The 134,851-nt window shown below is 52.4% G+C and overlaps 3 protein-coding genes across 10 annotated transcripts; 2 read left to right on the top strand and 1 right to left on the bottom strand.

Annotated features, from left to right (window-relative positions):
- The first annotated feature begins 20,418 nt into the window (after nt 1-20,418).
- AR (androgen receptor) lies at nt 20,419-57,465 on the top strand. Its single transcript, XM_050310420.1, has 8 exons — nt 20,419-21,411; nt 40,024-40,175; nt 47,704-47,820; nt 52,956-53,243; nt 55,340-55,484; nt 56,227-56,357; nt 56,555-56,712; nt 56,937-57,465. The coding sequence occupies exons 1-8, from the start codon at nt 20,519-20,521 to the stop codon at nt 57,090-57,092; spliced, it is 2,040 nt and encodes a 679-aa protein (XP_050166377.1). The 5' UTR covers nt 20,419-20,518; the 3' UTR covers nt 57,093-57,465.
- An 8,904-nt stretch (nt 57,466-66,369) lies between these two features.
- OPHN1 (oligophrenin 1) lies at nt 66,370-117,075 on the bottom strand. Of its 3 annotated transcripts, none has more exons than XM_050310736.1 (24): nt 116,805-117,075; nt 100,783-100,878; nt 96,728-96,789; nt 95,205-95,276; nt 90,921-91,022; nt 90,022-90,132; nt 89,496-89,600; nt 88,371-88,500; nt 86,887-86,987; nt 85,109-85,200; nt 84,908-84,986; nt 84,072-84,105; nt 82,656-82,718; nt 81,695-81,769; nt 79,941-80,025; nt 79,582-79,640; nt 78,026-78,131; nt 76,241-76,400; nt 72,650-72,797; nt 71,413-71,706; nt 70,576-70,741; nt 69,560-69,610; nt 68,806-68,856; nt 66,370-68,661 (listed from the first exon to the last, which is right to left on the bottom strand). In XM_050310736.1, the coding sequence occupies exons 1-23, from the start codon at nt 116,956-116,958 to the stop codon at nt 68,814-68,816; spliced, it is 2,388 nt and encodes a 795-aa protein (XP_050166693.1). In that variant the 5' UTR covers nt 116,959-117,075; the 3' UTR covers nt 66,370-68,661; nt 68,806-68,813. The 3 variants fall into 3 exon arrangements, with proteins under 3 accessions (XP_050166693.1, XP_050166692.1, XP_050166694.1); XM_050310735.1 differs by having other exon boundaries at nt 71,413-71,709; nt 116,805-117,074; XM_050310737.1 differs by lacking the exon at nt 89,496-89,600 and having other exon boundaries at nt 71,413-71,709.
- A 496-nt stretch (nt 117,076-117,571) lies between these two features.
- Nucleotides 117,572-123,835, top strand: YIPF6 (Yip1 domain family member 6). 6 transcript variants are annotated; one of them, XM_050310758.1, is made up of 7 exons: nt 117,572-117,706; nt 118,587-118,715; nt 119,218-119,296; nt 119,565-119,607; nt 120,221-120,346; nt 120,446-120,603; nt 121,636-123,835. In XM_050310758.1, the coding sequence occupies exons 1-7, from the start codon at nt 117,668-117,670 to the stop codon at nt 121,752-121,754; spliced, it is 693 nt and encodes a 230-aa protein (XP_050166715.1). In that variant the 5' UTR covers nt 117,572-117,667; the 3' UTR covers nt 121,755-123,835. The 6 variants fall into 6 exon arrangements, with proteins under 6 accessions (XP_050166715.1, XP_050166714.1, XP_050166717.1 ...); XM_050310757.1 differs by having other exon boundaries at nt 117,668-117,730; XM_050310760.1 differs by lacking the exon at nt 117,572-117,706 and adding an exon at nt 117,721-117,754.
- Nucleotides 123,836-134,851: the final 11,016 nt, after the last annotated feature.

Genomic DNA, 134,851 nt, shown 5'->3' with positions numbered 1-134,851 from the left:
TCTGACTGTTTGCTAAGAAGATTGGCTTTGGTGACTCTCTGAGAAGTCTCAGAGAACCATGATGACCCAGGTGACTCACATTTCTTTATGATGTGTTAGAATAAAGAAGCTTCCCAACAGAAATTTGTCTCTTTGGCCAGGTGTGGTTGATCAACCAACCACATACATGGATCATTAATACATAGATAGAAATTGGGGATTTCAAACCTCACAGTCTTAAGCCAATAGCCTGGGGAAGAACAGATGTTTCCCTTATCTTGTGCAACAATTTGTACCTGCCTGTTTTGGAGTCAGTGGGAACAGTGTATTAGTCATTCTCAAAAACTGTTCCTGGTACAAGCAGGAAAAAAAGTCTTTCCTAGTATTTTACTGTCTAGACCACTGCAAATGTTTATTGATTTTCAGAACCCATTTTTCAGAGACTGTTAAGAACTCCTGCCTTGATTCATTTTCCCTGTGGTTATGTTTGGGGTGCGGGCTGGCTGATGGGGAACTGGGGTGGGAAAGTAGCAGAGTTGCAGCATTTGGAAATACAAAGAACCCATGAAATCATACATTCATTCGTCTGCCTATCCATAGAAAACATTGTGATGTTCACTTCTGAAAGGCTGCTGGATGGATTTTTTAACCACTTCCAGCAATAGATAACTCCACTGTCTTAAAAGCACATTTCTATAAAGAGTTTCCAGATATTCCATCTTGACAGTGTTGTCTAGAAGAGGCAACTGGGCTGGCTCAGTACACAGTGACCAGGAAATAGGTCTGACTGCCTGCCTTCTTGCCCTGCTAGAGCCCCAGGAGAAGCTCTCTGACTGCCTGCAGAACTGGGAAGAGTTGTCAGAGGATGATGAACATATTTCGTTTTCTATGTCATTTGGTGGGCTGAAGATTTCCGATTTCATCCCAATTCACAACATTTGAGTGGTCATTTAGGAAAGGTTGAAAACTGCAGGATTTTCCTACTGTAGGTTTCTTTTAACAATATCAACATATTTCCTTGGAGCCACATCTCTGGGCTGTGTGGATGAAGAGTGGAGAACATTTTGTTTATATTTAGACTTGTTTCAGCTATGAAATTAGTAGAATAAATAAAGATAGAATACAAAGTACAAAGATTAGAGAGATTTTAATTTGGTACAGGCACCATTAATAGTTTATTTACTTTGTGTTCTTGGAACTTGAGCCATCTCTTGATGACTAAAAATGGTCCAGAGCAGCTTCAGTGAGCAATGGGGAGAGAAAGACAGAGCCAAAACTAGCAGAAACCAGATAACCTGGGACAGGTATTGCAGCAAAGAGCAATGGGCCACATCAACACACTCTTGATTTTGACTGATGTGGATTGAAAATTGCAGATCCCACAGAAAGGAGGTCAAGCCATAAGCAGCATCGGGAGGGCGTCTGACATTGTTTTGTGGGTTCTTACTAGAATAAAACCAAATTAAATGATGCTGCACAGTTGGTAACAACACAGTCCTCTTGAAAATGCATTAGAAAGCACTTCCTCAGCCATGGTAGAGGTTAAGACAGAGTGAATTCAGCCTGACCTCTAAATTTACAAGTGATTTTTATGTCCTTGCCCAAGACTGATGAATGTTTGCATTTTTAGGAGTCTAGGTGAGTCAGACTGGGGCTGGTCCCAGGAATTCCTTTCTCAACTCAGGCTTTCAACCTTTACTGCTTTGGGGGTGAAGACCCAGCATCTCTTCCACTGGAGGTAGAATGTTCACAGCACCCTAAACCTTGTCAGTGAACCACCTGAAATTTATTCTCACAGGTTCTCACATCTGTGCTGATGTACCTTTCCTAAACAATGGAGCTGACATGAATAAGGTATTTTACTAAGGCAAAACCAAAATTGTTTTATCAGGCTGGCCAGGGGCAGTTGGTGCCTGCAGCAGATCCAAACACTGTCTCACAGCTGCTTTATTGCAGTTTGATGTCAGGGCACCTTTATCCTGAGTGGGAAGGAGAGTAGGTTTTCCCTACCTATGCCCCTGGAATCACTGCTCCAGCTCTGCTCATTTCCATGTCTCACTTATCTCCCATTCAAAGTGAAATATTTCCCAAAATCATTTGAAGGATGTTGAGCTGGTTCAAGTTTGTGAAGTACTTTATCACTGTGGTTGGAAAAATCTCTGTGGAAGAGTTGATGCCGTTCCTAAGTATTTTCAGTTTGCTATTACCTAAACTCACATGACTTTTAATTTTTTTCCCTGTTTTTTTCTGTATTTATTGCACATATTCATCAAGCTGCACTTAGAAAGTCTGATGTAATCACAGCTATGATTGTGAGATGTGATATTTTCATGGTGCTTCATTTATTATCCTTTGCAGATACCAGAAAGGAATGCCAGCTCAGTTCTGGCTTTAGAACAAGTCTTGTGTTTGTTTTCAGTCAAACTAACATTCTCACAGAATCACAGAATATGCTGAGTTGGAAGGGACCCACGAGGATCATCAAGTCCAGCTGCTTGCCCTGCACAGGACCAACCCCAAAAGTCACACCATGTGCCTGAGAGTATCATCCAAATGCTTCTTGAACTCCTTCCACTTAATATTCTCTTTTCCCAGTCTCAAGAAGAAATGAGTAAAATTTAGTTGTCGAGGCTTCTTTCTATTCTTAAGGAATTCCAGGAGACTCTCCTACTAGGCCCTGGGGTGGTGCTGGTTCTGGTATTTTTCTTACAAAAATCAAAATCTTTTGTGGCTTGACTATATAAAGGTTTGTCTGAGTGTAGCTTTGGGTGCTCACTGAAAGGTAGGAGCAGACGACTGGAAATCAGGTCAAGGCCCAGGACCTGGAGAAGTGCAACCACATGGAATAGTTCTGATGCTTCCATTCACGTGTTTAGAAGCCACTGAGTAAATTTCATTCCTCATTTACAGTTAGATCAAGCAAGTTCACCAAGGAAGACTGTGGAGAAACTGGATTAAAAGTTTCAACTCCAGTAAGAACTTGGAAAATAGTTGGAGCATATGCTGGGACCTTGCAGTTCCTTGGCATTTGGATTTGCAATTCATGTGAAGACTTTTCCAATACTTGGTGAGCACCATCAAGTCAGGCCTTGAGCTTTGAGATTTTTGCCAAAAAAATCCCACCAAACGAATTCTTTTTTCTTCAGTGCTTGACAGCTCTCTGCCAGACAGGTAATGTTCTGTTCATTCTTCATGGCTCTCCCGGAACGACCCCAAGCTGATGACTCAGCAGTGTGTAAGAGGTGAAGTTTCTTTGGGCAGCTGCATTCTCTGCAGGCTCCAGTGAATACCTAGATCCTCACCAAGGGCACAGTTTGCTGTTGGTACTTCTCCAGTCACTTCAGGGCTGGGTTTTGATTGATTGCTGCTTGTAATCCAGAAAAAGGAAAGTTTTCAGTTGCCTAACAGAGTTCATTAACTTAAAAGCACAACTTAGATGAATCAATGTTATACAAAATGACTCTTTCCTAATGATCCAAATATCTTAGAAGCCCAATTTCCCTTTTAATTTAGAACTTCTCTACCAGCAGTTTCCCATGACAATGATTGAACTCCCTCTATGGAAAGCTGACACAATCAGTCCTGGGGAATTCACAGCCATGGATCTGTCATTCTAGAGTTTCAAGGAGGAGGTTATTATTAATTTGTTCTATGCTTTGACTGAGATTATCTTAGGTGATTTTAATTGTCTTTCCAACCTCCAGTTTTCCAAATAAACAAAAATCTTGGAGATGAATGGGCACTGTTATCTCTTTTTGCTGCTGAGACATTAGCTCCTGTTTCACTCTGGCATTCAGATGGTTTTGTTACCAGCATTGTTTCCTGCTTTGCAGCAGAGAGACAATATACAGTTGTGGAAATTTCTCTTTATATTATAAAGGCCATAGTATCTCCAAGGATTGAGACTCCACAGCTTCTCATGGCAACTTGTTCCAGTATTTGATCATCCTTACAGTGAAAAAGCTCTTATTTCGGTACATATTTTAGCTGTGCCCAAATGTGTAACTTATTTTGTGCCCAAATGTACATGAGATATAAGCTCACACCTTCTCTCCATGTCCAGTTGTGGAGGACAAGATGGAGACAAAGAAGTAGCACTTTTCCGTGATCCCTCTGATGTGACAATTTTTCTTATTTGACTGCCATTGCCACTAACACTAGAGACAAGCTGTCAGCAGACATTACATACCTGGAGGCAGAATGCAAGCTAAGGAGTACTGAACTTCTCAAGTCTCTGAAACTAAGAGATACAGAGGCAGTTAAAAAACCTCCACAACCAAAACCAAGAAGATGTATGGGCTTGCAGACCTGCCACAGCATTATGACTGTTTCAACAGCTTTATTTATTACCAGAATTTTGGAAAAAAGGGCAAAAGCATAAGCCAGAAGATGATTAAAGAGTGAGCTGGGGAAGTTTAGACTCCTTTAGAATAAATCTGAGTAATGAACAGCATTTATTATGTCTGTTTAAAGGCAAGCTAATAAAGACAAAGGGTAAAGCTTCACTACCAATTAACTGTGGATTCTGGGTTGTATTTATGCCTGTGTCACCCAGCTACAATCACCTAAGCTCTCTACAGTTGCTTGCCAGAACAAGTACTTTTCAAGCTGATGATTTCTGCTCAGGCAGGAGGTAGATCTACACTCAGCCAGTGTCCTGAGCTGCAGACCATCAATGTGCCCCATGCTGGCAAACACAGATAGCTCTTCCCAAGAAAAGCTTACTCCAAGCTGAATTCCCTACTCTGATACCTTCTTATCTTCTGCCAGCATCAGCTCACCCACATGCCAACCTCAAGTGCCCCTCTGCCTACCTGGGGTTTAGCTGTTTGTGCATCTCTGTGGTGCATTTAACCCTTCTTTCCCTTGCAGCCTCCAAGCCCAGATTGGGTTTACAGATCCAGACCGGTTCCTTCTTTTCAGCATCTCACCAGAGGCTTTTGCTGTGCTTCCTGAGGAGCCCAGAGCTGGGATGGTCCAAGGAATACAGCGTGTCCTCTGCTCTGGTCACTGCAGCCGCAGAAGCCCCAAGGCCTCCCTGTTTCAAGGAGCACTCAGAACCGGGCATGGCAGGGGGAGAGAATCGCCAGCATCGCTGTCCTGAAACACAAGGGACACGAACCAGAGGTGTGATGATGCACAAGATATGTCCTTGCTATGCAGAGTCAATACTCTACCTCAGTCCACTGCAATTTCCCCAGTAATTTTTTCCCAGATGGGAAACAGTTCATATTGCTGTGCCATTAACACAGACAGACCTATGTCACTGTGTGTATCCTGACTTGTCTATGGCAATAATACACACTCACAGGTAAATATTTTCATCATGAGATATCAAAGATAGCTGAGATTAGTTATCAGTACTGGATTCATTCAACCACTCAGAGTGATACCTTTACCTGCATCTGATTGTGTTTGGAGCAGTGCTCTCGCTCACCACAGAAATTAGGAATTGTCAAGGCCAAAAATAAATGCTATTGATGTGCAAACTCCCCTGCAGAAAGTCACAGCTCAGCATGTTACATACAAGCAATAAAAGGGTTTCTATAACCTGTTGCCTACCTGACAGAGATTTTTTTAGCATGAAGCTAAATAGTTTTACTGTTAAATTTTAGCACTTTCTTTTTTTTTTGTAAGTGGACAACCACACTTGCAGAAACCTGTGCATAGCTGGAGAGGCAGCAAGTGCCTGGAGTGGCCTGGAGACCCTGTGGGTGTTTGAGTTGCTGCACGACATGGCAGGAGTTCTCACAGGGTTTTGTCTCCTGCAGAGACTGGCAGGGCTGTGTGAGACCCCTGCCACTACCACCTCACTTACACTTCTCTTCCCTTGATGTAGGTAGGAGAAGCCATGTGTCTGGAGAATGAACATCCAAATATCTGAAAAACTTTTCTGCCTACTCCTGGTGCTGTCAGCTCCTGTTGGAGTGTAAAAGTAGCTGCTCATCTCTTCACTCTTTTATTTCCTGTTTCTGCTGAGGGTATCTCAGAACACTTCCCTGCCAATCCCATTTTCATCCCAACCATCATAAGTTTCACAGACAGAACTTGCAGGCGATTGAACTGCAGCTGTAGTTGATCTAAGGATTATATTTACCTGGGGACTGCATTAAACAGCAGGGACACTTCTGCATAGAGGTTCTTCTTTCCAAGGTCCCAGCTTAGAGAGGTAAATGAATCTGGGGCCTGTGTGCAACCACCTGGCTGGGTTGGGGAGAAGCTTTGTGTGTCTGACTTTACCATCCTTGGCAGAACTGATACCGTGGCTGAAGGAAGCTGCTGCCCTGCCAAACCACCCCTTTGCTGATCTGCCTCAGATGGGGTGGTCACCCCCTGCTCTCCCTGAGTTCCAGCTGAAATTCAACTACTTTTGAATGCTGAAAGCATGCAAATTTTCAAGGGAAATTCAGATCCCCTAAGAAAAGTATCGTACATGTAGCATTGGGGTTAACATGTGCCATATGTAGCCCTATGATGATGTAGTACAAGTACAGACACTTGTGCTGCTTTTCTCCTGCTTACATTGGCTGTTGGGAATTAGACTAGGGATTTAGGAAGGGTGTAGAGGCTGGAAACCCTTCTCTGGAAAGCACCTGTCTGGAAATAACCAGTCCTGAATTGTTCCCTTGGACAGTACGAGGCATTCCCAGCACTCACACGCCTCTCTCGCCGCAGGCTGCTCTCTCTCTTGTTTATTTCCACAAAAAAGGTCTTTCTTGCTCCTTCTCTCCCTGTTCCTGCCTCATGGCCTTGCAGTGACTGCGGGCTGCCTTGACAGAAGTCAGAAATCACTGGCTGGAATGATGTGCTTCCCCAAGGTTGTCTTTATTTAGATGAGGTTTCTGCTTTCTGAATTCTCTTGTAGGAATGGAGGGATCATAAAGCAACTGCTGTACCTCACATGCTGGAGGTTATATGGGATGCTCAGGGAAAAGGGCCTTTGACATTCCTGCCTTGTTTGCTTCTCTCATCTTTTTACAAGGAAAACAGAAACTTCTGGATAATTTAGCAGTATAGCAGACATATATTCTACTTTGAATATATCTACTGTTGGGGACCATCCTTCCTACGAAGATACACAGGGTAGTGGCCTGAGCTCAGAAATCCCAAGTCACTCCTTCCCAAAGCAGTGCCAAAGGAAACATGTGTTGATTTTCCCTCCCCTCCCTGCACATCAGAACACAGCAGACTGCAGTACAGACAGAGGGGTGGGTGTTGAGCAGCATGTTGTAGGTATTGGTGTTTGAGGGAAGTCTAACCCAGGTCAGCCCTTTCCAAGCACTGTACTTGTGGACAGTGTTCACCCTGAAGAGCTGGCACTCAGACACAGAAAATACCACAAACGGGAGATTAAAGAGCAACAGAAAACAGACTTTCCCAGGCCAGTGACCAAGCCGGGAACAGAATTCTGATGCCTGTTAAACTAACAACCTTTCCTAAATTTGTATCAATTGGGCATAAGAGATATAATGGGTTTAACATATGCAAATTCGATACCTATTGGTAACATTTTCAGGTTGGGTGTCAAACCTAGCTCAAGGAGCTGAGACACCAACCAAACTGTGCATAATAGGACCCTTATTTATATTAACTGGTGACAGAACTCAGAATTCTGAGCCTGCTGCTCAGCGTGGGCTGTGCATGCTGATGAGCCTGGGCAGGAGGAGGATCTGAGCACAGGTATTGGGTTCATTTTCCCACATAGAGAGGTTGGGATGAATATTTCATCAGTTCTGAAAGGTCTTAAGAAATATGGATGTTAAAAAATACTGGCTAGTGTGATAGAGCTCAACATGTACTTAGAGTAGAGTAGATTTCATGGGCTTTCAGCCAGATGAAATCAGGAGTTGCTCCTTGTTTGTGTAGTGTGACAGTCCTCTGTGGCTCACTGAGTCTTCCTCTCAGGGAGGTGGGAAACAGCAGCCTCAGACAGAACAGACAAATTTGGTCAGATAAGGATTTAAATCTGCCAATTGATGTTTCTGATAATGCTGTCTAGTTCAGATTTTTATATGTTGAAGAGAGAAATTTTGCAGTAGACGAGTAGTTCCTAAGTCTGGAGTAGGAATTATTGGGCAGAACTGCCGTGTCACCACTTCCAGCCTCACTGGTGAAATATCTGCACCCTCACACCTTGCCTAAGGTGGAATTTTAAAACGTCCTTGGCAGAATCAGCCTTCCTGCCATGTTGATGTGATTTATGGGACACAAATTCATCTCAGGTAATCCATAAACGTGTTTTCCTCACAGAGGAACAAAGTTACAGTCATACAGTCACAACACATCCCTCCATACAAACACAATGCTCACGGCTTCCTCTGTTCAGCTGGACTCTTGCACAGAATTTCAGTTGCATTGGTTCATTTTCTAAGCACAAAGAAATAGTTTTAAACCTTTTTGTAAGTATCTGCATAGAATGTTGTCTTTTCCACACACAGAGAGAAGAACCTGCATTCACACCTCAGAGGAACCAGGGCCAGACAGAGACAGGAGCTGGAATACCAAGAGCTGATATCCTTGCTGTCAGCTGAAAAGCCCAGAGCTGTCTGTCGCACCAGGGGGTGGGAAGTGTTGCTGCACTGGGAAGGGTGAGCACGCCCGAGTTCTCCCCTCACTGCCTCTGCTTCTGTCGGTGCTCTGGGGTCACTCACTCCATCCCAGCCAAAATACTGCTAGGCAGTAGATGCTTAATGTAGATCCTACAGTTGAATGGGGGGAAAGTTCCACCTCTCTCAGCATCCCTCTAACTGGGAAAATGCCTAGTTTGACCTGAAAGTTCCTTTGGACATGCATGAACCTGGTTCTGGGCAAGACAAACTGATGCAGCTCGAGGAGCTGAGGCACTGCAGAACTGAAAACAAATGGCATCTGTTTGAAGCGCTGCTGGTTCTGCTGGCTGACATCTCATCTCAGTGACAGTGATGGCAGTGCTGGCACTTACTTTATTCCACTATTATTTACTTTACTATTAATATACTTGTAATTATTTCCTGACATGGGGCACCAAACCTGGAAGAGAGGTCCACACCACCGTGCTTAGAAGTTAATCTTGCTGGTTAGATGCAAAAGGGAACAGCTCCCACCATTCCTGTTGATTTCTTTTCCTAGAAATGAATGCAAGATTTGCAGAGAAAACAAATTGTGTTGATAGTCTCAAGGACAGCAGCACAGCTGAGTCTGCAGGGCCTGGAATTCTGGCCCTGGTTCTACTGCTGTTGAGGAATTCTCTTCAGAAACAACTGATTAAGCCTCAGACTCCTCCTGCTCTGTTTTCTGCTTGTTTGGTCCATTCTCCATTTCTGTAAAATGGTCCAAATCACGTCCTAAGTTTCATTAATTTACTTTGCTGCAGCTACGACCCGTTATTGCCAGAGATTCCCTGAGCACAGGGGGCTCTGGGACCTGCTCCCACAGCTCCCACAGGCTCAGCAATGCCTGTTTGTCCTTGGAAATGTGCACTCAGTGATTTGGCTGCTGAATTCAAACCCTCATGCACTGCTTTGCCTTTTTTTACTGTTTTGGGTTCAAAGTGGAAACTTTGGGTTTCTTTTGGTATGTGCTTTTAAACTTGACTGAAGATCTGTAGAGTTCTGGATTATCCATTAACTTAAAATTTGTGTTTTTCTAAAGAAGACACAGAGGTATAAAGGAGGAAAACAAAGGAGCATTCTCCAGGTTATTCCCTGTGTGGTAATGAGTCATCTGCAAAACTCCAGCTACTTCACAGAACAAGAACCTGTCTTTAAAAAGTTTTTGAAATAAATTGATATTTGGACAAGGATTTTCAGTGCATCAGCTGAATTTCTTACTACAGATGAAAAAGATGAGTAAAGAAAAAACCTCTGCTGGAAGGATGAATTCTTTGTGGTTCAGTGCACTTGAGCTCTGCCCTAAATGCTGCCCTCACTGTTGGGCAGTGGCACATCATTGGCCTGAATTTAAGAGTGTTCTGGAACTAGAATTGCCTTTGCAATAAGATCACCTATCTAAGGCCCCTTAAAATAGCAGCTCTTTACAAATGCACCTCATTTCATAGAATCACAGATTCCCAAAATCATTCAGGTTTGAAAAAACTGCCAAGATCATTGAGTCCAACCTGTGACCCATCCCCACCTTGTCACCTAGACCAGAGCACTGAGTCCAGTCATTTCCTGAACAACTCCAGGAGTGGGGACTCTGCCACCTCCCTGGGCAACCCCTTCCAATGCCTGATTGCAGTTTCCATGAAGAATTCTTCCTGAAATTCACCTAATTTCCTAACTTTTGGGTAGCACTGTTGGGCTCTACTCCTCCTCCTTAAATGTGACAAGCGTCATGGGCTTGGGTGTTCTGGCAAAGCTTCACAAATACCCCAGACCTCAATGGAAATAGAGAGGGAGAAGGAGAGCTGGGCAGAGAGGGGTAAATTAGCAGCAGTAAAAAATGAGAACTGCACGTTTGGACTGAAAGACCTAAAAAGATATGGAGAAGGTAAAAGCACGGGTGTGGATGTGCTGGCAGTGCTGGGAGGGAAGTTCCCATGTGAGGGGCCAGGGTTGGCTGCTGTGAGGGGCTGCTCCCCCCTCCCACAGGCCCAGCAGCACAGCCAGTGTCCAGCTCCCCACTCTGGAGATCTTGGGCTCAGTTTATCAACTCTCACACCCAAAGAGGCAATGCCTGGGCTTGAGGATAATTAATCCTTCTTGTAAGGAGAGTGCTCCTCAGAGAATAGATCATTCACAGGCTTCACTTTGTGTCTGCTTCATAGGGCAGAACACGCTGCCTTATATGTTCTCCAGGGCTCTGATATTGATTTCCATCAGCGCCAGAAGAATGAAAGTGCAATCACAGCAGGGCTGGAGAGAGTTACAACCCAGGACCTGGAAGCCCAGCAGTGGCAGCTTAATAGATCTGCCATAAATGAATAGAAAGACAAAAACAATGTGCTGAGGGAACCATAAATATGTGATTATGAAGTAACAAACTGGGGTTCCCGAAGTGCTAAAAACCTGCTGGCATTTCATTTAATATCTATAAATCTGCCATGGCTTGAGTTAAGTGAATTCCCCTCGGTGTATTAAATTCTTTGTTTACAGGGAGGGTAATTATGGTGAGTTTTAGTGCAGATAAGAGATGCCCAGTCTAGAACATGTAAAACTGAACACGGACACCTCACACTAAGCTGAAAGGCTCCCTGACATTCAGGGAAATGTCTGGAAGACCTGCCCATCCCCATCCCTGAAGCCTTTCCCGATGGGATGGGGCCAGGAAGGGGTTAAAGTCTGCTGGTGGTTGTTGATGTGGGCTGTCCAATGTGTCAGTTGTAAACTGAATGAGGAGGTTTCTGCGGGAGCACCAAGGTCAAATCCCGGGAACAGGAGCTCAGGATTTCTGAGTTTAACCTCGATTCTGACATTGACTGTTTTATGAGTTTGGAGAAACCAGAGAACATAGCACGGATAGATGGAGGATCAGAAAGCTCACCTACCTTAAAAGAAAAGTTTTGCAGATTAATTAGGGTTTATTTCCTGGTGCTCTGCCCATGAAAGGTGCCAGGACATGCACGTGATAACATTTACATACAGCCACAGATAAAGTTAGAAAGCTTTAAAATGTTTGTTGGGAAGTCATGGGAGCAACAGTAATGGTTCAGTTACAAAAAAGGAATGGGGATGGTGTAGAGAACCAGTTGGATTTCCAGTTTTTAAATACCATCTCTCAGGCAAGGGGGCTGCTGAGGAGTGACAGTGTTGGAGTACTTGCTTCAACCACTGAGAACATCAGTTCCTAAGGGTGACAGTCAATCACCAAATGGACTCCCAAGGACACTGGGCAGCCACTGCCCAGTACTCCAATCTGGATGTTTTTATTGAACACAATCTACAAAAATGCATTTCTCCTTATTTCCTCATTATGGCCAGACAGGCTGCGAGCTGCTCCTGCAAAGTGACTGGGAGTTGAACAAACAAGGAAAACCATGGAATGGTCTCCAGTCCTGGCAGCAGCAGAAGCGGAGTGATGGGACAGGTAAAAGACAGAATAAACAAAAATACAAAGCAGTAGCTAATGAAGCTGATCATGGGGAAGGGTTGTGGGCAGAGGCAGAGGGGCTGGCCCACTCAGAGGGACAGATTAACAGAGAGAATTCTGTCTTTCATTCCAGTAGCCTTACACAGAGGAAAAAGATCTTCCTTCTTCTTGAAAAGACAGCATTTCCAATATAGTAACCGGCTAACCATCCTAAGGAGGAGCAGAGAGGACACAGAAGATGATTCTTTCCACATCTTTTTGCTTTTTTTATCATTATATAGTAGCCTCTGCAGCTGTTGGTCCCACATTTTCCTCTCAAAGTTTATAATTTCTTCCAAGAGCAGTAAGGTCCCACCCTTAAGAGTGACTGGAAATGTTCCATGAAACTGATTGCACACAAAACTTTCTCGTGTGGCTGAGAAGAAGATAAAGTTGGATTAAGAATTATATTTCACTTCGCCAAATTAGTCAAGACAATTAAGGCAGCAGTCAGTCAGTAAACAGGAGGCAGGACCTGGCACCTTCCCACAGATGGACAGGCAGATAAGGCAGCATGTCCCAGCTGGGCAGCATGCCCAACGGGCAGCCCATGCGGGTTTGCAGCGTCACGGCTGAGGTCTGGAACAAAAACAGATAATATGTTGAAAAGATCCTTTCTCTGCAGAGAAAAAGATGAATTGGAGTACAATGAATTGGCCCACTCCATACCTCTGAGACACACTGGCTATGTTCTCTCTAACACGGATGTTTTGCCCAGCTTTTTGCTGCAGATTTACCAACACAATGTTCATCTCCTGGCACACAGGAGAGACATCATGCTCCCTCTACTAAATCCATGGAGCTGGCTCAGGTTTTAACACAGCTAAAAGCCTCTTAGCAGAATTGATGGGCACTGCAGAGCATGTGCTTAAGGGATCACAGAACGTACCAGTCTGAAAGAAATACTGAGTGTGTGTTGATGTGCTGGACCAGCTCTGTTATACACCTGGGCTGTGCTGCTGCAAAGAAAACCATCTAACAGGAGTTTATATTCCACTGGTCATTGCCCATTTGCTGCCAACAAGCCCAAAAGTCGATGTTTTGGGCTGACCCTGAGTTAGAATATGATGCTGTGCCAGACTGTTTCTGAAGGGTTACACGTGTCTAAATGGAATAAACATGAAACAAAATTCATCAAAATAAGCAAAGGGAAGGTCTGCAGGAACTAATGGAGGTATGGCTGTCCCTCCTGGCCCCTTCCTGCCAGCTGTGGCCGATGTGGTCTCAGACTCAGGAGGAGGAGAGGAGACCAGGAATGAAATGTGGTGCTTGTTTTCCAGCTGAAGAGGCACAGGCAGCCATTCCCCAGGCCTCCCTGGGGCAGGAAGGAGCCAGCGGCTCTCCCTGTCTGTAGGAAGATCCCTGGCAAACTGTCCAGGGATCACAGTGGGAACAATTAGAGAGTGACCCTGGTAATGAGTGCAGCTTGCTGGGGAGGGTGGACACCAGGCCAGCCCTGGGGGATCCGCCAGGATTGCAAAACCAGAGTGCACAGAAAGGGCATTTCTAGTCTCTGTTTCAAAATAGGGCTGGATATCAAAAGGATGGATTCCTTGAGGGGAAGATTGAACAACAACAGAATACAAATACATGCAGGCACTGCAGACTGCTCGTGTTTAATATGGAACTACATAACAAGAAACATGTTCTCCTTTATTTTTCTGTTAGTAAAGCTGCCAGTTTCTTGACATTTCAGAAAAATGAGACATCTGCCAATAATTTGCAAGTGCAGAGACTCCCCAAGTGAACTTGCAACAACAGTTTATGAAAGTACCCAGAGAACATCACATGAGGAACAATAACGAGCTCTGTAAAGGAGGTTTTGGGCAATACAGTTCCAGATGAAAATTTTAAAATCAATAAATGTTGGTTCTTGGTTCAGCAAGGCACAGACCAACACTCAGTTTAGTAGCATGTCTGTTCTCTGGTCAGTGACCCAATGGGTCAGAGAAGGGCTGCAAGCACTGGTGTAACCTCTGTTCCCAGTATGGAACCAGACTGAGGGGTGTGTATCTGTGTGTGTCTGTGTGTGTGAACATCCTCATGTATGCACCAGTGCGTGCTGCTGAGGCTAGAACTGGAGAAGCAAAGATAAAGCCTAAGGAATAAACACCCCATATCGCTGTCCATGGGAGCAGCATTACAGAAATTACAGAAATTACACATCTGCCCTGGGTGCAGAGGACTGGGAGTCTTTGTGGCCTCCTTATGCCAAGACTGACTGCCTTGGAATGGTATCACTTAGAGGTTTTTGTACTGTAAGTCAAAAATTTTCAATACTAATTGGAGGGCAGTGGGAGATAAATCACTGACAACCTGTTTCACCAGTGGGTCACTTTTGTGCTGCAGGAGAACACGTGGGGAACATGAGCCTATCCAGCCTCTCTGAGTTCTCTGTAAATTATTCTCACCTCTGTGTAAGGGTAAGATGTTGTGCTTAGCTGTCCTGGCGACTTCCCACTCCTGCACCAAAAGGTTTCTTAATTTTGATTCACCGTAGGCACTTTGGAGACACTGCAACACCCATATTTATGATTTTCTTTTCCAGGTCACCTAAGCGAGGCTTTTCTTGCCAAATACTTCTCATCTCTACTGTGTCTGTTGAGGGTGCACTATTCTCGTTTTCTCTTTAATTTATTATCCAAGCATGCTTTCTCCTTATTCCAGAGGGGCAGGCTAGTGCCTCAGAAAGTGTACAGAAGCAGTGAACACTGGTCAGGCCTGGACTTCCCTGTCCAGGGGTGAGCCCACATCTAATCCACCTTGCCTGTTATCCTATGACACTGTGCAGCCTGCAGTGTGGAATGATGGCAGTGGCTCAGCACCTGCCTCCAGGTGAGTGCCCCAGGGTGTGCATTACACAGCAAAGGAGACACATACAGAGGAGAACAGGAGAGATGGAAACTCTCCCCTTCAGAAGCTTGCCTGGTTCTATAGTGGACAAAGGGTTCTTGTCACACCAGCCCAGGCCATGCTCTGCAGCAAGTGCAGAGAAGCAAGAGCTCAGAGCCAGTAGATAGGGAGAATGTAGACTGGGAAGAATGTAGACAGAACTCAAGGTTCGAGAGGAATGACTTAAAAGGGCGTGGGAGTTTTTCCTGATGAACTAATGTACTCCTCAATGTCCAATTAGCAGTGAAAATATGATTAAGAAGTAAATTATACAGCCTTACACCTCTAGGACATTGTGTCAGAGTTTTTGTGACCTGTGCTGTAACAGTGTGATACAGGTGTGTTGTTTTACTAAAGTTTCCAGTGGGCAATTTCCTTCCCACAGCAACTACACTGTAAATCAACACGACCTAAACCCTTCAATCACTCTCAGCTGAGCCCTGGCACACCTCTGCTCTCGGATATTCTTTAGATGTGCTACAGGGTGTGTAAATAGTGGTGCTGGAAATTGGAATGTACAGTGACCTTTGAGATGTGCTGAGGCAGAGCTGTGCCTGCTGAGCTGGGACAATGACCAGCAGCCCTAGAAACTGCAGATAAAGGAAAAGGTTCTGATGTTTCTTGAGATCCTCAGAGTATTCAAACACAGTGCAACAGCAGAATATCAACTCCATATTGAAACCCAGATGAGTCCTAGCCTGCTGAAGGCAGTCCAAAGGGCCCATGGGCTTCAATGAAGCCACTGAACTCCTATCAGCCTCTGGCACCTCACCTTAAGTGGTCATCCCTGCCCAGCAATGGAAGTGACCTTAACCCAGTCTTCTCTCAGTTGTATGCTGCAAAAATGAATCTGCCAGTGTTGCTGCCTTGGACCAACTTCCATATTGGAACTTAGAAGTCATAAACCCACGTGTCACGTCCCTGGCTCCAGAGAAACTCCAAACTCTGCCCAAAAGGCAATTGTGTAAGACACGGGGAAAGGTACAAATGTGTCTTCCACTAGGAGTGAAGTTTTGTGACATTCTTGGCAGTGCAAGATTGATGAAATGGACCAAGCACTTCGGTTGTCTCACTAAGGTGCATGAACAGGCTGTTCTGAAAATCAGCCTCCAAGCTGTAAGAAAAGGAAAACACATTAGTGGCTCTGTGGAGGTGACAGGCATGAATTTGGGCAAAGTGAAGAATAACACTTCAGGTGATTGTAACTGTTCCAGAAGTATTACTTAAAGCAAGATTTCTTCCAAGACGTGCACAAAGGCATTTGAGAGGCACCATGCTGATCTGCCTCCCTTTGAGCAGGGATCCCCTCTACCTTTGACCAGGAATGTTGTTGGGCTGCTGCTGCTTCTGGGCAGGGCCCACCTGGGGGATTCTACCGTGAGCCAGGCCTTGGTCAAACTTGTCTTCTCTTTTCTTCTTGGGAGGTGACAATGGACAATCAATCTCCCCTTGCTGGGACAAGATTTGTAGGGTGACATGAGCACAGAAAGATCCTCTCACTGATCTGACCCAAATGCTTGATCCAAAAACACACTGAGGGCAGTGGTGAGGAGCCAGGTGATTCCTGCTCCAGGGATTTCTTGGGTTAAAGCAGCATGAGTGTTGGCCATCCAGGAGAGGTGCAGCGGAGAGTTAAGCAACCTGTGGTCCTAAATCAGAAGGGTGCAAGCCACGAGAGATGAGAAACGTTCTTAATGTTCATAATAAAAATAGATGAAAGTGAAAACATTTTCTGCACCCATCCACAAGGGCAACTTTTAAAGCCTCTTAACCCACCCATGTGAATTTGCATGTCTGATGAAACAAGGTAGTCCAGGATTGACACAAATGGCTAAAATATTTAACATTTTAAGAAAAGTACTACTGTTGTGTAGCACTAGGCAGCCTAAGAATAACAGACTGGATGGGATAATGAGGAACAGCTGTGGGAGGCAGCAGTAACCAGCGTGGTGTTTTACAGGCTCCTGCCTTGGTACTGCCTGCAGATGGTGGTGGGAGGGCCAGGCTGGCTGCTCCTCCAGTCCCTGGAGCCTGATGGGCTCACAGCCTGGCCACAGCATTTGGGAGAGTACAAACCAGCCTCTCTCCCCTATGTGCATGTTTCTTTCCCCTAAATTACCTGGTCTTCCTTGCCGTTGAGTCCTCGCTTCGCTGTCACAACCAGGTGAGAGCAGCGAATGTCCCAACCCGCACAAGCACCACCAAGGCTCGAAGCGCCTCTGACTCATCCAGCTGCTTCTGCATCAGCGGGGAGTGGGATATAATGCTTGTGCTGGGGATTCTTTTTGATCTTTGCCGTTATCTTAAATGCCCCGCAGGAACAATTCCTCTTTTTCCCATGCAGGCTGCTATGGCTGGAAAGGACTCCGTTAGTTCAGCATTTAGGGGACATTGACAAGGACGGTGAATCACAGACATCTCCTCACAACTGGGATGCCACAAAACGAGGAGTACAACCACGGGAATTCGTTATGTGACTGGCTAATGGCTTATGCCTGCAACTGGCTTCAAGGAACGGAGGCAAAACTGTTGGACCTATTTTACTAAAGATTAATGGTGAGAAATGACTGATGATGCTGCTGTTGAGCTCCACAGGACTGCGATAATATTTGAGCTCTCCATGGCTTCTAGAGATCACCTGGTGTTGATTTTTTCTTTTGGGTAACAAAATAAAGGACCAGCTTTTGGGTCTAGAGGGAAATTTTTAATGGCCCCTATCTCTCAGAAAAATGTTGTTTGCTGCAGTTCTGAGCAGTCACATGGGACATTCTGAGCCAAAGGATTTTATCAGGAAAAGTAGTTTCTTGGTGCCCAGTGTTTTTGACAGCACTTCGTAAAGAATGGTTTTGGTACAGATCCAGCGAAGCACTTAAGCGAATCCTTAACCTTAAGCATGGGAGTATTTCCTAGATTTCACTGGGACTATTTATACACTTCAAGATGAAGACGCATTGAAATCTTGTGCTGGATCAGGTCTCCTCAGCATCTCCTCCTGCCTGAATCAGAGCTCCCTCTGCTCCTGATGAGGCCAGACAAAGCACCTCTTCTATGATGCACAACGGAGTCCATTTTTTTTTCCTCCTCGTGTTTTTAAATTGACTTTGAACTGTAAGACCAAACTGCCCGTGACATCCGCAATTCAGACTTCAGCCTATGGGAAAGGTCCCTTATAAGTACCTGCAGGGGACTTTAAATTCACCCTTTATAAACCATTCACAGAGACAAATTACCTCAGTAAGTGTTATTGGGAGAATGGGAAACCTGTATCAAATTCGAGTTGACAAAAGGACATCTCTAGTACTTAGTGTGATGACTTTGGCAACCAAGTATAAAGTTTAAAGCACTAGCATATGCAGCTGTGCACCTGCACACCCAGAAAATCCATTCATATTCCATCAATTTTTAATGAAACACTTGAGGATCAGGTAAACAAAACTCTTGCAAGGTACCTGTTCAGGAAATTAATTTAAAACATCTTCATCATGGATCATCAGTCATAACTGAAGTACTGGCTCTGCAGGCTGGGAAGAACACAAACCGTTTTTTAGTATCTGCATCTCTGCTGTGATCAACATCCCACAAACTGCACCGTAATGTTCAGGCTGGGGGAAAATCCAGGGCCCTGAGGATGCTGCAGAGAGAGGAGAGGGCAGAGAAAGGTCCTGCAAACAGCAGGACCAAAACCAGAGACACAGCCAGGAACCAGAAGCTGAGGCTCAGACAAATCCCGTCACAGACAGAAAAGGTTGTTTGTGCAGAGGTCTTTGCTGCTTGTGGTGTTTCAGGGTTTATGGGCTGAGGATGTTTCCTCGTTGTGGGAAAAGTGGAGTCAAATAAAGCTCTGGTCAGACCCATGTCTTGTTTGAGGCACAGAGGCCCTTGTTCCCACAGCGAAACCACACTGCAGCCCTGGTCCTCAACCTTTCCCAGTACAGTTCTTGAAGCTGATCCTGAGGACCCTCCCCTCAATGTTTTCCAGAGTCCATATGTTTCACTCCAGAGGGTTGGCAGCTCTAGTAGGTTGGAAGAGCAAAGATGCTGGAATCCTCATCCACGAGGCAGCACATATCTGACAGCATCTCCCTTGATTTTTACCATCTCAAGTGTTAGCTGTGCTGCTTCAGTGTTTTAGGGGCTACAAAACTTGGTATATTAAAGCCCAGCTTGGTGTTTCACCCACACGGAGAGCTGACAAGGTTTCTCTGCAAATGCTCTTCCTTGCATGGTGGCCAGGGAGAGCTGGGCAGAGTCCTTGGCCCATCACAGCCCGGGGGGTGGTAGCCCCTGCCCACAGCAGTCCTGCCCCTGGCATGAGCCAGCAGCAATGATCCCGTCCCGACCTGTGTGCTGACCCTCCTCCATCCTCCTTCTCCAGCTGCTCTGCTGTCAGGACATCAGGTTCTTTGGTCACGCAAGCAGGATGGAGGACATCGCCAAATTTTGCTTGGCTGGACTTTGATTTTTGTTTTTATCTTCTGCAGCTTGTAAAAAGGCTTTTAAAAGACTGGACAAATCTCTCTGTTTTCCCCACGGGCTCTGCTTCTTTATGACTTTTTCCCCTTCGTCTCCAAAGGGGTTGAAAGTAACGGGCTTATGTTAAGTTCCCTCGAATGAGTTCCCAAGTTGCCTGAGGATGGTGCCTCCCAGAAGTTGCTTTAGGACTGTTATTGCAGGACCAGCAAGGGGAGCTCAAGCCTTGTTTACGGTAGGTCCTGCACTAATTGTCTCTGCTAGGGAGGGGATTTCCATCCCGGTGCGCGACCCACGCAGGGATGCCCACGGGATGGATCGTGCTGTGGCGGACGGGGGCTGCGGCACGACGGGGAACAGTGGGGCGTGGGAGAGAGCGGCTGAGAGGAAGCGAACGGAGAGATGTGCAAGGGTCGGCCCGGGCCCAGCCGGGGAGAGATGCTGAGCGCCGACACGTCAGCGCAAAAAAGAGCGTTTTTCTGCTCAAGTCCGCCCAGCTGCGCCAGCTGCCAGTCGGGGGGAGAGCGGGGTGGCAGCCGGGCCGGGCCGGGCCGGGGCGGGGATCTCTCTCGGCAGCCGGGGAGGGGGCTGGGCCAGCCACCACCGCGTCTCCGCCCCGCTCCGCCCAGCCGGGGTGCGGGGGCCGGGTCGGGAGCTCGCCCAGGGGCCGCGGTGACGGGCGCTGTCCCCGCCGGGTCGGGCCGCCTCGTCCCGCTGCGAACCCCGCTGAGGAGCCGAGCCCGGGCACTGCGGCTCCGTGTCCGCCCTGCGCCGGGTCTGCCGGGGGACCGGGCACGGCCGGGCCGGGCGGGCGCCACTGCCGCGGCCGTCACGGGGTTAATCGCGGCGGAGCCACGGCCGCGGCGCGGGGCGGTCTCCTCGCCGCGCCTCCCTCCCCGCGGCCGCCCCCGCCCGCCCCTCGCTCCGCCGCCGCACCTGCCCGCGCCCCCTCAGCCAACTTTCCCTGCCTGTTGCGCGCACCGAGCATCGCGCCCGGCGGCCGCGGCCATGGGCGGCGCGGGGCAGCGCCGAGGGTAGGCGGCCCGCGGGGGTCGGGCCGGCACCGCCGCCGCAGCAGCTCTGCGCACCGCATCGCCTCTCTCCGCCGCCGCTGCCGCGCTCGCTGGCCATGGAGGTGCAACTGGGGGTCGGCCGCGTCTACCCGCGGCCGGGTGGCAGGACCTTCCGCGGGGCTTTTCAGAGCTTCTTTCAGAGCGTCTGCGAAGCTTTCCAGCCGCCGCGGGAGGAACCGGGCGGGGGGCAGCTGCCGCCGAGCGCGCCCTGCCCGCCGAGTCCCCGTCCGCCGCCGGGCTCCCCCGCCTGCCTGCCACCCCCCGAGCCCCGCGCTGCCGGGAAGGCGCTGCCGGCCGCCGGCCCCGCCATGGGCTCTTCCTTCACCTGCGCCGGCGAACTGAGGGAGATGCTGGGCGAAGCGGGATCGATGCCGCTGCTGCCGCCGCCCGAGGCCGAGCCGGCGGACAAGGACGACCCGCTAGGCGACAACGCTCGGCAGCTGTGCCGCGCCGTGTCCGCCTCCATGGGGCTGGCGCTGGAGTCGCTGGAGGCGCCGGCCGAGCCGCTGCCCCGCGAGGACTGCATGTTCGCCGTGCCCGCCGGGCCACCCCGCGCCCCGCATCCGCCCGCCCGCGACCCCCCGCCCGCCTTCGAGGCCGCCCTGGCCGCCGAGCCGCCCGCCGGGCCGGGGCTGCCCCGCGGCTTCGGCCGCGTCAAGCTGGAGAGCGCGGCGGGACTGGGGCCCGCGGCGGGCGGTGGCTGGGGCGGCCCGTGCCGTTTCGGGGCCGAGCTGGTCCCGCCGGGCCCCGCGCCCCCCTGGCCCACCTTCTTCGCTGAGGAGGGGCAGCTGTACGGGCCGTGCCCTGAGCCGCCCACCGGGCCCGCCGACTGCCCCGGCGACGCCTGGTACCCGCCAGGCCGGGCGCCCTTCGCCGCCCCCGCCGCTGGCATCAAGAGCGAGCTGGAGCCCTGGGTCGAGGGCTACGCCGGCGCCTACGGCGACCTCCGGTGAGTACCCGCGTCCCACCGGCACCGGCATCCTGCACCCCGCGTCCCACATCCCACCGGCCGGCACCCCGCGTCCTGCATCCCGCCGGCACCGACATCCTGCACCCTCCCACCCCGACCCTGCTCCGGCCGCCCCTTTTGCCTCCCGCAGCTGCCCCGCGCACCCCGACAGACGAGTCCCGCTCAGTCCTCGCTGCTCCCGCCTCGGTGCCTCTCTCCGCTGCCGAACCTTCCCTTTTGCCGGGACCTGTCACTTGGGACTGACTAGGCGAGATCATTCCGGGAGTACCTTGGAGTACCTGGTGTCCGCGCTGTTCCGTGAGATCGCTGTTTATCGCATTTCCTCACGCATCTGCTCCCCGCCGCTGGGAGCGGGCAGGATCGGGATGCTGTGCCTGAAGAATGGACAGATCGAGTTAAAATCCTCCCAGCACCCGGAATGCGCTGTACATAGCAGGGAACCCTGAATGTAGCAGCAGAGAAACATCACCTGTGCTTTGGGGCTGTTTTAAGTACAGGTAGAAAATGTGTTTTAAAGTAGGGCTTAGAACAGGTTTTGGGAATGCAGCAGGGAAGGAGAGGTTTGTTTGAGAAGTAGGATTTGATAAAAATTAGTTTTTCCTGGTGAATTAATCTCAAAAAATGGCAATGAACCATCTCTGTAAAATACGTGTAGAGCATCTAAACCAGTGGGTACCTGCAAGCTCACCTGTCAGCACGGCAGAGCATGGCTGTGTTGATGGAAATGGGAGGGAGACAGGGCTACACAAGCGATTTTTCTGCTGGCTCAGAGGCAGCCCCAGCCATGAGTGTGTGAGGCTTCAGCTGGGGTTTGTAGTTGAGGGAGTCCTGCATCCACACACTCACCCTGTGGTGCTCTGGATGGTGGGAGCAAAGGCTGAAATGAACAACTGGATTTTCCCTCTAAATTAACACTGGACGACTGTGCTGTCTCTGGGCTTGTTTGTGCTTTAAATGTTCATGGATTCATTTGGGCACTGTGGCAGTTTCCATCCCCACAGTGATTTACTGGAGGATCATACAGAGAAGTTGAGGGCTTGGCAAAAAAGAAGGATAAAATTAAAGATAGGTCAAAAAGAATCCCAGCTGTGAGCATCATCCAGCTGTGAGCTTCGTACGTGGCAGGAGCTGTGCAAGCCCCGGGTGTGCCTCTGGATAAATCTCTGCTGGAATAAGCACAGAGGGAGCAGGGAGGAATAAAGTTGGAAAAGTTCAACGTTCCAGATGCTGGTGATGGTGGTGCAGGTTTGTGCTGACAGAAGGCTTGGCCATGCAGCTGTTCTGCCTGTGGAGCCTGTGCAGTGGGATCCTGCACAAACAGGGAATGTGTCACTGAGGAGAGCAGGTTTGTGCTCCCATGGAGGTCAGTGGGCAGTTGTGGGGGTGGACCAGACAGCAGCAGGTACATTTTGCCCTAGTCGTGCCTTTGAGATAAATGACATCTCCCTCATTCCTGAGGCAAGTGCTGTATCCTCCTTTTCCTTGCGTCTCTGTTCAGTGTGCTGTGACTGCATCCTGCTTCCTCTGGCAGACTTCTGTGGGATCAGCGGGGTCTCAGAGCTGGCACAGTGACCTTTTCAACACCAATAGCTTGTCCTTTGAAATCCAGTGCTTGCACAGCACTACCCTGCTGCTGCAAAGGTATGATGGGCTGACAGGATTTATCCTTTCTCTGTGTTCGGATGCAATTTCCAAACACCGTAGGGAAAGCGGAACACTCTGTCGTGATCTGGCTCAATCCATGTGTGTTAATCACTGCCAGGTTTACATTTCATCCTAGCAAAGTCTCCTTAGCTTTACAGTGTGCTGCTGGCCCATTCCTGCAGCTTTGTGTTTTCCCCTGGATATGTGGTGGTGCCAGCACAGGAACAGCTTGTGCTGCTGCTGGAGCCTGGTGGGTCATGTACTAGCATTACAGGCAGCAGTGCCTGCGAGGAAAAAGGGTCATGGAAGCTAAGAAGCTCTGTAATAAAGTTCCCTGATGGAAGGATGATTGACTTTGGACCTGCACCCCCCTGCTTATGTCTGGTGCTGGGTCTGAGCTCCTGTCCTACACGGCATTGCACAGCGAGTTTTCCTCTTGTAGCCTCAGAGGGTGCAGTCTCAGTGCTCTGTGAGGGCAGTGGGGGGCATTCCTGGGGACTCACCTGGCTTTAACAGCCTGGGGCGATTGGCACTTCAGCTCCCTGTGCCTGGAGGTGCTGGTGGGGGCAGCGGCACACACAGCCCTGCCTGCTTTGGAGAATAAGGAGCACTTCAAGGTGTGTTGCTCCCACTTCCTTCCCTCTCCGAATGGTCTCACTGTCAGCCAGCAGGATTGCAGCTCTTCCCTCCCAGGTGAAGCTCTCCCAAGCCCCAGCTCTGCCCTGCTGCAGTTGTGGCCGGGTATGGATAGGTATTGTTTGAGTTAGAGACAAACGCTCCTCATATGACACTAAAGCATGAACAGTTTGTTAGTATTTGGGGGGAATTGGGATGGCTGCTGCTCCTGAGCAGGTCTGTAGCCGCTTCTGCCCCTTTGGATGGCAGGGTGGTGTCTGAGTTTAGAGGTGCTGGCACATCACACAGAAAGACTGAGGACATTAACATGATTTGGGTTAATTTAAAGCTTTTGATATAGTGTCCTTCATTGGGCCAGTTGTGCCTATGTGTAATTAGCAAACTAATCCCAGCTTTTGTTACTCTGTAGACTCTGAACTGTTCATCTTTGTTCTCTGGTTGTTGCGTCATAACTGTCAGCAGTCTTTGAGGTGACCGAATAACCTGTTTCAGGAGCGAGACCCAAAACTGACAGAATAAATCCAAGGTACCACCGTAAGAATGACTTGGAACATGAATCTCAGTGGTGGGTAGGGAGGGTTGGCCTCTGGTTTAAGTTGAAATGGAATCAGAGACGGAGCTGCTACCAAAGCAATGGAATGAAAGGGGAGAAAAGGATTTAAGGGTCTCTTGACTCAGGAAAATCTGCAGTCCATGTAGCTTCAGATGTTTTTAAGTGGCATTTCCTATCACTGCTGTTACATGTTGCTGATACTGGTTGGACTCCTGGTGTTTGCTGGTCACACCTACCTGTGGCTGCTCTTCCCAGTCCAACTGTGATCAGCTTGAGCCAGTGCCACGTGTTTATGCATCGCCTGGCTCAAGGGCTCTGTACTCATTTCAGCTCTGTAATTGTGGTACAGCTTACAGATAACACCTGTGGTAATTCCTGCCTCTGAAGGGAGGAGATAAGATTCTGAAGAAGAGATGAAGGGATGAAGGGTAGCTGTTAACCCTGAGAAATGGGATGAAGCAGGAGGCCGCTCTCAGGGCTACCCTCACTCCCAGTCTGTGCCCAGCAGCAGCTGCCCCAGCATCCCTGTCCCAGGAGGGCTCTGGGGACCCCCAGCTCTGTGCTGACAGGACTCTAAAGCCCTTGGGAAGAGGGTGACCTTCCTGTCTTCTATCGTCAGTGTGATCTTTCTGCTCTGGGGATTGGCCATAGGATGTAAATATTTCTTTTGGAGACAAGTGGAGCGTGGCAGAACGCTGTGTGGTCAGCCAGTCCCTCCAGCCCATACAGACCCAGGGACAGGGAGCCTGGAAGAGTCAAGCTTATTGTTGGTTCCTGGTAAATGGAGAAAACAATCAAATTTCTTCCTTAGCACCTCTGAATGCTTTCCCTGGTGAGGGGCGTGGCACAGCCGTGTTAAACACAGAGTAACAGCAGCACTGCGGCTGGACTAGAGAACTCGGGGCTCAGGTGAGTGTGAGCTGTCGTGTTACCAGGCTGTGGCAGGGTGCTCATCTGTCACGGCTGGAGCTGAGGTTGTGAAACAAGTGATATGCTGAGGCCAGGTAACTGGAGCCACCAGGATGCTGGAGTTGTGCTCAGCAAGAAGAACCCTTTGGGCCGTTGGGAGCAGCCGAGCAGGCGCTGCCCCACGCTGTGCTGGAGCACAGCACTGGAGGATCCTTTTCCTCCTCCTGAGCATATACTGAGTCTCATAAAACAGTCTCCTCCTTTTCCCCTCCCTCCTCCATCTGTCCCTCCCTCTCTTCTCTGCTCTCTCACGCTCCAACTCTGCCTCTACCACTGGGAAGGGGAGATGGGTCACCTGTCAGACACACCGGGTGACTGTGTGGGACCTGCCTGGCTGCTGACAGCACACAGCATCTCTCTGCCTCTTCACTGCTCAAGGGCAGACTTTGCCTCATCTTCCTCTGGACTGTCCCATCCTCTTCTTCACATCTTGAATTTTTGAGCTCTCACACCCTCTGGAAACTGGTTCCATGGTATCATGCTTGGTATCAACAGTGATTATTCTGCCCTAGTTTCTCTCAAGTGCTGGCTGCAGTGCAAGATCAGGCTCTATGGGGTACTTGGTGTTGGAAGCAGCAGCTGAGAAATCAGAAAATTTTGCCAAAGAAATAATCCACAGACAGCTTTAAGAACACCAGTGGGTTGGAGCCACATAGGCATTTTGTGTGCTCTGTCCTGTATTCCTGATGGTTCAGAACAGGAAGCTGTACAGGATCTGCCCATGGCAGCTCTCCTCCTTGCTGTGCAGCTCTTAAATTCTTCCTACTATTTACAGATTCCCTGGTATTTATCTGTTGCCCAAATGAGCTGCACTTTGCACTACTCCTTGCAGCCAGTCTTTGGCATGACCACTGGTTTTCTTGTTAGGAGAACTTCATTCCACCTCCAGAGCCAGTTCACAGTAGGAAGTGCTTTGGTGCTGCTTTGAGGACAGAAGTATGTCCTCAAAGTGTCAAAATACTGATCTGGAATAAGAGATAAAGTGTATTTTGTAGTGCGGGGGACAGGAGTCCTCCCTGGCTCAGTAGTCCCAGGGTGTCATTCCCTGGGATGAGATCCCTACCATGGGGACGGGTACCAGCCCCAGGGCAGGATCCCCAGCGTGGGTACGGGTGTCAGTGGGTGTGGAGTTGGGATCGTGTCCCAGAGACACAACCCGCGATTCCTGGAAGTCGCTGCCCCGGTCCCTTTCTCAGAGTGAGGAAGGTGTGGGACAGCCTGGGAAGGATCAAGCAGAAACACTGTAGCGAGGCAGCCAGCGCGAGTGGCATCCAAGGGGCAACGCCAGAAACCCTCACCCCCGAGCCAGGATCCTCCAAGGCCGTGCTGGGCGCTGGGAGAGACAACAGCCTGCTCTGTGTCTGTGCCAGGGGTCACCGCCGTGTCCCCATGGGAGCTGAAGGTGGATTGTGGATGGGCAGCGGGAGGAACAGTGAAAGCTGGAGCAGATCAGAAGGCAAAGTCTGCATGGCACGAGAGCATGCTGCTGAGCTGGGAGGAAAGCTGGAAACAGTGCCATGTACTGCAGGAAGAAATCCCCAAATTTCCTAAAATATCACAAATTTTGTAGTCATATGGGAACATTTTGTTTTGATGTGATGAAAGCAGTTTCATTCCACAGGGCTAAGAGCAATTTGTAGTAGAGAGCAGTAGTTCAGTTCTTTGTGTTTTTCTGTCTTTGTGTTTTTCTGTCATTCCCATCAATTCCACTCCTGTCTTGGCATGGACCCTCCTCATTCATACTTTATAAATTGCTGTTTTGAAGGTGGCTGTCCCAGTTCAACAATTCTCCATTGGCAGTTGCTGTCTGGAGTTGGAGCACTCACTGGAGGTTGCTGGGTTTGGGTTTGCAGTGGATACTTTCTGCTAGTGATTGTGGACTAAAATTACAAAAGAAAGTAATTGTATTTATTTTATCATCCCATGGAATGTTTTAAATTTATCAAATGAGTGTTTACTGAAAGAAAGCTATTCTGTGGGAGACTTTCTATGAATTCTAGTAAAAACTATTTCTTTCTCAGAGCTGCCCTGGCAGATTGTGGAGATCTGTGCAGCTGTGGATGGCTCTGAGATGTTGGAAATATATAGAAAAAAAGAGGATTCCCCTTGAACAGCCACTCAGCATGAGGCCTGGGAGCATGGTGCTGTGGGATGATGGGCACCGTGGGATTATGTCAGCCCTGGGGCTGCAGTGGTGTCTGGGATGGTCCTGACACAGGAGCCCAAAACACCTGGCACAGGAGCCCGCACACACCTGAGTTTGAGAAGGAGGATTTTTGTGCTTGGTGTGTTGCAAGATGACCTTGTGTCTTGAGGGGCATCAGCTCTGCTTGTGATGCTTGGTTCCCGCTGCATTCCCCACGTATTTCCAGGGGCTTTGCAGTCTTGGACAAGTTTGCAAGTGAAAAACCTCTGGGTGGCCTAGTGAGCCCGAAGGCAGTACCAGACCCAGACAAGAGCTGAGCTGAACTGAGCTGAGCTGCAAGAAGGGCCTGGGAGCCATGGGCTTCTCCTCCTCTTGTTCATCTCAATTCATTACTTCTTGCAAGTTAAAGTGAATTTTCTTTTTTGAAGGTTTTCTGCAAAAGGCACTTGTGCACCTCAAACTGATGTGAAGCAAATGCCTCAAAGCCATCACAGACTGCCTGGGCCCACTGGCAGAGGTGGCTCTGTGACACCACATTCAGGTGGTCACATGCACAGAGGGCACAGGCACCTCTCGGAGTTGTCATTGGGTAAGACATGAGCATTGACTGGAGTGATCTCCTCTTGCCTTGGATGAGCCCAGCTCTGTACCATGTCCATATGGAAGCAGCAATGGCAGTGTTTCCTGGAGGGGTTACTGGATCCCTTCCAGCTTTCTTTTCCTCCAGAGAGCCAGGAGACAGCGTGCACAGGAGACAGATGTCCTGTCTCCCATTTTAGCAAAGCATTTATACCCAGTAAATAATTAATAGGCAGATAGGGCTGATGTGCCTCTTAGTGTGTGGCCAGTGCAGGCGTGCCCGGAGCTGGTCTTGGCAGTGTTTGGTGGCCCTGCTGTCGCTGCACGCTGCGGGGACCAGAGCTGGCTCTGTTTGTTAACACTAACAGTGGTACAAGGGAGCTCACTGAAATGAAAAGGAACTGGTCCAGTTGTCACGGCAAAGACTTGTGATGGAGGTTCTCCATCCAAGTTCCCTCTTGCTGTTTCCACTGCTATCTCTATCTCTGCTGACCTGCCTGTGCTACTCATCCATGTCCAACCACACTTAATCCCCCTGCCAGCTCCAGATGAGGGGCAGAGTTTCAAAATACCCTCTAACAGTAAAAAGGATACTCCCAATAGTAGTACTTTGTGCTTCAGCAGCACCTTACTGCTGAAGCTGTCATGCACAGCAATTCATTCATCTTCCAGGCAATTGTGGAAAACAAGAATTGCCCCTTTTCTGCAGGCAGGGGATGAGATTTGACAGGAGGCTGTGGTTTGGCAGCAGCTCCTTGGTGTGTATGAGTGGCTGCAGTCCTGGCAGCTCGGTGCTGGGGTCCTGAGGCCCAGGCTGGCTTTGTGCCGGGGACCGTCCCTGGGGACCGTGCTGTGCGCTGGACTTTGTGCCCCGACCGTTGGCCTGTTCACCTCCACAGACCCCAGTGCCCCTCGGGGAGGGCTGACCCTGTCCAGCTCCAGGGGTAGTGTTTGCAGAAGTGGGGTTATGGGAGTGCAGCATCGTGCCTCGGGACCCGGCAGGTCTCGGTGCAGGCAGGGGGTGGGATGGGAGGGCAGGCTCTGCTCGCCTCGGCTCAGCTTGGTTTCGCTGCTCTCCTGTCGCTGCCTTCTCCCTGCTTAGTGCAGTCTGAGCAGAGGCCAAAAAGAACGAGGTCACCCGCTGTGCTGTGGCTTGGAGCTCCCCAGTCCTCACCCGAGGGAGGCATCTGCAAATAGTGAAAACAAAGTCAAGTGCTGGCTTGTCCTCCAAAGCAGTGGGAATGATTTGTAGAGACACGGACCTCAGATTAAGTGATTTGCAGTAGTAGAAATAATCTTAAAAGTATAAGCCAGTTTTCCAGGTATTTATAGCCGCTGCCCTTTCCCCGAGTTAATCCAGTTCCAGAAAGCTCAGCTGTCTGCAGAGGTGGATTACACCAGTGCTCTCTGCAGGTGTCCTGGTGGCTTCCCTGTGCTACTCAGAAGGAGGGAGCACACCCTATTAAGTATATAATGATTCCTGGAATGAGCCCGTGTTTCTGTTGGGGGGGCTGAGTGGGTGCCTCCATTGCACTGCCTGGAGGTAATGAATGGACTGTGCTGAACTCAAGATGCAGGCAAGGTGGCTGTCCCTTTCCAAACGGCTCTGGGGGCAAAAGAGATGGCTTAAATCAGGCTGGTAAAGTCAGTGCAGAACCACCAGTACTGGGACACTGACAGTAGTGGTCCAGGCCATCCTTGGCATGAGGGGAGGGAGCACTGTGGGCAGCCCTAGCTGGGGCAAGCAGCCAGGCACATTTACCCTTTTACACATCTACCTGGAGATCTGGATGGCCCTGGGACACATTTGGGGTGTACCTGGGCTGGCAGAGCCCTGCTCGGGCTGTGCAGAGCAAGAGCTGCCTGAGAGCTCCGTGCAGAGTCCTGGCTGCTGTTCATGTGCTGTGCATGGCTGCAGTCATAACTATTTATCTCCTTTAATGTCTGTAGCCAGGTCTCTGTGACAGGCAGTGCTGGGGGGATGTCCTGGATGCTGGCTGCCTGATCCAGGTGCCAGCACCACCTGTGAGGCTCAGGGTCAAGCTCTTGCTGGAGCCTGGGGAGTCTGATGATAGGCTCATGGAATAGTTTGGATTGGAAGAGGCCTTGAAGCCCATTTCATTCCACTCCCCTGCCTTTGGCAGGGACACCTTCTACCAGACCAGCTTGTTCCAAGCTCCGTCCAGCCTGGCCTCAGTGCACTGGTGAGTCGCCTAAGGATGGGTGGGTGCAGGCTGGTGGGTGCCCTCTCCCTCCACACCAATATGCTCCAGCAAGGACCAGAAACAGGCTGGCTGTTGCCACTGGCTTTGGGAAGAGCCCTGGGGGCAAATCATTCTGTGTTACAGCAGCCTTTTCTTTTGCCAGACTCCCTTCCTACTGAGAGCTCCTGGATTTGCCTCCTGTGGGACCAATCCCCACTAAAGCCAGAGGGGAGGCTGCAGATCTCCAAAATACGTTTTATAGAGGATGTGTTCAGTCCCTGGGGTAAGGTGGAAAAATCCTGGGCTTTGTTTCCTTCCCTCTGTGCTCTCTTTGCCTGCAGATGGCTGGAGGGGGCCTCTGCTGTCTCCCAAGATAATACTTCGCTTCTCTAGTGTTTTTACAGCACCTCAACACTTTGGCTGTTGTTACATATTTTAGCCGTTCTGGCTTCTTTGCTGGTTAAAAATGGCAGAAAGAATGCTTTGACCTTGGCCTGTGTGCTGAGAACAGAGCCCAGGCACAAGTTTCTGTATTGGTAAGTTCCTTGTGAAGGCTCCTGCCTCCTCCCCCTCGAGCTAATCCACAAAGCAGCATCCACACATATTCTGACGTGCCATTGGGAGGGCTGGAGCAGAGTATCTCAGCTGTTCCTCTTTTGAGATGGGAAAGGAGGAAAGGAATTTTGTACAGATTGGATTAATTGCTTTCATCTAGGAAGTGATGAGGTGCATTAACCGGAAAATGAAATCCCCCTGCAAAGAGAGCTCAGATGATTTACAGTTTCTCTTGGATTGTTGTGTGTGCCTGTACACATTTGTGGACGTTCATCATCTTCTTTCTGTGAACACCATACACAGAGATTAGTGTGTGTATTCTCTTCTGTGTGAGGAACATACCCATCCCTTGTGGGCCTGCAGTATTGTGTCTGCAGACATACCCATGGAGAACGGGCACCGTGCCCCGTGCTGCCCGTGGGAAGGAGAGGTGGTGTTGGCCCCTGACTGAGGCTCTGTGAGCCTCTGCATGGACAGCACATGCTCGATGTGGGATTGGCATCGCTGCTTCTCCCCACTCAGACACTGAGAACCAGCCCCTCAGGTCACCCTTGGTCCCTCTCTCGCTTTCTGGCCATGCCAGCTCCCTTAGGACAGGGTTAGGGAGCACTTGTCTATCTTGGGTCCGACGCCTGGAGCCGTGGGTCCATGGGGACCCGTGGGTCCATGGGGACCCGTGACCTCCCAGGCTGGCTCTGGGCCTCGTCCCCGTGCATGCTCCTCTGCTCCAGAATGTGTGAGGTCATCCCAGTGAACTCAGCCTGTTCACGTGGGTTTTGTTTCCTGGCTTTGATTTCATATGTCGCCTGTGGTCAAAAGTCTTTTCCCTGGTAATAGGATCTTCTTGCAAAGAAACTCGTTACTTCCCAGTCTGCTCCCAGGTCCCCTGGGAGCATCTTTAAATGGTTAGAAAAACAATAGCAGCAAAGGTGGTTTTTTTCCTTTCTTGTTTACAACATGGCCTGTGCCAAGTGATGGGTCCTTGGTTCTGGGCTGTGTCCTGGGTGGCTTTGAAGGGGGAGCAGAGTGCAGTGCTGGGACAGAACATCGCCCTGGAGCTGTGCAGAGGGTTGGACAGGGCTGAGCTAAGGGGAACCCAGGGTGCAGTGGTTCTCTCTTTGCTCAGTTCACCCTCCCTTTTGCAACGTGGGTGCATACATCCTTGGATTATGGCCTGAGTTGGAGCAGTTGTCGTGTTCAGCATGGATAAGGTGGCAGCCCAGGATTAGCAGTGTGGCCAGCCAGTCTCTCTGCACCTGATTCCAGTTAATGGAGGGAGCTCAGTGTGGCCTGGGGTCAGCGGGGATCTGTTAACTGCTGGCCATGCTGTGCCTTCCCATCTGGAGGAGAGGATGAGGCTCTGCCCCTGCCCTCCTGGCATTTCAGAATCGGGGTCAAGGTGGGTGCGCGGCCACTGTGGCAGCACGTCCTGAGCTGACTATCTTGCTGCTTGCTCAGAGAGACTTCAGAGAACACTCTCAAGGCTGGGAGGCCTAAAATTAGATGTGGCATCTGTGTTTTGGTTTGCAGGCAGGCTTGAAAGAAAACGATTCCTGTCTGCTTTCATTCCTCGCCTGCTCGGAAGAGCATGGCAGAGGAGGAGGGGATAGGGCTTTGACTGCCAAACTGCCATGGCTCTCTCTGGATACTGCTGCCTAGCAGGGCTGGTGAAAGCTCCAATGTGGGTCTGTGGTGATGGGAGGACCTCTCACACCCATGGGTCCCTGACATCAGCCAGTTGCACTGCTGCAGCACTGCAGGGCTCTGCCTTCTGTATTTCCCCAGAAATGCTCTCAGCCCCCCAAAATGACAGGTCTGTCTGTCCCTACCTGGTGTCACTGAAAGAGCAAACTGGCATCAAAGTTCTGTTTCCCAGTCTATGCAGGACTGGCATGTCCCAGACTGGGGGTGTGTGCCTCTGGGGTTGATACCAGCACAGCTGGTTGTCCGTCCATCCACCCACCCATCCATCCATCCAGGCCTTGCTGAGGGGCTGGTCTTGCTCTGCTCATGCCCCAGTCCTGCTGCAGCTGACAGGTGTGGGCATCTGTGATCTTTGGGCACGCTGGGAAGGCCAGGCCACGGAACAGGAGGACCCGGTGGATGTGAACTGGTGGCCATGAGTTGCTGAGGAATTTGCCTCTACGTTGCCTGTGCTGCTGAGATCGGTGCTAAGAGTGCCAGGGAGACCTCGCAATAAATAAGTGAAACCTTGGTTATAATTAGTGTGTTTATTAGTCTGGGATGACTCACAGCACGATCCGCTTGGAGGGCACGGCAACATGATAGTGTTGCACAAGTTGTGAAGTCTCCTTTAGAAACCTAGTGCTTTGCCAGCAGAGCTGAAGGGAAATTCTGCAGATAGAGCTTGTATCCATTGCCAGACATAATAAGGAAAAGGACTTTTATGCCTCTGCAACTGTGTCTCTGAAAAGATTTGGTCTTGGTATAAACATGCCTAAAAATAACCCAGTTCTGCTGCTAAGTTGTGGGACCAGCAGTGCAGAGCCACCAGAGTGAGCCCCGGCATCCCTTCTGTGAGAGGGGTGGCAGAGAGGGCTGCTCCCAGAAATGGCAGGTTCTGCTTCTTCCTCCCATCGCTGTTCATCCCCAGAGCTCTGTGCTGCGCCATGGGGAGGGTGCTGGTTCATGCCATGTTCCTCCCTGGTCGGGTGCCAAATCCGTGGTATTTGTGGTCTCCTCGTGTTTCCACACTGGGTCCCACCCTTGTTGCCATCTGACTGTTTTCGCCTCATGCTTCATCCAGTGGAGAAATAAAAATGCAGAATTTGTAGCACTGGTTTCCGTAGCAATAATTCCACTGCCAAAGGAAGCTGGGAAAATATTTTGTGTTTTAAATATCCAAGTCTGGGAATGAATCCTGGCGTCGCTCAGCAGCCCAAGTGGGAGCTGACCACTGACCTCTGACTACCAGCACCACCTGATCCTTGTTGCCAAGTTAAATTCTGAATACCTTTGGAGTTCTGTCTGACACTGGAATTATTTCACCTTGGTTTTCTCTCGGCAGCGCATGCTGTGGTTAGCTGGGGGTGCTGGGGGACCATGGGGGACACCCGGTCCCAGTAGCGTCTTCCTCCGGCGCGTGGGCAGGGGTGCAGTCCCCTGGTCCCTGCGGAGGGATGGCTGGAGGGGCCAGCCCGGCTCTTGGGAAGATCCAGCGTGCCTGAGTGATCCCAGTGGGAGCTCGGGGCTGAGATGCTTGAGGGCTGGCTGCGCAGATGTGCTGCCCGCGGGCTGGAGGTAACGGGGAGTGCTGTGCCGATGGCACCCAGCAGGACGCGGGCCCAGGGGGTGCTTTCCGTGTCAGAAGGCTGGTGAATGCAGCTGCAGTGCTCATCCTGCGGCCAGGAAGGTGCACTTGGCTTGGAGAGCAGAGCTGAGCAGAGCAGAGCTGAGCAGGGAGTCTGCATGTGGCACTGACATCAGTCTCTGTCCTGCCCGTGCCATCCATGCCCCATCATCCCACCCTTCAGCAGCTGCTGGGTTCAGTCTGGGACACGATGGTGCTTCATTGATTGGCGGAGTGGTTTGTGGAAATGCCTCGAGGCCACATGGCCGGTTCACCCAAGGTGCTCTGCCTCGTGGCTGGACACTGGTCCAGAGTTCTGTTCCTCTGGAGATCCGCCCAGCACGATGACTGTAGGAAAAGCCACCAAGAACTTGCATCCCCTGTTCCAGAGTGTTTCATAAGCATCAACCCCTCTTCCAGAGGGTTTCATAAGCATCAACCCCTCTTCCAGAGGGTTTCATAAGCATCACTGTGCTTTGTTTTGGGAGAGGGAAAGGTAAAATTCCTCCTACAGTCGCAGATGTTGGTACGTGGCGTTACAAGCCCATGGTGCCCTGGACACTTTCCTGGAAGCTGTAAGCCTGTACCCTGTCTGGAATCATGGCCATGTCTCTTGGAGCATGAAATATATGGATCAAGTATCTCATTATTTGTGATTTTCTTTACAGGCACATTTTCTTTTTATCAGCAGAGGAGATGGACTTGAGAATGGAAGTTTATGGTGTGGCTTAAACTAACTGCATGAATATCAGTCAGGACAGACTGTCTCCTTGGGAACTAAGTAGGGCTCCCTGTGTACCAAGGACACCAAGGTCCTGTCCTTGACGACTCCAGGTGACTCTGCAGTCACCAGAAGGATACAGTGTAGGGCGCTGGTGACCTCGGGGGTGCTCCTCAAGGCTGCAGCCTGCCCGTGCTGCTTCTCATTTCCTTTTCGTCCCTGTCGTGCTTTGTAATCAGGTGAGTTCCCATCTGAAGTGACCTTGCGATGCACTTGTGCTGTCTCTTTTTGTAAGTACCTGCTCTGTCTGGGGAAATCAAGTGTTCCCTCTTCTCTGAGCTGATTTATTTAAGCTGCTCCCTGAGCTCCTGGCTGTAGCTCAGGTTTTGAGGCAGAAGTTTTGGTCTCAGCTGTACCCCAGTGCTGGCAGCAGCCTCTGCCACAGCCACTGGTGAAGTGCAGAGGCTGCAGGGTGGCTTTGCCCAGGCTTTGCATTCCAACTGTAGCAAGCTTGCCACCTTTCACCTTTAGAACCTCATTTTCTGCTTCTTTCTTAGGGATGACTGAAAGGTGAGAGCCCAGGATTACTGCTAAATGAGGAGACTCCCCAGGGGCCTGGGTTATGCTGGGTTATGGCTCTTCCATCCTTGCCATCAAAGGGCATGCAGTGCCTTGGCTGGTCAGATTGGCAGGTTGGGACTGTCTCCTGAGAGCAGGACAAACAGTGGCTGGCTCCATGCAGCAGCAGGCTAGAGCAGCCTTCGTGCACAGCAGAGGAGAACAGGAGGGAAAAGAGCCAGAGACGGGGTGGGAAGGCTTCAGCTGCAGTGGGGACCTGCTGTGTGAAAAATAAACTGTCAGAATAAGTAAACAGTGTATCTGAAAAGAGAAAACAGAGTTTAATTTGGAGATCTGAAAAGGGGTTTGTGCAGCTGTACTTGTGGAAGCTATTTGTGCCCCCAAGGCTGGAAGGCAGTGCCAGGATGGGAGAGCCATGGGAGAGCCCAGCCTGCTCCTGAAAGCTGTTGGTGGAAGGACCTTCTCCTTCTCCAAGGCATTTTCCTCTGGCCAGCTCCCATTACTGGGATGTTTGAAAAACCCGTTGTCATCTGCTAATATTTATTTAAATCTGGTGATGGTCCAGTTCTCATGTGTGTTTACCAGGCCTGTGGCTCACACTGTGCCCTTCTCTGCTCTCAGATGCTGTTGTGCCTCTGCTGCCAGCCATCACAGCGAAAACAAGGCAGGGGCAGATTGGAAACACACTCAAGGCTGTTTAGAAGAAAGGAAATAAATTCAGTGTCCAAGGCTGCATAGATTAAATTGCTTACAACCTTTTAACAGATGGGATGCTTTAAAGTTTCCGTGCAGGCCTTGTTACGTGGATGAGCATGGTGTGGTGGCTGCGGGTGCAGACTCAGCTCAACACTGGCTGGAGCCAGTGGCAGCCAAGTGACAGTGTAAGGGGACATGAGCGTGTGACCAAAGTGAGCAGTCGTGCCCTTTGCTGAGCATGGGTCTGGCCCCTCGGTGTGAGTCAGAGACCTTAGGCCAGGCAGGAGAGAAGGTTAGTTAGTCTTAATATTGCATCTGAGCATGTCATGCACAGGTGATGCCTTTTTAAAGGCAACACTTCTTCCTGACAACACTTGAGTGTCTCAGAAATGACAGTGCTTGAAATGACTGGAGTGGGTTCTGTGTCACCTGAGTTCATGTGCGAGTGCTGGTTCAGTTCTGGGCTCAGCATCCTCCTGAGCATCATGAACAGGCGGATTTTGGACACAGTGTGATGAAGGTGCAAACCCCCTACCCCTTCCCCCAGGGGGGCAAGGTGTGGGACCAGGGTGCACTGCTCCAGGGCTCTGTGCCAGATGTGCCAGGGTGCATGGCAGCCGCCATCACTTTGCCCTGATCTGGCTTAGGGGTGGGAAGTCGCAGGCAAGGGGGCAGCTGTGCACTGTACTGGCTGTTGCTGAGATGGAAACTTCCTTTGTGGGTCAGAAGTGATTGTCTCCTCTCTTACCTGTGCTTGCTTTTGGCTTTCTGGATGTGTTGTGAAATGTGACTGCTTGGTGAAATTTAACTAAGGACAAACAGGTACTTGCATTGCAAAATGATCGTTTCTACTCCCCGGAAATATTTGCATATGGCAGGAGCTCAGCAAACTCTCCATTTCCTTACAGAAGCCTTCTGAAACAACAGTAAAGCTCTTCCTACAGCTGTAGGAGAGATACCGAGGTTGTTTTTTCCCGCCACGAAAGCTGCCGAGCTCCTTTGTGAGAGCGCTGACCTTGGCCTTCGGGCCGTGTGCCGGGCCTGGCATCGCCACCCGCTGTCACCGCGGCCCAGTTGTGTCTGCCCCGGCACGCTATCGCCCTGCTTTGGGCTGGGCTGACACTTGCCATACATTGCACCACCTGCAGAGCCCCCCGCAGCACGCTCGGGGCTTGTTTTGGTTCCACCTCAGCACTCCTGCGGCTCTGGAGGGCGGGTGCAGCCAGCAGGGACCCACAGGGTACATATTTCCAGCTGGAGGAAAGGTGGCAAGCCAGCTGCTGAGCCACCCTCCTGTCCTTCCTGTGCCCTGTGTGGAGGCAAGGGGCTGGCACCCTGGGGCAGGTGGTGCCTGAGGCTCTGCCCAGAGTGGCCCCTGAAACCTCCCCAGGCACCTGTTTGGCTCATTGCAGTGTTATTTATTACCTGCACATTTTGAGAATGCCTGGAAATGTCTCTTGGAAACTGGAAAATGGATCGTTAAGGCAACCATTAGCACAGCTCACTCTGAGTTGCCCACATTTTAAATTATGTTTTTCTTGTGATTCTCTCTCTAAAAATAAAAAAGAAAAAGCAAATTGGCATAATTTTAAAATTGAGGGCGTCCCTGGGCAGATCCTTCAGCTCTGGGCAGTGGCTGCCATTGGGGAAGGTGTGGGAGGCAGCTGAGAATTGTGTCAGTGCTGCAGGGCCCGCAGCCAAGCTGTTCCCTGCCTGCTGGAACACCATCTCCTGCCCTGATGGGGCTGCCCACACCCCACAGGCAGGAGCTTTACCCCTGGAGGAGCCATTTCCATGGTCAAGAATCACCTTCCATGTCTTCCAGCGCCCGCCAGTCTCCATCCCTCGGCAGCAACGGGGCTGAGGGTGGCTGAGCACAGAGGGAGTGTGGGGAGCCCTGCTCAGCCTGGCACAGGCACATGTGAGGGGCACACCAGATACACACCTGCTGCAAGTACTGTCTGTACTTGCACAACTCTTCCAGTGCAGAAACAGCTCTTTAAAGGTTGTTTCAGAAGCCACTCAATTTTGAACCTGCTTCGCAGTTTTAGTTAATTAATCCTCAAAAACCCTAGGGTATTCTGCAGGGTCCTGTGTCTGTCATCAGGACAGCTGCTGTGAGAAGCCCTATTGCTTGTGGCACACACGGTGCTGAGCATGGGGGAGAGAGCATGGAAGCCTTATGGAAACAGGGAAATGAGCACTGTCAGATTTCTGACTGCACAGAGGGAAGAAGAGAGGTGTTGGGTCATTACCAGAAAGGTGGGAATCTAGAACACGCTGGGGAAATTAGACATTTTGGGCCAAGCTTTTCTATGTGCTGCTGATATTCCTCAGCAGGGTCTGCTCTCCAGCAGCCCCTCACACTGAGTGCCAGGGCTCTGTGGCACAGGGTGACAGCGTGGGAGGGGGCGGGTGTGCCTCGGGACAAGGGTGGGCAGTGTGCCACGGAGGCTGAGACAGGGAGATGTTGCTTGCATCAGGACTAGACTATGGCAGTCACAGTGCAGCCAACTGTGTCTCCATTTAATCAGTAATTCAAGAAAAGTCTTGGAAATGGAGATGGTTGGGGAAGGGTGGTTGAGCAGCATCTACAGATGGGTTTCTGATTGCTGCTGCCAGAGATGAGAAATTACTCAAAAGGTTTCTACCTTAAGAACTGAGGGTGAAAGTGCTGCCCCAGTTACTGACATGCAACTGAGGTGGGATTTGCACAGCTCCCAGGTGAGGGAAAGGAGGGAGCAACCCTGCAAGGGGACAGACAGGCAGTGAGATCAGAGCAAGGTGACCCTGCAGACTGAGATCACCAGTGGCTGTCCCCTGTTGTGCTTTAATCCCAAGGTGTGAGGGGCTTGGAGAGGACCTGTCCAAGGCTTGGAAAAGAGCTGTCCTTTGGCAAAGAGCCCTGCCCACTGTGACAGGCAAACCGCACTGGTCCTCTGGAGATACCCTTGTCTTGGGTTGGAGTTGAGCATCCCAGCTCATATAAAAAGCGTGTAAAACCTCTCTCTCCTCAGTTTAATTTATGTCTCTCTGGAAGTAGAACAGGAGGGGATGGATAATCTGGACTAATAAAGCAGCTCTTGTTATCAGAATTAAAATATCTAAGGAAAAATCTGTGTTCAGTGGGTTTGGGGTTTACTGTGGGCCCAAGTGGGGCTTTTCTGGGTATAAAGGTTTTTTCCAAGAAGTGTCATCTTTGTCACATTCACTGTTCATGTAATCTGCTTTCTCAGAGCCCACCTGAAAGCAACAAACAGTGCCAGAAAACAAAAGGGGTCTAATTTTTACTCAAAAGTTGAAGTGACCTGCAGACTGTTAGAATCTAATTTCCTCATCTAGTGGCAGGAGAAAAAGCAAGTTTTAGCAAAGAGCTCAATGTGCTTTTGCTTCCCAAACTGCCTGGGCATGCTGGCTCCTGATTTGGATAAGCCCCTCTCCTGCTGCCATGTCCTCTGGAAAAGCAGCTTCTCCATGGATTTGATCAAACAGATCAGATCAGGGTGGGGAGGGGGGCAGCAGGAGGGTGCCAGCTGAGAGGGGAGGATGGGGAAAGCGTGATGGGTATGTGTTTGGAGAGGGGGGTGGGCTCTCGGGACGGCTCAGCTGGCGTTAGGCAGTTGGCAGCACTGTGCTCTGCCTTGTTTGGTGTACAAGCTTCATTACTGAAGCCAGAATTCCATGAGCACTGGGACAACTGGTCTCAGTCACCTTCTCTCTCTAGGCTGTGCTATCACTGTGCCCGTACTTTGTCGACACTGTCACCCACTGCACCCAGGGGCAGTGTCAGGAGGGGTACCCGGCATGGTCTCTATGTGGTCAGGACCATGTTTGGCTCAGTCCTTGCTCACCTGCCTGCTGCTCAGTGTTTGGCTTGTTCATCACCTCAGTTTTGGGTTCACCACGAGGGTTCTCCCAAGCACCGTTGCGATGCTCCCTGTAGCTTGTCCTGGGCACGTTTGCTGACCCTTCCCTTGTTCTCTCTGTTTTATGCTGCAGGTTGGAGACTGGCCGTGACCATGTCCTGCCCATTGACTATTACTTTCCACCTCAGAAGACCTGCCTGATCTGTGGAGATGAAGCATCTGGGTGCCATTATGGAGCCCTCACATGTGGGAGCTGCAAAGTCTTCTTCAAACGGGCGGCTGAAGGTAGTGGGGACAGAGAGGAGGGAAGGTCCCTGCCATGGCATGGTGCAGGTTCTAAGACCTCTTAAACCAGGAAAGGAGAAAATTCCAGGATAAATCGATTTCTTTGTCCTGTGTTTGTCATTCCACATTACATATTGCCCTCAAAAAGTAGCCAAACCAGTTTGCCACTATTCTTTTCAGTGGCATTGAGCGACTTGGTCTAGTGGAAAGTGTCCCTTGTCATGGCAGGATTGTGGAACAAGATGGTCTTTAATGTCCCTTCCAACCCAAACCCTTTTGTGATCCATGATTATCTGAAATGACCTGGTGAGTTCCCAGAGCAGCCAGTTCCTGCTTCTCCTCTTGACTCTCTGGAGTGTTTTAAGCTCCATCAGCCCGCCTGCGATCTCAGACCCACAACTCCCAATCTGGGGGAGGCTTTTCCTCTCCTGCGTCCTTCTCAGAGGGTCATTTTTGTCAATGCCTGCAAAACAGCATAGCTGTCTGTCCATGAGGAGCTGTGCTCTGACCTCAGGGTCCATGATCCTTCTCCCCAGCCCTTGAGAGAGCAACTTCTCCTTCATGTCCAGCTCCATAGTGCCGGGCTCTCCAGTGCTATATGTGAGCCCAAATGTTTCCTCTCAATGCCAAGGTCTTTGCAGCATCTTTCCTCGAGAATGAGCATGCAGAAGGACCTAACCCAGCTGTTTCCTTGGGCTGTGGCTCAGCAATGTCTGGTTTCTACCTGCAGTTCAGAGTTGTGGTTTCTTGGCAGCAGTGAGAGTCTCTGTTGTGGAAAATTATTAGCATTGCAACATGCCTGCAGTCACTCACTGGGCTTGTTTTCAGGAGTGATGAAGCAGCACAAGCACCACTTCCTTGGTGCTAACACAATTTAAGTGGTGCATGCTGTTGGCAGCCAGTGTCACCAGCCGTGGTGTCCCTGGGAGAGGGAGGCCCCGTGGTCCTCGGCTGGCAGCAGCAATGGGAACAGAGCTTCTGTCTCACTGGGACCTCCCCCTGTGCCCACCCTCTGCTCTCTGTCAGCAGAGGTCCCACACTGGGACAGCTCACCTGCTGTTGTCAGAGTGATGCTTCTAGATCGATTATCATTACCCTGCCTGGGTTTGGAGTCACATTTTGGTTCCTGTGTGCCAGGAACCAACTTGCCAGTGCTGGTTTAGGGAAGAATGGCTCTGTGCCACAGGGGACATCAGTGTCCTGTTGCCAGAAAGGGTGGTCAAATAATAGTTAATAAATTTGGCATATTTCTCCCAAGTAAATAATTTGCAGATCTGTGTCTGCTGCACACCAGTCTGTGTCAGGCCAAGTGGGTTGGCTTATGCTGCCAGAGTAAATAACAGATGCTTGTTTAAGTCAGCAAGTTATTGTTGATTTATAGTAAGTGGAGTCTTGGCTCTCAGTCAGATAAACTGCCGCCAAAATGCCTGTGTCTGTGGGTCGGTGCTGGAGCTGTGGTCCCCTGGCACCGAGGTGGGCTCTGTCCTGTGGGTGACAGGGGCTGGAGGTGCCCACGGGGCAGAGGGGCAGCCTGGGCTGTTCACACTGCTCCACTGTCATGTGCTGTGGGGTTGTTTCCTCTCCAGATTGCATTATGTCATTCATTTAAATGGTATTTATGCCTCTTCCTGTTTCTTCAGCCTTGCAGTATGGCAGGGGGTTGGAAGTGTTTGGCCATGTTGGGATCCAACACCTCTCGAGGCAGACTGAGGGATCCATGAGCGCTGGTTTTCTCAAACTTTGGCACACCATCCTATCGCTCACCACTAGTGAGCCTGGTTTTGTCCCTTTGGTGCTTCCAAGCCAGTTTAAAGCTCTGTCAATGAGCCCCGCTGGCTCCTGTGCTGGAACTCTTTCTCCCCTCTGCATCCCGTCAGGTGTCAGGAGACCAGGTGTTTAGTAGATCATCCCATGGTCAAAAGACCCAAAATTTAAGGAGGTTTTATAGAAATGCGCTGGTGGAGAGAAAGGGAAAAGATTTTAAAAACAAAGTTGTGATGCTGATTATTCGCTTTGGACACGCTGAGGGCTTCTCAGGCAGGAGCAGTGCTTTCTTTCCCCTGATCTGATGAAATGTTTGATAGATCTGAGGGTTTGCACAAGCTCAGGTTCAACTGATTCATTCAAAAAGATGCTGGAAGAGGTAACAGAAAAGGCAGGAGTGTTCTGATCTCATTCTGCCAGCTCTCTTGATTCGTGGACTCTCTCAAGATGTCCAGGCTGTGTCTAGGACAGCACTGAAGCACACCCTGCAGATTGCCCCGCTCTGGTGCGGATCCCCTTGCCTGCAGGATGACTGCCCTTGTTTTGTGACCAGCACTGGGCTCTTCCTTTGCTGTCACCCACTTGGGGGTCCTGACACAGAGGGTCTGGAGGGTCCAGAGGGCTGGGGCTGGCTGCCCAGCCAGCTAGGCTGCTGCTCCTCTGCTGTCTGCAAAGGAGGGCTCCTCCTCCTCGTTTGGTGAACAAAAAGCTCATCCACCTCAGCACAGATGTTGTTTTTCTTGACACAAGTAGGCAAGGTTAGGCTGGCTGGGGTGGGTTGAAGACATCTGAGTTCAGTTCTCATGATGCCACCCTTACCCCTGAAACTGAAAAATGCTTCAAACACAACAGCTTCTGTTTCAGTTAACAACCCAGGGTTTCCTGTCCCCATCCTGTCCATATCCCTGCATCCATCCCTGGAGAGTGGCAGACCTTCCACATCCCCCTGAGGTTGCTGAGAGCTGGTGGCCACTTGGGCCAGCCCAGAGCTGCCTCTGCACAACATTCCTGGCAGTGCAGGACTGGGATGCCTTGGGGTGTGCTCTTGATGGGGCTGCCTTTAAATAGCAAAGAGCTAAATGAAAAAAATAACCCAGTATTTGGCACTTTTCCTAGTGGGCACCCAGCCAGGCTGCTGTGCAGGCTGCTTTGACTGCCTCCATCACTCCCCATATGGATTAGTGTTCTATGTCCTGATCTGCTGAGGATTAGCCTTGCACCAGAGAGATGTCTCTGGGCCAACTCAGCAGTATCTTGCCAGATTGCAAGATGACACCAAGTTAAAATGAATGTTTGCAAAGGCCCTTGCCATATTTTGAAATGCTTTCTCCTCCTTCCTGGGCTGATCTGACATGCAAACAAGTCAGCTCTGCAGAAGATTTGGTGGTGCTGCAGCACCACAATGCTTCTGCTTCAGTGGTGTGTGTTCCTCATGACTGTTTCGGTGTTATTTGCCTTAAAAATCCATGGGGAGAGCACAAAGTGGAATGAACAGAGCTGGGGAAGCCCTGGATGGTTTCTCCGTGCTCTCTGTAGCCATCTGATAAATACAAGGACTATTCAGAAAATGACTTTGCGAAGGTGGTTCATCAGCAGTGGCTTAGTGCTGCCTCCCAGGAGCCTCGTGGCCAAGCCCTCTTGGGTTATTAATGGGGGCATCATGTGGGAAGTGGTGCCAGACACCAAACCCATGGGCTCAGTTCTGGCCAAGGCCCTGCTGGTGACAGCCTGAGGACCAGAGGCTTCCCAGGAGAGCGCTGGAACTTCTGTGATAACATGAGGCTCTGGGGGATTCGCTTTCACAGAAAGCTTGGCCTTATCCCCCAGCTCTTAAAATTCGGTTTATGCCCTGAAATACGGGGATCTCCCTCTTCCAAAAGGCATTTACTGGGTTTTATATCTGTCTTCCAAAAGGCATTTACTGGGTTTTCACATTTACAGTCATAAATCTTGCTCCAGATGTTTGCACAGATTACTTTGCTGTCTAGAAGAAAAAGCTGTTCTGGGCAAAACAGGTCGTGTGGTAACAGGCTGTTAGTTAGATAATTCCTGCAGGCTGCTAGTTAGATAATTCCTCTGGATTGAGCAACTGTCCTCCATAAATCACAATTTTCAGTCGAGACTGGAAAGTGTCTCTTCGCCTGGCTCCGGGTGTGCACTGCGGTCCCAGGGGATGGGCGGGAGGGGCTCGGAGGTGGTGCAAGAATCTTCCTGCCTGGGGTGAGGTGGCACAGGATGGGCCGAGGTGGCAGCACGGGCTGTTCCTGGCAGTGGCACAGCAGCGTGTTCACGGTGGGGGCTGCTGCAGACTGCAAGGGCATCGGAGGAACAGAGGCTGTCCTGGGGTGCCTGTGCTGGTCTGGGAGAGCAGAGGGTGTTGGGTGCCCTTATGGCTTCGCTCCTCACCTGAACGTGTAAAACAGGACCTGGGCGGCAGGGGAGGAGCAGGGACTTCTCAGGGTGACATCTGCAGTGTCCTCAGCTGGGTGATGGCCCCTGGGCAGACACCTTGCCAGTGCTGGGGATGGGCCTTGCAAAGAGTGAGACCCCTGGGGAACACGAGAGAGTGGGTGTAAGGTTTGGACCTGTATGTTCAGGTTTGCAAAGCAAGACCCTCTGCATTGCAGTGACACAATGCAATCTTTGTTTGCAAGGAAGAAAAGGAGATGAAAATGTAATTTCAGAGTTAAACTCCAGAGGAGGAAAACTGGAGCATTTATCTTCAAATAAAGAACAGCTGATTGCAAATGTCTCTAGTTATTCTGAAATGAAGAGAGTGAATTACCCTGAAATTAGAAACAGGTGTGCAAGAACTTAGTTCATACAGAAGGAACTCATCTATGTCCCAGCCACCCTTCCAAGTTCTCTGGGCTTTTACAGATGGTGCCTCCTTCCCTAGTGGTTATAAAGGGAGTCTCTGCATACCCAGGAATTAGGACGAGGTGGGTGGGGTGAGCAGCTCATGGTCACACGGAGCAGCAGCAGCCCCATGACCTGCCATGGTTGTTTGTTGTCCTGGCCACCCAGCAATGTCACTGTACCGTGACTGTGGGGAGAGCAGTTGTCTGCAGCTCACAGGCTGTGCTGCTCCGAGCCCGTGCTGAGGCACGGCCATCCTGGAGGCTCCTCGGTTTGTCCCCTGGGCACTGGGGCACCCCACCTGCTCCCGACTGGTGGGAGAGGCTCTCTCTCCATGTCCCTTCCCGGCAGTGCCAGAGCTGGCAAATGCTGCTGAGGAGCTGATGGGAAACAGCACGGCTACCTCACTGAGCAAGGCTTGGACCCCACTCCCAAATCTCATTCGTCCCCCTGCTCCCCTCCTGTGGGGGACAGAGCGGGGTGGGGGAGAAGCCCGTGTGTTGGGATGCAGCTTGAATCCTGGGGACGAGGAACGGGCTGGGGCTGGTGGGTGCTGCTTCTGGCACAGGGGAATTGGGAGTGAGCTGTGCCTGACCCTGGAGTGTCCCTGGGGGCTCAGGCAGCAATGGTACCACCATTCACAGGTGCCACCTGCTCAGGCCCTTCACAGGAGAGGCCTGAGCTTTTGGAAGATTTTGAGCTATTGTTGCAGAAAATGCTGTGGTTTAGACCAGGGAGGTGAGACAGGGCTGGAACAGGAGCTGAGGGGAGAGCTGGGAGGGGCGTGTGGGTGCTCCTGGGGCAGCACTGGTCGCTGCAGCCCAACAACCTCAGCCAGGCACTGGGGTGGCCCCGTGGGCTGGGCTGGAACTCAGCCTGTTGTACTGGTGGTGGTTTGATGAGCTCTGGAGCATCCCAGCATCAGGCACTGGCATAGGGCAGGAGCCAAATCTCATTCCAACTCTCATTCCTCAGAAAGTAGGGTACCCATTCCTAACTGATGTGAGCACCTGAAGGGGCTGAGGGGAGGGACAGTGGCCTAGAGTTCAGTGCCCCCAGCACAAAAACAACTCCAGGTAACCCAATTTTAGCTGAAGTTGTTTATTACTCATCCTCCTCAATGAACTGCTGAAAGGGAGGATGGTGCTTGTGCTCTTTGGGATTTAGGTGTCATTAAGGCTTGCCTGAGTGTCCTTCACATGGGAAATGAGCAGGGGATCGAGTGAGAAGAGCTGTTCTGAGGACAGTATTAGAAGGATTTAGGAGTGTCAGATAGTGGCAGGTAATGCCACGATGGCCGGGGTGTGGGGGCGGGTGATGATCTGCTCTGAAGGGGATGGTTCTGAGAAGGTTGAATGTAGGGTGTTTGTGCAGCCCTTGGGTGCTGTGAGAGGACAGGCTGGGTGCTGAGCCCCGCTGTGCCCTCGCAAAGGGGGTCTGCAGAGGTGGCAGCAGGGGCTGGTGCTGCCGGTGCCCCGGCAGGGCAGGAGCAGAGGGACCCGTGAGGGCGCTGGGGAAGCCACAGGCAGTGCCACTGAGGACAGCAGTGGTGGAGGTGTGTGAGGGAGGTGGGGATTATTAAATCTATGCACTAAAATTGGTGCATCTCTTGTCAAAACTGATACATTAAGGGGTTGAATTCGGCCTCGTCCTGTTAACAGACTTCTGATGACTCCAAAGTCCTATTCCTGTAGGAATGCAAAAAGCAAACCCTTTCAGGGTGACAATAAAGGCCACGGGCTGATTTCCCATGTGGACTGCCCATGGGTCTGTGAGCTGCACCTCTCTATTACAGGCTGAGCCTGGTTTAGTTTGAAATGATCTGAAGAACATCAGATAAATCCTGATGCAGTAAATAAATGTGTTTATACTTGACAAGGAAACAAGTGATGAGTCAGGAAGAACAGTTCATTTGTGGCTTGTCTAGAAAATGGGGCAGCAAACAAAAAAGCTGGGGTCTGAATCTTCCTGGGCTGCTCTCTGAGTGAGAGGAAGGTGGCTCTGAGGTGCAGGTTAGTCTGACAATAAGTAACTTCCTAATTTTCTGCAAGCCCCCAAAACCTACGAATGGGCAAGGTTCCCCTTGCAGGGAGTCACTGGTCCCAGTTCCCTCCTGGCTGGCTCTTGGTGCAGCCCAGGGGGCATGGTGGCATCAGACTCACCTGTAGAGCAGCAGCTCCCTAACCCCCGTGTCTGTAACCTGCAGCTGAGAGACCCAACTGGTATTAATGGGTGCCACAAAAAGTAATTCAGCCACAAAAGGGCTTGTACAGAGTTGTGGTTGTACAGTGAGTCTGGGAACTGTGTTCAGACAACTGTAGGGTAGGAGATCAAACTGTGGGTTTTGGTTTTCTGGAAGAAAACCACCAAAAGCTGGGGAATAGATGGATGACATTTAAAAAATGAGAACCCAACTCTCCATATTTCAGTGCTTTTTAATTTGTCATTATTGTTTGCCTCTGCTGTGCTGCACTGTGCAGAGTGCAGCAGTCTTTGTGCAGAGTCTTTGAGGACTTTTCTCCTTGGAGACCTTGGTCTAAAGGCCTGTGCTGTGTGTGGGCGAAGGGCAGCAGTGCAGGGCAAGGGTGCTGGAGTGTGGTGGAACAGCAGTGACCCAGCTGCATTCTGGGGAGCCAGTGCTCATGCACTGTCTGGCCATGAACCGCTCCTGCAGCACCAAAGGCAGAACCGTACTGTTTTCCCAAAAGGTACCAACTTCCAACAATAAATTTTCTTCTGGAGAGTACACTGGGAAACCAGCACTGATGTGGTCTCCTTCTCCTCCTCCTCCTATCCCTCTCCCTCTCTTCTCCTCATGCCACTGACCCTGGGGATATCGAAAAAGCCCGAGCCCATTTCTCCCATCAGTATCCAGAACCCACGTTCCATTTCTCTGGTGTTTTAGGTAAACAGAAGTACCTGTGTGCCAGCCGGAACGACTGCACCATCGACAAGTTCCGAAGGAAAAACTGCCCGTCCTGCCGCCTGCGGAAGTGCTACGAGGCTGGGATGACGCTCGGAGGTATGGTCAGGGTCCCCTCCCAGGTCCCTGCACGTCACTTAGGGTATGAACAGTCAGTAAATGGCTGGGAAATGAGGCTGATGAAGCATGATGAGCTTCAGGGAGCATTTGCAGGGTTCTCACACCAGAACTGTGAATGTCACTAACTTCTGTTTGCATTTCAGGGAACATTCTTTTCTCTCATTTCTAATGTTGTTAATCTGAAAAAATGTAAACAGCCAAGTTAGCTGGTTCTCACTCCTGGAGCCCCAGAGCAGAGCACTCCCCTCTTTTGGTGGGATTTTTCCCAGGCAGAAAGGGGCAACTTCTTGGTGAAATTACAGCCCTGGTGTTTTTCTTTGCTGGATGGAAGCTGTGCCCGTGTGCCTGGTGAAGGTCCTTGTTGCAGTTTGTCTCTGTTCCCAAACCTCTAGCCCTACCAAAATCTGACAGAGCGGCCATATCCAAAATCTGAGGTTTTCTGTACAAAATCTGGAAACTACAGTGGGTGGCTCCACAATGAGCTGATTTGATGAAATCCTTCCCTGGGTGAGGGTGGGGAGGCCCTGGCACAGTTTGCCCAGAGAAGCTGTGGCTGCCCCATCCCTGGAAGTGTCCAAGGCCAGATTGGACAGGGCTTGGAGCAATCTGGGCTAGTGGAAGGTGTCCCTGCCCATGGCAGGCGGGGGGGAATGAGATGAGTTTTAAGGTCTCTTCCCACCCAAACCATCCTGTGATTCCGTGATGTGAGAGTGAGGAAGAAAATACCCTGGAAAAGGGGACTGAGGGACCTGCTGCCCACTGGGAAGCCCTGGGTTGAGGGGTGTTATGGGGTGCAGGGAGGAACCCTGGCATAGCTTGGGTGAGCAGTGGGGAGCCCAGGCTGCTCAGATGTGCCAGTGTTTTGGGTTAAATCCGGACCCCATTGCTGGGATGGGCTGAGTCTCCTGGGCTGCCACAATGCTGTCTTGAGGGGCTTGTTACTGAAGTGGTTCTGATTTGTGGCTCACCAATGAACAGAGGGTTTAGTTTTGTTTTTTCCCAAAGGTCCCAAAAGGCGATCCCCATTTTTTAGCTTATTTTTAAGTGCTTTTTCCTGGTGACGTTTCCTTAAGTAAGAGAAGACATACATTGGTGTAACTTTCTTCTGCAGGACACACTGACAGAATTAATGCTAATATGAATACACCCCCCTTCTTTTCTTCAGCTCTTTGGGTCACCCTGACCTGTTCTGCCTGGTCTGTTTTACATTTGGTTTGGATGTCGGTGTAAAGGCAATTGTTACAAACAGGCAGGCTTGTGGTTGCCCACAGTAACTTCTCCCACGGTGGAGGCAGAGCATTTGAAATTGCTTCCGAGCTCCAGCCAGTTGTTTGTAACCGCTGGTTAATTACAGTGGCTGTTGGGGTACAGCCTGGCAGCCCTGCGGCTCTCACGGAGGCGGGGAGGAGGAGGAGGTGACACACTGAATGCCTTCTGCCGGCTCCGCTCTGGCACAGGATGACAACATGTAGAAGCACTTCATTATTACTTGAGATCACTGTGACCTGCAAGCTGGAATCCATTAAGCAGGATTTTCTCTCCTAAATGACACTGTAGAGAGGGAAAAGAAAAGGAAAAAAAAAAAAAAGAGAAAACCCCCGAGTGATAATGCAATTTCTGTGTGCTTGGTCCTGCTGGTGTGCTGGCTGTGCCTACCGACCCACTGCACCTGTGCCTGCTGCCAGGGCAGGTACTGCAGGCATCCTGCCAGCCCCTGCTCCGGGAAGTGTCCCTGTATGGACATGGCTGCAGGGATCCTGCCGGTCCCCGTGCCCAGGGAGCGTGTGAGGTGCCAGGGGCTGTTCCCATGGGGAGCCCCAAGTGCCTGTGCCTGCAGCCAGAGCTGGCAGCCGCCCATGCTGTAGGACATCAGGGCATCTCCAACCTGGCCACTGTGCCCTGTGGGTCCTGGCTTGGGACAAAACCTCCCAGACATGTGAAATTCCATTCATTCTGTTGATGGTAGGGCTGGAAATCTCCTGTAGTAACAGCCGAAAGCTTGTGAAAGCCCAGGCTTGAGGCATAGTTGTTTTTAGCTCTAATTCAGGTCCGGCTGCTGAGGGCAGAGCAGGGCTCATATCTCACACACACTGTGAGTGTTGATGTCAGCCATTCCAGCCAGGGGGAATCTGACATGAGTTTTGCAGAACCATTGCAGTAGTTAATTGTGATCAGTGTTGTGTTGGATGTACCTTTTTTTCATCGTCTGTCCTTAATTTCCAGCAATTGGATCTTTATTACAACTTTGTTTGCTCAGCTGAAAAACCTACTTTTATTGAATTTCTCTCCCTGCAGTGGATATTTGTTGGCTGTGACTCAATGACCCTTTTGCCTTCTGCACAGCCACCCAGGTGACATCCCTTACCTCCTTGCTCCAAGGTGTGTTGTCAAATCTTTAGTGTTCTCATGGCTTCTGCAGTTTGCCCACATCTGTCAGCACTTATCTGCAGTCCTCTGTCTGTCTGTTCAGTGATCAGTCCTTTGGGTTCAGCCCTATTTTCCCATCCATGCATTGCTATACAGACTGGTTGAGGAAAAATGGTTACTTCTGATTTTGGAGTGAATGTAGACATTTACTAGCAGCGAGCAATAAGCCACCCTTGTAAGAAACAAACCTGTCTGATGTTGAACACTTATACTTGCCTTTGAGATGTATCACTGGGGGGTTGCAATCATTCAGCAATACTGTCTGATTTTATATCCTTTGAGTTCTTTTCATTCACATGGACCTGATTGACTCAGATCTCTTAAATGTGCCTACTTCACCAATAATGTTGTAATTATCAACTAAAACTATTGTGTCAGATAAGATTGATAGCTTGATTCAGAGTCAGGTTTTGACAAGCCACATGTTGAAGTTCATAAAAACTTCAAAGAACAGGATATAAATCAAGTCCTGCTCAGCTCCTCTGTGTCCTGCCTGCAGCTGAGCTCAGCGTGTGCTGCCAGCGGCAGGATGTCTCCATTGCTGCCAGGCAAAAGCAGCTTCTTCCAAGTCCCCAGAACTTGCTTGAGTCCTGGCATTCACAAAAAATTGGTTCTGGTTCTTCTCCTTCCTTGGGGCTTCAGAAGTGCCTGCCAGGAGGGCAGTTGTTCTGACTGTGCTCCCCGGGGGTTCTTGCCCTGGTGAATATTTTATTGCGACACCAGGTAATTGTGTCCTTTAAGATTTTTTCCAAATCCATCGGGTACTTCCCCAGTGACCCCCAGCCAGCTCTCATTGGTGCTGCAGGGGGCTCGGGGCAGTGCTGTGCTGCAGCTGCACCTTGAGGCTCCTGGGTGCTGCTGTCCCCTGTCCCTGGTGACAGCCAAGCAGGAACAGCCCCTGTTATAGGGCATGCATGCTAGGGTTCCTCCTACCTTGGCTTGAAGAAGTGCAGTGTAGAGTTCTGCCCAGCTTAGCTCATCCTAGGAAAAAAACATTACAGCGGTCTTCAATTCCTATTTTTCTATTTCTGTTTTTGTTCCCAGTAGCTGCTGAGTGGGAGCTGCCACCACAAAGGGGTTTGACACAGGTGCTGAATATAAGGCAGTCTTTACCTCTGAAACTTTTTTCCACCAGGTAGCACCTGTATTTCAGTGACCTGTGGGACAGCTGCTCCTGGAATGCTCAAACCCAAAGAGCACAGTTATTGTCCCCTAGCACAGAGGGGTCTGGTTTGTGGCTGCAGTCTCAGAGCCAGCACAGTTGGTCCTTGCTCTCTTCTTACTTGACTCAGGATCTTTTAATACTAGATAATTAAATCTTAAAGAAAACTCCCACATTTAACCAAACCATGTGTGTGTTTTATGCGTGTGGGTTTGGCTCCATTCACACACAGGACCCGGGGCACTGGTTATTTCTAAACCCAAAGGGTTGTCCAGCCCTGGCAGAGTTGCCCAGGTTAGCAGTGGAGTCTGGGGGGATTTAACAGCCATGTAGATGTGGCACTTGGGGACACGGGTTACTGGTGGCCTGGGCAGTGCTGTGACTTCAGAGGGGTGGGAGACAGGGAGGCATCGCTCAAGTGGGCGATGGCCGGAGGCCATCACACTGCACTGCAGCCCTATTTTCCTCTCACACTCCTTTATTTTTGTTACTCATTTCTCCTCCCTTTTTACAGAGCAGCCTGTCTTCATTGCCTGTACACCAGATCATCTAGAGTGGAGTGCTTAATGATCAATGTTTGCAGTTGATTTACAGAGCTGCACTTTGACTTGACATTTTTATGTCTCGCTGCTTATTTTTCTAATTACAGCTGAAAGGAAATTCAAGATAAGTATCATGTAATGAAGGAGCCAAACCCCTGAGGGCAACTGGTTAGATGTCGTATTCCCTGCTTGAAGGAAGCCATGGGCTTTTGTTCTCTAGTGAGGGTTTGGAGTCAGTGAAGGGTGGCAGTAGCAGCCTGCCTATGCTGAGCAGTGTCATACAGGTATCAGTGAGGGGAACACAGACTCTCCAAGAGCTCTGGCATTCCCTTTGGAACACTGGTGTGCGTTGCAAGCAGACCAGCAGCTGTGGTTAAGAGCTAGCTGTGTGGTAGAAACACTGTCATGGTGCCATGGGCACAGTTGCTGATGGGGCTCATGAAGCAGAGTGAGGCTACCTCTGCTCCCCATTGTTCCAGGTCCTGGAATTCCCTACTGGCTTCTGAAATGTGTTTTCCATAATATATGTGCAATATTTGGGAGAGCCTGGATATGGGGCAGCAGGTGTTGCAAGAAGGCTTTTATCTCAGTTGCATTCCACGTTCACTTTGGCCTAGAATGGATCAATCCCACTTGGGTATCCAAGTTTGAGTCAGTCACCTCGTCTCACTTTTCCCTGGATGATCTCTAAGTGTTAGATCCTGGATGAGGATGTAAATGATGCTGTAAATGATGCTGGTTCTTTTCCATGTTACATTAACAAGGAAATGGATTTCCTGGCTCAGCATGTGCTCCCCTTGTCCTTAGGTGAGGGCTGCAATGCCAGGGCACTCCTTGGGCAGTGTTCACTGAGGGAGGAGCTACTGCTGGTCATCACTTTTCCTTTCCTCATGGAAAGTGGAGCTGAGAAGTCTCAAACTTTAACTTTTTTTTTTTTCTTTTTTAAATTTTAAGTCTCACACTAAGCCATGTACTTCCCACAGCCCGCAAGCTGAAGAAACTGGGTAACCTGAAGACACAGGATGACATGGAGGCAGGCAGCTCATCCAGCCCCACGGAGGAGCAAGCTCCCAAGCTGGTGATGACGCGCATCGATGGCTACGAGTGCCAGCCCATCTTCCTCAACGTCCTGGAGGCCATCGAGCCCGGCGTGGTGTGTGCTGGCCACGACAACAGCCAGCCAGACTCCTTCTCCAACCTGCTGACCAGCCTGAACGAGCTTGGGGAGCGGCAGCTGGTCTACGTGGTCAAATGGGCGAAGGCCCTGCCAGGTGAGGAGGAAAACAAACAAATCCCCTCCTTTCCAAGTTCCAAAGCCCCCATTTGCATTGCCAGGGGTGGGTGCAAAGGGAGTGGTCTGCAGCCCATGTCCCACCATCACACAGCTCCTGGGGGAGCCTCTCTGTGGCACTGTGAGTGTCCCCTCCCAGGGAAGCAGCAGTGTGGGGATTGTCTGGGGGGATGGTGGTGGGAGGGGGGACTGAGGGTGATGGAGTATGTCAGAACTCGTGCTTTGCCTTGCCCGTGCTACCAGGTGGGCACCTGCTTGCCCCCCTGGGGGTGCTGCTACTCAGGGTCCTGCTCTCCTCGCCCTCTCCCAGTTCCAGGCTGTGTCTGCCAACCCTGCAGAATTCCCCTCTAAACAAGTATTAGCCTTGTCCTATGACCCACCTGAAGTGCTGAAAAGGGAAAACTCCACCAGCTAATTAATTGGAACATGGTAGAAGAGCAATGCAGGATCCCAAAGCGCTCTTTCCTGGCAGTCACCTGGGTTGCCTGTGTGATAGCCTGGTGGGATATATTTTTGATTCCTTTGGAGTGGTGCTACAGGCTGGGAAGTTTCTAGATGCCAACCAGCAGGTGCAGTAAATGGAATATCCCAATGATGGATGTGTTTACTGAGGCAGGTCTGTGAAGGGTCACCAGTTGGTGACACGCTGCCTGTTCCATGTTGTAATCCTACAACTGAGTGAGTGGGAATGCAGAGGGCTGAGCTCACTCTGGGCACAGCAGGATCCAGTTCACCTCCGAGCATCTCTGAGATGGGGTTGTGGGGCTGGTTCTTAATGCCTTCCCTGTCCCAGCCTCACTCCCTGGAAACACTGCAGAAAAGAGGGACCCCACTCCTCATGTGCAGGGTGATATGGCCAAAGGAGGAGACAGAGGCACAATAGGTTTGCCACTCTGTCAGACCCTGGTGATGAACTGTGGTCAGGTGTCTGACGTTCCCAGAAGTTTAGCAACCCCCTGGACTGATGGTGCCAGGGGGATGTTGGTCTGAATACCCTTAATTGCAGAGTAGCCTATTCTGTTTCTGATATTCTTAAGTCACTTGGCTTGTAAAATCAGAACAAATCATGCTTTCTCTTTGGCTTGTGTATGCCAGCCATCAAGATCAGACACAGAGACACCACCAAAGCCACCCGGCGTCTGGGGCTGGGGCTGTACCACTGCAGTAGTGCTGATGGAAAGGAAGAGTGCTTTGGAAAACATTTTCCATCTTAACCACCCCATTGAGAAAGGGTTTTACTCTCCTGAACTGCACCTGGTGCCCGACCTCTCAGTGTGTGGCTGTGCCAGCTGCTGCCCCACTGACTCCCAGGGCCAGTGCCCGCTGTGCCAGGGCAGCATGTGGGCAAGATTCATTCCCCTGCTCTTTGGCTCTGAGAGCTCCCAAGCCACAGAGAGCCTTACCTCAATGGATTGTAATTATACACAGGAACTGTTAAATTTCTTTAGTATTTGATTGAAAAAATGTATGATTGCCTTGAAACTCAATTATATTTGCCTATTTACAAGTGTCTGGAAAAAAGCACTGTTGGAGGTGGTGTAAACACACCTGGGATTTAACTCTGAACTGCCATCTGGGAATACGAAATTTGAATTTAGTTGCTATTTTTGTTTCTTTTGCAATGCAGCTGAGGTTTCTGTGCTCATTTCCACAGTCAGTAGATCCATGCAGTGTGTACTGGACAGAAACCAGAGCGTCTGTAGGCATGGGGTGAGGCCTTGGGGTTACCTGCTGGCTCTAAAAATCACATTAAAATCCAGCTACTTAAATTTGGTGAAGTCCTAATGGAACTTGATAATTTCCTTGTGTCCAAGGTCCCCTTTCTCCCCTTCCAGGGGCAGAAAGTGCTTGGCTGTCCCTGATTCCCATTCAGGGTCGGAGCCCTGGGCTGCCAACCCTGCAGCTGTGTCACCACTGGCATGTGCATGTCCCGGGACGTGCTGAGCTTGGGCTGTGAACTGACCACCTTGTCCCAAGAGGAGCACTGCAGGAGAGCTGGAGTCTGCATGGAAACAGTCCTGGGAACTGCAGGAACACAACATTAATTCGTAACATCCCTCCCTCATTGTTTATTAGGATTTCGCAATCTGCATGTGGACGACCAGATGTCAATAATCCAGTACTCTTGGATGGGCCTTATGGTGTTTGCTATGGGGTGGAGATCCTTCACCAACGTCAATTCCAGAATGCTTTACTTTGCTCCAGACCTGGTCTTCAATGAGTAAGTGCCAAACAACCCCAGCCTAAGCCAGGCTTTGGGTCAGACCAGGTGGCAAACTGTACTCTCGTGCTCTGACCTGCCCAGCCCAGTGTAGTGGGTCCCACTCCCCACTCCAGCCATCCGTGGTGACCTCCAGGAGTAGGGAGGGCACTGTGACGCTTCTCTTGGTCCTTCACCCTGCTTCCCCTGCCTCACCATGGGCTGACTCCTGCCTGGGTAGCAGGAGCTTGTGTGGGGTGAAAAGCTGCTCTGTATGGACCTGTCTTTCTGCTAAGGGTTCCAGTTTCCAGCTCTGTTGGGCAGCTGGAGTGAACAGAAACAAAGTGTATTGTAAGGTCCTGCTGGGCTCTCCCTGGTGTACCATCAGCTTATAGCTGGGGAGGGTTTGCTGGTAGAAGAGCCTGAACCCAGTAACTAAGTATAGCACTAGGCAAACCCACACCTCCCTGGGAGCTCCAGCTTGGTCTCGGATCCCTCGGATCGGATAGACATGTTTGGGGAATCATTGCAGTTGCTCCTCAGATGAACCCTGCAAGTCCCTGGTTCCATCTGTTTCCAAAGAGGGTTACAGGCATTTTGGAAACTGTTCCTGTCCTGCATGCAGCATTCCTGGGACAGAGCTTGGGCCCTTGGCAGCGGGGATGTGCCAGGCAAGGGGGTTGCTGGGTGACGAGGGTGTCCTCCCCCCTCAAACAGGTGCACTTTGGTCTCGGTGCCATCCGTGCCTTTCTTGCCCTGCCAGGTACCGCATGCACAAATCCAGGATGTACAGCCAGTGTGTCAGGATGCGGCACCTCTCCCAGGAGTTTGGGTGGCTTCAGATCACGCCCCAGGAGTTCCTCTGTATGAAGGCTCTCCTTTTCTTCAGTATTGGTAAGTACCCACACTCTTTCCTCCACAGAACTCCAGTACCTGCCACTGCGTCGTCCTTGAGGTGCCTCGTGCTTTCCCTGTGCCTGGACTCTCACCTCCCAGGGGGAGCTGGGAAGTTCCCTGCTTCAGCCTTCCTCCTGCTCTCCTGTTCCCCACTCTCTGGGCTCCTCTCACGGTTTCCTTCCCATCCCACCCAGTTCCAGTGGATGGCCTGAAGAACCAGAAGCTCTTCGATGAGCTCCGCATGAATTACATCAAGGAACTTGACCGTATCATCGCCTGCAAGAGGAAGAACCCCACCTCCTGCTCCCGGCGGTTTTACCAGCTCACCAAGGTCCTGGACTCCGTGCACCCGGTGAGAGAGGACAGGGAAATGTCCATCTATACACGTAAGACAATATAAGAAAGAAACTTTACAGTGAGAATGATCATTCCCTGGAACAACCTCCCCAGTGTCAGGGCAGTCCTATCATGGGAAAAGTTCAGATGTCATCCAGGGGAGGTGGGACCTCTGCTCCATATCTTCCCAGTGAAAATGCTACACAGGGACTCATTTAACCACCTCTCTTCCTTCCCCAGATTGCCAAGGACCTGCATCAGTTTACATTTGACCTGTTAATCAAGGCGCACATGGTGAGTGTGGACTACCCGGAAATGATGGCTGAGATCATCTCTGTGCAGGTTCCCAAGATCCTGTCTGGAAAAGTCAAGCCTATCTACTTCCATGCACAGTGATCTTCCATAGGGACCCCCGAGCTGCCTCCCCCATTCCAGCCATCTCCTGCCTGTTATTTCTGCACCACTGTCCTGCAGTGCCTTGGGGAATCCCTCCATGGTGGTGGCTGAGGGGACAGCCAGTGACAGACCTGCCGGGATTCCTGAGATTTCTATTTTCCTGAGGTACCTCTGAACTGAACCCCTGGCCTTGGCCTCTGTCCAGCTTTGGCTGCTTGTGATGGACAAGGACTGGCACAGAGCAGCAACAGCCCTCCTGCTCTCTCATCTCTGTGTTTGTCACCGTGACTCCAGCGGCCCAGGGCCACCGGAGAGTGGGAGAAATGCCAGTGGTTGGTGGGTTTGGGGTGTTTTCTATAAACAGAACATGACATGAAGCAGGTTGCAGCTCCACGTTTGGCTGTGAGTGATGTTATCGGCCTCCTTTGGGATGTTTTGTTCGCATTGTGGTGCTGGGAAGCAGAGGAGTTCAAACATTGCAGCAGAGAAGCAGAGCAGAGCTGGGGGACGAGGTGAATTTACGGCCGAGGAGTTCCCAGGCCCCGGAGGCGCCGTGGGATGTGTCCGGCCAGCTCAGCCCCGGGACCTGCCCGCGCCACCGAGACACGGCCGATGGAGCGGATGGGCTACAGCCAAAGGGCTGCCGAGGAAGATGACCTTGGAAACTGGGTGGCAGCTGGATCCTGTTTTCCACCTGGGATGTTTTTGCTACTGCCTGTCTGGGTCTCAGTTTGCCCCACGGGCCCCCCGGTGCTCAGCAGTCAACGTTCCCATCCTTGCCAGCTGCTGCTCCCTGACAAAGCTGAACCCACCTCCAAAAGTGCCTGATGTCCTCGGACCTCCCACCTGCCTGGCTCCCCTGGGCACCTGCAGCCCCTGCCCAGCCCCACACCCGCTCTGGTGCTGCTGTGTCCCCACAGACCCAGGATTCCAGCTGCACTCCTTCCCTTCGTTTGTCCCAGCTCTTTTTGCAATGCCAGCAGACAAGTTTTGTGGAGCCAAGAGCAGGGCTGGGATCTGCAGGACCTGTGGAGCCACAGGACTCCTCTGTGAATCCCATCCATGGGGAAGTGGCTGTGGGAACTGGCCACTGCCACTACAGTGCTTTGTAGGGCTGGAAAGGAAGAACCAACCATCATGTACTCACTGTGCCATGCACATGGTGCGACACACACCAATCCACACTCACCATCCCACACATACCAACCCACACACACCAACCCACCCACACCAACCCACACACACCATCCCACACACACCATCCCACCCACACCATCCCACCCACACCAACCCACACACACCATCCCACCCACACCATCCCACACTCACCATCCCACACACACCATCTCACACTCACCATCCCACATACATTGTCACACACACCCCCACCCCACAAGCACCCCCTCTCCCCAGTGCACACACAGTGACCACACCAGCGGTCCCTGCAGTATTCCAGCTCCCCCCTTCCTGCACACCCCAAGCCCACCAAAACCCCCTGCTCAGCCCAGGCCAGGGCTGTCAGTGACCAAGGCACGTACAGCGTCGTGCCAGGGTCACACATGCCATGCGGGCTGTGACACAGTCTGGCATTACCAACACCGACACCTGCAAGCAGAGGCAAACCATGAGCTCACCCAGGGCACTGAGCACCCCAGAGCCCTGCACCCACTCAGATCCCTATGCTCCCCAGGAATCCTGATCCCACCTGTATCCCTGTGCCCACCCGTATCCCTGTGCCCACTTGGATCCCTGTGCCCACCCAGAACCCTGTTCCCATCTCTCCAGGCAATGTCCTTGTGATGCAGCTGCTCCTTTGCAAACTCGCAGTAAAACAAATAATTTTCCTGATACTTTCCAACCTTTTGATGGGATTTTCATTAAGGGAAGGGGTAGGGAAAAAACCCTATTGAAGGGAAGAATTTTTCAAGTGCTTGCAATGGATTTCCTTCCCCTGCTAGGTACAACTCTCATCCCACTTGTCCTCCTGAAACCCCTCATGTAGGCGGCAATAGAATCCATAGGTGAATGTCCTGGCTGGCAGCCAGGGAGATGCTGTTCTTGGAGGCTCCCCAGGCCGGAGGGCTGCCAGCCCAGTGCTGGTGTGAACTATGGATATGAGCAAATGAACCGGTAAAAAAATCCTGCTCGAGCATCCCTGTCTTCTGGAACATTCCCAGGCCCTTTGCAGCAGAGCTCAGTGAGCAGATGGGCGGTGATGCCCAGTTCCTGTCATCAGCTCAGGATGGTTCTGAGCAGTCAGGGCAGCTTCTTGGGAGAGCTTTGTGCTTAGCACAGGCTCGTGTCAGTGAAGGTTTTGTTGGTTAGTGAGTGTGGAGGTGTCCTTCTGCTGGGAGACCGGGAAGAAACCAAACCTAACAGGGATTTGCCCATGCTGCTTTGCTGGTGGAAGCATCATGTGAATGAAAAGTTGTGGTGGGGAGTGGGAGGATGATACTGCCCCTGTGTCACCTGCCCCATGCGTGTCACCTGTCCTCGTGTGTCACCTGCCCCATGTGTGTCACCTGCCCTCGTGTCACTGTGTGTGTGCAGCTGCTCTGACCAGCGAGTGCTGAGCAGGGCAGGAGGTCATGGGCAGCACCCCTGGCCCAGGGCAGGGGGCAGGTGGGGACACTGGGTTCATGTTTTTTCTCTCTTGAGCATCATAGTTTCAACTTTTTCATTCAAAAGTTGGGTTCCTATAATATAGTTACCAGGAGATGTGGGAGCCAGGACCTGCAGCACCTGTGTGTGTATTTGCTGGGGGAATGAACACTCTTTCCACCCAGATTTTCTCAGGTTGCTGCAGGAACTGGAGAAGAGAAGGCTTAGGAAATACCAAAGTCCAGCTCCTGCCATGAATCTTTGTACTTTGTGTTTTCTTCTGTGTTTTCTTGTCCACTTTTGCTTTAATAAAGCAAAGAGAATTTCACCGTGTTCACAGTCCCATAGAAGCTGTCCCTGAGGCTCCTCTCAGGATGGCTAAGCCCTGGCGTAGCTGGGAGCCAACCACATCCACGTTCCCTTATATATTCTCTGGCTCTGCTCTGGCTCATCTCAGAGGTGTGGGGGCTTTTGGGCTGGCTCAGACCATCAGCTCCTTCCCAAGGCAGCAGATGGAGGACAAGGGACTCACACTTGGCATCTCCCTGAGAGCAGCATTTGTACATGCATGGATGGGTACAATTCCATGACAGAGGGGGCAGAATAAGGGATGCTGCCTTTAGTGAAGGCGGGAGGGACTCTTCCTCAGTCCTATGTCATGCCAGAAGGTGGGATCAGGCAGTGCAATGGCATGTGGCGTTCCCAAGGCAGACTTGTGCCCTCCTGAGCCCGACAGGTTCCTGCCAGCACCCCCTGCCTCAGCAGGGAGCGAGAGCTGGGGCAGTGACTCTGCACTCAGAGGGGCCGTGGATGAGTGGAGAACTGGCAGCATCCTTGTGTTGTTGCCATCGTGTTAAGAGGCTCTTTGTGCTCGGCTCAGGGAACAGGACCCTTAGGCACGGGCACTGGGCTCAGCAAGGGAGGTAAACCCCGTGGTGCCACTCATTGCTCTGAGCCCTGCAGGGCTGTGGGGCCTTGCCATGCTCTGTACCGATGCTGAGGGGCACCTGAGGTGTCACCAGCCCCCCAGGCAGTCAGAGAGCTGCCACCCTCACAGTCACCTCACACCACAGACCAGCCCAGTGGTCCTCACGGTGTCCCTCCCCTTGCTGAGCTCTCTCCTGGGATGTTTCAGTAACATAATATATGCTAAAGATATCTGTATCTATGTAAAATAAAGGCATGGCCCATTTTCTGTCACTAAAGATATCTATTTAGTGTGATGTTCTGAGAGAGTCCTCTGGTTGCACACTGGGGCACTGAATGCTCTTCAAGAAATGAGTCAGAATGTACCAATTAAATAGAAACTTCTAATTTAATTATTTTTCTGACTGAGTGCTGCCCAGTTTGCAAAGGTCCTCCCTTTCATGGCATTCCCAGAGCACATACTGGAATAGGCTGGTGTTGGTATTGGCTCCTCCAGCTCTTCTGTAGCTGCTTGTGGTTAGGCAGGGATGGTGTTTGCTCTTGGGGAACGATGGAGTGTCCTTTGTTTCTGTCCTCTTTGACTGCACAAAGTGTCCTCGCATGTTTGGGCAGAATCCTGGGATTACAGAGACGTGTCTGTGCTCCACCTGTTTCCAGAGCTGGGGCTGGCTGTGGGCGTGGTGGGTGGCCTGGGGCAGGCAGGGTGCTCCAGCCCTCCGGGTGGGTCAGAGCCTCCCCGTGCTCAGCAGCGCCTGCTCCCCCCTACTCATTCCCTGTGCTTGTGACTCACAGAGAAAATCTCTGCACCCACATAAACCCTCAGCAAGTGGATAAAAGCTGCTCTCTGTGCTGGATGTTTGGTGTTCTGTGGCAATTTTATGCTGTTTCTCTTTGTTAACATGTCTCTGTAATAATAAGAGTTCTCAATTTGATATATTTTATTTTCTTTGTAATAAGCCAAAAAGCTCCTTGTTGGTGCCTTTTTGCCTGGGGGGCCCTACCAGGCCACAACTGTGTTCCTGGGAGGAACAAAGGGCAGTGTCTCCAATTGTTCCTTCCACCGGAGCTGAGGGAAGGTGGGAAGCCAGTGCCTCAGGATTGTGCAGCCTTGGAATGGCAGAGACTTTGGGGTATGTTGCCGGTTCTTTTCTGGAATGTGGCTCCAAGGCAAGGGCTGAGCATGACACTGGGGACACCTTGGCCCCATCTCAGTGGGATTGTGACTCTTGAGGCCCCGTGAGCTGCGTGGGGTGGGCACAGCACGCACAGCCTGGCCCGGCCCCGTTTGGAATCAGAGGGCTTTGCCCAACTTACAGCACCTGAGGGCAGATCTTCTAGGAAAGGACGAAAGGACGTTCTTAGATTGCTGCTACAGCTCTTTGGTTTTTTTAATTGGAACTGAATGCATTGGATAAGGAAAATAGACCCCCCCAGTGTTCGATGCCGTGGGGGCGAGAGCACAAGGACAGGCACTGCCGGGGCCAGCGGGATCCACTGCAGGATGCCCAGGGGACAACTGAGTCTCAGGTCCCCGTACAGGACTGAAGGCCATTTATTTGTGTAACCAAAGAGAGGAGCCTGCCTGGCACTCAGGTAAAGACAAACCAATGACACTGCGCTTGGGGTAAATGAAAATTCTCCTTTTTGGCTCTGTCAGCCACGCCTGGGTCCCATGTGAGCCCTTGGCTGTGCCACAGGGTGGCCCCTCACGCTTGGTGTTCAGCTCTTTTTGTAACCTGAAAATCTGCTGTTGTTCTGAGTCCAATAAATGCAGAATTTGGTTTGCTGGAGCTCTGCCCTCTGCCTATGTTTGGCTTTTGTGTTGTTTTTGTGCGTGAAATCGCTGTGGGTGTGACAGCTGTCAGCGAGTGAAGGCGCTGGGAATCAGTGGGTCATTTGTCAGTGGATGAGGCTGTACATTGGGTCATTGTAGGCTTTTTCAACAGTCAGATTTCGCTATTAATCACATGTCTGAACTGGTAATTCAGTTACACAGTTGACTAATCCTTTCATATATTCCTCTTTGGGTCTTTTAAATTGAATTTCATTTGATTAATGTATTTCTCAAAACAAGAAGCTAATAAAGGCCAGTGTCCTCCTCTTTTTGTTGTTGTTTTCGGTAACTTTATGAGCAATTGTAAATCCAGTCTGCTGGAATGTCTTTATAAAATTGACCTGTGCTCTCTAAGTAATAAAGAAGACGCTTATCAGCCACTTGTTAATTCAAGGCACAGATGTGAACCCTGCCCAGGGCCAAGATTTGATTAACTGAGACAAAGCAAACAGCTTGAAAAAAAAAACTCACCTCATCAGGCCACAGATAACTGACAATGCCTGATGTGTAACTGCACTGCAGCAATCCACACACCGTGCCCCTGGAGCTGCAGCACAGAGCGCCAAGGGCACAAAAGCCTTGGCATTAGGGCTAGTCACATGCAGGGAATCTGGTCCCATCCCTTGCTCTGAGTCACAGAGAAAAATTAATGTGTTACTTTCAAAATTTACCCTTAGTGGACACTGGGAAGGCCACCACCACGCAGGACTGTGGTGGTATCTTGGGTACCTGCTGGCATGTCAGCCGCAGTGTCACCTGCCAAATGGTCACTGGCCACCAACGTCCACAGGGACATGCAGGAGTCACTGGTCCAGTGCACTGTGGGGTGACCCACTGAGGGTCCCAGTCCGTTGGTGGCCACGCATTCCTGGGCTTACATCGGCCTTGGTCTCTGGCAGCTCCTCACTTGCGTGGCTTGACCGGTGTCTGTGGGAGGACAGTGAGGGAACCAGTCCGAGGGCTGCCAGGGTTGGGACTGCCAAGGGGCAAATCCACCTCACTCAACTCCTGCCCTGTTATGTTCCAGCTGTCTCTGCTGTGTATCCTGCATCCTGCATCCCATACCATGCATTCCGCACCCTGCATTCCACATCCCACACCGTGTCCTGCATCCCGCACCCTGCATCCCGCATCCCGCATCCCACATCCCGCATCCCACATCCCGCATCCCACATCCCGCATCCCACATCCTGCACCCCACATCCCCCATCCTGCATCCCTCCTTTTGCACCCCGCATCCCGCCCCCTCGCCACTGGTCACCAGGACCTGCAGGCCACTGTGAAGCTGCTGCCCCCCCGACCCTTCCAAACCGCGGCAGCTGCTGGGGCAGTGACAGCCACTGTGCTGCCACCGGGGCTGAGCCACGCGAGGGTTCCAGAGCTGCCCTTGGAGATGCCTCTGCTCCCCAGCAGAGCGGCACCGGGATCTCTGGAGAAAGTTCAGTTACCAGAAAGAAGAAGAAAACTGAAAACATGGAAACATCATGAAAGCCCCAAAATGGCACTGTGCTTTAAGGCTGTTTGCTTGTCCTTGTCCTCAGAGCAGCCAGTAGGAAATTTTTACAATAGAAAAGAGTTCCGTTTCCTAAAATGATGATGAACTGTGTCAAACAGCCCTTCTGGCAGCAGTTCCCCTCCCCGGGGGCCCACAAGTGCCAGCACTGGGACCCCGCTGAGCTGGCAGCCAGCCCCTGTGCCTTCCAGGCTGCCAGGGCTGTGCCCACGCTCCTAGGAATGAGTTGGTGGCAACCGCAGACCTCAGCGGGGTCACGGCGACTCGAGTGCCCCGACACGAGGGACGTCGGCCAACACCGGGGTTTGTTCTGTACCCAAAACTGCTGCCACCTCTGCCCTCGGCGGTGGGCAGGCGCCAAGGGGAGGGTGAGCGGGGCCCAGCGTGCCCCATGTCCTGTCCCCACTAGAGCAGAGTGACACAATGGCACAGTGGGGTGGCACGGTGGGGTAACATGGCACAGTGGCACAGTGGGGTGACAAGGCACAGTGGCACGGTGGGGTGACAAGGTACAGTGGCACAGTGGGGTGACATGGCACAGTGGCACGGTGGGGTGACAAGGTACAGTGGCACAGTGCCACGGTGGCACGGGGAGAGCCTGCAAGGCCGAGTCACCAAAGGGAGCCACAGTGTGCAGCATGCAGAGTGAGGGAAGACGGAGCTGTGGGACGATGGAAGTCCTGTGGGTTTTCCTCTCAGTCAACATGAGAATGGCCACATTTTATACAGGATTTCAAGAATCTTCAGAAGTTCTGCCTTGCAGGAGCCCTTAGAAACTCTGAGAGAGGTTGTTAAAGCACTTCTGAAAACACAGAGAATGAAAAACATCACAGCTTTTACTGGTTTAAAGTACCTCCTGACTGTTTAAACCAATCACAGGACTTTTTGGTGTCCTGACCTGATTTACAGCTGTGTGTACGGGACAAGAAATCTACTGAGGGCTGCCAGGAACCCACCCGGCACAGGGAGCTGCTCCCAACTCAGAGCATCCAGATGGGTAATTGTGCAGTGGGGTGGGCCAGGGAGAACTACAGAGCTGAAAACTACAGCTCTGATCCTGTAAGAAGTCCCACGTGGGTGGATTCCAGCGCCTTCCTGGATCTCTGTGCAACAATAAATTTCAGATGTCAGTGCTCCACTAAGTACATTTCAATTCTAAATTTATCACACAGATGTGTCTGCTGCAGCGTCTTTGGCCTCTCCAAATTCTTCCTCTGAGAAGAACTTTGTGAGGCCCAGGCTCAAGCTTTAGAACTGCTTGTTTTGTTATCTTCTCTCTGTGTAAAAACCTACAAGGCTTTACTTGTGCTGGAAAATAATTTTTGTGCTCAGATTAAACCCAAATGTTTTCTGTAAGAAAGCAAACCAGGCAGCTGTGGGCTGAGAGACAAGGATTGTTGGGACAGAGCCTCAGTGCTCACTCCAGTTTGTGATCGCTTAATACAAGGGCTAATGGCAAAAAAACCAGTTTAGTTCCCTAAATGCCGCTGTTTTGAAGGCATCCAGCTCTGGAAAAGTTACAGTTCCAGAGGAAAACATTTCAGAGAAACTAGGAGCCAGAAAAAACAAGTAGAGAAACCTTAAGCTGCTGCTCCAGCTGCATTGCATCTGTGCCTGCCGCAGTAGCGCTCCAGCCCAGAACCAGGGCACAGCACAGCCCTCTGAGCCAGCAAACCTGGCCTCGTGCTGCCCATCAGAGCCCTCGGGCGAGGGCTGGGATGGTACAAAATAATTGCAGGAGGATTCGAGAACACCAACCAGCCCCGAGCAGCGTGGGTGGACACGCACCCCTACTCCAGCTGGAGACTGTCAGGGCCGTGGGGGCAGCTCAGCTGCCCATGTCCCCGGGAACACCCTCCTGCTCTGGCACCCTCTGGTGTGGTCACCTTGTCAGGCTTCTCCAGAAACCCAGACTCCAAATGCAAGATTCCCGTTTCAGACAGAGAAAACTTGTCTCCTGAAAGAGCTTATCGGTGAAGAAAAGCAAGGGGTCTGAAAAGCAAACACTGGTGCATGGTGTCAGGGTAATGAGGGGTGGGAAAACAGATGTGAGGAGAGGAAAAAGGTGCTGGATAGATGGAAAGAAGCTGGTGCTGGTCACCGCAAACCTGAAGCCTCAGTGACTCGCAGTGCAGGACACTGTCCTGGCATTGTGGCAGCATGGGAATGTTCAGCCTCTGCAGGACATCCCCTCCTGTCAGAAAATGCAGAAACCCGGGGCCGGGGACTGCAAACGCAGTGGGGCCACGCAGAGCCCAGGGCGCTCCCAGTCCCACAGACACAGCCCTGGGCAGCCTCCCCAGGCACGGGGCCAGGACCCCACAAGGCACCTCCCTGCAGAGGGGGCAGCAGCAGGGACAGCACTCAGGCACTGGAAAAAGAAACAAAACACACTGTGAGGGTTCTGTTTGACTTCATAGAAACTTTATAAACACATATAGCAACCTATGCTTGTACACACAAAACCAGCTCCAGGGCTGATGCCAGGGGGCTGCTGCGCACATGGGGCAATCCCGAGTTCCCAGCTGTTGCTCCTGGGGCACTGGCAGCAGGAACTGTGCCCAGAGCAGTGGGGACTGTGCCCCCAAGGCAGCAGAGATTGGGCCCCACAGCCCCCTCTCCCCCAGCACCCCACCACTCCACTGCTGGTCCCACGTTCAGCTGCACCCACAGAGGCGGAAAAACCAGCACAGACACACAAGCGACAAAGGACTTTAAAAGGACACCATGAAATATGTCTGCTGCTTCCTCCCCATTGCTCACATTGTCAGACTGAAACTCAGCTGCTCCTGGACCCCCCTGCCTGTGGAGCCTGGCTCTGTCTCCGGGGTCTGTGCCGGGCAGTGGGTGCGAGCAGGAGGGGAATGTGACAGCCACTGCTCCTGCAAGACGAGTCCTGGGAGTGTCACCTCCAGGGCCACCCACAGCAGCAGAACCCCGGGAGCTTCCCAAACTGAAAGGGTTGAGGGGTCCCTAAAGCACAGCCCTGAGCAGGGAAGGAAGTTGGGAAATGCTGGCCTTGTGTGTGGGAGCCACCAGACTGACACCCTGGGACAGTCACCCCAGGAGGGGACGAGGTTGCCACAGGGCTGGGGGCTGGTGGTGCTGCACGTGGGTGGCCCTGCTGCTGGGCTGGTCAGAGCAGCTCCCTCTGACTTCAGCTCCATCCTACTTACTCCAAGACACCTGTCCTGGAGCTGCTGGCAAGGGGTTGCAGCAGGAGGCGCTCAGCACAGCCCGAGGTGGTGCCTGTGGCACAGCCTCAGCCACCACAGCACAAGGCTGGTTTGGTTTTAAAGCCTCTTTCACGTAGCAGATCCAAAGGAGGGAGCAACTGGGGCACTGCTGAAGCCGAGCGAGCAGGAGCACCATGGACACAACGTGTGAGCACCAGCGTGTGACATCCAGCAATAACAGACACAAGATCACACACGAGGCAAAGCCCCGGGAGACGGGAAGGACAGCGGCAGCATCCCACCGGAACATGTGAGCCGGGCAGGACACAGCACGCTCGAGGGATAGAGAACCCGGGAAGCACCTGGTGGAATGTTTGCCCACTCTTTTGGAATGCTGCCAGCACCTAAGGAAAATCATTCAAAATGAGGAAATTGCCTTTGGGCTGGCAGAGGAAGCGGGGAAGCCACAGGTTGCTGTGTATCACCCTGGGACAAGCCTCTACTGCTATGGGGGTGCACGAGGAGGTCCTGGCCAGGGACAGCTCCTGGGTCAACAGACATTGCCCACAAGACCACTGCTGAGGGACAGGCTGGGCGCCTCAGACCGGAAATCAATAAACAAGAAAACAAGAAATCTTAGAAAAATGGTGGGTTTGACCCCCATTCAGTGAGTTTCAGATCCTCAGCACCTCTGTGCTGGCCCACCAGAATCACCCCAAACAGAGACCTCTGGGAGTGCCTGTGGGAAGCGGATGTGGTGGGAGTGTGGCTCACACAGGAGGAGGAGCACCTGCTGCCCCCTTCCCCCAGCTGCACCCTCAGAAGCTGCTGACCCCGGACAAGGCTGCAGTCCCACTCAGGCCAAGCCTCCCGCCCAGCCACGCCCGCTGGCACAGCCTTCCAGGACAGGGACATGCTGATGCCCAGGAGATGAGATGTCCCACAGAGCTGAGCACAGTGCTTCCCCTGTCCCTGCCCAGCCTGCTCAGCACGGGCAGTGTTCCCAGGCACGGCTGCCCCACGCACTGCAACCGCAGCACAGCTCACCAAGCAAGGGACACGAGCACAGAGGAAGGGGTTTCTCAGGGCAAGGGGGGCCAACCCCAGCTGCAGCTGCTCTGCCCTTGTACCCAAGGGCCTCAGCCCCTGCACTGTCCAAGGTCACCCTTGTCAAGGTATGTTTCCCAAAAGTGAGCAGGTAAATGGTGGCTCCGCTGTCCCTTCCACAGCACTGCCCACGCTGCCGGATGTGCACGGGCACACACGGGCACTGCCACAGACTGCAGGGAGGAGAGGTGGGAGGGCTGAAAACAGTTTAAACACAGACATGTGGGCAGGGCCTGCTCTCCATCGTGGTCTCCCTCTTCTAATTTCTTGAGCCGCTTGTGGCTTGGAAATCATCGTCCAGTAAGAAGGCTGCTCTCCAGGGCACTGGGGCTGGCCAGGGTCAGCTGTGACTCCTGGGTCACAAGCACAGAAAGTCTCCTGGGTCCAGCTGGGCCGAGCTGCTTACAAAGCCTGGAAAAAGAAAACAAGCTCTATGCTCTGCAGCAGTGCAAATCCGTCAGTGATGGCACAGCCACTGGACTACCACCACCCCATAAATGCTGAATTTGTCAATGCTTTCTGTTTATTGTTTCATCTGTTGCCATAAACACATACCTTTAGCCTCAGCTCTCATCACCTGGGATCCTGCCTTGTGGTGATGAAGAACTGGATAAAAGGAAATAAAAGAATAAAGAAAAAATGAATGCAAGAAGCAGGCTCCAATTCAGCTCCACAAGCTGCTCAAGGCTGGGTAACAGGCAGGGAGAGGTGTGTTTTGCAATAGAACAAATGGTCTCCCCAGCAGCACTAGCAGCAGCGGTTCTCAGACTTGCCCAAAAACATGCTCCCCCTTGGGCAGAGGCTGGTGACCTTTCAGAGCTGGAGCTTATTTGGGCAGATGTTATCACAAATGGCACCTGCTGGCACTCAGAGCTGAGGGCTTCGGTGCCCACGCTGTCCACCCATCACCCCCTACCTCCCTGCCTGTGACCCCCCGGTGTGGGACCAGCCACATGCTCTAATCAGCACTCCTCAGCTCGCCCATGACCTATCTCCCCACAAAGCCCAGGCACAGTGGGCACTGTGCTGGGCAGACCCACACACATGGCAAAAAGGATCCACAGGGACATGTGTCACTTGGCAGATTTAATTTATCAAGTTTGTATCTGGATTCATGTTTTACTCTTTGTGTTCTTTGTCTAGTTTCAGCATTCTAGCTAAGCCCCATCTGCTGCCCATAAGCAAGACCAAGCCAGGCTGGGGCTGGGGCTGGGGCTCAGGGTGGCTGTGCTGGCTCTGCCTCAGAGGGAGCACCCTGTGCTGCAGGGCTGCTGCTATCCATGTGCCACCTTCCCCATGCCAGCCTTACCTGCCTGTTCTTCGGGAAGCCGTCTCAAAGAACTTGGTCCTAGAGGCCACCCTGCAAAGAGGACAGGAAAGGTCACGCCAGTGATCTGATTATTTGCTAATTAGATCTGCTCTGTGCCAGGCAAAAGAGAGCCACAGCACTGGCAGAACTGCAGAGATCCCCTTCAAACGACAGCTCTTGTGCCAAGGCACAGCTGGGCTCCTTCTGCCGCCCGCTCTGTGCCCTCTGCCCTCATAGCACCCACCAGCACTTTGGCTGTGCTGCTTACAGAACCATAGAATCATGGAATCATCTGGGTTGGAAAAGACCTCCCAAGACCATCTAGTCCAACCTTTGACCAAACATTACCATGCCATCTAAACCACCGCACTAAGTGCCACATCCATCCATTATTTCCGTGCTCTTGCCTATAATCCCACGTGCTGTGTTATATGCCTGCATCCATGCCCTTCGTGGCCTCTCCTTCAGTGTCTATGTGCTCATGCCCCTGCTCACAGAAAGAGAAGCTCTCCCAGGCAGTTCAGGAGAGACAAGGCCTGGCCCTGGGGTCATGGAGCTGACACTCATGGCACTGTTTTTTCTTTTGTTTAATTCCCACCGAAGCCAGCAGGGTTTCTGACTCTCTAAAATCTGAAAGAAATCTGAGGAGGAAGCTGAACTCTGTCCAATGTCCTTAAGAAGATCCAAGCTGGGTCTTGTTCTGCCCCAGGAAGAGTCTCATTTGAGAGGTTTGCTAGGACCAGGAAGGGAGGCCATGCATGCCCTCTGCTCAGCTTTCCAAGTGACACCGGAACCCATGTTCACACTGGTGCCGAGTGGATGTCCACAGGTTCCAGCCACTGCACACCCCTGGCACTGGAAACCAACTGGGTATTTCTCCTCCTCCTCTTCCAAAATTCCTGGGAGGTGATACCTACTCCTACTCCTGCTGCCCAGGCTCACCTCTTCCGCCTCGTGCTCCCCCAAGCCCCAGGAACTCCCACTGGCACCGCACCCTTCATGGGCTGCTGGCTTACACAGATGAGGGCATCTCCTCTGCTGTCCCTGCTATCAGATCCGGCCTCTGTTCCAGCTTTGGAGGGACTGGAGCCCTGCACGGTGGATCTGGAGGTCTCACGGGAGGCCGCATTATCACGGGCTTATCGCTATGGGAACGCGGCTTAGGGACACCGTCACAGTCACCTGCAGGATGGAGATCACAAACACTGAGCAGGAAGCTTTGGCAGAGGGGGGATGTTTATGAGGGGACACTGAACAGGTCGTTGGATTTAGTTCTGTCTGTCTGCCCCAACACCCTCTCGCTGACAGTGGCCAATTGCCAGAAGGGAGGGACAGAGCCCATGGAAAGGCAGGTCCCGCGCTGCCTGCCCCAGCACAGCCTTCCTGGCACTGGGAACAGGGCTGGTGAGGACAAATGCCATGGAGCTGCTGACTGTAAAGCTGATACTGCCTGGGAACGACAAGTGTTCTTAACTAAATCCTGTGCAGTGCTGTTTGCAAAAGGGAGAGGACCAGCATAAACTGGTGATCCCTGCAGCCACTGCTTCTCTGAGCTTTTACCCAGTAGCACTACTTGTCCTCTCCTCAGCTGCTCATCTTTCCCAAGATCCAGCCAACCTCACTATTCACTTAACCCTTCAAAGTCTTTTAGGGTCAAGTCAACATGGAATGAGTGTGACACTTCAGCTGTTCCCACGTCTCAGGCTGTTCTTGTCTCCGCCCCTCCTGCTGAGCTACATTAAGAGGACTCAAGGAGAGAAGCCCACCACCCGCCGCAGGGAGGGCTGGCTCCGGCCCCTCAGGCAGAGGTTCCCTGTCCCCGGGAGCAGGGCCGGGCCCCGGGGCACACTCACCGTCTCTGCCATTGCCCCCCGGCCGTGGGGCCGGTCTCCTGGCCTGCAGGGTGCCGCTCCTCAGGGCAGGGCCGCTCACCACGCCGTTGGCCGCCTTGCCTGGCGGCTTCGCCCCTCCGTCCTGCAGCCTGGCCACCGGCTTGCCCAGCTCGGGCTCGGTGCGTGGCTGGGGCCGGCTCTCGGCGGGGGGACGCCCCGGCTCGTCCCCCCCGGGCCGGGGTGCGGGCGGGCGGCTGCGGTGCAGCGGCTTGGGGGCCTCCACGCTGCCGCCATTGGGGGTCTGGCCGAGCCGCTCTGCTGCGGAGCCAAAGGGACAGAGAGCCGCGGGGTTAGTTGTGTGCCACGCTCCGTGTCCCGCCAAAAACCCTTCGTCTCACCCCTCTGGCTGTGCCGCAGACCCGGGAGCAGGAGGTCTGCTATGAACCTGCCTGCTCCCTGCAGCCTGCTCCTGCTAACGCTTCCGCTCCCGGCTCGGGGAAGCGTGGAAACGCAAGGCCAGCCCCAACGCCATGAGCAGTCTAGGGGTTTTAAGGAGTAATGTGAATCAATCATGTTTCACTAGTTCATAAAGTACATTTTGTGTACACTTTATGCCTAAAACATAATCAAAGCTCTGAAAACTCTAATGGAGAAAGAAATTTGTCATCTCTTTGGTAACAATGGGATCAGAGCACAGCTTGCAGCGACAATTAGAGCAAATTGGGTGCAGAAACGTGATTTTAAGCAGATGTGTCCTTCAACATTATGGTAAGGGCTTCAGCATTTCCTTATAGTCAGCTGGATTTAACAGCAGGGTTGAACTTGGTCTAGAAAATACTATCACTGGGCCCTGAAAAAGTGCTTTGGAGTTCTTGCTCTGGATGTGGAAGCACCAGTGGCTGAGCCAGCCCTGCAAACACCACCTCCCTGTGCAGTTCCCTTTGCACCTTTACCTCCGAAGCCACAAAACCTCTCCTCTGGGCCTCTCCTGTGCAAGAACCACCCTTAGTTTAGCTAATGGAGAACACAGCACGAAGCAGAAAAACCCAAATCCCACAGAATCTAACTTATGACATAATGCAACCAAATGTGTACATTTTTTGCTTTCCTTTCTCTCTTAACAGCCCTCACTGCCTGCCATGTTCAGGGTTGAGGAAGTGCAGCCCTGCTGCTCTTTCCTCCACTGCTTCTGGAAAGGTGTTACAGGAAGCAAGAGGGGTGAGAGGCAAGTAAGGCATCAGAGAACAGCTGGACTGACCTCCACTTTCCTCCACAGAAGCACCAAAGAAGACAGGTCTTTCCCTCAGGGGACGTTTGGAGATGGTGATGGGTTTGTGCCGCCGGGCAGCCACCCTGGGTGGGGGCACTGGAGGGGCCGAGGTGTCCTCTGGGGGGCCGGAGTAGATCTATAAAGGGAGACATGTCCAGGTGACCCAAAACAAAGGGGCTGCTGCCTCACCTCCCAGCACAGGGGGGGATGGTGGACACCACCAGCACCATCCCCACCACCAACCCCCTCCCCACCACGACACTGTCTCCACGGCTCAGCAGTGAGATCACAAACACAGACAATCTGTAAAAGCAAATTCTCCTGGAGCAGACAAGGGAGGTTTTGAAGCTTTGGAGCTGACAGCTCCTGAGGAACATCAAAATTCCCACTGGTGAGGTGATATGATCTCCAAAACACCCAAACCAACCCGTCATTGTTTCAGATCTACCGCTACAACCCTTCAGCTCTCAGCTTACAATGAAGTGTGTGGTACCAGGAAATTACCTGGGAAGAGACATAAAAACAATGCTGCTGAGTTTTATCTCCATTTCTCACTGGTCATGTGGCACCTATTTGGTGGGTTTAATTGAGAGCTTCTTTATCTCAGGGTTTTTTTAAGAGCTGAAAGAGAATTTCATTTGAATAGCTGAAACATCATGTTAAGGCCCAAAGGAGCTGCTCCGGGGTTCTTCCCAGGGATGTTAATTGAAGTTATATTAGGCTTGAAAGCCTGAGTTACTGTGGAGGGGTGGCCTGGGAGATGTGGAGCTGCTCCTCTCCCAGCTCCAGCCCAGAGGATGAGAGTGCTGGGCCACCACACCCTTGGGCCACACTGATATAGAAAAACAACGTCATTGCGTCACCCAGAAAAATCTCAACATGAAGAAATGTAACATTTTACTTTGATTAAGTGCCCCATTTTGGTAATTCAAACCAAAAGTGTATTCCTTCTTTTCCCAGCCAAAAAGCAGGACTGGGAGATCAAGATGGGGGATGGGAAAGCACATCCCTGGTTTAACCTCCTTGGTCCCAAGGAGCAGCAGCGGCAGCCAGGTTCTCTACACCCCTGGTTGGGCTGCTCTGTGCCCAGCCTGGGCTGGCTTGGGATAATCTGTGTGCTGGGCTTTGCTCCTGACAGCCTGCCCCCCTCTGCATGAGGAGAGGAGCAACAATCACAGGATGGTTCAGGTGAGAAAAGACCCCAGTGGCCCATCCGGTCCATCCCCCTGCTCAGGTAGGGTCTTCTGGAGCAACTGGCACAGGACTGTGTCCAGATGGTTGTGGAACATCACCAGTGAGGGAGATTCCACACCCTCTCTTGGAAAAAAAACCAAACCACTCAGAGTTTAGTGGCACAGGGCGTGTGCTGGCTCAGTGCCCACAGGGCTCTGCCTGAGGCAGGGGCAGGACATGTTCCCCACTCCAGAACACAAAGTCTGGAGTGCTCTCCCACCTGGAATTAGAGGGAGTTAAAAGCAACAGCTCATGTATTATTAAAACAGCAAAGTACTGCCTGCAGGAGGGTAATTTTTTTGGAAATATCAACCTCATTCCTATATCCTGACCAGAATCCAACTGTGTTTTTTAAAGCAGTGTTAAGTTCCCCACGATGCTTATAGAGGTACCACAGAATGCTGTTTTCACAAGGTGCTTTTCAACACCTGAGACCCAAGCTAAACCCACCACAAACAACTCTGTTTAAGACATGAGTGCAGCCTCTGCTTTGCTACTAAATGAAAATCCAACAACCTGAAGGTAAAAAGATATTGACCCCTTAAGGAGGCTTGTATAGGGAAGAAGATGTTTCCAGAACAACCAACCTATTTAACTTAACCATGGTACTGAAACATGAGCTGTGAAAACAGTAATATTATCCACAGAGACTTCATAGTTACTTTGTCCTCAGTCTTCACATTGCACCACATAACCCACATCCCCTCTTCCTCCAGACTCATCTGTTTGCTCATGTGTGAGGTGAAGACACTCTCAGCTCTAAAACACTGAACTTACAAGCTCAGTCTAATAAATGTGACTAACTTAACCTTATTGCTAGACAAATTAAAAGCAAGCAAAGGGACATGTGGCTTAATTAAAGCTCTTGGAGGCGGTAGGGCAATGGTGTGGTGACTCAGCCTGAGCCATGGGCTGTACGGGGGGAGGACAGAGCCTTAGCTCTGGCGTGAGCCAGGTGAGACCCCAGATACAAACCAGTCCCTGTTTTTCTGTGGGAACTTATTAAAAGACTTCACAGAGACCTACAAAGGAACTGCCTTGTGTTTCCATGAGCTTCTGGTGTGGATCCTCAGAAGTGTCTCTGAGCTCTTTCATCCTGTTTCTCTGGTTTCAATCCTTGGCACAGCCAACTTCCACCCCCACATCTGGTCCCACCCCCACATCTGGTCCCCACCTGGTTGTTCTGGCTCCACATCTCCTGTTGCAAGAACCTTGCTGATCCAGCTTCAGCCACCTCTTCCTTTCCCAAAGGGAGCTTTGCCCCTGCCCCTGTGCTATCACTGGGAGCTGCCTCAGCCCCCTCACAGCACACAGCATCCCTGAACAGATGGCTCCATAGCTTCCCCCCATCTAAGGCATGAGAGAAGTTTGGACACTGTGTATGCTGTTACGAAAAGCTGAAGGACCAACCCACTCCTAGGAACCTGGGGCAGTTACCAGGGAAGCAGTCTGCACCCTGCTTGGGATCTGCTGCTTGGGATGCAAATGCTGCTCAGGCTTTAAAAATTAACACACAGCTCTTGCCACTCTATCCACCCTGACATCCCCGAGCCAGTATTGGATGTTGCCAGGAGCAAGCAGAGACAGAGGCATATTCTGCTCTCCAAAGACAGAACTCCACACAACAAAGCTGTTGTCTGCATGTGGATCTTCAGCACCATCCCAGCAGCCGGACCCCGGGTGATGCTCAGGCTGAAACAGCCAGCACAGATCCATGGAAGGCAGATGGGGCTGGAGGCTCTCCAGGGCTCACTGCCCTGTGCAGAGCATGGCCCAACACCACGGGCACAGGACACCAGCTGCAGCCTCCTCTGACCACTCCACCCCAGGCAGCAGCTCCCCAGACTCCCCACACTCCAGGGAGCAGCTCCCCCTAGACTTCCCACGCCATCCCCATGCTGTCCTCACATCTGGATCTGAACAGATCGCATTCACAGCTGAATTACTTTCATCAACCATTCAATACTTGTCTGCTCTGGGTTTTTTCCCCTGATTTAACAGTCATGTAGTGTCTCATCTTGGACTGTGTACATTAAAACCAGTTTTGCTGTGGCCTAGCTCCTGTCTAGCAAAGGAAAGTGTCAGGCCCTGTAATGTCCAGCCATATAACAGGGGTTTTTAGCTTATTTGAAAAGAAAAAGCAAAAATGCCCAGACTCGGTGTTTGCTCTGGGATCAGCTAAAGGCAGCAGTGAGGAACACACCTGCTATTCTCTTCCTCCTGAAGCCTTTCAGAGCAGTGTGTTACATAAACCAGCCTAAGGAGACTCCAGAAGGAGCCAGTGCTGCCGCGTTGCCACAGCAACAGAGTGCAGGAGCAGCTCCGGGCTGGGGGGCTGCCACATACCTTCCCAAAGTGCTCGATCAGGATCTCAACCACGATGTTTTGGAACTTGATGTTCATCATCGCTGCCACAGTGTCCTCCTGCGCTCGCATGAGAGTGGGCCCGAAGATCACCCCCATGTTGGACGGTGACATCAGGTTCTCCCGGCTGTGCTCACAGACACTGCAGAGAGCAGGGGAGAGACAAATAAGGTTTGGTTTGTTTTTTCTCCAAACACATCTTATTACAAGCCCTAAAAAACCAGGATACAGTAAGAATCAGTCCTTCAATTTTCTTCACCGTGTTTCAGGAGTACTTGTTTCCCAGCAGAGACAAACACGGTTCTAGCTCCGACATGCACATTTGGCTTGGACAGCTGCTGGCGAGAGCAACGTGCTGACAGCATTTTCATTTGATCCCTTCCCACTCCCAGCTCCACTTTAACTCTGCAATCAAAAGTCATCTGCACAACACATACACAAAAGGACTCAACAAAGGAATCATTTAAATCCTATATTCTATTTATCCAGAACTAATTTCTGGCTTTAATTTTCCTTCTCTCTGAAGGAAGAGCACTGAAGGTAGGGAGCACACTTCAGTGGTTTCCAATAAATCTCTGCACAGCATCTGCTCTCTGAGAGACCCCAGTTCCACATGGCAGAGCTCTGCCTGCCCAGCAGTCCCCCAGCTCTGGAGGAGGGTGGAGCCTGCAGGGCAGCCCTAGATGTTGGCTGCAATACAAACCATGCAGGTGGGCACTGCCTCAGCCAGAACTGGGCCTGAGGAGAGACTGGTGATGAACTCTGGCTTTTCCCTGTAGCTCTGGCCTTAAAGGGTTCTATCTCGAGGAGGAGAGTGAAGAGAATTTAATAGTAAACACTTTAAAGAATAAACTCAGTGACCACAAGCATGACACCAGCCTCATGGGGCACTTGGTGCATTCACGGTGCACACCAGGCACTTGGCTCAGCCTCGCACACAGAAAGGCTCCTAAAACCACACAGACAGATACCTGAAAGGTTGAAACCAGCTCGCAGGCAGGGTCCCCCAAAGCAGCCTCCCTGAGGGACCACGGCATTGGGGCATGGCACTCCCCTTCATGTGTCAGGGTGACAGTGCCAGGTCAGCCCCGCTGATGGAAACAGTCCAAGTTTGAAAACAGCTTCTCCAAAGCAATTCCTGGAGCCCAAAGTGTTGTCCCTGCCCATCAAATCTTTGAGTCTGGAGTGACAAGGAGGCAGGAATACATCCATTCCCAGTGCAGTGCTGGTGCCATGATCATCAGTAACAGGCTCTTTCAGTGGCTCACAGCTGGAGCCACAGGTCACTGCTCAGTGCCACCAAGCACCCACTGCCACATGCCTGTGCCACAACCTGACCAACATGCTCACGTCTTCCTGCTGCTCTGAGGGCTCAGGACATTGATCCACAGAGCTGAAGATAAAACCAAAGGTCCACATGCAGCCCATGGGCACAGGTCCCACGGCCATTCCCAAATCTCAGACCTAATATTCCTGTTACCTGGAGCAAGAGGTGAGATTTAGAGCCCTGCTCTCAAGAGGGTATTTTAATTTTAAAATAATTTCCTGCTCCATTTGTGTCAGAAAGGGGTGGAAGGGGCAATCAGAAAGAGAAGCATCTCTTCATGCAGAGGGTAGCAAGGATAATCACCTCATTTGTGCAGTCCACATGGAAATTCCCAAGGGGGCTGTGGTGAATACAATTTTGCAAACCTAACCCCAAAAATGGCTTGTTCTGCTGATTCCATTATTCCCTTTCTTTGGTTTTAGAGGAAAACATCTGCTTACTTGACGAGGTGCTGGATGAGGAGCTCCAACATCTCCCTGTTCTTGTCAGGCAGTTTGTACACCAGTGCATGAATAGCTCCCAGCCTGTAATCCAGGTTCTCGGACTCTGGAAAGCAGGAACACAAAGAAGAATTTGTGCCCACCGCTTTCAAAGTAAATACACCAGGGAAAGATAAAGCCAAAGGAAACCTGTGGGAGCTGTTCTTTGTGCAGTGTGAGAGCAAGAGGGAGAAGAGGGAAGTGAGACTTCACAGCAACAGGGTGAACACTGGGAGAAACAACATGAAGTGGAAGAAGGAAGAAATAGAGCTTGAAAAGGAGCTCAGGGCCACACTCCAAAAGAGGCTGGGCACAGGCAGGTCCTGCCCTTCACACCCTCACCCTGCACACCTGGGAGCACACAGCCCCTCTCAGTGTCTTATCAGCCCAGAGAGCTCTAACACTGAACAGCACCTAAAATATCCTGCAGGGAAAAAACCTAAGTCCCTGAACCAGAGAGGTCACCCTTAGAAGCATAAATAATCCAGAAACAATAAAATGTTCAGTGTCAGAAGAATGGTATGGGATCTAGTGGCTGGGAAGCTCAATGCTGCAAGTTTCTGAGGGAGGGCAGTGAAGGGATCAGGGTCCTGCCCAGACATCATGGACTTAACCAGTTCTTAAACTAATAAATCCTGGGCTTTATTGAGCACCATCAGCAGGTGGTGGAACATTTCCCTTTCCAAGAAAGAATGGGTGTTATTCATTCTCCAGGGAGCCAAATGGAGGAGAGGTGGCCCCTCCCGTCCCGCTGACTTCTAGGAGGCACAGGGGAGTGAGGGATGCTCTAATGGCACATATTTCTGAATGGCAGCACTCCCATGTTGAGAGCAATGACCAGCTTCCTGCATCCCTGTCTCCCTCACAGGACACTGGCTCCCAACATGCTCTGAGGATGCAGCCGGTTCACAACTGTCACAGCTTATCTGCAATGGCCACAGTGAGGGGACAGTGGAGGATGGGCCAGCTCAGCACACGTGAGGGCCTGGCAATATACCTGTGCTTCCTGGCTGACCTCTGCTATTCCTGGCTGTAGCTCAATCCCAAGAGTTGCAGCAGAGAAATGTCTTTCATGTGCTGGTAGACACTTTGAATTCAACATCCCAGGACAAATTTCACGACCTAAAGGGAGCACCTATCTGTGTGCTATCTATGTGCCAACAGCACATCCCATACCCTCATGGGTTTTAAAATAAATGTATCAATACTATAGGGCAACAATTCTTGTAGGACTGTTGTGCTGCTCTCAGGTGAGTGACATACCCTGGCTCTCAAGACCCCCTGAGAGCATGAAACCCTGTTCAAAGGAAGGGCACTGCAGCAGCAAAGGAAAGAAGGAAAACCCACCTCCCCTGCACAGGTAAGCACTTAAAAAGAAGGGTGACTGCTATTTGTGCAGGGGAAGCAGCTGGACACCACGGAGTTGGGCTGGCAGAGCTCTGCCAAATGATTTTGATGGACCCTGTGTGGGATGGGCAGGGCCAGGGACCATCACGGGGGGCACCTGTGGCACTTACTGGCAGCCAGGACCAGCTCTTTGTGGAGCTTGTATGTCATGACGGGTTCAGACAGGTTCCTGCAACAACCAGAAAGAAAACTGAGTTCTGCAGGGCAGCACGATCCACTCGTCACCGATCCTGGACCGACGGGAAACCGGCTGGTCCTTCAGTGCGGTATCCCTGAAACAGCTCTCCCCGTGGCATGGGGGGGTTCTGCAACACCCATATTTATCAAAATCCACTCCTCTTCCCCAAGCCTTTGTGACTTTGCCCTTTCCAATAGCCAGATGTAAACATCTAGCAAATTACTCCACTTTTCACCTGGACAACCCCAGGCTCCTTTGCCCCCTCGGGGCAGGGTCGACCTGCAATGCTACCTGAGATAGAACTTCAGTGAGCTGGTAATGGTCTTGATGTCCCAATCCCCACTCTGGAGATCCACGTCCCCGGGGCATTTCGGATCTGGAGGAAAAACAAAATGGTTTTAAAATAAGGTTCATTTAGAGGTTGTTTATAAATAGTCTGCTCTGGTGGAGTCTCCCCTCGAGACATATGAAGCCACGGCAGCACACAAAGAGAGCTTCTGATTCCCATGGCTGGGAAAAGCAGAACAACAGCACCAGTGTCAGGACTTTGGAAAGGCTGGAGAGCAGTGCTAATGAGGGACAAGGGGGGAAACAGAAGATAAAATTTAAGCAGTGCTGAAAAGTCAGTGACGACGTATTCTCTATAGTTTGCTTTTTCCCAAGACTGGCAGAAAAAACACATTTCAACAGGCCCAAGACAAGCTTTCTGACATCCATAGTAATCTGAGTGCCAGCTCCAGTGCCTCCTTTGCTCCCCTGAATGCTGTTCTGGAAGCATTCCCTCTCACTGCACGGAGAGGAAGGGGCTCAGGGGAGGCCCAGTGGTGTGGAAATACAGTTTGCTCCTACCTATCCTCCCTGAACAACCACATCATGTCTCTGGTGCCATGAAGTGAAGGATGTGGTTGCAGGATGGGGGGCAGCTAGACTAAAAAAATAAACAGCTGGATTTATTTTTAAAAAGCAATAGGACTAGAAACAAACAAACAAAAATCTAACTCCTTAGAGCAGTTCAGGTTGAAATCCTGCTGCAGCAGTTATTTCTGTGGTGTTGAGCTTTCCATCGTGCATTCATACCCAGTGGGGTGGCAAGGGGTTATCCAAGCCATGCAGATAAACAAAACAAAAAGCCACTTACTGGTGTGGTTTGGAAGAGAAAACCAGAGCTGCTCACAGGGAGGGTGAGAATCAAGCAGCAATAAAACTTGAGGCTCAGCAATGAGTCACAGGTGAGTGGAGCCAGGCAGCTGCCCCAAGTCGTGGCTCCATGAGAACTGGGCACAGCCAGATGCCAGCACAAACCAGCATCTTAATAAACAACATCCAGAGTAGGAGCAATAAGAAACAACAGCCAAAGGCTTTGAATGCTGCATTAATATCAGATGTCTGAGCTGGGGCGAGCCCGAGGCACTGAGGTAGTGAGGTGATCACACTCCCTGCCCTGTGCTCCAGCCCCCAGGCAGGGCTGCAGAGAATGGCTCAGCCTTGGGCACACGGGACCAAGCCCAGTGCTCATCTGAGGGGTCGTGGGTGACCACGGGGTCATGGCACGATGGCCTCAGCCAGGTCCCAGCCTAGGAGCATCTGTGCCAGCACAGAGCTGCACTGCTGAGCCCCACCACCTGCCGAGGGGGTCTCCTGGAAAGACTGCCCCCAGCTGCCACGTTTGTATGACAGACAGATCCAGTCACAGGCAGGCTTACAGCAGGAATGCATCCATTGACTTCTTAACATGTACACTGACTCTTAACGCACACAGTGAGGTGTCCCCTTCATTCCAGGGGAAAAACCTTACACCAGGATGGAGGCCTCCCTGCAGAGGTTGCCTCCCCAGTCCAGCTCACTGTGTTATCCCAGTCCAGATCACCAAGATATAGGAAAGAAGGGGAAAAAGCCCAGGAAAGGAGGGGAAGATGTGACTCAGAGGGGTTGCAGGGACCAAAACCCACAATGGACATTTCTTATTGTGGTACCCGATCCTCTCTGTCACTCCCCAGCAATTCAAAACTGGGACAGGGTAATTGCATGGAATAATTAATTCTTACCAAAAAAGGCATTCAGCAACTTCTGCACCTGGATATTGCTGCCGACAGTCCGGTACACACCCTCCGTGGTGATTCCTAAGAGGACAAAGCCAGGAGCGTCAGCCAAGGTCTCCCCGCTGGTTGGAAGAACCAAGGCCCCCTCTAGTGGAACTGCTCTCCCCGCTGCCGGGCTCTGTCCCACAGCCCGGGCTCTGCAGGACCACAGCACGGTCCGCCCGTGGCACAGACCAGCCCAAACATGCCATTTCTGGGGGGTGCAATTTCAACATGAATTTGCTCAAACCCAGAGAGAAGACAAACACACTGAAGTAGATTCTGGAAACACTGGCCAGTGCTGGGACAGGCAGAGCCACTGTCTCTCCCAGCTCTGTGAGCAGGGTCTTTGTCACCCCATTGCTCCCCACTCCAGCAGGCCTTGGCTGCCACAGCCCCAGAGGTTCTGAAATGAACCCAGACACCATTCCCTGCAGCAGCCTGGGCATCCAGCAGTTCTGAGGGATTCACCCTACTCCAGCCCATTCCAGTGAAGTTCACTGGATGTTCACTGGTGCAGGCTGGGTTACACGGGACAGCCCAGAGGATGAGCTGCCACCCCTCAGCCTGCTTCTGTCCCGCTGCTTCACAGACTGGGGCTGAACAACCTGTACCCTCCTCAGCTCTGCCTGGCCCCCAGCATGGGCTGTCAGAGCTGTTCTCCTGCTGCCCAACAGTGGGTGTGCTCAGAGCCAGAACTGAGAAAAACAGGAATGAAAACAGCATAAGGGTGAAAGTTCAATCCCAACCAAATTTTGTATGACAACGTTCCAGACTACATAGGATTTCTGCTCCTGAACAAGCATTCTTCAGCTAAAAGCCAAGGGTCCTGTGTCAGTGACTAACAAACACTACTACAGGAACTACAAGGCCACGGGGAGCAGGGCCAGGCAGGCAGCAATTCCTGACAGCAGGGTGAGCCCCTCACCTTTCGTCTCCACTGCGTTGATGCACTTCCGAACAAACTTGAAGCCGACCTCGTTCAGCTCCACTGTTTTGGACAAGGAAGTCACATTAGCTGCCTGAGCACCTCTGGGACACCCCCAGCTCCAGCCCCAGCCCCTCTCAGCACCCCAAGCTACAGCACCCCAGCTCACAGATATGTTCACACCTGCACCCACATCCCATACATTCCTCCAGGAAAACACCAGCATTCTCTACATCTTGACAAGCAGTTATTAAGTTTCATGTGTTCTCCCATTTCCCCTTGAATTTATTTCGAGTTGCAGCGCTGCTCCCTATCCCCTCTCTGTCTTTAATAATAGCAGTGTAAATCAGGTCCTGCCACACGTGAATTGTGTCTGATAAGGACTTGATCAATCACTTCCAGAGCAAAATTTGCAGTTGAAGCTCTTCCCCATCATGCAATCATGTATTTTCTGTTTATCTACATCACTAGAATTAAAAAGCAAAATGAATCCAGCCTGATGTGTTGAGGAAAGCAGAGCACGTGGCTTGTTCCAGCCAACTACCCACAGTCCAGCTCTGAGCCTCTTTCTTTTTAACTTAAAACAACATTTTGCTGGAAAAAACAGCCACAGGATATATCTGGATCAATCCCAGTCCAGCACAGGCTGGTTGGTATTGGTTCTTTCTTCTCTGAGTAACAGCAATACCAAGCTCAGATGTTTCTTAGTCTTACCGCAGGAATCAGCACAGACCCCTCGGTGCTTGCTACCGAGGGCTGTGATACACTGGAACACTTACCAGCTCTAATCTATTAACAGTAGAGAGTGTTTGTTGGGTGAAACCCTGAGCCACACTCCTCCCAGTGTGCGATATGAACACGGCTGCACAGCAGGTTTGTGCTCATGCCCCCGTGCTCATTAGAGCCAGCTAATTGCAGTGCTGATAAAGTAAGCTGAGATGGAATGGAGGTTTCACCCACCTAATGAGGCTCTGGAGTGTTTCAGGGCTCCCAAGGTACAGCCCACTGTTGAGAGGGGGGACATGGGACATGGTGGGGGGTGGGACCTCCAGGGAACTAAATGCCACCTCTATTACCCTATTACTATCTTTGCTAAGGGACATATTCTCAGAATCTCTCATTGATCTTTTCCCCTCTGTTACGCTGGGGTTTAGAGGTGCAAATTGAAGCCCACATCCCACTGCTCCTGGCTAAATAAAAACTGCTCATCGCATCAATAACTTCTACTGTCTGCAACCCGATCTTATCTGGGCTCAGTGCCAGACACTGTGACGCAAGGACAGAAGTGACACTGCCACCACAGAGGGGGGACACAGTACTTGGCAGCAACTGAGAATGAGAATATGTGCAAGGAAAACCCTGCCCAGCCTCTGGACAGCTCCAGGAGCCCAGATAACAGTAACAGAAGTGACTCACTTTCTTCCTGCTTCGTAATGGGACTGTGGTAGATCTGAAAAAGGGAGAGGGAACGGAGGAAGGAGAAACAAAAACATCATCAGCATAATTTGGTACTTATTTCTGAAAGAAAATGCAGCACTTGATAAATCACCCATAGATTACCCAAAGATTATCCATAGATCACCCACACCCATAAACCACCACAGATCATCCATAAATCATCCATAAATCACCCATAGGTCACCCATAAATCATCCATAGATCACTCAGAGCCAATCACAGCCAAAAAGACAATGTCCCATAGAAATGTCATTTTACAACTAAGCAAGATCCCATTATCTGCACAAAAAAGAGTTTCTAATGCCTCCCTGCATTTCCTTGGGGCACCTGTTGCTAGGAAATTCTCTGTTCTGTAGGCAAACTGCAAGGCTCTGAGCTTTTCTCAGACTGAAGGAAGGAAACCCCAGTAGGCACAGAAAGCTGGGAGAATGTGGGTGCAGGGTGGGCAGCCCCACCTTTCCAAAGGCTGCTCAGAGCAGGGACAGACAAAACATCAGTTCCAGCAGGCAGTGAGCAGCAGGAATAGGAGCATCCCAGCCTTGGAAAGGCTAGTCCTCAGGCGAGCTGGTACAGCCAGGGAATGTGCTGAGATTTAGGGGGGACACCCAAAATCCCCAGGGGAGCTGTGCCGAGGGAACAGCACGGAGCCCAAGGCCACGATCTACCAGCAGGTACCATCGGAGAAGCAGGAGGGGCACAGAGCAGGGGCCGTGTCCCCACGTGTCCCCCCACCCGCCGGCAGAGGACACTGCTGGACAGCACATTCCAGCTGGGAACAGCTCCGGGAAACTCACTGGCTCCTTCCCATCCATAGCCTCCATCCACAGCCTTCGGTTGGCTTCCGAGAGAGCCTGCAGCGTGATGGTCCCGGACCTGCGTGGAATTCACCCAGGGACAGGCAGGGAAAGGAAGAAAAGTTGTTTATAATAGACAGCAAAGAGGGATTTGCTCCAGGCCCGTGGGGTCTGGGGCCACATGAACGCAAAGCCTCTCACCTTTCATTAGTTTCAATGTCAAAACAAAACCTTTTGTCTATGGAGTCTGTCTTTCTCCTGACGCAGGATTTCAGGGTCAGGTCCAAGGTGCCCTAGGAGAGAACACGAAAGCCAAGGTGAGAGGACAGAAACACAGGAGAAGATTTTGGGTTCCTCAGCTCCCTGCAGCTCCAGCCCAGCCCAGCACTGCCCACAGATGTCCTGAGAGTCCAACGGCAGTACAAGGAGCACAGGAGGCCCTCCCTCCAACACCACAGGCAGGATCAGAGGCTCTGTGCTCCAGGCTTCCTCTCCTCAGCCACAGAACGTTCTGCACTTCATGGCACTGCCCCACACACCAGCACTGTGCCTCTGCAGCGCTGGAACGCTGCTCCAGCAATCCTGGTGAGGCAGTCCCTGGTGTCTGAGGCCAGAACCGTGCTACCCTGTGATCTGACACTGCTGGGTCCTAAATTTTATCAGGGCTGACCATCATTACCAATTACCCACAACACTGATGGTCATTAATGGCTTTACAAAAACACCATGTGGCAAAGGGACATTTCCTCACCCCACCCAGAGCAGGTGTGCTCTGGAGAGGTGGCTCAGTCCTGGCTCTGGGTGTTCATGTCCCTGTGCTCTGCAGCACAGTCAATTCATAATGTGACTGTGAAGTTGTGTGGCCAGCTGTGACCTGACGGTGCAGATTCCCAGACTGAGAGAGTTTGGGAAAGGCACTAATATACAGGTTTCCGAGCCCTTATCTGCAGTAATTTGCCTTCTTAGACACGCTTATGGAATAGGTGACAACAAATCTCTCCAGACAATAGTTTGGACATTTCTTTGCCCAGGTCTCTGCCAAGGACTTGCAAAACATCTATTTTATTTTCCTGCTAGAGTGTGCAGAGTGCTGCCAAGAACAGACCATGAGCTCATGCACTGGAGCACACACTGGCCTGGGAAGGCCCTGGGGACCCAATCCATGGCAGAGGAGGGTGGGGGATTCAGCTAGAGGCTGTGCTCCATCCTCCCACCCCTTCCCTGTCACGAGGAGGGACTGAGGGAACTCCCAGACTTTGAGTACTTTGTGAAATGCAGCAGTTCCCCAAATCACTACCTTACTGCAGTTTGGAGCTGCACTGCTGCCATCCCCTCCTCTCCTAACACTGTCCCAGTCCCCCAGAACCAGTGCCGAGAGTAGAAAGCAAACTACAAACCAGTGCTGTGAGCACATGCGGAGGCAGGGAAATGCTGTAACTCCTGTAGCAACTTGAGTCATTCAAGCACTTCCGTGGCTGCCAGAGGGCTCGTAAAGCCCAGGTTGCAGCTCACAGCCCATGTGCATGAGGAAAGGATCAATATCAGCTGGTCTAGAGAAGCACAAGCTTCATCCCAGACCAAACTCGTGGGTCAGCACTGTCCAGTACCGCTCACGTCACACGGACCTGCGTCCCGATGCCAAACCCTGCTGGGCCTCAGCTCCCAGGGACGGAGAGGGGTGAGACCTCTCCTCATGGAGGTGGCTCTTTCAGGTGACACCAAACCGCCCTGTGTGGACAAAGCAGAGAGGGGACAGAGCCTTCCCTCTGCTCCGTGGCCAGGAGCCCGCCCATGGGCGCTGCCTCAGGCCCAGCCTGCAGCCGGTGTGGCTGGAGCAGCGGCACTGCCGGACGCTGCCACGGCCGGGCTGGCTGCTGGCCCTGCACGTGGCACCTGCAGGGCTGTCACAGGAAGGGATGCCACAGGCGAGTGAAGGTGAGACCCAATGGCTGGGCCAGTGTAGCAGACATCCAACTCACTTGCTTAGCTCCAGGCTTCTGGTCTATGGGTGTCATCCGTAAGGTTTTTGCCTCTTTTTCATACTGGCAGTAATACTTCACCCAGGAGATGCCCAGTGCCCCTGCGGAACACACGAGAGGCTGCAGTCAGGGACAGGGCTGTACCTGGATGCAGCTGGCAAGGCATGGCTGGTGCTTCCCACATCCTCCCTTCTCTGGGGATGGACACTGACAGCCCTGTGGGAACACCCCCCTCACCAGTGTCTCCACGGGCAAGAGCCAGGAGGAGCAGGAGGAGCAGGAGAAGAGAAGGAGAGGAGGGGAGGAGGAGCAGGAGGAGAGGAGTGCAGGGCAGCCGCTGCCTCCAGCGCCCGCCCTCCCAACGTGCTGCTGGTGAAAGGGCGTCTGTGGAACTCTGGGCACAAGCCAGGCTGGTTTGGCCAAACCTAGCCAAGACCTCCACTGACAGGATCCTATGTGTCCTGAAAGCTTGTTCCATGCACACCACTACTTTTTCATGTTGGTGAAAACTCAGTAATAAAGAAAACAGCAGCTTTAAAATATCTGAAGTTCCTATCTCTATCACACTGGATTTATTGTCACTTTTCTCTGTTGTCTTACCTGAACCCCTTTATAGGAAATACTTCAACTGGTATTTTTTCTGTAATTTGCTTTGAAGTTGCAGTTGTCTGGAGGAACAACTCTTTATGCTCAATTTATATGGAAACATAAACAGAGGTAGCAAATAGCCACTGGCCTGCAGGAACATGCCACAGGGTCTAAATTACTGTATGTGTTTTCTTCTAAAAGCAGGATGAACAGACCTAAAAATATATGTATAAATAGATTTGTATATATCATTAAAAATTAACTGCTCACAAAGTTGTCTCAGTGGCCACAGTTCCGCACAGATTTGTATCCCCTGAGCATTCCTGCTGCAAGGCCATGGAGAGTTGCAGCCAGGGTTTGGAAAAGGCTGAACTTGGTTTAATTTGACTCTGCTCAGAATCACAAGTTTCGCTCTCAGCAGCTTAACTCAGCACCAGTTCCCACCTCAGCTGTGCTCAGCTGCCCACAGAGGCTGAGGCTGGGCAGGACACCAGATTCCTTCAGATAAAACAGCCCAGGCACAGTCTGCCAGAGCTCTGGAGTCACAGAGCCCATCTCATCGGACTGCAGGGCAATTAGCCCTGTGCTGACACGGCTCATGTGACCCAGAGAAAGCTCTGTGCCACTGCTGCCAGAGCTGCCAGCGGGAGCTGCCAGTGCTTCCCCGGGCAATGCAGGCGGTGATGCCTCGGGCACCTCAGGCACCGGCAGGACGTGATGCCCCGTGCTCTGGCAGTGGTGTAACCCTGGGCACCCCGTGTCTTGGCAGTGGTGACACCTGGGGCAGCAGGACTGGCCTGGGCTTGGGAGCTGAGCGCATCCCACAGCAGGGCTACATCAGGGCAGCCCAGGTCTCCACATTCCCTAACACATCCAGGTGCATCCAAAGCCATTACATTTCTCCTGAGTGTAGAGGTAGCCCTCGATGGTCGGCTGCCCAGGGAGCTTGCAGGTTAGGGGCGCTTCCTTCATCCTCTTCTTCAGGTCTTCCAGCTCCTCCCGCGTGCTGGAAAAGTGATTCCTTGTCTGGTAAGAGAAGACAAATAGAAGCACATTTGAACATGAGCAAAGAGTGAGCTCCAAGTATTCCTGGATAAAGCTGAGGTGCTCTGGCAGAAATGAATTGGTCCCCAAGATATAAAATTTGGAAGCCACTCCATAAGTCCTCATGGAAAGTGTGGCTATGAGAAGCACTGGGCTCTTAGAGATGATTGAAGAGGTAAGGTCTGACACAAGGTTTGACACACGATGTGCATGGAGATGGTGCTGAGGAGGCACAGCTGGGAGGTCACTTGTTCCCTCAGTAAAAGAACCTCAGCACATTTCAGGGCTGGGTGGAGCAGAGGCAGCACCTGAGATTCTCTTGGCACCATTGTTCAGGTGACAGGTGTGTTCTCCTCTCAGGGGTGTGGATTCCTCAAAGGTTCATGCTACACTGCTTGGCAGGGGAGTCCTGTCAACATAGGGTACAAAATCCAGGCATTTTGATGGAACACCACTTGGATCAATCAATGAGCCAGCAGCAAACCCAGCATGGCTCAGCTTTATGGCTGTTGTTCCACGGGAAGGAGGGCCAGCAAGGAAAGACTGAGGATAAAGGAAACAGGACCTGGATATTTTACCCCATGAGCCCACCTGGCCAGCAGAGGAGCTTACTAAAGCATGTAGGAAGCCTGTAGTAAGCCAGTATGATTAGGATCAAGGTTAGAGGCCTTTTCAGAGTACAGTTTCAATCTCATTACTCTGGAAGATAATCTCAGGTTTGTTTATGCACCAGGTTAAATGATGTGACTGCAATAGACCCCCTAGACAGAGAAAACACTCTCATAGACCTGCGGACTCTCCTGTGCAGGAGAGGAGGAAACACACATGAGCTGAGAAGGAAATAACTGTATCTGCAACCTCCTCCAGTGGAGACATGGCCAGGCTGCTCGGGTGGAAAGGCCTTGCCATCAGAGGCATGTAAATCCAAATGAGAACAGAAGTCACATGGAAAGTCCTGCAACTGGGCAGGGACTCACATTCTGCAGGCTGAGCTGGAGCTGCTGCTTGTAGGGGAGAAAATCCTGCGTCAGCTCCACTGTCAGATTGTTGTAAGTGAAAAGACTGTGGAGAAATGCCAGCACCTGCAACGAGGGAAAGGGCAGACTGAACTTCTGTATTTCTAATTGGAGGAAGGATGGACAGGGTTTCAGAAATTTCAATTATTTTTTCCTTGCAACTTCGGAGTGATGCCAGCCTTGGCATGACCTATCAAACACAGTGTCCCTAAAGACCAGGCTACCACCCATGTATCTATCTGAATAAAACACTCCCAGAGTGAAAGACTCTGAGGGGAGACTCAGAGCAGATCTGGAGAGTGCTCATCCACAAAACCCACACGATCCCACCACACCTGGCACCTGGGCAGAGCCACCACCCAGGTCCCTGCACTCAGCCACAGGCTGGGACCACGGCAGGCCAGGCCATGGCAGGTGAGCGGAGCAGGTAACACATCAGCACATCTGAGCACCAGCCAGCAAGGCTGAGAGAAAAGGAAGCTCCTACCGGCTCCACAATACTGAATTTCTTGCTTTCTTGTACTTCCTGGATCTGGTACACATACTCGAGGGAGGACTCAAAGAAATTGTGTCTCTCTTTGTCCACCTGAAGGTCAGCCTGGAAGAAGGAGGGAGAGGTGGAAAAAGAAAATATATCACATGTAGTTTTACAATACTTGACTCGCTTTTGTCTGCCAGCCTACAGACAGCTTTGTCCTCACCAAAAACAGCCTGCCAGGTCTCCAGGCCAGGTTTGAACTGGGACATTGCATATTCTTCTCCGTTTGCCTATTTCTGCCTCCCTTTCATTCATGGATCCAGAACCTCACCCCAGTCTGCAAGGACAAGCTTTCCCAAAGCTCATTTGTTACTTTAGCACAAGCCCCTTCCCCACCCGGAGCCCTGGGAGGACAAGCCCACTGTCACCATCCTCTTTCCAGACTCCATCTGCAACCCGGAACCAGCACTTCCAGAGCTGCAGCAGGGCAGGACCATAGGACACATCTCCTCTGACTGCCCCCACAGCCACCCAAAAGCACCAGCAGCATGGCAACACCAGGCCAGCAAAAGAAATAATAACTGGTTATTTCAGCCAGAGCAGTTCCCCAGATGAAAGGGTGGCCAGTCCCCAGCTGTGCCAGTGCCCCTGGTCGCTGCACTACACCATGAGGGTGACAATCAGGTGACAATGCATAAAGCCAGTACCAGCATCCAACACACATGGGAGAACTATGAGCTTGATTTCCCTGGTCTCACCCAGAGAATCCAGGCTTTGAGTAGATTTAACTGATTATCAACTTCAACAGATTACTGGAAGGAATAATTCCTCCTACACTTTTTTCTAATACCTAGAGCAGCTAGTGGTGTTGCTTCTGGACCCAACTCTGAAGGAAACTCCATACACACCTCCTGTAACTGGGATTCCTTCTTTTTGGAAGACAAATGCAGGTGGCGATCCAGCATAGAGTAAAACTTCTCACCATCCTTCTCAAACTTTTTCTTTCTTTCCTGTGAGATGAAACAGGACCCGTTACTGGCATTTTCCAGATAAGAACATGCATCAACATCAAGATCCTTCATTCTGTATACCCATAGACAAATTCTCGTCAAGCCAGCCAAAACAGAAGGTCACTTCAATTCACTTTGCTTTCACTAACTGCCTACCTGGATGCAGTTACACCTCAGGACCCAGCTCTGGCAACACTCTGTGGCACAAAAAGTATTTTGTAATGTTAGCATTGTGGCAAAAGCCCCCTGATGAGGTGTTTTTCCCCCTCTTAATCTCTTCAGCATCCAGTAAACTTGAGATGTGTTCACACATCAAAACCCTGTTCACCATCTGCTGATGTGCTCAGGTCAGAAAACAACAGGGCAACAACAGTCAGAAACACATCAAGGTCAAGGAAAGATTTGTTAGAGTTTGGCAGTTTTCTGTTCTGAAGCTTTTACCATGAGTTTCTGAAGAGTAGCAAAAGGAAAGCAGAAGCCTGTAAGGATGACACGTGGGAGGGAAGTCCTCATCTCCCTGCCAGCAGAGGTGCAAAGAGAACACAAGAGCAACCAGAGACACTTGAGAAGGAAGCCCTGAGAGAAGGCAAGGAGCAGCAGGGCTGAGGACCAGGATGTTGGCTCCTGCCTTGCACTGACTAGGAAACCACAGAGGACTCTGAAATCAAGACACAACCATGAGTAGAGCCCAGGTTGACAAATAGCCACATCAGATGGTAACTGAGCCATCAGGGATTGCTGGGACTTTTTAGCAACTACATTGCTAAAATCAGGAAATTCCAGCCTGGCAGCAGCCTCAGTGCCAGATTCAAGCAGCTGAGCACTGGTATGTACATACTCCAGGGTATATATAGGATGTCCAGATCCTCTGTCTGGCTTTGGAAAGCTCAAGAAGGTAGAAAGCAGAATTAGGAAATCCCACCTTCCTGAGAATTAACAGTACCTTTCAACATCTACCTCCTGAAAGCCCTGAAATCCTACTCTCTTGCCTCCACTCAGAAATTCATGGATATGCAAACACACACCAGTGCCACCACAAATCAGAGATGGACTTAGCCAGACTGGTAGGTACTAGGGATTTTCCTCATGCATTCAGTAGTGACTGCAGAGTTTGCAGCTTCCCCTGCCATGAAGTTTTGCTTCCCCATTCCACTTGCACGGACTACTCCATTTGTCTGTCGGGATGTCCTCCGTGGCAGGATGCCTGGGGGCTCCCAAAACCCATACCTGGGCTCAACACAGTTGGCTCCCATTAACAGTAACAAGTGTTCCTGCCAGCTGCCTTTCTGGGAAAAGGAATTCTCACCTCACAGGAGTCCTGACTTGGCTGTTGGAAAAGCACAATTACCATGGGGAAATGCAGAGACACCAATTTGACTATTCCTGCTTATACGTAACTGTCCAGAGCAGGGCAGCCTTAACCAGCAATTACAACTTCTGCCCTGCAGCTCCTCGAATTACCAGACCCCTGAAGGGAAGTGAGTCTTCTGGAATCACACCCTGCAATACTGGGTACTGTGACTCTGCGTTAGCAACTTCACGCCTCAGAACAGAGAGATCCACGTCAAATCCAGAGGAGTAGAGAGTCCTCCAAGCGTGAAACCTAATTTAAGCAGTCCTTTTATGAATACATTATCTCCTACGGAAGAACTTTTGACAAATGCTGCAGCTATTCAGCATCCCTGAGCACAGTGAACATTCCTCCCGCCCTTACAGTGCATCCAAAACAGTTTTTCCCCTCTGACTTTTTGGTTTGCTTTGTGTTTCTGCTTTTGTGTTTGGGTCTTCTTTTTTTTAAAAAAAAGCTGTCTCCTTCCAAGTGGAATTGGAATGAAACTTTTCCTATTCAAATCCTCCTCAACACAGTGAGTGCAGCCAGGCTCTTCCAAAAGTACTCCAGCCCCACGGTGTGGAGCTGAGTCCCAGGGCTGTGGGGAGGGAGGGGCAGGCTCCTCCGTGTGTGTTGGCTCCTTTCCACACTCACCCCCGCCATAAACCCCCTCTGGCTCCTCGGCTTTCAAGCAGATGGAGGTGCCAGGGCTGGGAAATGGGTCAGCTCAGAGGGTCCTGGATCCTTGCTTTTATCTATGACGTCTGCACATATACACAGTGATCAGCAAGTCACGGGGAGAGCAGTGATCCCACGGGGCTGTGGCAGTGGAAGGTGGTTGGAGGGGGTCCCAGTGGCAGCCCAGGGGCTGCCCTGTGTGGGAGCACACCCTTTGCCCAAGCAGATTCCATTCGTCCCGGGAAAGCGGGTGAATGCGGGCTCAGATGTGCTGGTCAGACCGACTGGCTGCGCTCCAGCCAGAGGCATCACAAAGCCCCAATTCAAGGGCTCTTCCTCTCTGGCTCCAGCAGCTCACACAGGGAACAGAAAACATCTCACAGAAGGTGACACTGCCAAAATACGGAAATGAAGCAGAGGGCACAATTTCCCTTTGTCACGTCTCCAGCCTGTCCCACAGCCCAGCCCTGGCCTCTGCCCTGGTGTGGGTCAGGAAGGACTCTGGGGTGGTGCCAGTGAAGGACCTGTGCTGACAGAGCCCCACTGTGAGGAGCCTTGTCTGTATTTCACACCTTCTGCTGTGGGATGGCGATGACCCACAGGAGCTCTGCAGGCTGGCAGGTGAAGGAAGGCTCTGTGCCTGGAGCGATCCCTGAGGGTGCAGCCCACGGGCTGCGGGCCAGTGGAGTGGCACAGGCTCCTGTCAGGGAATCACTGGAGGTGAGGGCAAGGGCCTGGAGTGGCTGAGGCTTGTTCCCAAACTCACAGTGCCTCCAGGCTGTGGGGCAGTCCTGGGAAAAGCAGAACCTCTCTGTGCATCCCTGTCAGCAGAGGCACACCCAGATCATGGCGGGTGCAAGGTGCTGCCCTGCGAGGTCCCAAATGGAGCACTGGGGTTGAGCCATGGCACAGCCCTCTCTGCACCTTGTATTCCTCACAAGACACAAAACCCAGAGCCAAACCACAATGACCTGTGAGCCACCCGCAATGACTCCCTGCCCTCTGCCACCTCTCCAACTGCTCTGAGCAGTGTCCTGCCGCTGTCACCACCTGACACCTCCACCTGGAGGGCCCTGTCTGTCCGCAGGGACCAAGGAAGGGCTGCAGGCTGTCAGGGGAATTGGTGTCAGTGCTCAGGTCCCTCCACTGCCAGGGTACAGCACCAACCCTGCTGGGCACAGCCACTCTGGAGTGGGAGATGGGATATGTGGCCCATGGGTGCAGGCAGCTCAGCTCTCGGGGCACAGCACGCTCTGGGCTGTGGACAAAGGGATCCTTACACACCGTGAGGGCTCCCTGGGAAGGAAACAGTCAGAGGGACACAAGACCAAGGGCTGTGGCTATGGCTTGTCAGAGAGTTAAAGACACCCAGCCATGCAGGGGATGGCAAAGGGCAGGAGGGTGATCGAGTACCTCTTCTCAAACCCTGTATTTATTAAACGTCAAAGCCTCCAGATGGGCTGGGCTCAATCCAAGCCTCAAGTGTTCTCCAAAACATCTCCATTTCGGAGCTGGGTCAGGGCCAACTCCATTTCAAGCTGCTGCCGAGTAACGTGGAACCTGGATTTCGTGATAGCAGACAAGGGAAAAATGATCTTTTCTGCTCCATATGTGCAGAATTTACTTTTTACAGTTTGTTTCTTTAAAAGTTTGGTCCAACTGAAAGACTCATTAGATGCTTTATGTAAATATTTCATAACAAATGCCCTATGACTATAATCAGGTTCTGCCTGTCAGCCTCTGCTGCTCTCCCCTCTTCCCTCCCTCCCCCTCTACCACACACTTCTCTGCAGAAAGTATTTTATTCTCAGTAGCACTGAGTGAACAAAGGGGAGAGGAAAGAAAGCAGCAAGATGGATCTCCTCCTGATCAAAACAAGCACTCCTTGCTCAGAATGGAGAGAGTTCGGGAATCAGGCCAGGAGAGAACCCAAAGAATTCAGAAAAGGTTTTGGAGCCTCTTATGATTGAAAAATCAGACTAAAAGTCACAGCACGAGCCCTCGTGCCAGCAGCTGAAAGCCAGCATTGAACAGGGAGTTTCTGAGAGCCTGAAGTCAGAACGTAGTACAGCAACTGTCTGCTTGTTCACAACAGGAAAAAAAATCTGAATTCAGACACAGTAACAGAAAACAAATCTGTTTACATTGAAAAGAAAGAAAGAAACAACCCTTACCTTGGTGAACCCTATCTGCTCCTTCCGGAAGTTTTCCAAAGGTTTGATTAGCAAATCACTTGCATTCTGCACCTACAGTGCAAAGAAAAAACACTTTAATTGTAGGACACGGATCAGTTTTCTCCTAAACAGAGGCTCTACAGGGCTAGAAGCCAAGAACTCTCATATTTTAATGTGTTTGACTGCAAACTTCTCTGTCTGTAGGTGAAGTCACTTAACCCATCTGTGCCCGCTCTTCCCCATCAGTAACACCCAACAACCCCCAACCACAGCACAGGAGGCTTCAGGGACATCCCCCATCCTGATCTTACAACACTGCTCTCAAAAAATTACAGACTTCCCTTCTCCCAAGATCCAGACAAATCCAGCTAGGGAAAAGGGAAAGCCTGCCTGTGACTCTTCCATTCTCATCTTATGTCTGAGACATGCTTTCCTGGGACATACTCTGCACTCCCTTTCCATGAATCCACAGGAAAGCTCACTGGCTCCAGCTCCCCCGGCACTGGGACCCATTTGCTGTCTCTCCCCATTCCCACTTCTGTGACAGCTCTGTCCCAAGGACCAGAGAAGGGAGAGGGGAAGAGAAGGGGACAGGACAACACCCTGACACAGCTCTTCAGGGAATTTAAAGCTGATGAACGTGGTGAGTGTGAAATCTCCTGAGAGGCTGCTGTAAACAACTGATCCGACAAGCGAAGGGCAAAAAACCCCCAAGTTTGGAAAGCCGGACAGCACCCACGATCCCTGAAACAACCCCTTCCATGGCTCCCCCACTGCCAAAGAGCCACTGTAATTAATAATAAAGAAGTATCACCAGCTTTCCTGGTTTCCTGCCGTTCCCTGCCTGCCCATGGACCCTCTGGCACAGCCGCCCCTGTGGCACTGGCCCAGCCTGGCATGAGCTCCCGCAGCCGCACGAGGCAAAGGAACACAGAGCCAAGCAGCACATTCCTGGCATGCTGTAAGCTCTTCACCGAGCCTAACCTTCATGTTTTTCCTGGAATTAGGAGTGATATGGGAAGCCAGCACTTGCTCTGGAGGAGCTCTGGAGAGGCAGAGGGCACATGGCAGCGGGAGGCCAACGGCAGTGCATCACCCTGCAGGAGCTGGGCTGGCACGGGCAGGGGATCAGTGGCACAGGGGCACTGCCTGCCTGCACCAAGCAAAACCAGAGCAAGAACACATCTTATTCTTTAATGGTTGGTTTCAGCACAGAACCAGCTGGTGAGGAGCTCGGACACACCTGGCCCTGCAGAGCCAGCCTGCTCCAGCTGCCAGGCCGGGGTCTCCGGGACTGCCTGCACACCAGAGAGGTTTGGGACACTGCCCACGACACCTCAGCCCTCCCAGTGCCTCCCCTGCGCTCAGCTCACCGTGGACCAGGCATGGTACAAAGCACAACATTCCCAGTGCTCCCAGCTACCCTCCAGTGGGAAGCCTCGTACTGAGGCACACGGTGCTATGGGCACAATTTGGCATTTAACCCTGGTGGGAATGACAGAGCCCAGTTTTGATCACCTTACCATCATGGACCTCTCCAGCTCTACCTCGTGCAGCAGCTCTGCAAACTCCTTAAAGGACTCAGCTGTAAGAAAAGAAGAGGCTGGTCAGGGGAGCTGGGACGTGGCACCGGAGCGTGGGACACATGCTGGGACACCCCAATGGGGCTGTGCCCCCAGCATGGCTGGCTAAAGCCTTGCCAAAAAACAGAGAAGAGGCGGCTACTTTTGGCAGAAATGGGTGAGGCAAAGCCACATGCCATCTGGCCACGGGGAGTATTTATTTATGCACTGGAGAGGAGGGGCTCCTGCCCAGAGCAATGAAGGAGAGAAGGGCCTGGAAATGGAAGAGGATGTTAATTAGCTTTCATTAGGAAAGGTGGCAGGGAAGGTGCAAACACGGGGAAGGGGCAGACACTGTCCCCAGAACCAGTAGCAGAACAAGCTCTGCCATATAAGGGGCTGTGGACAGGATGGGGCTGTCTCTCCCACCTGGACAGCTACTGGGAGCACCAGGATGGGCCTGGCACCTCTGACCCAGGAAGAGTTGTAGGTGCTCACCAGGACAAGTGTGTAAAATGAAAACAGCCTGGAATGACAAAGGTCACATTCAGTGACAGGAAGCACAAAGTCTGTGTCCAGGAAGAAAGGCAGCACCTGTAGAAATGGTCATAGACACTGACACCACTCCCCAAAATGTTAAAAGTGAAACAAAAAGGTATCACTGATCAGCAGTTGGAGTCCAACTACAATAAAAATAGCAAGAAAGTTTTCCTTTAACAATCTGAAACAAGACTAATTTAGCCTGGGGTAAAAAAAGACTAGGTTGGAGCAACTGACTTTCCCCACGCCAAGAGGGAACACGCAGCCCCTGTCCCTGCCACCCGAAGAATTCAGGAAGGGGTTAAATTTGTCACAGGAGAGGAAACATCTCAGCAGTAGAGCACTGACAGTGCTGAGCTGAGGGGCTCTGCAAATTCCCAGCTCTCTGGGCTGCAAGGCAAGGCTGGGCCAACATCTGCCCACGCAAACATTGTGCTGGATGCCCGAGGGAACAACCCGATTGCCCCAGTGCACCTGGGAACTACCTGGAGTTAGCTGGGAAAGCTTCTCACAGTTCCAGCCTGCTCAGCACAGCGTGGGATGGGTCTGACAGGTCCCACGCTCACCCTTGGCCTGGTGTGTGCAGCACTGAATGGCTCTGTCAGACCCCCAGAGCGCTGTGCCTGCAGTTCACACCCTCCCTCCCTGTGGCTGGGCTGGGCAGGCAGCACATGAGAGAGCACATCAGGTGTATGGTGAGGGACAGGAACAGCTCATCCCACAGCTCAGGGGAGAGGGTGCTCCTGTGCTCTCTGTGCAAGCTGAGGGCCCTTTCCCCTCATCCACAAGTGTCACCTTCAAAGAGGTACCTGTCCTGCTAAAATCCAACGTGAGAGGATTCACTCTGCAGCTGCTGAGACAGACACAAAAGGGAACAACCGCAGCCTCGTGACACGGGCCCTCAGCCGGCAGCAGCACAACAGACCTTCTTGATGAGTCAGGAACTTCTGAGCTCTCCTCCAGCAAGGGCTCCAGCAATGCAAGGCTGATGGCTCATCGGGCTCACCCCCAGGGCCACACATGGCTGTCACTGTGGCTCCCCAGGGCCATGGGACCCCTGGAGTGCACGGACACCAGTGGCCTGAGCCAGGAAAGGAACTATCACAGGGAAAAAGAGAATACAGCCCTGAACCTACAGGGAATATGTCAGTACCTAAAACATTCCCTAGATGTTTTTTTTCCCTTTGCTCCACAGGAAGAGCCCAGGAACATGTTTCCTGGCTGCAGTCACGGAGCAGCCCACTCAGTTTGTCCCTAACACACCAGGCTCAGATGCTGCTGCCAGTCCAGCAGTGCTCAGGAGCACTGGGATAGATCTGTGTTACTGGTCCGGATCAGCACTTGCCAGCCCCTGCAGCACCTGCCCAGCCACACCTGGGAACTAACACCTGGGAATGCCAGAGTGACTCAGCTGGGCGGCCAGAAGTATGGCAGGAACGTCCTCACAGCCAGGGGATTCCAGGTTCCCATGCCCAGGAGGGAGGAACATGCCATCCCATTTCACTGCTCCCTTCATCTCTGAAGGAGCTGTTGGTTTGGGTCCTATGTGGTGGCAGGAGGCACCATGGGAGTGACAGTAGAGGGACAACAGAGGGGACTGCAGAGGGAACCACAGGGGGGCTACAGGCCTGGGGTAATGGGGGTGTGTCTGTAACCATTAACGTCACCAGGGGAAAGTGCTGCTCACGACAGACAACACCAAAGACAGACAACATCAACCCAGAGTCCTGCCTGCCACCCGGCCGGGTGTCCGGCTGCTCCCTGCCCACACAGCGAGAGCAGCACGCCTTTAGCTCTATTTATTTGCAACCCAAACATGTTCCCTGCAGCTTGTAAGAAGTGCCTGTGAGTGTTTTGCTTCATTCCCATATCCTGCACATCAAATGAGCTCTGTGCTCCCACGCAGATCCCTGGCACCCTTGCAGGAGATGGAAGCTGCTACGGAGACGTCAACGCCCTGCTGCTGTGTCAGGAATAAGGGAGCCTCAGCCCAGCAGGCACAGCAGGGCCTGGGTGGGAGGAGGAACACAGCCCAGGCTTCTTCCCAGGGAAACCAGGGATCTCTTCTTGAAAAGGCAAAAATACTCGCCAGCAAAACTGGCGGGAAATGTGCCTCTTTTCACATGGAGGTTTTTATATGTGCTGTGATCTCTCCTTCTCTCCCCCACCTGTGATACCTCCATTCAACCGCTGTCATTCCCAGCAGTCTTGCTAGGCTGTTGGAGCTTTGTCCCTTCCAGCTAAGAGGAGGGACACTCCTTTCCTTGGAAGGCTGTTTGCCTCAGACCTCTCTGCTCCCAGGAGGGGCATTTACACAGCAGTGTTCTCCCCTCCCTGACTCAGATTTGTTTGGAAACTCAGCACCTCTGCTGCCATTAGATTTGGAGGCTGACTCATTTCCAGTGTGTTTCACCTAGAGACTTTCCATAAAGGAAACCAGCCTTGGAGGGGCAGGCTGCAATCTGCTTCACATGGCTTTAAATACAACAGCCCAAGGAACAGGCTCCACTTCCTTCCCCTTCTGATGGCGTCCGAGAGATCTGAGACCTGACATCAGCAATGTCCCACTGCAGCCACTCTTCAACCACCGCCTGACAAAAGCTGTTTTCTTTTCCCCTGTGTGCAGCCCCAGGAGCAGCCTGGCAAAGACCCTCTGCCCCAACATGGTGAATGCCCCGTGCCTCTGCCTACTGACTGCCCTGAGCCCCCATGGGCAGCCCCAGCCCCTCAGCCTGTCGTCCTCCCTGCAGCCTGCCACCACCACAGCACTCACCCACCCCCTGCCACCCCTGCAGCATCCACCCAGCCCCTAAGCCAAGAGCAGACCGATGTGGAACACGGGGGGCTTGGGGCATTCGGGCCCTTCAGTTCAAGTCCCTGGGGCAGGGGCCACTGTGTGACCCGCAGAGCTGTGCTGGGGAGGGCAGGGATGTACCAGGGCTCCAGGATGTACCAGGGCTCCAGGATCACTGATTCCCAAACAGATGTGCGGGGAGCAGCAGCCCCGCACTCCCGCCACAGGCTGCCCTGCCCAAGGCACAGACTGGCCATTGTTTTCCCTATGAGACACATCCAGCTATCCTTTTTCCCAGCAGTCTGCAGCCCAGTCCCTTTGCAGGGCAACGTGGGGCAGTTTGTCCGGCAGAACGAAGGCAGCTTTGGGAGCAGCACCCACTGGGCTCCACCGGTGGCACTGAGAAGTGGAGCTGGCTGGGAGGTCAGCACCACACTGCCTCCTCCCCAGCACATGGCAGCACAGAGCAGGCCTGGAGCCATGGAAAACCTCCACATATTATCCACTGAATTGGGAATGTGAAACTCAACCCATGACTGTTCAACTTCGTAAAACAGGCTATGGAAGAGCTGCCTGGAACCCGGCTCCTGAGGCTGCTTAAAAACCATCAGGCAGGCGAATTCATAGAGAGGGAGACTGTTCCAGTTACCGAAAATCACCATCAAAAAAGCGGAGAACTCACCAATATTAATCTCATCATCTGTTAGTGTGTCACCAATGAAGTCGAACTGGAAGGACTGCAGGGTCTGGGAGAACTTCTGCACCGCTGAGGAGTACCCTGGAAAAGGACAGAGCAATCAGTTGTGGGTTTCTGCAGCAGTTCTACAGAGGGTGCAAGTCTCTGTAACCATAGTGATGTGGTTAGGAAAATCCATAGGCATCAGGAATTTCAGTGCTGCAGCAAATGCTGCTGCATTAATAATCCTCAGAGACTGCAGATAGAGCACTGGGTTTGTGGTTTTTTTCTCTCTGAAAAAGCTTCTGTAGCATTAATGGATGCAATGCACGGTACAACAACTGTCCTGCCATGTACAGGAAGGGACACTGACACACTTCTCTGCAGGAAAACATGCAGGAGGTACCCTGGGGCTCTGCATGCATCAGCACAGCTCCCTGGAGCACAGGAGTTGTCAAATAGCCTGGACAGTGTTCACAGGAATTGTTTCATTATAAGGGAGAAAAATCTGTAGAGTCAGAAAATTAACATCAGAAAAAAGTCAGGCCTCAAAATAACTTTCTGTCCTGGAGGTCATGGACACAGACAGGCCCTGAGGGAGTAGGGACAGTGCCACAGGGAGCTTGGGGCTTGGCTGGGCTCACCCAGGCACCTGCTGCTCCTGGTGCTGAGGAACTGTCTGGGCTGGAAGCAAAGACACTGTGGCCTGATGGTGGCTGTGGCTCAGTTCAAATTATTTTTGGACCTTCCAGAGAAGTTTCTGGCCAAAAGAAAGATCCTTTGTGCCTTTGCATCCTGCACAGCTGCCTCAGAGCCCTGGGGCAGTGGCTCTGTTGTTGGACAGAGGAGCCCTGGGACAGGGCAGCAACACTGCAGCAGAGCCCAACCCAGCCACCCACCCTGGGACAGCAGGGGCAGCACTGGTGACATTCCATCCCATCAACCATGTCTTCCTGCACAAAGCTACGTGCTCTTTGGGGGATAAGTCCATCTCCAACAGCAAATTCCCGAGATACAACAGAAGGAGGCTGCACTTGCCTAACCTCAGGGAATAGCATGTAGGCAACGGAACAGAACCAAAGGAATAATTTTATATTCTGATTTACATTGCTATTTTCCTTAATTTGGGACTCCAGCCATAGGCATAGCCCCAGGCTGGACTCCTTTGTGGGGGTGCACTGGAGACAGCACTTTTTGCAAGTGGTGAAGTTGTGGCAGTACAAACATTAATGTGCAGCCAGCTCCCGCCCCTGCTTTGCTGAATCAGCACAGCAACTGCTGTATAAAAATTTTGGTGTACATGGCTGGGTTTTTTTTTTTAATTTGAACATAGAACTTAGTATCACAGTGGCAATCATGGGGGGTTCTGAAACACTGCTGTGAAGTGGAGAGAAAAACTGGATACCACCAAAATCAATGTTGAGGAAAAGAATCAAGTGGCCCGCATGGGATCTCGGCAGGTCCCCAGACTGCTCTGTTCCCCTGTCCCTAGGTCAGGAGTGCCCAGGCCCCTTGGCCCTCCCCAGGGTCCCCAGACAGGAAGGGCAGGGGGACAGCCAGGTATCCAGCATGGGGAGGGGCACGGGCTCAGAGTACAGTCCTCACTTCCCCCTCCAAAGCCTCGTTCAGCAGCTCCCTCTGATGGGTCAAACCTTTGCTCCTGAATGAGCAGATTCAGGCCTGAATGTTGCTATTTAGCCCCAGCTGCCAGGGGCTGCAGCACGTAAATGGGTGAACTCTCACACAGAACGATGTCATTGACTTGATGGAAAACCTCAGCAAATAATTCCCCTCAGTGCCCCAGCGCTCACTCAGGCTGGGCCGGAGGCTCATTCAGCCGCTGCTCAGGGGGAGCTTTGTTCGTTCCCCTCAAACGCTGGCGCTGCCGCAGCCCCATCCAGCCCCTTCACTGCCGTTATTAGCGGGTGGCCTTCAATCCCTCCCTCCCAACACCCCTCCCGGCCCAGCGTGGGTCCCTGAGCCCCCCGAAAGCAGCGTCACCCGAGGCAGCTCATCACAGCACCCCTGGCCAGCATCCATCTGTCTGTCTGTCCCTCTGTCCTCTCCATGGTGATGAGGCATTGGGAGGCTCTGGGTTCATGTCCCCGTGAGCCAGGAGCATGGCAGCCCACGCAGGCCCCACGCACGGCACATTGTGGGGACAGAGGGTCTCCACATGCCATGTTTCCATGTCGGCCCCTGAAGCAGAGAATGGCCTGGCAAGCTCCTGCCTTCTGGGTTTTAAAGAAACAGGGGGAAAGGTCATGGTACAGAAGGGTTTGAAAAGCCAAACATAGTATATTTTAACTAGAAATGAAGAAATAGTATAGCCAATTTAAGTTACATTTTCCTTTCAAAATATATCTGGCCTGAAAGTTTATTTGCCAAAGGTCCAGCTGAAGGAAGCCCAGGTGCACACAGTCACATCAGCTTAATGGTGAAAAACACAATGAATGCCCCATAGATACTCCAGAGCTGTTTGGCTGCACTTGGGACAAGGAATCTTTTTCATTTTGGGGAGCCATCTTTATCCTTACCCTCAGTAGTGAGGTGTAGGAAGCCCCCAGCTGCGAGTGGTGACTGTGGCACCCCAGAGCTAATGACAGCTGAAGGCAGGTGGCTGCCAAGGACATCCCTGGGGTGGCATAGACTTTCCCTTAGGGAAACAACTGTGGAAGATGAGAGAGGGTGAGGGAGAGGAGAGGAGAGCTGGCACTGCACATGCCTGAGGAGCTCAGATGGGAACCAGGCTCCTCCAGAACAATGCAGCTCGGCTCCCACACGTAGGGAGCCTTTGCTGAACACTGGCTCCTGACAGAGCCCCTACGTGCTCGCACACTGACAGCACCATGTGCTGCCGTGGTGCCACCACAGCTTTGGGGTGTGCCCTGGGACGTGAACAGGGCTTGCTGACAGCTGGTCCTGATGCAGCACTGCCTGCTGGCACCGGCCACCACAGGAACAGAGGATGCTCCCGCCTGGGCCCCTGCAGGGTCCGGCATAGGGACAGTACCAGGGCCTGAGGCAGAGCACTGGGTGGGACATCACGCCTTCCCTCGGTGGCACCTCAACAGTGGCATGGTGACACCAGGGATGGGGCAGGGCAGGGGGGCCATGCAGAAGGGGATGAGCCGTGGCCACAGGAAAGAGGCTCAACCACAGGAAGGGGCCAACAGACTTGCTGAGTGGAAAATTGGGGCTCCATCCTATGCTGGGAGAAGTAAGTCCATATTCTCCCTCGTTTTAACAGACACTCGGAAATGTTTTTCCTCCCGATACGCTCGGCTGCCAAACGCACCCACTGTGCACCCCCAAAGGCAGGAGGGAGAGGCGGCTGGAGGGCCTGTCCTGCTCCCCCAGCACCAGGACCCGAGGCTGAAGGAACAATGCCATGCTCCAAGCTGGAATATCCCTGCGAGCAGCATGCCAAGGCTCAGCACCACCAACAGCCCCACGGACCCTTCCTGCTTGTGGTGCAGCTCAGCCCGTCTCCATGGAAACACACCAAAATGGATTCAATCAGGAGTCCTAAGGGACTCCTCCTTCCAGCCTCAGAATGTCATGCCAACTCTTACCATTCGTGGTCACAATAATTTACTCTTCTAGTAAAAAATGAAGTTCCATCCCTGCACAGAGTCGCACAGCTGGGCTGTGGGGCAGGAGAGGGGAGCACCAGCACCAGTGCCAGCCTCAGAAGCCACGTGGAGAACTTAGGGCTGTATTTATGTGTAAACACACCTCCAGAGCCAACAGCTCGGGAAGGATGTGCCCCACACACAGCCTGCTCAGCAAGGACCTAGCAGGATCCTCACTTCAACCTTTCACAGCAACCACAGGTAACCGAAAACCACAAATAAAAAAGTGCTGCTACCGCTGCAAAAGCCACAGGCCTCTGACAAAGCAGAAACACAAACAGAACCTCAGACCAGGCTGTGTTGCTGCTTCTTCCCCCAGTGCTCAGAATTTAAACCAGAAGGAAACCACCACTACAAGACAGAACTGTGGGGGACACAGCCCCACACTCCCCCTCACACTCCCAGGGTGAGCAGATGTGGCTGGAAAATGAGGCAGGAGGTGCCACGCCAGGGCCTGTGATGCTCGAGGTGTCACAGGTGCACATCCTTAATTAGCTTAGCTAATTGCAACCCAGAGGTCACAATCTGTGTGACTGCAATGGTCCTCTGTTCCCAAGAGAGGAAACCGTGCCCCTGAGCACATAGAAATAGAAGTGGCAGTGACAATCCAGTGGTGACAGCTATGGGGACCAGCAGGATCCTGCACCACAGGAGGAATGTGCTTGGCATGCCAGCACCCTCACCCTCCTTATCCACACCCAAATAGTCTCTGCTTATATGACAGTGCTTGGCTGTGCAGCAGCTGGTACAGCCAGCACCACCTCTGCTTCTTCCTAGGACACAGCCAGGTGGGAATTGCTGCTCCTCCAGAAGGTCAGTGGGTTCAGCGAGCAGACAGTGGGTTCAGCAGCCCTTTGGCTAATCCCCATCACACACTGCTCCCTGGGTATCACATTGCAAATTAAGGAGGAAAAACCAAAATAAAAGGAGCCTCCACACACCTCAGCACCATCACAATCATTGGCCAGCAACAGTCCCAGAGCAAAGGCATTCCTGAACTTAACCTGATCCAATGAGGGTGTGAACAACTGAACAGCAATAGGGCTGCAGCATCCCCTGTTGCAGGGAAGGGACGGGATGTCCCAGTCCACATCAGAAGGTGGGAAGTGACTTTTAACTGGTCTCCCAGCTTGGGGAAGAGCAGCCAGCAGAGACTTTCACGGGGGAACAAGCCATTCCTGAGCTTCTGCATCCATCCGACCCACAGACAGCAGCGCCAGGTGCCCTTCATGGAGCAACTCAGCCACAGCTTCAGCAACCCATGAGGATTGCCATAAGGAATCAAGAAGGAAAATCCAAACCAGGTTTGAGCCGTGCCAGTGCAAATAATCAGAGCAAATGTAAGCAGGAGCTCCATCTTTGCATTTTGCTTTCTTCTTCTCTAGCTTGAAAACAGAACTGTTTAACCCAGCCACACACCTTCAAATAAGCAAACAAAAAACAATAACAGTTCATTCTACCCTTAAACGAGAGCATTTTAAGACAAGGACAAATTTTCAGGTTAGATCGTAACTCTGGAAATCCATTTTTATCAGGGAAATGTTGCAAGACCCTGACACAGCAGCTGAGGACACACCTACATTTCCTCCCAAAGGTCCCTATGGACCATTTCCTCCTCCCCTGTTGAGTGCATGCACAGCACATGCACAACATGAGAAATGCCAGTTTTTCCCATCATGCAGAGAGAGGGCTGGGATTCCTGAGGGGAAAACAATGTGTTCATTGTTACCAACTCCCACCAAAGAATTCCCCAGGGAGTTGCATCATGGAGATGGAGATGGAGTTGGTCCACACTGCCGCCTCACAGATGATGTTCTGGACTCGGTACCTGACCCACTGCTTCCCAGGGATTCTCTGTCCTTTCAGCAGAGCTTTAGGAGCCAACACACAAAGTGTTTGGTCAAAGGGCCGGAGTCTGCTCCGAGCTGTTGGATTTGCACTGTGTGTACTAACTGCATGAAAACCCCAATCTGTGTCCCACCAAAATACCTCAGCTCCGGAAGCCATGAGCTCCCCTGGCTGAGCCCGGATGTACCATCAGGATCAGCAGTAACCAGCCCTGACTCACGGAACACTCCCAAATACTCCACAGCTGCTCAAACACAAAAACATGTTGATTTTCTCAGATGAGAACAAAAATAACTTTCCAGTTGTCCTTCTAGGTAGTCTCAAATCCACACCAGCATCCTAAGAGGAAACCAGCCCTCCTGTTGCTGCACAGAGGAGAGATGCTCACCATTAGGGAGTTACAGAGTGGCCCAGAACAGGCAGTGCCTGGCATTGACCCAGGGCAAGTCGTCCGCAAGTGCCCTCGAAGGCTCTGTGGGGACTCAGAAATCCTGACACATTGGACAAAGGCCATTTTTCCCACACTGACACGGGTTTTCCACTTGCCAGGAGTAAGTGGCTAGCATGAACTGCTAAAAATAGCTTGCTATATTTAGCTGTGCTTTACAAATCTCTCGCAAAGGAATTTACTGAATGTCTCACACTCTGTCACACATTTACCTCTCCTAATCAGGCCTTCATTGACCAAGTCATTCATAAGCTGCTGCTTCCCTGTCTTCTCCAGGGAGAAGAGCAAGGCTGTACTCCCAGTACAAAGACAATTTTCAGTACCTCTCCCTACACAGTGATCTTTTGCTATGCAAGCCGGTTACCTGTTCTCTGGACCACCACCTCCACTCACATATCCTCCTCCCACTCTCCCTCCACCCAGTTTCTCTTTCCTCTCCTAAACTTCATCTTTTATTCTCATAAATTCTCCTTGCCCAGGCAGCCCTGTGGGAAATTCCCGAACTTGCTCGACAGGCTTATTTTCTTATTTACTCTTTAATTAAAAACCCAAGGACCAGCACAGCAATGGTTCACACTTATCATATACTTCTCATGCCTGTCTTATCTCTCTCACTGTCTGATGGAAACCGGCTGTGCCGAACCTGCCACACTCCAGAAGAGCTGGCAAGGGTTACGAGGCTGCACTGAAGCTCAAGGTAGTTAAACACACAGAGGGGCTTTCCTGGCTGCCTGGAACAGGAGACCATGGGTCTCCTCACCAACAACTTGGAAGTTTGGTAATGTATCAGCCCCAAAACCCAAGTAAACCAAAAAGCAACCATGCAAATCTGGAAGGACAACAAAGTTTTGGGGTATATTGGTCTGCTTTGGAGAAAACTGGGAGTGAGTGATGTGGGATACAGGTTCTGGGGACAAGGGTGCACTCTTCTCCTCCACTGGATTAAGTGATCACTAGTTATCCAGTGTCTTTTTCCCGAGACCTCCACAGTGACAGATCCATTGATCAGGAAGAGACTCACATGGCAGAACCAAATTTTAAAGCAAAGACATGGAACACACCATTCTAACAGTGACACTCATTGGATTGTACCAGTTTCCTGGAGAGTGGCACTCGGGGCCATATTTTTAATGTTTTTGTAAAGGACCATGTCCCACATTCATTTTTCTTTTATGATTTTTGCTTCTGTAACCTGAGGGCAGCACAGGGCCCTGCCTGGCCCAGCACAGCCACAACACCCGCTCTCCCCATGCGCAGGCAAAATTCCTGTGGGCACCAGCGCTTCCCTTAGTGCCCCCTGGGAGGAGCCAGGGGTAAAACTGGACTTTGGAAGCCCCAGCTCCTCAAAGGACAGTTTTTCACCTTTGGCATTTTTCTGGCCTTTTAAACCAACCTTGCAGCTCTGCAAAGCTGGAGGAGTTGCTTCAGCAAAACTGGACAGAGACACAGGGCAGCCAGCCCAGAACACGTGGGCAACTGAAATGGAGGTTAAGAAAAGATGACAGCCCTAGAAACTGGCTAAAGTGGTGAAATGTGCAGTCAGAAATAACACAACTATTTTTTGAGCAAATGCTCCCCGGGTCGCAGAGGCAGAGAAGAGTCACCAAGGAGGAAACACCATTGCAGCCCTTTGGTCCACCATGGACTAAAGCCCAACCACAGGGCTGGTGGTGCTACACCTGTAAGAATTCAGACCATCTGGTGTCCAAATCCAACTGTCACTACATCAGGGGATTGCTTAGCACCGCCCTGTAGTGTGCTGAACCTGGACAAAGGAGGGAGAGCCCCAGCACAGGGACACTGCCCAGCTCCCGGGGCCCTGGCACTGCTGACAGAGGTGGTACTGGTGTTCCTGTGCTGGGCAGTCAGCAGCTCCCAAACCCCTCCTGGGAGGCTCCAAGGGCAGCAACACTTGGCTGCTTTCCTGCCAATTCCCAAGGCAGAAGCTGCTGGACACCTGCCCCTGCAGCAGGGACAGGGATGGCACTGCCAGGTGAGCTGGGATGGCAGTGGCAGGTGAGTTGTGGGGAGAATGGTACCAGGTGAGCCAGGATGGCGGTGCCAGGTGAACCACGACTGCAGCAGCTGGGTGTCACTGCGGTGCTGGAAGCCAAAGGGGCCGACTGGAATCAGGGTAAGGCTGGCAGGTGGCTCTGGCTGCTGCACCTAATTATATACCTGTTTACATCACAGTCCCACCGAGGCCAGTTACTGCCTTTCACAGACTGGGAGCAGGGCTTAGAGCTGGGGACAGACTCTCCAAAAACTAAAAATACACAAAGCTGAACCATGGAAAGCAAGTGGACTTTTCCCTCTGTCGGATGGAGTGAGCTGTCAGGGAGGAGCAGCAGCCCCCTCCTGGGACATCGGGAGAGCCTCATGCCAAGCGGCTGGTCAGGAAGGCCAGGGCAGAGCTGCACAGATCCCTGCAGTACTCCAGGCCACCCGGAGCTCCCAGTTCCAAGAGCAGCCGAGCGGGCTCTTGGCACAGTGCTCTGGCGTGAGCGATAGCAGAGGGTGTGCTCCAAGCGCCGCGGCTCCCTGCTGCACAGGCAGGATGGACACAGGGAAAACAAACACCAAAACAACAGACTCTTATCCGGGGCAGAGCACGAGCAACCCCCACAGAGACATCTCATGATCTGAAGAGCCCTCACATGCATCTCCCTGCAGCCCCACTTCCCAGGCAGGGGCCTGCTCCAGCGGGTGAGGGAGCCAGGCTCGCTCTGAGCACGGATGATTTCAGAGTTTCCCTCGATAAGGGCGCAGTGGGGCCGGGCAAGGGCCCAGCTGAGTCACACTCTGCGCCAGGGAGGGATCGCCAGCAGCAGCTTGTGAGCGATCCCGAGCCGGTCAGCACGAGGAGGGATGCGCATCCCTCCTGTCCCAGGCTGGGAGACAATGCCAGTGTGGACACGGCCTGTCCTGCACCAGCTGGCTCCTCCTGGGCACTGTCAACCTGACCAGCACAGGGACAGCCCGCCCACCCACCCTGCGGAGCACCCCTGGGGGGCTCTGCCAAGAGCTACCCTACCTCTGGGCACCTCTTGGTGCTGGACTTGGAGGTCCAGCTCTGTGCCTCCAACACAGAGGATGCCCTGCAAGTCCCCAGTTCATCTTGTGATGGCACAGGAACGGGTCATGATCCTTGCTCTCCATTTTCACAGCTACAAAGTTTAGTAAGATTAATAAATTTACTCGTTTTAAAAATCTCCAGGCTCAGCTCTTCAGAATGAGGCTTGGCTGGGGGAACAGGATAAAAAGGAGAGAGATCAGACTGAGAGAGCAACTGAATTCTGGGCTGTACTTATATTTATAAACTTTATCTCAGGTTATTACGCTGCTCTTATCATCACTTGAACGACTCGTGACCGCATGTTCACCTGTGCAGAGAATTCAGTGACAAGAAAGGACACTGGGCACAGAGGCTGTGTTGAAACGTGCCCCAGCAGGGAACAGCCAGCATGGCCTGGGACTGCTGCTCCCGACAGAGCAGCTTGGCCGGTAGCCGTGAGGAGGCTGCAAGGCAGAACACAGGCCAATGTGGAAACTCCACCATCACCAGGACAGAACCGACAAATTTCCAAAAGCTTTTACATCCACACATATCAGAACAGAAGGTCTACGTGTTTGAAAGATTCATTTAATGCTGTTTAAGAAAATGTAACTGCTGAACTCCTCTAGCAGTTCCAAAGCAGCTGCATTTTGGTGTTCAGCACCTGTAAATGGCGCTGGCTGTTTGCCAGAGTTTGGCCTTTTGTTCTACGAACCCACAGTTCTCCAAACCTTTGTGGTCCTGCCAGGCCTGTGCCACAGGAGGTGCCCGGCCACACGCCGTGGCACAGCGGAGCAGGGCCACCGCTGCCGCTCCACGGAGCCGGGCTGGCTCCCGGCAGGACAGGAGCCACCCGTGAAAAGCCTGGGGGCCAGTGAAGGACACCACATCTGTAGTTACCAGTGTGCTACCAAAAGCATTAGGAAATAAAATATTCCAACAATTTCTCAAGAAAAAAGCCAGAAAAGCTGAGTCTTCACACGGTGACTCAAGAGGAAACTCTTAAGTCAGCAGCAGTGTTGCTGCGAGCAGTGGGCTGTCAGACACACACAGAACATGGATAACACCCACATCCAGTGAAGGAGCCAGGAAAGGCAGCAGAAGATGGATGAAAAGCTCCCTGTATGCTTCACATGCAGCACAAGAAAAAATATCCTTAAACACATGAAAATGACTTTACCTCTTGCCCTGGCCGTACGCAGGTGAGCTCTTGGGAAGCATATCAGGGCTGGAAAAAGCCATCACAAAGTACTGCTCTTTGATTTATTTTGAGCTGGACCAGGGCTGGTCCTGAGCCCACTCAGCACCCCCAAGCTGGCAGGGACAGGGTTGGTGTGGTGCTGCCACAGCCACGGCTGGCGAGGGACCACTTCAGCCCATAATCCTGCCCTGGGCTTCCCTACAGCAAACCAAGCCCTGGGCACCCCTGGACATGGGCAGAGCAGCTGTAACCAGCAGAAGCCAGTGGTTTCCAGGGAAAAGGCTGGGGACCCCACCACTGGAGCAGGGAGGGGACATGGAGCCCAGCCCAGCTTACACAGGGCCATCACCGCACAGCCCGGCCCCCTGCACGATCAGCCACCGGCAATGCCAACCCCACAGCGACAACGTGCAGGGCAAGAGAGCTGCTCCAGTGGGAGCAAAACCAACAAACACATCCCTGAGCCCCAAAACAAGGAGTGGGATCTGCCTCCTCTGGGTCCGGCAGATCCTCTGCCTGCACTGAAGCTTTGGGTCTGACGGCTGGGAGAGGGTTGGCCTTTGGGAGGGGTTTTGTTCTTTTTTCTGCTATTGTGTTTTAGTCTACGGTTAAAGCATGTCTGGTTTAGATTTGCACTAACTGGGGCCCCAGATCCTGCACTCAGAGCCTACAGCCCAGGAGCGTGAGCAGCTTCATTGGCTGCAGAGACTCCCCTGTGCTGAGGGCACCTGCAGGTGCTCTCTGGGAGAGCTGAAGCCCCACTGTGATGATGTACAGACACAGAGACCTTTCTTTACAAGATAAGCATCACTTAGGAGCTGCTGCAGGGGACTGGGATTTGAACTCCTACTCCTCTCAAAGGACACAGCTCACTGAGGGATGAAGGTGATGTGGTTTTTCCCAGAGGAAGGAATCACACAGTTGATCCACTCAAGGCAGAGGGCCCTGGGCATCCCCACGTGAGGCAGAGAGCTCTGGACATCCCCACACAAAACAGAGGCCCCTATGCACATCCTCACCCATGTGCCAGATGCTGCCTCTGGGCTAAGCTGTCTTTATGGGTCAGGATATTGTTATTGAGGTACCTCAATGTCGAGCTGTGCCCTTCCAGCAGAGCTAAAGTTTGCCTGGAGAGTTGCAGTCTCTCCTGGGTGGGACAGACTCTTTCCTCTTCCCCCTCTTCCAGAGGAACTTTGGGGTTGTTCAGACACAAAAATCAGGATCTGGCTGTAATATACTGCAAGAACAGATTCCAGATGTTGTCCCTACAGCCTTCCCATGAACCAGGACCTGGGTTTCTGGAGAACCAGGCAGACAGGCTTCTCTGGGTAGCTTCAATCCCATCAAAATAACCTGTTCCAATGCCATGCTGCTTCCCAGGCTCCACAGTATTAAACTCTCAGGCACCACATCCAACGACAGCACAGAAACCTGTCCAGAATGGGTCTGCCACGCTGGAGGACAGGCAGTTCCCTAAGGGACAGGCCAGTTCCCACACACAGAGCTGCAGGGACCTGCAGGGACGATGATGATGGTGGGACCTTCCCTGGGTAACCCTCATACAATTAAGTTCTTGGAGAAAAGCCCACCCAGTCCCTACACATTCCTTTACCATGTTATCCTTCAGGATAAAGTGCTCGCGGTGCCTAGGGAGGCTGACTGCTGACAGGCACATCCCAGACACTCTGCAGAGCTTCCCACAGGACAGAAATCAAGTGCAAAACCACATATACAACATTTGCATGAGAACTCAGAGCTCCTCCAGCTTCAAAGGACAATTTCCACCATGACAGTACTCAGATATTAATGAGAAAAGCCTCAACCTGACATTTCTGCAATTCCATTTGATATTTAATTGGGAGAGCAGATCAAAGAACAGGGGAAATAAATGAGTTTGCATTACCACACACACGACAGAGTTCAGTGAGCAGGAGAGATTAAAAAAACCACAGAAAGAAACTGCTGTAAAGCAGCTGTTCTTGCAGTCACAACTTCTGGCATCCCTTGTGGCCTTGAGTGTGTGGCCCAAGCGAGGCTTCTCTGTCACACCGGTGCTGGCCAGGGTGGCCCAGGGCTGCTGACGGAGCTAAATCCCCTGTGCCCACACCAGGCCCTGGCCCTGGCCAGCCTGAGGGGACAGACACCAGCCTGAGGGGATGGACACCTCCCAGTCCTTCTCCCTCGCTGACCAGGGCCAGGCCACAGTGGCCTCAGCACTGCCAGTGCAACGGATGGGACTGCCAGCAACTCTTTGTATTCCTGGCACAAAAAAGAAGGGATACAGCCACCTTTACAACAAAACTAACTCACATTTCTGACTCAAAGCAACTTAATTTCTATCACTCGCTGTCACACCCAAATGAATATTACAAATGAACAATATTATTCTCTGTTTTAGTGAGTTTCATTTCTCACTTGGTACAACCTTGTACTTTGTTCCCTTCTGGTGTCCCATGTATAGCTGGGACTGTATTCAGCTGTTGGGGGGTGTCAGTCAGCAAGAGAAAATACCCCACTCAAAGGCAGCACTGATGGGGCTGTAACTGCAGAAGGACCCTCATCAGGATGTGGGGGCTGCAGACCCCTGGGAGGACTTCACCCCTGGATTTTATTTGTTCCACCCATCAGTCGCATGGCAGGGTGGAACCAGTTTCTCTTAATCCATGAAAGGCCAAAGGAGTTAAAGCCTCCAAAGCATGTCCCTCATTCGATAACAGCCCTCCAGCACCACCTGCCCTGCACAGGGAACAGAGGCACACAAAGCCTCTGCCCCACATGGACCCAACAGGAGTAAGAGGCAGGGAAGCCCTGCTGCCTGGGAAAGCACTTACCCACAACCTAGCCATGGGTCAGCCTGGGATGGAGACAGGAAGGGAAGTGCAGCTTTTCATTAGGAATGTTCAGGAAGCTGAAGTCAGCAGACTCCTGCAGAGCAGCAAGCTCTGAAGCTGATGAATTTCTGCGCCAGGCCCAGGTCCCACCACTGAGGGTCCTGCTGCTCTCGTCTCCCCACTTGGGAGCTCAGAGGAGGCAGTTTCAGCTCGACACCAGCAGGAAAAATGCTCCGGAGCTGGGCCAATAGATGGGACTCCCTGGCAGGGGCAGTTCCTGGAGAGCTTCATGTCATGGCACATCCCATGGAAGGGGTAAGGGGGGACTCACCTCTCCTGAGGTGAGGAAGGGCCTAGGTCACTGCACGCCTCGAGACTGCTGGGCATAAACACCAGGAGACGGGTCTGAGCACAGACATGGCTGTCCCAAGCTGCTGCCCCAGCGCGTCCCAGCCGGGTCCCACTGGCAGGGACTCACTGCCCAGCACTGCAGCCAGGCAAACTGGGAAATGGAGCACGTGCATTTGGGAAACAACCAACCCCTTAAACACCACAGCACCCAGCAGCCAGACATACACCCTGGACGCTTTTAATACTCCGTGTTCATAATTCCATGCTACTTGAATGACTTGTTTAAAACATTTCCATTCGAGTTCACATATTAATTAGCTACAAATGGGATTATGGCAAATTAATCTACCAGTAAAAGGGCTAAACAAAAGTCAAAACACACCCAAAAATCCCAAACAGAAGTCACCGAAATGGCCCTGACTAGATGCTGAATGTCCAGCTTGTGCTGCTGACAGTGATGCCCAGTGGGTTTGTCCTTGTCATCCTCTAGAGACCCTGCTGAACACCCCCTGTATTTTGGTACCCAGCAGGTTGGCTGAAACAGCCTGACCTGCCTGGACACTGCCAGCAAGAGCCGTGCCAGCAGCCCAGGAAGGAATGACAAACATTGAGCTCCTCACACCATGGACAGCCTAAACCCCTCAGCTCACCCAGGGACACTTCCAGGGATGGGGCAGCCACAGCTTCTCTGGGCAACCTGTGCCAGGGCCTTCCCACCTTCACAGGGAAGATTTTCTTCCCAAGATCACTTCTAACCCTGCCCTGTCAGTGTGAAGCCATTCCCCCTTGTCCTGGCACTCCAGATTCTTGTCCAAAGTCCCTCTCCATCTCTTTGTAGGTTCCTTCAAGTACTAGACCCTCTATCCTGACTGGATCTCTCTCTCCCCTGGTGGGACCACCACCACCTTTGCATCCCAGCTGCTGAGGGCATGTCCATCCCCCGCACTGCCAAGGGGCACAGATGGATCATCAACCCTCGCTGTCTGAGCAGGCAGCAGATTCACCAGCAGCCAGCCCAGGGTGGTGAGGCCACAGCCAGTGCATACCCCAAATTCCCACCCACAGCTCCACAAGGACAGGATTCATGGATATATTTTTTTTAAGTTATCTGTTAACTAAACATGAGAGGTGCATCCCAGGAGCTGACAGGAGCCCAGGCGGAATCGGCCCCAAGACCTCCCCAGCCTGCTGGATCAGCTGTGCTTAGAAACAGCACAAACACGCCCCACAGTATTTCAGGCAAGAAATCTGGGGTTTCCTCAGCCCTGGGGGTTCTCTATGATCTCTGGGTGTGCTCAGCTTCCTTCTACTTCTCCCCTTCCTCCTCGGCCAGTCTCCCTCAGCCGGGTCTGCTGAGCCAGCAAAACCCCTGCACACCCATGCACACTACAAAGACTAAAAAGGGAAATGGTTTTAACCAAAGTGATGAAGGAAAAGAAGAGCATTTCCATTAACCCTCAGGTTGTTAGAATCCCTCTGGTTTCCATTTTTGGGGTTTTTTTTTGCCCTGGACTGAGCAGAGATTTGTGTTTTTGTAGCTCACATTAGGTCTCACAGCCCTGTGACGTCGGCAGTTTCAGTCACACCAGCTTTTGTCTCTGCTGCTTCCAGATGGGCAAACATGGGCTATTCCAGCCATGGCCTCGATAACAAGGAAGCTCTGAATTATTCTGAACAAAAGGGCAGCAGCTAAACCTATTAACACCAACTGAAAGGAACCAGCTGGCAGGAAAACCATGTGTGACCAGTGGGGATTGTGTCTGCCTTCACTGCCCCCGTGGCTGCTTTGCTGGCCTGGGCTGGTTCTAGTGCATTTATAACAGCAGAGAATCATGGAATCACTTGGGTTGGAAAAGACCTTTAAGATCATCGAGTCCAAAGAGATGTGGGAGACAACACAGGGAAGGTGTATATGGAGGTGTAGCTACAGCTCTGTGAAGGGAAAACAATTCAAAGCAGTCAGACAGGTCAGAAACGTGTCAAGCATGTGGGACATAGTGGTTTCAGGTGACACAACCTGGCCGGGTGCTCTGGTGATCTGTCAGCACTTCTGAACAGGCAACTCCCTCAAAGTCAACACTGAAATGGACAGTTCATTGGGAAAAATTCTCATCGTGATTTGAACAATGACAAAACACCACCAAGAAAACAAGGACTACAGGAGGGCTCTGGAGTGCCCCTCTCATCCTCCAAGTGTCCCCCAAGGAAGCAAGGGGTGAGGAGATGACATGTGATGGCCCACCACGCTCCAACCACGCTTTGGGGCAAAATAATATTGGAGCACCTTCCGCCAGCAGGGACTGCTGTCCTTAAACGAGGAGGTGCCTGCGAGAGCTTGGCCGGTTCTCCCACTGGTGCCAGCCCAGCGGGGATGGATGGTGGGTCCGACCAGGCCCTCCGTGGGGGTGGCCCCGGGCGGTGTGGGGACAGGGACAGGGATAAGGGCAGACACAGGGCCAGCCCCGGGGTGGCGGCGTGGGGACAGGGACAGGGATAAGGGCAGACACAGGGCCAGCCCCGGGGTGGCGGGGGCTGCCGCCCGGGGGTCCAGGCGCGCCGGGCGATGCCCAGCGCAGGAACGGGGCCCAGGCGCCTCCCGGGGACGCGGCTGCCGAGGGGAAGAGGAGGGACCCCCGCCCGGCGCGCCCGGCCCGCTCACCGCGGATGGCGGCGATGAGCGCGTTGCCGTCCTTGATCACCTCCTTGATGAACTTGTTGGTTCGCTCCAGCTCCTGCTCGTAGCACTTGAGGCGCTCTCGGAAGTCGGGGCTGTCCAGGTAGCAGTCGCTGAACTCCAGCGGCGGGTGCCCCATGGCCGCGGGCCGGGGGCGGCTCCGCCGGGCTGGGCTACCGACGGGCACGGACACCGGGAGCGCCACCCGCACCCGCACCGGCCCCGCCGCCCCGCGCCGCCGACATCCCGCGGGCCCCGCCCCGGCCCCGCCCCGGCGCTGCTGCCGCTGCTGCCGCTGCTGCCGGGCCGGCCCGAGGGACCCCCGCCCGGGCCCCGCTTCCGGCCGCGCCGCCGCCGGGACGTGTAGTCCGGGATGTGCCGCCCGGGGCACCGGGGCCGGGCCGCACAGTGCACTCCGCTCAGTCCGGTCAGGCCGGGCCGTACAGTGCGGTTCGGTCACTCCAGCTGGTCCGGTCCGTACGATCCACTCCGGTCGCTCCGCTCAGTCCGGTCCGTACGATCCACTCCGGTCGCTCCGGTCAGTCCGGTCCGTACGATCCGCTCCGGTCTCTCCGGTCAGTCCGGTCCGTACGATCCGCTCCGCTCAGTCCGGTCCGTACGATCCGCTCCGCTCAGTCCGGTCCGTACGATCCGCTCCGCTCAGTCCGGTCCGTACGATCCGCTCCGGTCGCTGCCGCGGCCGCGCGGGCCGCCTGAGCGCGCCCCCTGCCGGAGGGGCGGGGACGGTGTCGCCCGCCGCGTTGCCAGGGACACCCCGGCGGCGGAGCGTGACGGGCGGCGCGTGGTGATGACGTTGCAGCACCGTCCACGTCGCCGGGGCAGCCAAGATGGCGGCGGCGGAGGGGAGCGGGGCTGGGGGAGCCCTGGTGAGCGGGGCCGGGGGAGCCCTGGTGAGCGGGGCCGGGGGAGCCCTGGTGAGCGGGGCCGGGGGAGCCCTGGTGAGCGGGGCTGGGGGAGCCCTTGTGAGCGGGGCTGGGGGAGCCCTGGTGAGCGGGGATGGGGGAGCCCTGGTGAGCGGGGATGGGGAGCCCTGGTGAGCGGGGCCGGGGGATGGGGGACGGGGAGGATGGGAGGGACGGGGGGCTCGGGGGAACAGGGAGCCCGGGGGTGTCCGCGGGCGCTCGGCCCTGCCGCCCTCCCCTCGCAGGGCCCGCTGTCAGCGCGGGCGGAGCGGAGTCTGGAGGCCTCGGCGGGCGGCGGCTCCGGACGGGCCCGGGCACAGGGACGGAGGCAGGAGCAGGGATGGGAGCTGTCGTCCTCCCTGCCGAGGTGTTGGCCGTAGAACCGGCCGGGCTGTGCTCTGTTTCCTCCCCCTGCGGGCACCCAGAGCTCTCCCGCCCCGCCGGGCTGCGGGGAATCGGCCCGGGGAAACCTGGTTGTGTCACAGGCTCGGTGCGTGCCCGGGCCGGGGAGTCGGTGCAGCTCCCCACGGGTTGTTCTCCACGGGACTCATTCCCCTCCAAAGGCAGGTGGTTCCCGTGGCTTCACTTAAAACACAAACTGCGCCTTCCTCCCTTCAGTTACTGCTGCCGAAGGAGGGCAGAGAGCAGCTTATGAGAGGGACTGGAGAAATGCTCCTACACATCTATAAACACATCTCTAAACACATCTCACCTCACCTGGTCAGGCCTTGAGCTGTTCACATCAGGCAGGGTTTGTTACCTGAGCGGCTGTGCCCATGCCCAGCCCATCGGAGGTGCACGTGAGCTGCTTTGTATTCCCACCTAAAGGCTGGAATCCGTTCAGTTCCCAGGTCTGGCGGATGTGTCCATATCCCAGGACATCCCGGTGGAAGGGGAGATCACTGTCCCCGTGGGATCTCACTCTCCTGATGAGGATTACTCCACGCTGGACGAGCCTGTCAGGGACACGATTGTGAGTCTGGGCCTCTGGTCAGGGTAAAACTCGGGTTTTCCAGAGTCTTTGGCAGCTGTTGTGCAAAACCTGTGACCTGTACTTCAGTGTAAGTCTGGGGATTGTTTTACAACTCGTCATGTAAAACAAAATCCTGTGGGTCAAAAAGTGTCTGAATTGTGGCCCCAGAGTTTCTCTGTGATCCTGAAATCAGTGCAAGGGCAGAGGCCTCAGAGGAAGCTTGGGGGAAACTCTCCTGACCGATGGGATTCTTTGTTTCTTTTCCTAGAGGAGAAAATATTGTTGTTGTTTTCATTCTGGTGTTATTAAAGGATATAATGTTGTGTTTGTTGAGGAACGCAGAGCAAATAGGCAATGTCTGTCACAGGGGATGCTGCAGAACTGTGTGGGTTGGGCCTTTTGCTGATTTACCATAGCTGCTCCTTTCCTTCTGTCTCTCTGCTTTACCAGGAACTGTGACTTTTGTGCAGGGGGCAACTGGGGTGTTGTGTGTGTGTTTCAGATGAGGGACCTGAAGGCCGTTGGGAAGAAGTTTGTCCACGTGATGTACCCGCGGAAGAGCAGCGCGCTCCTCAGGGACTGTACGTGCGGGGGGACGGGGCAGGGCACAGGGATCCCGCTCTGACCAGGGCTCTGGGCCAGGGGGCAGAACTTGGGCTTCGGCAGCTGGTGGGTTTTGAATGAATTTTATTGCAGAGTATGGTGTAAGGTGCTGAATAAGGAAATTGTAGGGCGGTGGGATGTGCAAAATGGCACCTTGGGAGTTGGGAAAAAGGCTTTGTCACTCCCAGGAGAATGGAACTGAGATGTTTCTGAGACGTTTGTGATGTGTTTTCCCTCTCCCTGCAGGGGATCTGTGGGGCCCACTGGTGCTGTGTGTCTCTCTGGCTCTGTGAGTATTGCTGGAGGATTTGGGGTTTTGTGCATTTGGGAAATTAAATGTTCAAAATGGATTAATGTGTTGAGATCAAGCTCATCTGATCCCTCTCTGCCTTGTACAAGCACTGCCTCACTGGTTTCTCTTATAAAATGTGTTTGTGATACTTCAAGCCCATTAGCACCTCCCATCCTTAAATTTAGGGTTTAAGGGTGAGCACTTCCTGGTCCCTGTCCTAGGAGTGGTTCTGCTGAAGGTGTCCCAGGCACTTTGCCCCCAGCTGCAGCCAGGAGCTTGGTGGAGGAGCCACAGGGCTACGCATCCTGAGAGTGGTGGGGGAAGGGAGGCTAGTCCAGGGATCAGGGATAGGAGGAGATGGTGGTTCCCACGAGTTTGGGGTGTCGGATCTGCCTGATGGGAGGGAAATGTTGGTGAGGTGTGTAAGTAACTGAGGCACACCTTTGTGCTCAGAGTACAGAAACCAGTTAGTAAAATGGTGGGAATCCTCTTCTGCCACCTTCCCCAGTCTAGGAAAATTCAGTCAGTGCTGAGGGCTCCATCTGTCTGTGCTCCACAGCAGGATTTCTGTCTGTCCCCACACCAGCTGTGTCTCTCTGCTTCCCCCCAGGATGCTGCAGGGTGGCTCTGCGGACAGCAAGGATGATGGGGGGCCCCAGTTTGCTGAGGTCTTTGTGATCATCTGGTTTGGTGCCGTGGTCATCACCCTCAACTCGAAGCTCCTCGGAGGGACCATGTGAGTGAGTTTGTTGGTGGCAGTTCACACCCTCCTGTGTGTGGGGTTCTGCACTGCCTGCTTTGACTGCTGTTCTCCCGTTCCCGTGTCCCTGTGCAGCTCCTTCTTCCAGAGCCTGTGTGTGCTGGGGTACTGTGTGCTGCCGCTCACCGTGGCCATGCTGGTGTGCAGGCTGGTGCTGCTGGCGGGCGCCGGCACCATCAGCTTCATCATCCGCCTCATCGTGGTCGTGGCCATGTTCGGGTGGTCCACGCTGGGTGAGTACCCTGCGTGTGCCCTGGGTGCTGTGCTCAGGGGGTTGCTCTGTGTTCAGTCCCTTGGGCAGAGCCAGTGGGTGATGTAGTCTGAGCTGCTTCCTGGGCAGCTGTACTACTGTAGGAAGAATCCCAGGATCACTGAGGTTGGAAAAGCCCTCCCAGCCCATCAAGTCCAGTCTGTGCCCATCCCCAGCCCAGAGCACTGAGTGCCACGGCAGGCCTGCCTTGGGCACCTCCAGGGCTGGGCACTCCAAACCTCCCTGACCACCCTTTCCATGAGGAAATTCCTCCTGGTGTCCAACCTGCCCCTCCCCTGGCACAGCTGTCCTTTGTTCCCTCCTCCTGTCCCTGTTCCCTGGGAGCAGAGCCCGCCCCCCCTGGCTCCCCCCTCCTGCCAGGGATTGCAGAGCCAGAAGGTCCCCCCAAGCCTCCTTTTCTCCAGGCTGAGCCCCCCCAGCTCCATCACTGCTCCTCACAGGACTCGCCCTCTGGACCCTAATTCTTCCAATCCTCATGCTGGCGTAGGTTCAGCCTCTGCCCCTGGTGATTTCCTTGGTCATATGCAAAATGCCTTGGGCAGCAGGATGATAATTCAATATTAAACTCTATGTAAGACTGCTGGGTGTTTTGTTCTGTGATTATGTTACAAATACTATTAGAAAATGCTGATTTTATACAGATGCATTTGCATTATTTCTCCTGTTCTTAATCTGTAAATCTGACTCTCATTACAGAATGTTAATTGGCATTTATGGTCAGGTTGGACAGTCCTTGGAGCGACTTGGGCTAGTGGAAGGTGGTGGAACTGGAGGGGCTTTAAAGTCCGTTCCAACCCAAATGGTTTTGTGATTCCATGGTTTACCTTCCTCTGTGAGAAAGGGAGTTGTACTTGGTGATCCCACCCCGTTGTTTGAGCAGTGGGTTGCTCTGGCTCCCCTGTCAGCACAGTTGGAGTGCAGCCCCTCAGCTGTGTTCGGTGCCCGGGGGGGCGGGACTGTGCTGACGTGTGTGTCTCTGTGTGTGTCTCCGCAGCCTCCACGGCGTTCCTGGCGGACAGCCAGCCCCCCAACCGCAAGGCGCTCGTCGTCTACCCCATCTTCCTCTTCTACTTCGTCATCAGCTGGATGATCCTCACCTTCACCCCTCAGTGAGCCCCATCGCAAGGGACTGGGACACGGACTGGAGTTTTTCACGGACGCTGCAGTGAATCCTTGGCTTTATCTCTTTCTAATTTATATATAGGGATACTGTAAAAAGGCAGGCTGTGGGATAAAGCCAGAGAGCTGCAAAAAGTGCTCGTTTGTGTGTCCCTCTTTGTGAAAGATACCGAGGTCCACCTACTGAGGGGTTTATTTAGCCCTGCTCTGTACTGGTGTTAAATAAACAGTGCCCACTGGGACTGAGGACAGAGCAGGAGATCCGGGAATTCCAAGCTGCTGGGACATGAAGTTACAGGATGACACTACTTGGCAGAGTTCATGCCTGTGCTTGGATTCTCACTGAAGATGAAAATGCCTTATCAAACTGTAGAACTTCACTGCTGTGATGTGTGGAGAGGGAAAGGATATGCCTGACTCCTTTCATTCCCTTATGGAGTGGTGGGATGTGCACGTGGGGCACTGTGGGACCGGGGGCTTTCCTGGGAAGCAGGAGTTCAGCAAACCCAGTTGAGTCCCTTTGCAGTGGATTGGAGATGATGGCAGGGAGTTGCCTTTGCCCATATCTGTGCGCTGTGTGTGTTCATCCCTTCATGTGGCAGGGGAAAGGGTTCCAGCCTGATGCCTTCAGCACTGTGTGACCCTGGCCCTATGTCTGTAGGGGTGTGGGCTCAGAGAGGTATGGCCCTGTGACCACAGGGGACAGCTTGGAGTCCTGCAGAAACACTCAGAACTGGTTTGGAATTGGTTTATAGCAGGGACTGGGCTCTCACTCTGCATCTGGGAAGGGAAAATTCTCTGGAGAGCACCAGGAGTGTGTATATATGACAGAAGCAAGGGGTTCTGTGCAGTAAGTTGAGGTTTGCTGCACAGGCTGTTTGGTGCTGACAAACCACACCAGGGCTTGGGCCCCAAAGTTTTAAAACAGGTTGAAGGAAGGAGAGTAAATGGTGCTGAAGGTGGAGGCTGCTGTGGTGCAGGACATGGACTCTGTTCTCGCTTGCCTATGTGTGACTGTTCCTTTGGTTGTTACAGGGACAGCAACAAAAATGTGAGCAAATGTGCATTTTGTTCCTCGTCCTTGCCCTGAGATGTTGGACACTGTTTTGTGAGGCTTTTGTTTCGCTTAACACTTCTGTAAGAGAGAGGGGGCTTCTTGCTCCAGTCCCTGCAGGTGCTTTTTGTACCTCATCTGGAGAACCACAGGTGGGCAAGGGTTGGGTGGATTTTGGCACAGGGATTGAGAACTGGGATTTGCTTTTGGAAACTGTACAGAAATGGTTCCTGTTGTCCATTGTTCTCAGCAATCCCGGGGGAGAGCTTTGAAATATCTGGGGTGAAAAAGCTGCTGTAAAATGTTCTTTTACCTACAGTTGTGCAGATAGACTGAACCTGAGGTCTGTGGGTCCTGCTGAGGTGTGAATGTTCCGAATTTATAGTTCTGTGTACAAGAGCAGTCTGTGCTGTAAACACTGCTAGTGTCTGGGAGTTGGGATGGAAATTACTAAATTGCAGATTAAAAGCGCATTTTTGCATTTGTGGATAATGAACTGCTGTGTGTGACAGAGCCAAGGGGCTGGAGAGGAGCTGTTGGGATTCATTGACATGGGGACTATGGAAATGGGGAATTTTTAATCTTCCATTAAATTATTACTGGTATGGAATGTGTTTTTTCTTCTAAGTGTGCAATTTTTTGTTCATTTAAAAGTTAGTTCAGCTTTATGAAGCTGAAAAGAAATACTGAAGGGAAGTGGATAGTAAAGCTGTTGATGGTTACAGTGGGATTCCTTGAGCCAAATCTTTCTTTCCTACAAGAATTTAACCACACTTGCAGAGAAATCCTTGGGTTCTGTCTCTGCAGAGTCTTGTGACCTGAGCTGCTGTTCTAGATGAAGGATAATTGGAGAAACATTTAACTGATCCAGTAATATTTTGAAAGGAAGGAAAATTATTTTTAAGGGGAGTCAAAATACCAGCTTTTTCCTTGTTTTTGGCTTGGATCTGAGTCTCACAGTGATTTGTTCTATATCAACACTCTTGGCTTATACAAGAGAATAAAATCATTCTTACGTTAACTTGCTTTACTTTTCAGCTGATCACTGGGTTTTTCAGTCAAGAACTGGTTTTGATTTGCAAGAACAGGCAGAGTTAACCTGGTTATAGGGGAAGGAGTGATTTTGGTTTGGTTTTTGGCTCTTTGCAATCCCCCTTTAGCATGACAGCCATCGCCTCCTAAAGCTGCGGCATCTCTAGGAGGGTTTGTGTCACTGAAGGCTTGACCTCTCTGGGTTTGAGCTGGCAGCAGTTGGGAAGGAAACCAGACTTTCTGGGTTTTCATGGCTCCAGCTGATGTTATGATTGGTTCCAGTTGGTTCTGGAAGAGCCCTGGAGTAGCTCAGCCTTTCCACTCGGAGATCATGATTGCTGGAGCCCTTTTGTGAGTAGAATATAACGGCACAGAGGCGGAGTGAGGAGCACCAGTGGGAACGATTGCAGAGAACTGTCTTAGGTGACTTCAGGAAATAAAGAAGCCCAAACTGGGATTTGTTCCTCAGCCACCCATGGATGTCCTGCAGAGCCCCCACTTTGACAGAACCACCTTGTCCCTTGGTGGGTGGGCGATGCCAAAGCCTATGGGACTCGGGCACATTAAATACAACCAAAACATTTCAGTTCAGGCAAGCGAAATGCCTGGGTATTTGCAGATGCCTGGAATTAATGCTGGTAGTGCTTTAAAGTACTGGTGTTCCCTCAGAGTGCTGAGTGCCCCCCGAATGTCCCTTGTCCTGCCCAGGTGCACAGCCATCCCTCCCCAAGGGCTGTGCAGGTGAGTGATCCCTGGGACCACAACAGAGGTTTAGCTTGTGCTGGAAATGTATGTGGTAACAACTGCTATGCTTTCCAGGGGGAAAGAAAAGGAGGGAGAAGCAGCTGTGTTGCCTTTAATGTTTGAACTGCTTTGCAGAGAAGCAGTTGATTTTTTGATGCACAAACCAGGCTTGCTTTCCTACTAGGATTTTTTTTAATACTGTTTATCAACCAAAATTGTTGTATGTGTTTAATTTTGATCTATTTAATACCAATAAAAAAAAAATGTTTTTAACTTTGAAAATTCAAAGGGGCTGAAAGTCCCGTGGGCAGTGTGATGAGCGGATGGAAGCACTGTGCTCTCTGTGCCTGTGGCACCTGCGTTGGGTGAGGGACAGCCTGTCCCACGGGAGCTCCCCAGGCCCAGCTGAGGCAGGAGGGGGAAGCTCCCCAGTCCCTGCCCTCATGACTCCCTGGCCCAGCAGGGACAGCAGGACACACCACGTGTTGCCAGAGCCCCCCGAGCTGAGCCGGGACATCGCCCTGCTCAGGCTCACATCTTGTCGGTGCTCCCAGCTGGTCACAGACGGCTCAGGGAAGGAGCAGCCGTGTTGGTGTGCCACAGAATTGGGGTTCAGGTGGCTTCAGGGCCAGGAGGTCCTGGGAACCACCCCAGGGACCTGAGTGTGCCCCAGCAGCACTGGCCAGGGCTCAGTGTGCAGGGGCTGAATGAGGTGGGGCTGAAGGGGCAACAGAGACCCGTAAAGATGGTGCCTCATGAATGAATGGATATTAAACCCCATCTCTGAGTGACTAATGGACGATAGGCAATTAACCTCATCTCTGACCTGGCTAATGAACCAATGGCAATTAACCCCATCCCTGTCCTGCACTGGGATTTGAGGCAATGGCCAGGAGTGTGCACTGGGGATGCAGAGTGGGTGACAGTCAGTTGGGTGACAGTCATGCCACAACCGTGGCTGGTGAGCCTTGGCCCGGGTCTGGTGGCAGCAGGGACACGGTGGCAGCAAGGACACACTGCCCCTGTGCCAGGCACGGGCTCTGGGCTGGGGAAGGCCAGCACGGCTGATGGTCACAAGAGGGCAGCAGGACCGCGCCGTCCCTGACCGCCTTTGTAGCTTGGTTTTTCCCTCGCCTTGGTTTCTGCTCCATTGGGGTTGCTCCGGGATGCACAGCCGGGGTTTTTGGGTCCCGCAGCCAGGACGGGGCTTGCAGGCAGCCACGGGAGATGAACTGTGAGTTGCCAGCCTCAGCCCCTGCTGCGGGCTCTGTGCCTGCTCCATGAGTTACCAGTTTGGGGCAAGAAGATACTTTCATACAACAGGGGGCATTTTGTTTAAAAAAAGTCAATTTACTGGGCTGAAAATGCAACTCTTCCTCTCCAAAGAGCTGTTCCCGCATGCAGCTTCATGCTTTGTAGTTACACTTTATTTGGATAAAGCTTGGATTTAGCATTTTTTCCCCCAAGCTAATTTGCCCCCAAGGCAAATATATTGTGTGCTGGATTGTAACTTATAGTAAATGAATGGGACAAGTGACAGTGGAAGGAAGGACTTTCCCAGTAAAATAAGGGAGTAACTCATCCAGTGAAGCTGTTGACCCCTGGCACGGTGGTGAACCCGTGAGCTCCGACCTTTGGCTTTCCTGGCAGGATCGATGCCATGGCTGTGGGAGCTGGAAGTCAGGCCGGAGGCTGCTGAGTCTCCACGTCGCAGGTACTTGGCACAGGGGTGGCAGGCAGCGAGGGGGTGGGACGGGCACGCTGTGCTCAGCACGGGGGGTTCCTCAGCAGAGACACGGGGAGAGCGGCACCGGGGGCAGGTGGGACAGGGAGCCCAACACCTGGGGCTGCTGTTGGCACAAACTGAGGGTCACTGTGGTGCTCTGCTGTCAGGGGGCAATGCCTGTGCTGCAGGGGACAGATCCCTGAGAGAGAAGTGAAAGCTTGCTGTAGATTTGTTCCCAGTCCTAGTTGGAACAGAAAGCAATAATAAGTGCACATCCTGATGCAGGAAGGACAGGTTCGCTGTTTCCGCCCCAGTTACTCTCCCTGACCTATGTCCCCTCTGCCCACGGTTCAGGGAAGGGAACAAGGCGTTGTTCGGGGTGTCAGGGCCTCCCCGTGCCTGGTACCTCGGCACATCTGCGTTCTGAGCCCTCTGTGGCTCAGAAGCTTGTGTTTGTGCTGTGGATGGAGGTGAGGGAGCAGCAGTCAGAGCCTTGGGCACAGCAGGAGGGCTCCTGCCACACACTGCTCCATTGTCCCTGTGGTGCTGGCGGTGGGGGATGAGCTCCCCCAGTGCTGCCAAGCCCAGGGTGGGAGCAGATGGAGTGATCCCCTGTCTTGGCTGAACTCCTCCTGCCTGTGCAGAAGGCTCGGCCCCAGCTCCTCCCCAGGGTCCAGGAGCAGCATCTCCTGCCCTGAAACACGTCAGACAGCACCTGGGTAAAATCCATGCACACGAGCCCCTTTAAACCCCTCCTCTTCCCCAGTGCTGCATTGCTGGCAGTGGAAAGAGCATGATGTGAAGCACAAGATCCTCTGAAAGGGTAAAAGGAGTTTAGTATTCTAAGGGAGAGATGAAGAATACAAACCCAGCTGGCTGAGCTGAACAGCTTGCACTGCGAGTCCACATGTTCCAGTGAGGAGAGCATGGACACTCCTGGAATAAGGGTCATTACATCCCTTTCTAATCAAATGGGATGGAAAGGAAAATAGGAAAAGCAAACTAAATGTCATCTTCTGTGTGGTTCTTATTGAGAAGTTATGGTTTTGCATTGCCAGCTTTGCCAGCGGTGGGGGTTTCATCCATGGACAATGGACACAAGGAGTGCTGAGCACCAAGAAAAGCCGCCGGTGTCTCCAGGCCAGTGGGATGAGCTCTCAACCCTGCACTTATCCTCATCAGATGACGATGAGGAAGGTGAGGCAGGTGTCTATGGCTTCTTCTGTCCAAGGAGCAGCAAGTGCAGTCCTGAGGATGAACCTGACTGTGTGCTGATCCATGATAACTCTGTGCCCTTCCTGTGGGGATCTTTTCTCAGGAGAACTGGAAGGCACTGGCCAAGATTTTTCAGCCTCACAGAGAGTCCTGCAGGGTACAGCAGGGATGCTACAGGCAAGAATAAATTTTTTGTCAGCAGTGAATTGTTGGCCTTCGATGAACATTCTCAGACAAAGCCTGGGCATGTGCTCGGGAATGGCAAAACAGATCCAGAGGGGCTGCTCAGGGCAGACCTAGGGGGAGACCACAACACCCCAGACTGGGAGGAAGATGAGGTTAATGCCTCCTCGCTGTCTCCTGGGGAAGTGAAGATGTGTCCTGGCCAGCTGGTAAGTGCCTCTCACAGTGACTGTGGGTGCCCGCTACCTGCACTCCACTCCCTGCTGCCCTCAGGCCTGGCTGGTCCTGAGGCTGGGACGCTCTGGCAGACACCGTCTGCTTTATCTTCTCTTTACCCTGAACTCCTGCATCACCCTTGAGACCTCTGGGCCTTGTTACTTGGTTGTGGAGGGCTCCAGGCTCTGCTGTGCCCACATGTGGGGGCTGACGGAGCCTTCGGAGCCCCCTCCCTGCAACCGTTCTGCTGGTGCTTCCCCCATCCCTGTGGCTGTCCTCCTGCTTCCCCCATCCCTGTGGCTGTTCTCCTGCTTCCCCCATCCCTGTGGCTGTCCCCCACCACCACTGCTGAAAGGCAGGAGCCTGATGAGCTCATTGATTTCTACAAGGAAAAGGCAGAGAGCAAATATTGCAGCTCAGCAAGAACTGCTGAATTTCACTGGGATTGTGTTTTCTGGTTCTTTTCAAGTCTTTTCCTGGTGTTTTGTGTTGCTGTCTCAGGCTCATAAACAGAATGTGCAATTATATCCTGGGCACTGATTTAAAACCTTCCTCTCCCCATAACTCACCCCTCCCTTAGCAAAACCCACAGGGCTGAGAGCAGGGATGGTGCTGCTGCCTCTTTTTTCTCAGAGTTTTAGAATTCTTCCCATCAGCAGAGGCAGAAGCCCGACACAGCACAGCCCAGCACATGGTGTGGGGACAGCCCAATCTGCACCCCACCTGCAGCCAGGATCTGTCCCAGAGAAACCTCTTCTACCTCTTGATTCCCTTTGGAGCAGGGAAGCACATGGCTCCAGCTCAGCCCCGTGGCACAGGGCTGGGAGCACGATTCCTCCCTGGGACAAGCCTGGTAGCCCCTGCAGTTGTGGGGGGTGAAGAGAATTTGCTGTCACATAATAAGTCTTTGTGTGTGTGAGGGTTGGCAGAAAGGGTTTTCTGAAGCTTTTTTTCTTGGAGCTTTCTTGGCATCCCCAGAGAAGGCTGGCAGTGGCACACGGCTCCTGTCCAGCCCTGGAAATACCCTGGGGTGCAGTGCCCGGGGGCACGGGATGGGCAGGGGACGGGCACTTGGCGTCCCTGAGCGTGGAGTGTCTCTCCTTGTCCGTGCAGTCAGTGGCTGAAGGAAAGGGCGTTCTTAGGCAGGGTTTTTGACTGAACAGGTGCCAAGAGAAGCTGTACCTGATACTGGCTTGTTTTCAGTGTCTGCTGATGCCTGCTCTGTGCCCACTGGACCTGTCTGCCCACGCCCGGAGCCCCCTCAGCTTTGGGGTGCTCTGCTCTCGGGGTGCCCACAAGATCAGCCTGGCCCTGGTGGGGTTTGGCAGCAACCGTGGGCTCTTGAGGACGAGCCAGGAGGGTGTCCTGGCCACCAGGTTGCTGTGGTGGTCTGTGCCTGAGCACAGAGGTGCCAGTGGTTTATGGTGACAATTCTCTGGAGACCCCAGAGCCCTGGAACAGGACAGCAGAGCCCAGAAAGCCAAATTGGGCACTGGTGGGCTTACAGAAACCCTTGGCCCCTGCTCCAGGGCTGAGCACTTGGAGCCATTGTGGGATTTAACTGTTGGCACCCAGAGTAGAGCCACCATGTCCCTGCCCTGTGTCCCAGTGAGTCCCTGTGCCATGTCTCCAGCTCTGCACAAGAAGCTGCAGTAGACAGGGTTTGCCTCCAGATTTGGGTGTGGAAAACTCGGTACATGAGTGGCCCATCTTTCCATGAGTGGGGGGAGGCTGGTGTGGATTCATCGTAGGGGTTCAGCTTGCAGAGACCTGCCCTTGCAGGGAGCCAGTGCTGCACCTGACGAGATTCCTCTGTCCTGGGAATGAATTCCAAGCCTGGGCCAGAATGAGGGCTGGGATCCTCTCCAGACAACAGCTGTCGCCAGAACTTTGTGCAGAAATACACAAGTAGCTCAACTGCAGTTCCTTCCATGGCGTTTCATTGTGCCAGCCCGAGGAGGTGTCCCTGCTGCCTGGGGTTATTTATTGGGTGCTGAGTGTTTTTGGGTGTCAGTGGCATTACCGGCCCCTGGCACCCCGCCAGGTGTGTGTGTCTGTGTGTCTGTACATGCGTGTGCTGGAACACACGTGTGCTGCCAGCCCTCCCCGTGCCACTCCCGGGCGTTTCGCCACGGGAGCCTCCCTGCTCCTGCTAATTATAAGAACTGCTGCAATTCCTTGGGCTGTTCTGGCGCCTGCCTTGGGGACAGAGGATTAATGTCCCAGGATTGATGTCCCAGCCGGGCTCCAGCAGCTCAGTGCTATTCCCAGGGGAAGGAAAAGATGCCTGGTGAGCAATCTGCTTATGCCCCCTTTTATAATTAAAAATGCAGCCTGATTTATATTTCTTTTTCTCTTCAACATGCCTGAGTGAGAACTGGTGCACAGCAGCAGGTTTTTGCTGGAATTCTATCCTGTGTGGATGTCCTCTCTAGATGCTCACAGATATTTACTCTTGGGTGCTTGCTTATTATTACCAGAGTTAAAATGAGATGGATATATGGGTCTCAGAAACCCCCAATTTCTTTCTATATCATTTGGATCTATTTGTAATTTGTGTAATTTGTCTATAGTACCTCAAAAATGTCACCCTATCAGTTATGCTCTTTTAAATGCATTTAAATAGCTCTTCCCCCATACTAAGCACATCCCCAGGCCTCAGTTGAACACCCCCAGCTTTCTGGCTCACAGCTCTGGGCTTGCAGACCTGTGGAAGTCTCAGGGAATGGGAGCAGGAGCCCCCCACATCTGGCACAGCAGAAATTCCCCAAAACCATTGACGGACTTTTTTCAGTGATGTTGTCTCTTGTTCAGTAAAACTGGGGCGTTCAGCCAGTCTGTGAGGGCTAGTCAGCTGAAAAGTTTGTTTGGCTTTTGTGTGTGTGCTAAATCAATCTGTGTTTGTAAATTCTCTCACTGATGTTTGCAAACTGGAGCATCCTGTGAGGGGAAAGCACAGACTCAGCCTGTGCCAGGACCCCCCACGGGACAGGGAGTGTGTGGGGCTTCTTGCAGCTCTGGATGAGGCCAGAAGCCCTTGGGTCATCTCTGGGAGCCCAGTGGACATCTGGGCTAAGGAAAAGTGTCACTGGTATTGGAGGGCAAAGCATCAGCAGGACACAAGTGCCACCAGTGCTGGGAAAGGTGACATCCTGCTGCGCTGCCTCAGCCCTCTGGAAGGGACGTGCTGAGGGAATGCCATGGGACTGGCTGGCTGCTTCAGGTGGTGGGATAGGGGCATTGATGCCTTTGGCCCCAGAAGACCCTTCTGGGTGCTGCCCAGCTCACAGGAGTGCTCCCCTGCTCACCCGAGCGCTTCCTTCTGCCGCACGAGCCAGCACACGGGGATTAAGGAATTGCCTAACTGCCCATCCCAGAGGGGAGCTTTCCCGGAGTGCTGGGTCTCCAGTGCAGCCTGTGGCCGTGTGGCATCCCAACAGCATCCCTGCAGCATCCCCCACCCTCCCTCCATCCCAGTGTCCATCCCAGTGCATCCCACCCATTTGCTGTTGGAGATTGGAGCATTACTTTGGGATTATTTTAAATGAGGAATGTTTTAAGGGAGAAGCAGTGGTGGCAGGCAGGCAGGGAGCTCACTGGTGGTGTGGGGCAGCTGTGGGACAGTGGGAGTTGCGGAATGTCTTCTGCTGCCCTTTGGCATTCCTGTCTCTCGGTTGGTTTCTCGTGGTCTGGCCGCGGTGGTGCCTCTCCAGGGCAGGGAGCCCCGCAGGGACATTTGGCCTCTTGGGCTGGAGCCCAAGCGCCGAGGTGTGAGCAGAGCCCCAGCCCTGGGCTGCAGTGGGGCTCCGTGGGCTTCCGTGTGCTGGACCTTGTCGGGCAGAGCTCCCAGCCCCTTGCCCGGGGCACATCGTGGGGCTCAGCCCTGCCCTTGGTCTCTGCGCCTCCCCGGTGCAGCAGATTTCGCGTGTTCTCCCCCCGTGCCTCCCCCCCGCCCTCGTGGTGCACAGCGCCAGCGCTGCCAGCCCTCGCCCCGCGTCGTCGTCGGGAGAAGAAAAGGGTCCCTGTTCCCGCTATGCTAATGGAGAAACGCCGGCTGCGCCCTTCCCGACTTCGGGAAATGCCTGCGCAGAGCAGCGAGTGGAAAATCCCCGTGTGTGTGTGTGTGTGTGTGTGTGCCCACGGCTGGGGGGCTGCCGGCCGGCCGGGGGTGGCCCCCGCTCACAGCCCTGCAGACACCCCTCGGGGCCAGCCTGGGAGCGGTGCCAGCCGTGGGTTCTGTGGCCGCCTGGGACACTGCCCGGCCGGCCGCTGTCACCGATACTGAGCGACAGCCGGCACAGCAATAGCCCAGCGATGGACAGGAATAGCTCCGACCGCGGGGACACGGGATCCTCCGGGGAATGATCTGTTGCGGGGGGAGGCTGTACCTGTCCTCCCGAATAGCGGCTCTGTCCCATGACTTTCAGGGAATGCGAGAAGCGTGTGGCAGTGCTGAGGCTGCTTGGTGGCATCCCAGTGTCCGTCCCAGCTCTGGGCACTGGGGACGGCTGATGGCATTCACCACATGGGGAGCTCTTGTGAGTGTGTACAGGGTGGAGTTTTCCTTAGAATCAACTTTTTAAAATTAATTCAGTTTAAAATGGGTTCTCACACGAGTCTGAGGGTGATAGTGGTCCACACACACATATTTATACATACATAGAATGAGTGGACATTGCTTTTGCTTTTTCTACAGCTCTCTGTGGAGTGGGTACATAGGGAATTTTGGGAAGAGCCAAACGTGGCAGTGGGCTCTGTGTCCTGGCACCACTTGGCAGAAATACTCATTTGGTGTGCAGAGTTCCTGCCACTTCCCCATGGATCCAGTCCCTGGGAGCTATTCCTGCCAAGGATAGTGTCCTGGCACTGTGAGGAAGGATCCAAGATGTGACATTACTGGAATGCTTTTGGGATGACTGGGTAGGAAGAAGCTACACAAGTATGCAGAAGCTGCTGTGGTTTGTCTCCCAGGCCTGGGAAGGAGACAGACTGCTTCTATTTGTGCTAACTTGGCTTTTTTGGCTTCTGGAGGAAGTGGGAGAAGGACCTGCTGCCGCCGGGGTGAGTGATGACACGGGGGCTGTCAGGGGCTGGGGGGGCTGGCAGGGGTGCTTCTCTGGGTCCTGACAGTGTCATGGTTGAAGCAGTGGGGCTGCCCCCCTGTCTGTAAGGGCTTGTCTGGTTTAGGCAGGACAGAACCACGTCTGCTGGCCTGTCCTGATGACCGTGTAGATGGATGGATGCATGGATGGACAGATGGCTCTCTTGCTACCCCATGTGCTGCCTGTGCTCTCTGGAGCGGGCAGGTGCCCATCCTGCCTGCCAAACAGAGCCGTGCTGACAGGTGAGCCCCTGATAGGAAGAGGAGCCCAGTGCCACAGAACCTGTCAGTGCCACCCTTCCTGCAGGGACAGTCCCTCCTGTGAGAGGTGCCTTCAGCCCCAGCACAGGCCCAAATGCCCTGCTCTGAGGGCAAAGCCTGAACAGCCTCCCTGGGCTGCCCCGAGTGACAACAGTAGAGCCTTTCCCAGGATCCTGGCAGTGCCCTTCCATGTCCTGGCTGCAGTGGTGGTCCCCTGCCAGCTCAGCCCTATGGCAGCAGTGCCTGGTGGTATGGGGGTGTCTGGCAGTGGGCTAGGAAAGGTGACCCCGGTGGCACATGTGCCATAGAGGCGAGACTGCCTTCCCAGCCCCGGGGGTTGAAAGGAGGAGAAAAGGGACTGATAATACAAAGCTTGTGCTGTGCCTCAGTGCCCCTGAGCCTGCTGAGCTGGCCCAGCAACACCAGGAACACAGGGGAAGGGGTGAGGAGCTGCAGCTGGTGCCAAACCTGGGAGCAGTGCCAGAGCCTGCTGAGGAATGAGTGAGGGGAGATGGAAGGAGGCAGCTGGAGCAGCGCTGGGACTCATGCTGCCTGTGACCTGTGCTGGGGCCATGGCAGAGCTGTGCTGGGACCATGGCAGAGCTGTGCTGGTGCCCTGACAGTGCCACCAGGTTCTGCCAATCTAGGGCCTGGGGTGCAAGTCAGGGCTGCAGGATTCTGCAGTGGTGGCAGTGCCTCATGCCATCCTCTCCAGGCAGGTGCAGCTTCTCCAGGTCTGCTCTGCCATGGTCTTCTGTGCCCTTGTTCTTGCCTTTATCCCCCTTATCCTTATGCTTTGGGTCTCCAGCACCCTTCCTGGCCAGCCCTGGCTGACACGTGGCACTGGGCACAGCTGCCACACGCACCAACTGCTGGGGGTCAGGTACAGATGGTTCATGTCCTGGGCAGAGCCCTTGTGCTCTGGCACGTGTTCCGGCCTGCAGGGAGTTGTGTGGGCATGGGCAGCACTGTCCTGGCAGAATGTGGAGCTGACACCAGCCTGGGATGGGCAGTGGGCAGGAGTGATGCCACAGGCGAGCCCAGTGCCGGTCCAGGGTGGGTGGCACCCACCGAGGGTCCTGTGGGAGCAGGGCTGAGCCCGCGCATCACTGGTGACCCTCTTGCCCTTGCTTATTCTGAGCTGTGCCTGCAAAAGAGGAATGCTGGGGCTGTGAGTGGAGAGCTGGCACAAATGCTTGTGAAGGGACCTTTAATTGCGGCCTTTGTGAACAGATGATGTTTGTGGGAGGCAGATAAGGAGCTGTGATTAGCTGGAGTGAATGGCTCAGTTATATTTGATCACCGGGAGTGGTTTTCCCTCTGTCGTTCGCCCTACTGGGGTCTCTCCTGCAGGCTGGCCCTGCGTGCCCCTTCTCCGTGCTGAGGGTGCTCGCTGTGCTGGGCACGGTGAGCCTGGGTGCCCATGGTGAGCCTGGGTGCCAGCTGTGGCCAAGGAGAGCCTGGCTGCCCCCTGTGCCCGCAGTGGGGTCAGCAGCACCTGAGTGTGTGGGACGCCGTGTCGGGGGCATCCAGGGATGACACTATGGCTGGGTATCCCG

Source organism: Myiozetetes cayanensis, unplaced genomic scaffold (assembly GCF_022539395.1).
Source record: "Myiozetetes cayanensis isolate MyiCay16 unplaced genomic scaffold, myiCay2020 scf15, whole genome shotgun sequence".
In the NCBI taxonomy this organism is placed as follows: Eukaryota; Metazoa; Chordata; class Aves; order Passeriformes; family Tyrannidae; genus Myiozetetes; species Myiozetetes cayanensis.
This window is presented reverse-complemented; position numbering and strand designations above follow the sequence as displayed.

Excerpts from the sequence above, each read along its gene's own strand:
- AR (XM_050310420.1), top strand. The coding sequence starts at position 20,519 with ATGGAGGTGCAACTGGGGGTCGGCCGCGTCTACCCGCGGCCGGGTGGC. Across the intron at positions 40,176-47,703 it reads CTTCAAACGGGCGGCTGAAG|GTAAACAGAAGTACCTGTGT; the intron begins GTAGTGGGGACA and ends CTGGTGTTTTAG. Across the intron at positions 56,713-56,936 it reads TCCTGGACTCCGTGCACCCG|ATTGCCAAGGACCTGCATCA; the intron begins GTGAGAGAGGAC and ends TTCCTTCCCCAG.
- OPHN1 (XM_050310735.1), bottom strand. The coding sequence starts at position 116,958 with ATGGGGCACCCGCCGCTGGAGTTCAGCGACTGCTACCTGGACAGCCCC. Across the intron at positions 88,501-89,495 it reads TCCAGCTCAGCCTGCAGAAT|ACAAGGAATCACTTTTCCAG; the intron begins GTGAGTCCCTGC and ends TTCTCTTACCAG. Across the intron at positions 71,710-72,649 it reads TTCTGTGGAGGAAAGTGGAG|CAGAGCGGCTCGGCCAGACC; the intron begins GTCAGTCCAGCT and ends TTGGCTCCGCAG.
- YIPF6 (XM_050310757.1), top strand. The coding sequence starts at position 117,668 with ATGGCGGCGGCGGAGGGGAGCGGGGCTGGGGGAGCCCTGGTGAGCGGG. Across the intron at positions 119,608-120,220 it reads CTGTGTGTCTCTCTGGCTCT|GATGCTGCAGGGTGGCTCTG; the intron begins GTGAGTATTGCT and ends GCTTCCCCCCAG. Across the intron at positions 120,604-121,635 it reads GTTCGGGTGGTCCACGCTGG|CCTCCACGGCGTTCCTGGCG; the intron begins GTGAGTACCCTG and ends GTGTCTCCGCAG.